At 37.2% G+C, this 127,445-nt stretch overlaps 7 protein-coding genes, 1 long non-coding RNA gene and 3 pseudogenes across 12 annotated transcripts; 8 read left to right on the forward strand and 3 right to left on the reverse strand.

Annotated features, from left to right (window-relative positions):
• Nucleotides 1–11,018: 11,018 nt before the first annotated feature.
• Nucleotides 11,019–14,992, forward strand: LOC143544479 (uncharacterized). Of its 2 annotated transcripts, XR_013137260.1 has the most exons (5): nt 11,019–11,578; nt 11,641–11,759; nt 14,521–14,583; nt 14,670–14,737; nt 14,900–14,992. It is a non-coding gene; the product is annotated as an uncharacterized LOC143544479 (long non-coding RNA). The 2 variants fall into 2 exon arrangements; XR_013137259.1 differs by having other exon boundaries at nt 11,019–11,759.
• Nucleotides 14,993–35,616: 20,624 nt separating this feature from the next.
• On the forward strand, nt 35,617–48,350 carry LOC143544480 (pectin acetylesterase 7-like). Its single transcript, XM_077036580.1, has 10 exons — nt 35,617–36,030; nt 36,123–36,205; nt 46,281–46,413; nt 46,505–46,584; nt 46,684–46,770; nt 46,846–46,970; nt 47,078–47,138; nt 47,218–47,271; nt 47,368–47,445; nt 47,544–48,350. Exons 1-10 carry the CDS (start codon nt 35,727–35,729, stop codon nt 47,685–47,687), a joined length of 1,149 nt encoding a protein of 382 aa, XP_076892695.1. The 5' UTR covers nt 35,617–35,726; the 3' UTR covers nt 47,688–48,350.
• Nucleotides 48,351–50,063: 1,713 nt separating this feature from the next.
• Nucleotides 50,064–52,057, forward strand: LOC143544481 (mitochondrial import inner membrane translocase subunit TIM17-2 pseudogene; annotated as a pseudogene). Its single transcript, XR_013137261.1, has 2 exons — nt 50,064–50,169; nt 51,218–52,057. The product of XR_013137261.1 is annotated as a mitochondrial import inner membrane translocase subunit TIM17-2 pseudogene (transcript).
• Nucleotides 52,058–55,817: 3,760 nt separating this feature from the next.
• LOC143544492 (uncharacterized) lies at nt 55,818–59,945 on the forward strand. 3 transcript variants are annotated; one of them, XM_077036589.1, is made up of 9 exons: nt 55,818–56,251; nt 56,426–56,594; nt 56,763–56,840; nt 57,503–57,863; nt 58,014–58,126; nt 58,332–58,496; nt 58,566–58,690; nt 59,483–59,575; nt 59,659–59,945. In XM_077036589.1, the coding sequence occupies exons 1-9, from the start codon at nt 56,217–56,219 to the stop codon at nt 59,816–59,818; spliced, it is 1,299 nt and encodes a 432-aa protein (XP_076892704.1). In that variant the 5' UTR covers nt 55,818–56,216; the 3' UTR covers nt 59,819–59,945. The 3 variants fall into 3 exon arrangements, 2 of the variants coding, with proteins under 2 accessions (XP_076892704.1, XP_076892705.1); XR_013137263.1 differs by having other exon boundaries at nt 55,819–56,251; nt 59,419–59,575; nt 59,659–59,760; XM_077036590.1 differs by lacking the exons at nt 59,483–59,575; nt 59,659–59,945 and adding an exon at nt 58,777–59,049 and having other exon boundaries at nt 55,819–56,251.
• Nucleotides 59,946–61,078: 1,133 nt separating this feature from the next.
• On the forward strand, nt 61,079–65,269 carry LOC143544493 (protein root UVB sensitive 1, chloroplastic-like). Its single transcript, XM_077036591.1, has 7 exons — nt 61,079–61,799; nt 62,843–63,118; nt 63,213–63,269; nt 63,404–63,602; nt 63,698–63,813; nt 64,650–64,826; nt 64,916–65,269. Exons 1-7 carry the CDS (start codon nt 61,116–61,118, stop codon nt 65,177–65,179), a joined length of 1,773 nt encoding a protein of 590 aa, XP_076892706.1. The 5' UTR covers nt 61,079–61,115; the 3' UTR covers nt 65,180–65,269.
• Nucleotides 65,270–66,458: 1,189 nt separating this feature from the next.
• Nucleotides 66,459–67,821, forward strand: LOC143544482 (pentatricopeptide repeat-containing protein At1g31790 pseudogene; annotated as a pseudogene).
• A 2,724-nt stretch (nt 67,822–70,545) lies between these two features.
• LOC143544494 (UDP-glycosyltransferase 85C1 pseudogene) lies at nt 70,546–73,053 on the forward strand (annotated as a pseudogene).
• An 11,223-nt stretch (nt 73,054–84,276) lies between these two features.
• On the forward strand, nt 84,277–88,880 carry LOC143544495 (uncharacterized). Its single transcript, XM_077036592.1, has 12 exons — nt 84,277–84,625; nt 85,589–85,772; nt 85,839–85,907; nt 86,004–86,102; nt 86,189–86,268; nt 86,345–87,068; nt 87,165–87,778; nt 87,858–87,942; nt 88,041–88,092; nt 88,197–88,246; nt 88,338–88,385; nt 88,596–88,880. Exons 1-12 carry the CDS (start codon nt 84,342–84,344, stop codon nt 88,770–88,772), a joined length of 2,466 nt encoding a protein of 821 aa, XP_076892707.1. The 5' UTR covers nt 84,277–84,341; the 3' UTR covers nt 88,773–88,880.
• A 537-nt stretch (nt 88,881–89,417) lies between these two features.
• Nucleotides 89,418–92,417, reverse strand: LOC143544487 (uncharacterized). Its single transcript, XM_077036585.1, has 2 exons — nt 92,386–92,417; nt 89,418–91,445 (listed from the first exon to the last, which is right to left on the reverse strand). The coding sequence occupies exon 2, from the start codon at nt 91,440–91,442 to the stop codon at nt 89,418–89,420; it is 2,025 nt and encodes a 674-aa protein (XP_076892700.1). The 5' UTR covers nt 91,443–91,445; nt 92,386–92,417.
• Nucleotides 92,418–113,285: 20,868 nt separating this feature from the next.
• On the reverse strand, nt 113,286–113,762 carry LOC143544488 (uncharacterized). Its single transcript, XM_077036586.1, has one exon. The coding sequence runs from the start codon at nt 113,760–113,762 to the stop codon at nt 113,286–113,288; it is 477 nt and encodes a 158-aa protein (XP_076892701.1).
• Nucleotides 113,763–113,871: 109 nt separating this feature from the next.
• LOC143544490 (uncharacterized) lies at nt 113,872–115,583 on the reverse strand. The gene is made up of 2 exons (XM_077036587.1): nt 114,988–115,583; nt 113,872–114,466 (listed from the first exon to the last, which is right to left on the reverse strand). The coding sequence occupies exons 1-2, from the start codon at nt 115,581–115,583 to the stop codon at nt 113,872–113,874; spliced, it is 1,191 nt and encodes a 396-aa protein (XP_076892702.1).
• Nucleotides 115,584–127,445: the final 11,862 nt, after the last annotated feature.

Here is a 127,445-nt window from a genome sequence, read left to right on the forward strand (position 1 = left end):
CGACAATGGCAAACAATTCACTGATAGGAAGATATCAAGCTGGCTCAAAGAATTGCACATCAACCAAATCTTCACGTCGGTCTACCACCCTCAAGGGAATGGCCAAGTGGAGCGCGCGAATCAAAGTTTGTTAAATGGGCTGAAGAAAAGATTGGAGGGAGAATCCCATTCTTGGGTCGAAGAGTTACCTAATGTCCTGTGGGCGCACAGGACATTAAGCAAAACTAGCAATGGCGAATCCCCGTTCAGCCTAACCTATGGGACTGAGGCTATGATCCCAGCAGAAATTGGATGCCCATCCCATAGGGTACTCATGATGAGCAAGACTGATAACGAGCGCGAAAGAAGAATGGACCTCAACTTGCTTGAAGGGCGCAGAGAAGCGGCTATCATCAATGAAGCCAAATACAAGAAAAAGCTGGAAAAATATTATAATCAGCGCGTTAAAGAATGCCACTTCAAGAAAAATGATTTTGTCCTTCGAAACAATGAAGCTAGCCGCGCGATACCCCCAGGAAAAATGTCCCCCAATTGGGAGGGACCTTATCAAATTTCAGAAGATTTGGGGAAAGGCGCGTACACTTTAAAAGATTTGAATGGAAAAAAGATACCGCGCGCGTGGAACGCGGCACAACTTAGAAAATGCTTCATGTAAAAAGTTCAAATATGTAATCAAGGCTTTTAAGCCATCATGAATGATGATTCGCGCTATCTTTCAATATTTGTCGCGCTATCTTTCAATATTTGTTCTATTACCTTTGCATACATGTTTCACACTTCCTTTATTAATTTGGAACAATATGACAACACTATATTGACTTCAAAGCAAAATAAGGCGAAGTAAAACATACATGCGCGAGCCTTAGCTCAAACGCGTTAACGAGTCTTAACTCTAAAACGCCAGGGCCTTAGCCCAAACTTACGAGCCTTAGCTCAAACACGTTAATGAGTCTTAACTCTAAAAACGTCAGGGCCTTAGCCCAAAACAAAGAGCCTTAGCTCAAAACACTCACAAACATCCATCTTACATCCCGCGCAGCCTGATCATAAAAATCCTTAAACACAACTAAGGCAAAGTACATGCCATATCATGTTAAGGTCTCAGGTCGAGGTCGCGCGCGGAATCATAGTGGATATCTGAGTAACACACGCTGACATGTAATGGCTAAACTCATACTTCCATATAAATACCGCGCGACAACGACGCGCAAAAAAGAAATAATGAAAAGTTAGCGCGCGTGTCAGCATAAACAAGATACTGCGAAACCACAAACAAAATAGAACAGAGGTTAAGTGAATAATTTCCTTACAACCTTGTTCTTATTTTAACGTGCAAGCATATCTTATATCTATACAAGCAAACATGAAGAGATGAATGGAAATGCGCAAGATGTGAAAAAGAGAACAAGTTTCATTCCATTGGATTGAAATTTACAAGTATGATGAGTTACAAATTACAAGTATAAAAAATTAAATATGTAAAATTTGATGAAGGGCTTCTCAAGTCTCCACGTCGACGTCAGCCACTTCATCACCTTCATCATCTCCCGCAGCATCTGACGCGGCCTGCTCCTCATCTCCGAACTGACCATAGTCAAGTTCTTCCTCCTCATTGGAGTCTTCTATCACGACGGTGTCAGGAGCAGATTTATTCGCAGCGCCAGAGCCGCTGGCAGGGGCAACATCCCCCGCGCCACCATCATCGCCACCAGCCCTCTCGCATTCATCGAGCAACTTCTTTAGCGCGCCGAGGTCGGGCTGGTCAGCAAGCGCAGCTATCTGCAAAATCATTAGAAAAAAATTGAGTACAAAACACTTGGAAAAATTAGTCAAGTAAAACTCATTAAGGTCAAGGTACCTGCATAAGGATGGGGATGGGAGTATTCATGTACTTTTCCCCCACCGCGGCCATGTCCGCGCAGGTCGCGTCGCTCTTGTAAGGGTACTCGGATGGGTTCTTCTTCAACATGCCATAGTCATACCCATCCGTAAACCCTTCAGCTCGGCCCACCAAGCGCGCGGCGGCATTGCAGTCCATCACAAGGGCCTGAAACTCGGCGGAATATTTCATCGCCAAAGCGCAGCGAGTTATGCCCTGTGACACCAGCCATTGGCGATCCTGCGCGAGGCCAGCAACAGACGTCTCGAGGACAGGAACCTGGGAGTTTAATAACTCAACAGTTTCCTTAGTCTTTTTTAGCTCCTCCTTATCAGACGCTGCTGCCGCCAAGATCTTTTCTTTCTCCGCCTGCGCAGCACCAAGTGCTTCCTGGCTGGACGCCGCCGTCGCCAAGGCCTCATCTCTATCGGCCTGCGCGGCCGCCAACTCCCTCTTCAGGCGCGCAACCTCGCTCTCCAGTGATGATTTTTCAGTGATACTCTGGACGATAGCTTGGTCACGCGCCTCAGCCTGCTGTTCCAAGACACGCACTCTACGCGCGTACTTGGCAACTTCGGCCTCCGCCAACTGCTGCTTCTCCCGCGCAGCTTGGAGCTCATGCCCGCGCTTAATATAGTCGGTGTTGGCACTTGCTCTATTTTCGCTGAGCTCCGCCTGGAGTTTCTCAGCTCGTGCGCGAGCATCAGAAAGGTTCCAGGCAGCCACCTTAGCCTCTTGCTGGGCTGCCACAAGAGCATCGCGTACTTTAATATAATCGCGATGAAGCTCTTGGGAGGCAGCAAAGAAAGCTGACCCAGCGAAAATGTGATCGTTGAGCAAGTCAGCGCGAGTGCGATCCTCCTGATACCTCCTTTCAGTAGGAGGCACGGCATGAGCCCAGAAGTCCTCGCATACGCCCATGGATTGGAAGGAACTTTCTTCATTAATATTCCATCTCGGGCGATAAACGTGGTCACCTTCCTACAAAACACAAGAAATGTTCTAAGTCATAAAACATACTTATATGGAGGTACGCGCAGCGGAGCAACAAATTAAAACATACCTGCGGGGATGAAGCAGAAAAGTCAGCGCCAGCCCCACCAGAAGTATGCGCTGCGAAGACTTGTGGCATCGCAGGGCTGGCGCGGTCTCCCAAGGAGTCCTCAGCTTGAGCCCCCTCATCCTCCTCATCTTCTTGAATAGGCCTTTTCTCCTGCGACCTGGGGGGCTCCAAACCAGCCTCCCGGAGAGGGCTGCGCGTAGGAGGAGGCGAGGGAGGTCTCGACGCCGCCAGTTCGGCGCGCAATACGGCTTCCTGCTCCTTTGTAACCCCAATAAGGGGAGAATCAGCACTAGCAGGAGCAGGACCAGAACCAGCGGCGCCGCCAACGGCGCCAGGAGTGTCGCCAGCAACTTGCACGCCAGCTACAACTCCTATGAACAAATCAACAAGGAAAAATGGTTTATGACTGAATCCAAAAGAAAAATAAAGAAGACAAGTGTGCAAAACATACCTTGGCGCAATTCTGTTCGCGCGGCGAACATCGCCATAAAATTCATTCTACCCTTTTCAGAGGGTAGAACAGGGGACTCCGAAGCAGCCCCCGGCGCAGCCTCAGCACCTTGTGGCGCCTGTGGCTCATCTGCTACCGTCGCCGGTTCTGCAAACATTCAAAGGAGGAAAGGTTTAATAACAATTCAGCCAGATGAAGATAAATAAAGTATACCTGTTGCAGGCGCGGCACTGCTTCTCTCTTCAGCCGCGCGAAAGGAGGAGGCGACGCCACCATACCTCAAGTGGACAGGAGGTCTGCCCACTCTCACAGGCAGAGAAGCTAAAGAAACCTTTGTGGTAAACACCTGGGTTTCCTTAGGTCCCTTCGTTTGAGCATGGGGATGAGCGACAGGGGTGTCATCTTTCTTCTGTTTCTTACTGGCCCCTGCGCCAGATTTCCCCTTAGCTTTGCGCTTTAGTAGGGGCGCCTCCTCTTCCTCCTCCTCCTCTTCCGCGAGCTCTAGCTCGTAGTTTTCAAGCGCATCTACAAAAACAACCAACAGAACTGTTAATAAACTTGGGTATTCTAAAGGAATGAGCATAAGTGCGAAGGCTTACCAGGCGCGTCACTGTCAAAGTCAAATTCCAGATCCACTGGGATGAACATGTCATCGAAGCGATCTGGGAAACCAACTTCCCCAGCGCCAAGCGCGACGGAGCCACCCTCCACTTGTTCATCATAAGCGGCAAGGACATAATCCTTGGTGACTGCGCAAAAACAAGTCAAGTGATATCAGCAAAATAATTATGTTCGCGCAGAAAAAATAAATAAAGCAATGAAATAAACTTACACAACCCGTCGACTTGGATAACGGGCTCAAGCGCGCTGTCGGCCCATAGCTTACTCATGCCGACCCCCACCAGCGCCTCCTCGCAAATTTTCTTCGCGGGGGATGGTTCGGCGGTCAGTTTCTTAACCCAGGCGCCAGTTGGGTTCTTGAGGACACCCTCATCCGCAGGCGCAGAAGAGATAGAGCGCATGGTCATACGGATGGGTATCACACCAGCCCTAATGTAAAAGAACCTCTCAGACCAGTCATGAAGGCTCTTGAATGAAACAGTGGAGCACTTCACCTTCTGACTGCGAGGAATGAAAGAGATCCAATTGTCCTGGATCTTGGGCTTGTAAAAATATTGAAAGCGCCGAGGAGTGGGTTCCTCGCGCTGGGATTTGCACATGAACTCAAAGTGAGTCACGCGCACGAGTCCAAACGGATGGACTTGGGATATATGAATCCCATAGAACTTCAGCAGTGCACCCACAAACCTTGTCATCGGGAGACGAAGGTTGCAGTGGGTGAAAAAGTGGCTATATAGGGATATATAGCCGGCAGGCGGGTCCGCCGCCGTTTGCCCGGACCTAGGCAACATGCAGCCAAACAGGGTGGGAAAGCCCTGAGAGGCGATGAGGTTGTCGAGATCGGCCTGCTTCAATTTGCAGAGGATTTCATTCCACCTTTTGGTGGCCTTGGTCCTCCCTACTTCCTCCGATGTGGTCTCAACAACCCTCTTCCCTTTCCCCTTTTGCTTCAATGTCGACATCACCACAGATTTCACACGGCGTCTTCGAGAGGCAACAGAGGTGATTGAGGGGCTAGACGAGTCTGAACTATCAGACATACAACTGCAGCAGCAGATAATCGAGAAATCGAAAAGATGAAAACACTCAATTCAGAATATGAAAGGCAGAAACTCGGAAATTATCAACAATGAAGATGAAGATAAAAAATTTCCTAAGGGCCTCCTTTTATAGACCCAGGAGAGAGAAATGTGGCAGCTGATCGGATTTCACGCGCCCCCACTCGCGGGTGCAAGCCAACGAGGGCGCGACACGTGTCCCTAACACTGTTGAGGGGACATAAAAATGTAACCGACCTGCCACGGAACAGAGACGCGCCCCCACTCGCAGGTGCTAACCAATGCGAGCGCGACACGTGTTCAGGACAGCTGTGTGAGGGGACATGAAAGGCAACTGTAGCACCTCGAGCACACGAAACGTCTGACACGTTTACGGCGCACGTCACCACCAACTAACCACGTGTTTGGACCCTTCGTTTTCAACCAAATGGATAGAACTTCGCGCAACGATGGAAGCAATCAGGAAAACGACAAAACCCCATTAAAAGACAAAAATCAGTAAGTCTAATATCCATCTCACCGCGCTCGCGCGAGATAAGACACACATTAGACTGGGGGGGCTTGAAGAGGTATGTACCCGCCTCAACACCGAGCAAGGCGGGTCAACCCGCAAGATAAAGACATTATGAAGGCACAAAGCCAAAACATATGCGCATGGCGCATACAAAACATGCTCAGGCATCATATGCCCAGGCACACATATGCTCGCGCATCACATACGCGCGCGGCGCATCAGCGCGCGGCGCATATCACATGCTCGTGCATAACACACATGCTCGCGCATCACATATGCGCGCAGCGCATCAGTGCGCGGCGCATATCACATGCTCGTGCATATCACATCTGCGCATGAAATATCTGCGCGTGAGAATAAAGAGAAGACCTCGCGCATCCTCAGGATGGGCGCATATCACACGTGCGCATAATTAACCTCGTCCTTATCCAAATCAGGATTAGGGCAACCTTGATTGTGCACGTCAGACAACCTTCCAGAAGGCATCTTTTTAAGGAGTAAGAATATGCTGATGTTGACAGCTGCCAAATGGAAGGTCGACAACTCAGCATGACACATGTGTTACCACGTGATTACAACCAACGAGAAAGCGCCAGGTGTCCCAGAGGACACGTGGCGCAGTGCGATTGGAGGAAGCCAACGAGGTTGAGCCCAACCGGTGGTAACCTTAGCACTATAAATACAGCATCAACTCCACTTTGATGACACATTCATACTCAATCATTGACAGTTACAAGCAGTGATAACACATTCAATCATATTGAATTACTTTCACTCACAATCAGTTACATACAAACAGACAGTCTCACAATCAGAGGGTATTAAGCTATTCAGCAATACTCTTGAGATTCTCGGACACACATTATTATCTTCTCCACAAATATACTGATTCTCACGCCGGAGGGTTACCCCAAAGAGGACCCCTCTGTCCCTTTCTGAGGGGTAAGTAACGGCGCTGTTCATTTTGTAGGTGGAAGAACACAGACCCAGAAGAACCATCGGTGAAATAATATAATCACACCCGAGGAAAGTAGATCTGCTACCAGTGAGTAGATCCACGTTTCTTCACATATGAATCAATAAAAGTTGTAAACTTAAATAGTATTCACATATTCATGCTCAAATTAGGAAACTACAAAAGATGTTAATTGAAATCGATTTATATAAGGTAATTAATAAAATGTGATTTACAATGGAATGTTGTGTGAAATTATAAAGAAATGAAATAACCGTATTCATATAATTAGACACATATTTTGTGCTAGAGAATATATATTGCATTACTAATTAGTTGAATATTTAATTTTGAATCACAACACATAGTGGACTAATGAATCTAGAAATTGCCTTTTAATAATTATTTGAATATTTATAGTTATGTGAATTTGCAAAAAAAAAAAAAAAAACGTAAACATTTGTTAATTTAATTCCATGTCATTTTGTGGCTTAATTTATGATAGAGAATGGTTGAATTGACTTTAAACTTCTAAATATGCATTTACTATTAATTTATGAATATCCAAGCCGGTTACATTATTATATGAATTAAACAAATATAGTTATTATTGTAGAACAATTTTTTTGGGTGAAAATATTTAATTTTCAAGAAATTCTAAGAATGCATAGTATATATGAAATTTATGGGAATTGACTAATAAAAAGAAGGCAAGTGTTCAAACACCTTATTCTTTAATAATATAGGTAGATGAAGAGGGTGATTTGACATTAATAAGAAAGGAAATATGTGACATGACATCTAGGTGGACACCCTAGAATGATGTCATGTGGAACTATTGTATTACTTTAATAGAGTAGTAAATAAGAAAAACAATAAATAGAAGAAAAAGAATGCACTTTGGTAATTAAGTTTTATTAATTGAATGAACGATAATCATGCACAATATATAGAATGCATCAAACTTAAGCATGCAGGTAAGAAGAGGCCATGCGTCAAATTGATATTTTATTTTCTTTTTGAATTATTTAATTATGAAGAAAATCAAATAAGTGATTGTTATATATGAAAGCAATATGGTTGGACTAATAAACAAAATTAAAGGAAACATAAAATTGATAACAAAAACTAAAATTAAGCAACACACTCAAACAAAACCACAACACCTAAATAAAGATAAAATACAGTAACAAAATAAACTTAAGACACTTATCGTCTTCACTGAATCCCTTTATTATTAGGCTTTAGGTAAGAGATAAACTCCATCACTTCTCAACATTTGGGTTTAGAAGAACCATCCCTTCAGCAACATTCATCTTGGTCTTTGCTTCTTCAGTATTGCTTTTTGTAGCCGATATACTTGTCTCATCACCAACGTCATAAGTATCAAGTAATTTCCCTTTCAATTTGGCATCTTTAACTGGCGTGGATTCAATTTTTTCATCACACGATGGAACATCTACAGCATCTTGAGAAATTGAAATAGGGGTCACCTGTCATTGGTCGGAGTAAAATGACCCTATAAAATGTGATAAATATGTAAGGAAATAATTAGTATTATTAATATTGAAAGTATGTGACTTAGTACAATTCAAATTCGAGTTCACAACAACGGTTAAGGAATCATTTTCATTAGGCTTAACATGATAGAAAATATAAAACATTAAAAAATGTTAGTGAGTCAGTGCTTTTCAGAATATGAAAATTAATAGGTAGTATTAGGGACGAGCGTTTTCGGTCGGTACCAAGTTTTGAGTTTTCGGTATCGGTACGGTTCGGTATGGTACAAGCAGTTCTCGAATTGTGCACGAAATACCAGTATCGTACCGGTACCGAACCAAATAATTCGGTACCGTTACCAAATATGTCAATTTTACGGGATTGGTACCGGTCGGTACCCGTACCATCCTGAGCTCATCCCTACGTACTATATACTATGCGGTGTATATATTATACCTGACCAACGGAAACTTTTTTCTCAAGCTCATACATAACGCCTCATCATCGTTTAGCTTAGTGACACCATAGACTTCATAGCAATTCTTTATATTACAGTCATTAACATCAATTATGATTGAAAATTTCTTCACCAATATGGCATTGAGTTGTTGAGGAGAACTTTGCATGGGATCAAACAAAATTCAAATAAGAAAGTATTGTTCTTAATTAATATACATAAACAATGATAGTTGACACATAAAATACATTCAAGTAACACACTATTTTAGTTTATTGTTTGTATGTTTAATTTATATCCAAGGGTAAAATAAATAATACCTCATGATCACCCAAAAGTAACTCATCAACACATTTCTTCAACATCTGTCTTGCATCACGATCAAATAGCGTGAGATACACAACACCAATTATGTCTTGAACACGAATTGGGATCTTGAATCAAAATAAAAAATGAGATTAAAAATAAATTAATATTAAGAATTGAAAAAAATTAGTACCTACAGTTTATTATAAAGTAAATTATTAGATTACCGGGACCAACAGATACTCCTTGTAGATTACAATTAAAGTTTTTGCATTGATATGTTTTGACATTGTCAACAAAGGTTGATGATACCTTACAACTACAAGGTTTGCCTACAAAATTGAATACTGAATGGTTTAAAGATTTTTTAGATTGTTAAACTATATATAGTAAACTTTATTTATAGAATTTCTGAGTTTATAAATTATTAATACTTATGACACAAAACTTACTTCTAGAATTGTGCAACGGTCGGAAATGCTATAAAACGGATTGTTTTACAAAAACTCATCCTTAACGGTAATCAACATGGACACATGGACGCACATACTGGTTTATGTAGTTCAACATTAACTTGAGAAGCACTTTCGATCAATCTAATAACACAAAATAAAAAAAATAAATCAATTTGCATACACAAGTTAATGAAATCACACAAACTTCATTTGTTGGTAATCAGTATCACTTTCATATACCATTTTTTTGTAGTCGACAATCTCGTATATATAATCATCATTTATTAGCGGCCTTGAAATAGAGTTACCAAAACGAATTATTCACATACGGTTTTCCTATGAATATGTATTTAATAATGTTAGTAAATAAACAGCATCAATCAGTTTGCTATATATGAAATGGAAATGGTTTGAAATTTTATGAATACCTCCATAGTACTTCATTATTGCAAATTGAAGAACAATAATGAGATATTCTTCGATGAGATTTCTTGATACATATATAATCAATTGAGTAAGATAGTCGTCTAACAAAGTAACGAAGACAACTTGTCCCCTATAAACAAATAAAATGTAACTAATACGTATCGAAAACATCAAAGGTTGATAGTACAAAAGTTGAAATTAAAATAAAATAATCATTTCCTACTTACTTAAGATCAACAAAATCCATTGTAATTCGCTATCGATTTTGATCGTCACATCAAATTGAGTTTTTGTTTTTGAAAAACTTGTGGCCAATAACATTTGAAAAAATATATAATACATGCCCAATGTAAGCAGAATATATCTAATGAAAGTAAATAACAAAGTATAATCAATGATTAAAAAAAGTTTTAAAATTATAGTTACCTAGCGTTCCATTTTAAGTTACATTATTTGATATGATATCAACAAATGGCAACACATATAAATGACCCTTAAAGTCATCACACATGGCTAGACGTGTATCAACATTAAAACAGAGTTGAATGTATTTGAACTTTGGCACACTTGCTTCCAGAGAGACGGCTTCCTAACAATTAATAAATTGTTCTCCCCAAGAAACACATCATGCCTTGGATTACAAGCCTTCATGACATATGACTGCATTCGGTTACCCTACGTATTTGACATTAGAAATATAAATGAATTCAAGAGAGTTACAAAGAAGTTTGCTATTATGTTGTGAAATTCTGGGAAAGATTGGTTGTGAAAGACCGATGTGTTAGTGGATCCAATATAGGAGGTAAAATAAGTATGATTTTCAAAAGTTTGATAAAGATGGAAGGTATTAAAAACAAATTTTAATTCTTGCATAAAAGATGTATCTATGTTATTAAAATAAGTATAACCGGTATTTTAGTACATTGCTATATTTAAAAAAAAACAGCCAATAAATAAAATGACAATTAATTATTTTCAAAAATAAGAAGTTGACTGATGGAAAATTGACAAAACATACGCTTAATTATCGTGTGTAATTGAAAGAGATAATTATGATTGTTTGATTTTAGATATTTAATAACTTTAAAATGTAAGAAATTCAAATAAATTTCGATTCATACCCTTCCATTCAATCTCTACTAAACCCTAAACTAGATCCAGCCCATCCCATTCAACCGTATACGAAAATCCGTTTCTTTTCTTCTGTTTTCTGCAGCTTTAATTTTCGTAGGTATGGGTTTTATTCTAATTTTATTGATTCTTGTTTCACAATCTGTTGCAGATATCTAGGTATTGTATTTCAATATATCTGGATATTGGTCACTGTAATTTCGGGTTGATTAGGCACAAATTGATGAAAGGTTTTTATGGAATTATGTTTTGGTTTTGGATTTTCTACAAAGATAAAAATAGAATTTATGTTCATTAAGGTGAACTGCTTTGAATTTAAGCTACTGCAAAGATAACCGGTAGGGAAGATTTTGTATTCTTGTAGATTGATCAAGTGTTTAGGTGATAATTTGGTCTTTGTTGGTTCTTTAATATTGATTATTACGGTTGTTATTTATAGGTGAATTGGTCATCTCTATTTTATCATTAAATTGAACAAGAAGGAAGAAGAGAAATTCAGAAAGGACATCATGATGATGGCTAATGGAAAACATACCAATGGTAAGTACCATTGGTTCTTAGCCAAATTTGACAATTTTACTGAGAATCCGTTTTGATAGAAAACAGTTAATATATACCTTTGGTCTTAGTTGCGTTTCTTGATGATCGGGGTATACACCATTCAAATGTGAAATTGAGTAGTAGAGCAAGTTGACTTTTTTCATGAGGGTTGTGAAACTTCTTATGTCAAAGCTTGTGCCTTTCATTCAAAGAATTTTGCAGGTATTGAATTTTTTTTCTTATTTTAATATGAACTATATGATAGTTTTCCTTTTTTGGTGCAGAGTCTGCACGATATTGTTTCTTAATAAACAAACATGGATTATGTTTCTAAAGACCTTCAAGGATCTGAAGATGGTACTCACAAACATGGATTATGCTTCACAAACATATTTGATTGCATGTATGTATAGCTTTTGTATGCCTATTGTCGTTTTCTTTGTCAAATTTCACTTTGATTATTGCTTAGTTTGTCAATCAGGTTTCATTTTTAGTCTTTTTTCAGTTCGTTTCAGTTTATTTGGTTGTTCAAATTCGGTTTGGTTAGACAAAAGATCGTATTAAAACCATGGTCGAGTTCGGGTCACTACACATTTCTGTCATAACCAGTTGACTCAAAAAACTGTTATTTTGGTTTGACTCGGTACGGGTTCGGGTAAACGAGCTCTGTTATTATAAACACATATAGGAAAATGTTTGTTTGGTTTAACTTTTTATGGTTTTGTTACAATAAAGATTATTTTCGTTGCAGTTTTTTTGGTTTTGCGTTTTTTAGTTTTGTTTCAGTTTGGCTTTTATTTGGTTTTTGCTTCTGATTCGAGTTTCATTTTTTAGTCTCATTTTAGTTCGTTTCAGTTTATTTGTTTGTTCAAATTCAGTTTTTGGTCTCATTTAGGTTTGGTTAGACAAAAGATCGTATTAAACCATGGTCGGGTTCGGGTCACTACACATTTCTGTCATGACCGGTCGACTCAAAAAACTGTTATTTTGGTTTGACTCGGTACGGGTTCGGGTAAACGAGCTCTGTTATTATAAACACATATAGGAAAATTTTTGTTTGGTTTAACTTTTTATGGTTTTGTTACAATAAAGATTATTTTCGTTGCAGTTTTTTTGGTTTTGCGTTTTTTAGTTTTGTTTCAGTTTGGCTTTTATTTGGTTTTTGCTTCTGATTCGAGTTTCATTTTTTAGTCTCATTTTAGTTCGTTTCAGTTTATTTGTTTGTTCAAATTCAGTTTTTGGTCTCATTTAGGTTTGGTTAGACAAAAGATCGTATTAAACCATGGTCGGGTTCGGGTCACTACACATTTCTGTCATGACCGGTCGACTCAAAAAACTGTTATTTTGGTTTGACTCGGTACGGGTTCGGGTAAACGAGCTCTGTTATTATAAACACATATAGGAAAATTTTTGTTTTGGTTTAACTTTTTATGGTTTTGTTACAATAAAGATTATTTTCGTTGCAGTTTTTTTGGTTTTGCGTTTTTTAGTTTTGTTTCAGTTTGGCTTTTACTTGATTTTTGCTTCTGGTTCGGGTTTCATTTTTTAGTCTCATTTCAATTCGTTTCAGTTTATTTGTTTGTTCAAATTCAGTTTTTGGTCTCATTTAGGTTTGGTTAGACAAAAGGTCGTATTAAACCATGGTCGGGTTCGGGTCACTACACATTTCTGTCATAACTGGTCGACTCAAAAAACTGTTATTTTGGTTTGACTCGGTACGGGTTCGGGTAAACGAGCTCTGTTATTATAAACACATATAGGAAATTTTTTGTTTTGGTTTTGTTACAATAAAGATTATTTCCGTTGCAGTTTTTTTGGTTTTGCGTTTTTAGTTTTGTTTCAGTTTGGCTTTTAGTTGGTTTTTTTCTTCTGGTTCGGGTTTCATTTTTTAGTCTCATTTCAGTTCGTTTCAGTTTATATGTTTGTTCAAATTCAGTTTTTGGTCTCATTTAGGTTTGGTTAGACAAAAGATCGTATTAAACCATGGTCGGGTTTGGGTCACTTCACATTTCTGTCATAACCGGTCGACTCAAAAAACTGTTATTTTGGTTTGACTCGGTACGGGTTCGGGTAAACGAGCTCTGTTTTTATATAATTTTTTTTTCAGTTCGGTTTCGTATCCGTTAGGTTTAGTTTTGGTTTTGTTTTAGTTTTCTTGATTTATGGTATCATTTTGAATTTGTTTTTTATAAAAGTAACTTATCCTTAATACAGGTCTGTTTAAACTTTAAATAAAATACCGACTGCCTTCAGTTCATTTTAGAAATGTATTTAGAACAATGCGAGTCATTTTAGAAATGTATCAACTTGCTTCGGGCTAAAACGACTTGCAGTTAATACATCTATAAAGCTAAATGCATTAGGATCGAAACGAGTCATTTTTGAAATGTATCTTTTTCAGACGGTTCAAAATGGTTTTTGAAAAAAATGAAAAACTAATGCGATGACACCATCTATGCTTAAAAATCAAAAGCTTCGAGTCCAAACGTGTTCAACCTCAAGAACTCAGAAGCATCAAGTTCAACCAGGCTCATAAATTCTTTTAGTACGGGTGATTTGAGGAAAGATCTTTCAAGTATCATTACAAAAGAAGATCAAGTTGAATCTGATGACGATTTTGTAGAATCAGCAGAAACGAATATGCACTCAAAATGAAATGATCCAAATGAAGCCCAAGGTGACAAGACAACAATTGAAGAACATTGCCATCAAGAAAGGATAGTTGATAAAGTTAGTGATTTTATCTCTGTTGTGTCAAAATGGTTGGGTTGGTTAACGGGTCAAAACAGGTCGGGTACAATCTTTTGAATAATATATTTTTTGCTAATCAATGTACACCTTCTTTCTGAAAAGATTTTCCACATTTATGTTTTAATTTGTCGTCAAATAATTGTCCATTGTTAAAAACGGGTAACTGTTATTTACTAATTTGACCATTTTTTCCCTTTGCAGTGCATGTTTTCCAAGTCAAATGACATCTCAAATGCATTGAATGAAAAATTGTTTCCAAATAAGACTGTTGCATATTTAGCAAAGTTTTTAATATTTACCCATTTGACCACTAGAATTCTATATAATTGAAATTGTAACCTATTACCATATATTTTGACATATAAAGTTTGTACCTTTTTGTTGATCTTTGTGTTTGTGAAAATGTATTTCAGGGTGAAGAAACCGAAATCTCAAAAAGCGCAGACACGGAGGCTTCTAATGGATCGTTCGGACAGGTCTAATATTTTTTATTTAGTATTTGTAAAATATTCAAAAAAAGTAACGTGTTTTGTTCCTAACTTAAATCTTGAATTTTGTTCAGTTAATGAAAATCTCACTTGTGGTAGGATTTAGAGTGGTTGTTCTCTTCTTTCGACAAACAGAAACCGGGTAAGTTTCATATTGCCATTTTATGTCCTAAGATGATTTGAAGATTTATGCTTTCATACAACTTCCCGTTAATATTCATATGTCATGAGTTCTATCTAAATCAAGTTACATTAAGTTTTCAGCCCTTCCATCTTTCTTACGTTATAAGACATTTTCGTGCAGCTGGTTGTTACTATGCTTGGATTCAGTAAAGACTTTGAGATGATAAACAAATTAAGTTGGAGTCAACTCAACTTAGATACTTGAGACAACGGTATGTGCCCACAAGCTCCAAAACTATGTAAAAGCCCTTTTGGTGACATCCAATTTTTTTTTGTAGTTTACTTAGTGTGCATTTCAAATTCTATAAACAAATATAATTGATATATAGGTTGGAATCAATCCCAATTTCTTATGTTGTTGGCTTGTTGCTACTGATATTAATACATGCAAGAAAAGGGTGTTATTCGTAATTGTGTTGAATTTATTATTTTTTTTGCTAATGTTATGTAACTTTCTTATTTTTTTCGTACAAAATCGGCAAATCGCTACCAACCAAATCCTCTTTGTGTACCCGCTGCAACGCGCGGACACTTCTACTAGTGTATATATATATTAATATATATAAATTTATCTATATATTATATATATATATATATATATATATATTATCCGTAATCTCTTCAATTGATGAAATAACAAATAATTAATTAAATTATTTATTATATATTATCTATAAAATTAACACAAGTGGTGAATGAAATCAACCAAAAAATTAAAAAGGTGGTGAATGAAATCAACCAAAAATAATAAAATTTTCAAAAAGAAATTTTGAATATTTCGTATTCAAACTATTAATTAGAATATTTTGTCTTGTTATTTAATTAATCTAAATTTACACTTTTAGCTAAATGTAATATTAAAATATTACATTATTACATTATTATTTAATTATTCAAAATTAAAGATTAAAGGAAAGAAGAAAGATAATAATTTAATAGCATTGATGAATCTTAATTTAATATATTATTGATTTATTTTATTAACTTGAAAATTAGAGATGTATACATGGAAAGTATGAAAATTAACCAATAGAAGGGGGTATATGGCTTAAAACTTATTGTTTTAATAGTATAGTTAGATTCCAATTCATCAGCATTTAAATAAAAGAAAAAGAAAAAATTTGTCATGTTGGCATGATAACCTGCTAAATAGGTGAAAATGATGTAATTAAAAGGTCATTTGAAAGTTAGTGACCTAATTAGGACATAATAAAAAATGAGTGACTTAATTGAAACGTTTGCGAAACTTGGTTACTATTTTATGGAGTTTTCCCAATAAGGTGTAAAGTATCAAATCGTTTAATAATGTACTTGGGTGAAATTGCAGAGAATGAGGTTGGGTTTGACGCCCAATTGGACTGGCAGAAGTTGAAGAGTTTCGTGGGTTATATGGTTTGCCAAACATGTGTGCCCAACTGCCTATGTGAAGGCGAAAATCGCCTAGTATGAGATTTGGTGGATAACAAGGTTTTTTTTTCGGTTAAGAGTTTGAAGAATACATTTGCGCCGAGTATGGCTTGCCAACATTCTCGGTTACTGAAACAATTGATTTAATTTTTCACATTGTATGCTTAGGCTATGTGTAGTGGAAAAGCTACAAATTGGTGCGTTTTGCGACACATGGCGCCCAGTCAGCAAGGGTGGGAATTTGTTTTGAGGTGTAATGGTGTAGGGGCTACAAACTGGGCCCGCGGTATATTTTTTTATTATTTTCTTTTTATAATTAAACTAAACAAATAAAAACCAAGAAAATTAAATAATAAAACAAAAATATATTAAAATCTAAAGAAATACAAAAAATACATAACTAATAAAAAATACTAATATCCATAATATTCGCGTATTTTTTCAATTCGTCGTCGTTGCAATAATGCGGCCTTTTCGTGTAACCCGACCGCTTTGAGGGATTCGTATTCTTTACTCATTTCCCGCAATTTCAACATAGCGGCAATCTTTTCGTGTTGTTTGTTGGTTTCTCTCATGGCATCGTTGAGTTACTTGGCAAACTTTTCGTGTTTTTTGATGATTTCTCTCATGGTAGCGGTGAGTTCCACGGGATTCGGTTGGTTCGGGTTGTTTCTAGGATTCATTTTGCTAGATTTTTTGAAGAATTTGGATATGAATTGTGTATGAAATGTATATGAAATGGAGAAGGTGTATGTTTATATAATATATATAGGGTTAGTTTCATTACAGAACTCCAAAAAACTTAAGAACTTTGAGAACTCATAACAACCAACTATTTTTTTGAAATTTTTTATATATTACTATTGTTAGAGAGTAGTTTTATCATATTTCTACAATAAATTTTTATTACATATGTAAATCGCAAATTTACATATGTGTAAAATTTATGTAATAACAAACTTACATATGTGTAAACAAAAATTTAAATATGTGTAAAAAACTAATATTCATAACTGTAATCGTAAAGATAGATATAAAAACTGATACATCTACACTCAAATAACATGAATATACAAAAAGTTTTATAAAAAACGTTAGTTATTAAGAGTTCATTCAAGTTCTTAAATTATTTAAGAGTTTTGTAATGATATTCATCATCATATATATATATATATATATATATATACTTTTTTAATTTAAAAAACTTTTTGACCGTTGTCAAACGGTATTATTAATAAAATAATAATATTTTTCACCCTTTCCGGCAACAAACGCCTCCCGCCCCCGCCCCAATATCGCCCGGGCACTCCCCCCCCCCCCCCCCCAAAAAAAAAAAAATTCACCCCATCACCCACTTTTTTGCCCCATTACATATGGCCTTAAAAACAATTTGTTGCTTTTAAAATGATTTTCAAAAGGAAGCCAGTGTGCTTGTGCTTAAGGAGTACAGTTGGGGAGACTAAAGCTTTGAGCTTTTTATGGTTAAATAATCGTTCAAGTTGGCTGATCTTAACATGGGAAAGGTAAAATGCTTTTAACGCTTATTTAACAAATCGTAAGGTTAAAAGGGCTTAGATCCAAATGTAAGCTATAAAAGGTGGACTTGGTGTAACTAGTATTGATAATGTTAATGAAATTTATTTTGTTGATTGTTAAAAAATTGTTAAGGGGGTGTTTGATTTGTTAAACAAGTAACAAATAAACACACAAGAAAAAAAGAAAATTTTTTACAACACCCTAGGCATGTTTCACGTATGGATGCACCCTAACCCGACTTAAACACACCGTCCCACCTAATGCTATAAACAAACCGAACGTACACGAATAAAGCTTTGTTCATGTTCGTTTGTTAAAAAATAATGTGTTCGTGAACAAAAATCCTTACAAATTCTTACATTTCCACATTATAACCACATTTTTCATTTACTTGCAATATTTAAGTCACTTTTATACCAAAAGAAGTTATTTATAAAAATCTAATTAACTTATTAAGAAAACAAATACAACGTTACATAAAATATTTAGTAAATTGTTGTTTAGGTCCTTGAAGTTTGATCGGAGTTGCTATTTTGATCAGTTTAGCTAAACATCAGAAACAAAATTCCAAAATCCTCAATGGCAAATAATGATCTAGTAAATCCAAAAGTAACTAGAAAACGAAATCAACTCCAAGACTAAATTGAAATTTTGACCAATCACGAATTCATGCTGTAAGAAACTTTTACTAGTTTGATCTATGGGCTACTTACTGTATTAACAAATTAAAAGGAGCAGCATTTTGTAATAACCTGACCAAAAGTGAACAATAAACCTAGTTCATTTGTAAACTTCATCAGTATCACCCAAATATAACAAATTAATAAATAACATATCGAATAACTAATTAAGAAATCAACGAGAATCATTTTTGCATTTTTCGTTTGCGATTTCGCATATTCCAAATCGAGCGACGTACATATATATTTTATCTCAAACTAATAAACGGGTTGAACTTGTCACCACTACTTGGGCTATGGTATTTCAGAAGATGATAAAGCTTTTAAAATAGATTTGCAAAAGAATATTAAGGAACTCCAAGATGAGCTTAAAGAGCTAGAAGAACAAGATTGTGAGGTGGATGAAGATTAACTGGAATCAACTTATACATGAATACTGAAGTCAAATAATTTGCCGATTAAGAACAACATGTTCAAACATATTATAACTAGGGGTAAGGGGTGTTTAAACAGGTTGTTTTCGCGGGCTGTTGTGTCCAACCCTAGAAGACCGAACCTGACACGAACACTCACGGGATGACACAAACACGGTATGTTTAACCATTTTTTTACATTTATTTATTATTGTTTTTGTTGGCATATTAATACTTTGAAGTTGCGGTCAAGGACAGACTCACATAGGTATGATCCGGGACCTCAGTGTTTTTTAAATATTACTTACAGGCGGTATATTAAATTTTGTAAGGACCTCATAAAAATTAATACTTGGAACCAATAATAATAATAAGACTGAACTGGTTTGGTGGAAACTCCCTTATTTCACTTTTGAGAGGTTGCAGGTTCAAACCTTACCAGACGTTTCCCGCATGTAAGACTATATATATATATAGCTTACATTTATGTTTTCCGGGTGTGAATAAAAATGAATTAAAAAGTCTATGTTCCATCTAGTTTCTAATCTGGATTCTTTCTACTTTCTCGTTTCGAATGACATTGCAGTTCTATGCTTTATTATGTTTCTCGCCTCGACCCGACCCAAACATTACTGATCCGAAAATTTTGAAAACCGAATAAATAGGCCCCATTGACAAAAAAATCTTGGGTCCGTCACTAGTTACAGTTTTATAAGAATATGTACAAATATGTGTAAAACACTTATATTTTAGTTATAAAAGTTAAATGTCAAACCTCTTTTGTTTTTAAAGTTTTGTATAACCCAACCAATTTTATTGATCATGACAGTTAACACAGTTAAAAATATATAGTTAAAATTAAATGGGCTAAAAAGGTCAACACATGAACCCATCAGGTTGACATGAACAGGTTTGCTAATTCATAACGAAACTAACCTGAACTCGTTTATACTAAACCCTAAACCCGATACGACCTGAGATAAGCTGTAGAGGTAGGGTACCAAAAAGACCCAAATACCCTTAAGTACCACCCACGGGTCACAGATAATGTTCTTATAAGCCACCCGCGGGACATATGGATCACCCGCATATCACGATAGAAGAGGAACGTCCTCATAACACGCGCGGAAACATCCGGGCATCCTCAAAAGTCATCCGCAGGACAAGACATCTGTCCGCATAAAACAACTGGAGGACAATGCCAGCGGGACAGTTGTCACCACTCAAGTACTCTCTAGAAGAAGGCTCATAATTCTTACTTGGGGAATACGTGACATATTAGCCAATGAACAAAGGACACATGGCCAGGTTGTTATAACCGTGCGCATGGCCAGGGCGCGATTCGTCCTATCATTTGGCGACACGCGTCCAGGTTTTTACGCTCATGCACATGAGACGTATAGCTCAACCTATCACAAGAGGACACGTGTCTAGGCGGTTATCAAAGGTCTTCTAGAAGAGGACAGCTGCCCCAATCATCTTCCATCATCATTCGGCTATAAATACATTGTCAAACGGTATGAGGTATTCATTCACTCCGACTGTACTCTCTCAATTTACTTAAGTGCTTATCTTCTACAGAACAGTACTTATTCTCACGCCGGAGGGTGGTTACAGGAAGACCCCCCTCTTGTCCTTCCTGTAACGAGACTCACGGTGTCTGTTTTGCAGGTTCCAGTCACTGGACTTTGGGAGGTTGTACTCATATCTTAGTTGTGATTACCGTATCCTACCTTGTGGACTCATTAGATCCAAGACCCATACCCGGGGATTGGATCTGTGTTTCTTCATTGGTGCCATCCGTGTTTTGTGTTAGAACAACAATAGTTTTCGTTGGTTTTTTGGTTCGTTTGATATGAGTAAACTTCTGGAAGGGCCGACGGGAACCCCTGCACCTGATTCACGTGTAACTAACACAGAAGCACCTCCGGGTCTTAGTGTTTTTGCACGTATTACGACTCCAAGTGGCCGTACTCTTGAGCGTGTCACAACTCCGGGGTCAAGAATCACCAATGTTACACCTGGGGGTTTTATCCTAGAGAATGTTACAACACCAACCGGTCCCAATCCCACAGATACGAGATGTGGCTCGGCACCAGAAGGTTCAAATCTAGGTAACCTCAGACGGATTACGGAAGAAACTCGCCGAAAGCGGTCAGTGTTGGATCTGGAAGATGATTCAGGTGACTCTGACGTGGCGAGATCTCATCAACGTAATTCCAGATCTCGAGGACATTTAACTCCTGAGGAGTGGCTTCATATGCAACAACAAAGTTTGGTGGCTGAATATGAGCGCAGAAAACGTGATGAACGATTTCATGCCCGCACTTTGAATTATAAGGAATCTCTCAGGAGATCCCCTTCTCCTCCACCAACAGTAAGAGGAAGGTAGCTTCGTTACAGCCAATCGACGGAACCAGAGTTTGGTGAATTACCGAGGTTACGCCCTTGTCCTCGTATAAGTATGCGGATGCCATCTTACTTGGAAGAGTTTGATAGTTATGATTCATCCTACCACCCGGGAGATTACAGTATGTATACCGGTGACAGTAGGATGAGTTCTCAGGCAAAAAGCAGCCGTCCGCATGACATAGTCTGCCACATCGAATACCATAGCAATGCAGAACGAGACTTCACTAAACCGTATCGCCCGGCGGCCTTTGGCGAAAAATCGAAATTCATAGCAGCAATTGCCACCGCACCCTTCCCTATCAATGCCAAAATACCTACATCAGTAGGCAAGTACAATGGTATGACTGATCCAAGTGATTATCTCCAGAACTTTGTGGCAGTAGGTGGTGTCAGTGGTTGGACGCTCCCTTATTGGTGTCATATGTTCGCGTTGACACTAACAGGGGCAGCAAGAGAATGGTTTGAAAAGTTACCAGACAGTGAAATTTCTAGTTGGGACGATCTGGTGAAAAAATTCTCTCAGCAGTTCAGCCAGCAGAAGAAACATACGCGAGACCAATCAGAAATTTTAGATGTTGTCCGCCGCGATAACGAGTCCATAGAAGATTTTATCACCAGGTTCAACGACGAAAGCTTGAACATCGGCGGAATCAGTAAAGACATGCTTCGCGGTGCCTTCCTCAAAAACGTCAAATGCGATGATTTAGTCCGCACACTTACGGGCAGAGATGAAATGCCAAAAGAGTGGGACGACCTTATGACTGCAGCAAAGGTGTATGCTAACACTGAGAAAACATTGAGGAATGGTAACCCGAAGAAAAAATTTAAAGTTGAATTTCAGAATCCGATACCTAATAGACAGGCGAAAGGCCCTATCTGGTCAAGGCTTCAGCCAAGTGCGGAAGTGTCAAAACCATTTGATGCAAGATCCCTCATAGGCAACAAGAACAAAGCGGGACCTTCAAACCGAGGTCCCAACAATTGGACTCCTCTTTCAAAGACTCCCGCCGAAATTTTCACAACAGAGAATATAAATTTCAGGAAACCACAGCCACTAACAAGAAGGTCATTCTTAGATGCTAAGAAGCATTGTTCGTATCACGATGACATCGTTCATAATACGACTAAATGTAGATCATTGAGAAATGAAATTGAGGCGGCTGTTAAATCTGGAAAACTCGGACACCTGGTGAGAAATGGGAAACCTGATAATGGTAAAGCGCCCGTTAGGGACATCCAAGGCCCGAGTAAGAAGCAAATTAAATATTTGAACGTTCATATGATACAAGGCGAGTCCAATACAAGGAATAAGAGGAAAGAATCTGATGACGAAGAGTGGAAGAATGAGCCAGTGATCTTCCCTTGAATTAAAGGGGGCCCGAACAATAAGAATCCCCTGATCATCACTGCTCTTTTCGGGCATTATCGTTCTCATTACGTCTTCTTTGACACCGGCAGCACATCGGACATCATGTATGAACAATGCTTTGAACAGCTTGACGAAGAAGATAAAGAAAGATTGAAACCCATCCACGCTCCAGTGTCGGGATTTGGAGGGGAAATAATGCATCCGCGAGGGGTAATTTCATTCCCAATTACCTTGAGCGACGGAATTCATTCGAGGACCGAGGAGGTCGAATTTCTGGTTTTGCCAGCAATATCGAAACATGACATTATTCTCGGACGAGAAGCAATTGGTGACTTCAATGCTCATCCGTCCACAGCACACGGTGCAGTAGGAGTTCCGACCTGCACTGGTGTAGCAATAATTCACGTCAATCGACATTGCTTTGCAACCGAGAGCTCAAAACCCAGCAAGATCCCAAAACAAACTTTGAGAACCAAACCAGAGAAATGGGTCTTGAACAAAAATTTCCCCGATCAAACTGTAACAATTGGACCTGCTATTTCCGAGATAGTACGGACTTTCTTGAAATAGTTATTATCAAAAAATGTTGATGTGTTCGCATGGCAGCCTGCGGACATGACTGGTGTCCCGCGGAACATTGCGGAACACAAATTAAGGTTAAACCCGTTGTTTACGCCAATTGTTCAGAAACAACGTAAGATGGGTCCGGAACAAACAAAAGCAATGAACGAGCAAGTCCAGGACCTCTTACAGGCCGGGATCATCCGTCCAATCCGCTATCAGACATGGGTTGCTAACCCAGTCATAGTCCCCAAGAGCAACAGGGCGTGGCGGATGTGCATTGATTTCAAAGATCTAAACAAAGCATGTCCTAAAGATTGTTATCCTTTACCAGAGATTGACCTCAATGTTGATGCTGTGGCACCATTCAAATTCAAGTGTTTCCTAGACGCCTACAAGGGTTATCACCAGATCCACATGGCAGCAGGTGATGAAGATAAGACAGCATTTCGCACAGACCGGAGCACTTTTTGTTATAAAATGATGCCTTTCGGACTAAAGAATGCGGGAGCCACATATCAACGATTAATGGACATAGCGTTCAAAGACCAAATTGGTCAAAACTTAGAAGTGTATATGGACGATCTCGTAATCAAAAGCGTTGAGGAGGACCAGATGTTGAGAGATATTGAAGAGACATTCGAAACATTGAAAGGTATTAACATGAAGTTGAACCAAGCCAAGTGTTCATTTGGAATGGAAGAGGGAAAGTTTCTGGGAGTAATTGTCACGGATGCGGGCTTAAAAGCTAATCCAGATAAAGTTCAAGCTATAGCCCGCATGCCTTCCCCGTCTTCCCTCAAGGAAGTTCAGACACTCAATGGCCGACTCGTTACTCTGAATCGTTTTTTGGCAAATCATGCAGCCAAGTCCTATCGTTTCATCTCAACTCTAAGGAATTGCCTCAAGAAAACACATTTTAAATGGACCATGAAGGCGGAACAAGCTTTCTTGGAGGTTAAAAAATGCTTGATGGACTTGCCCATGTTAACAGCACCTCACACGGGAGAACCTTTAACGTTGTATTTATCAGCTTCAGACATTACCATCGGGGCCGTCCTTCTAACAGACCGAAAGAACTTTCAAACGCGGATCTACTATGTCAGCAGAACATTATCAGACCTGGAAACAAGATACTCCATGCTTGAAAAACTTGTTTTGGCACTCGTCTATGCCGCCCGTCGCCTCCGCGGATACTTTCAAGGGCACCCCATCAATGTTTTAACCGGATACAAGCTCAAAAATGTCCTCAGTAAACCAGAATTGTCTGGACGCTTGGCCAAATGGGCCATCGAGCTAGGTGAACAGGCAATAGAATACAGACCTAGGCCAGCAATCAAAGGGCAGGTATTGCCGGACTTCATCACAGAAGTCCCGCATCACAAAGAAAAAGAATGTTTAATCGAGCAACAACCCCAAGTACCTCCGGAATCAGGACAGATTTGGTCTTTATTCACGGACGGAGCTTCAAGCAGTGAGGGATGTGGCGCAGGCCTTAGGATAGTCAATCCCGAAGGCCATGAGTTTACATATGCCATAAAGTTGGATTTCAAAAGTGCCAATAACGAGGCAGAATATGAAGTATTCTTGGCAGGCTTACAGATAGCCAAAAAGCTTGGGGTTAAACATTTGGAAGCTCGAGTAGATTCCATGTTGATTGCGGGACAGATCAATGGTACGTATGAAGCAAAAAATGATATTGGCTTCATATGTGTCACAGGCAAAAGATTTGATGCTCCAGTTCTCTTCCTGCAAAGTCATTCATATAAAGAGAAGTGAGAACAAATCCGCAGATGCTCTCAGCAAGTTGGCTTCAACAAACTTCGAACACTTTGCCAAGGACATCCGCATTGAGATATTAGATCGCCCGTCTGTTCCGCAACATCAAGTTTTAGTGATCCAAACGGGAGTGGAATCCTGGATGACACCCATTATGACATACTTGTCATCTGGAGCACTTCCGGAAGGAAAAGCAGCGGCCCGGAAGATAAAGCACAAAGCCTTGAACTACCAGATACTTGACGGTGTTTTATACCGACGTTCCTTCCTCGGCCCATTACTCCGATGTGTGGATGCCGAGGACGCGAATTACTTAATCAGAGAGGTTCATGAAGGCATTTGTGGTCTTCACGCGGGTCCGCGGATGGTCGTAGCAAAGGTAATGAACGCTGGATATTATTGGCCGGGGATGCATATGGATGCTGTACGTGAAATCAGGAAGTGCGATTCATGTCAACGCCATGCTCCTAACACGCTTCGACCAAAAAACGAGTTTGTCCCAGTCACTTCAGCTTGGCCGTTCCAGAAATGTGCAGTTGACATAATGGGACCTTTTCCTGAAGCCCCCGAACGTGTCAAATTCCTGATAGTAGCCATCGACCACTTTACAAAATGGGTGGAGGCCAAACCAGTTGCTTCTATAACAACAGCAAGTGTTAAAAAATTCTTGTGGGAATTCATCATATGTCGTTTTGGCCCCCCTCTAGAGCTCGTTAGTGACAATGGGACACAATTCGCGGACAGTGGGTTGCAAGAATGGTTAAAAGAGTTACACATTTCTCAAATCTTCACCTCTGTAGCCCACCCGCAAGCAAATGGTCAAGTCGAGAGAACCAATCGGGCGATCAAAGAAGGAATCAAAATGAGATTGGGAACGAAACGAACGGGATGGGTGGACGAATTTCCACATGTACTATGGGCCTTCCGCACTCAAAGGAATTCCAGTAATTCCAAAACCCCCTTCAGTTTAACATATGGCACAGAAGCCATGATTCCCGCCGAGATTGGTATCCCATCCGCCAGAGTTCTTATGATTGAGGATAATGATCATGAACTCCGGATGAACCTTGACCTCCTTGAGGAAAGGAGAGAAATGGCATTGATCCGCGAGCATAATTACAAACGACAGTTGCAAAAATATTATGACTCGCGGGTCCAAAGATGTGAATTCGACGCGGGAGACTTTGTCTTCCGTAATAATGAAGCCTCCGGGCAAGAGCCTCCGGGAAAGTTGGCGCCTACATGGGAAGGACCTTATAGAATCCAGAAAGTTCTATCTAAAGGTGCCTACAAACTAGAAAGGTTGGACGGGACAGAGGTCCCTAGAACTTGGATGGGGCCCAACTGAGGAAATGCAACATTTAGTAGGTTTGTCCTTTGGCCTGCGCGCCTAACTAGATGTTAAAAACCTTTGTAATTTCGTTTCTTGTAATTCGGCTTATGCCTCAGTTATGAAAATTTTCTTTTCAGCCATTTGAGACTTGTATTATTATATAATCCTTTATTTGTAAACAAAGAAGATCCTCTGAAAACACTTATATTATATAAAATATATATATATATATAAACAAAGTGTGCCGGATGCAATAAAAAACCTTCTTTATTCATACAAAAAGAGATTACAAAATATGAGGAGCCTAGTTAAAAAGAAAAAAGAAAAATCTATCTATGGCGCGGCATCTTCATGTTCCACATTATTGCCTCCTGCATCTTCTTCTTCCTCATCTTCTTCATCAAGTTCAAGAAGAGTCTTTAATTGCTGGATATTGTCTTCCTTATCAGCAAGCTCGGATATCTGATCCGTCAAAGAGAATTTCAACGAATCGAAATCCTTTGATTTCTGCTTAAGCATGGCAACAGTATCCTGGCCAGTTAAGACATACTCCTCCGGAAGCCTGGAAGTTGAGCAAAATTGGTAACCTTCCTGAAAACCCAGTTGGTGACCAGCTTGTTTGGAAGCTTTCAGAAGGATAGCAACACAATTCCCAAGCTCATCACTTGCTCGAACATCAGCAATGACCTGTTAAAGCAACCGTATATAAGTAACTCTAAAAACACTTAGATTATTTATGACAAGTAAAAGTTACATACCTTGGGAATAGCCTCTGCCAACAGCCATTTTTGGTCCACCCTGGCCCGGACAAGCTCCATTTTGTGTTTGGCGCATTCCAAGGCTTGGTCGCGGTTTCTGACGTTAAGATCAGTCAAGCGCTTATCCTTGGCTGCGGGTTCAGCTTGAAGGGCCTCCACTAATCTAGCTTGTTCGTCCAATTGTTTCTGGAGAACAGCCTTGGCTTCATCAGCAACGGACCGAGCAACCTTCTCCGCCTCCAAGGCCTGGCTAGCTTCCCTAGCTTCATTAATAGCCTTAAGGGCTTCATCTTTGGCGTTGGAAGGAGAGGCTGCCAGTTCATCCCATTGCTCATTCATCGCCAACCAGTCTCTGGTTATTTCATAGGTAGTGGACATAGTATTCGCCAAGTAATAAGAATGGGAGTTCAGCAATTCTTGGCGGATACTAAGACGACGTCTCTCCTTTTCACCATGAGGAAGACACTCCCCCAGGAAATCAAAACATGTGTTCACGTCACGGAATGTCGAGTCCCGACGTAAAGACCAATTAGGTTGATGCGGGGTAGGGTCTTCCTCCTCAGGAGTGGGAGAGGTCTGGGAAGCATAAGGGAACGTGATTATGCCCCTTTGATCCCTGAAGTGGTAAACATTATGAGCAGGCGACACCTTGGTATGAACAGTAGTTTCGCCCTCCTTCTTCTTTAATGGGGATTCGTCCGCCACAATAACCGGATCCGTAGCAGTGTTAGGTGGTGGTGGCGGACGAACAGGTGAATCTTTCAAACCGAAAATACCCTCAGAAGGGTTATCCAGGTTCACTGTAAAAACATTTATGAAGGGTTAGGAATATTCCAATACAAATAAGATAAAAAAGTACAGAGAGGTTTGCATACCCAACGAAGGGTCTTCAGCGTCAAGCTGTTCCAAACGCGCTTCCAAGGCGGCAGGATTTGTCTTTTTGGATTTCTTCCTCTTTAAGACAATCTTATCGGGTTAACCTTACGTCCCGCCACCTTAGAAGTGCCCGCACCAATGACCGGATGTGTACCCTCAGCGGTAACATCATCAGCTTCCGGACCCTTGACGCTCGCAGCAGTATCAGCATCATCTTGACCCGCCGCCTGGCTAACAGTGGCTCGTTGACGGGTGAGACCTGCAGTTGAGCCCACAACTTTGTTAACATCAATCGAACATATTTCTCCATAAAGTGATGACTCCTCGCTAGACGAGAAAAGCACAATCGCTCCGCTAGAAGTAATAGCAGTCACGGGTTTGGGTTTCAAAATGCCCTCACCTTTCTGGATGCAATCTGTAACATATGCCTCACCTTTGGCATACATCGCCTCGGAAACTTTCGGTTCCGGGCGGAAAGCTGTGGGAAACACAAAGTTAGAACGGGTGCGCTCAAGAAAGGACGCATCCCTTTTATCGATGGGGCGACGCACCATCATCCCTCCTTCATGATCCAACAAAGTGCTGAAGGCGGAACCCTCGCCTGTACAAACAATAAAACAAGTCAGGAAGGGAGCGTTTTTGCAATAAAACAATAATACAGATGTAAAACAAAGCTTACTCTTGTTGGTCATTTCGTAATATGGTTCTAACTTGGGGAATGGCCATAAACGGCTGATCTTGGCGCTCACCATCGTCCCTTCGTGAATTGGGCGCAGAGGAGTTGGCGTGGAGATAAGCGTTTTATACCACGCCTGACCCTCATGAGCGCTGGCAAGAACCACGGGCATGGGAGCGCCCGCCTTACGTTTCGTCATCTTGAAAGGAATGACGTCTTCTCGGATCCAGAAGAAATTTGGATTCAAGCCATGAAGGCTACGGAGCCACTCCGTGCTGATAGTCCTCTTTTCGATGGATGCAAAACTGTACCATCCATCACGAAAGGTCATCTTATAAAATACGGCGAACATACCAACAGTCGGATCAAGGTTGCTAGATTGGCAACAGAATTCGAAATGTTGAATCCTCAACATTCCAAAAGGGTGGATCTGGGAGAGATGAATCCCATAAGTGGTCAAGATCGATTTGACAAACTTGGTCACCGGAATCCGGAAGTTCCCTGTTGTAAAGTGGTCTATGTATACAACCATTTTCTTCGGAGGCGGACTAGTAGCAATAGAACCACTAGCAGGAATTTCCGGTTCCCACTCTGTCGTCAATCCATAAACATTAACAACATCGTTATAGTCTTCTTCTTTAAGGCATACGATAACTTCGTGGATAGTGGGGGTACTCTTCTTTTCTTTAGCCATCGGAATTTCAGAAAAGATTAAGAACTCTTAGAAGGGTGAAGAAATCTCAGAGAAGATTCAGAAGTTTCAAGTGTTTGAAGGAAATTTGAAAGCGATTAAAGTTGAATAAAATCCACAAGTGGTTATATTTATACTCATCGCAATTAATGCTATCCATAAAGGGCCAGAGGAGAGAGAAACCGCGGACCACCAGATGGCTGACACGTCAGGCGGGAAATTCAAGATAATGAAAACAGGCTGTCAAAAGTGTCACACACGTCTTATCAGTTGTCCTCAACGAACTTCTCTCTCCGCCACATCACCATAGTTATCCAGACTTTCAAACATTTCAAAAAGTCAAAGATTTCATAAAAATCTTCTCAGAAGATTTTAAAAAACAGTAAAAAGATCACTAAGAGTCAAAGAAAGATTCTTCATTAATTATCAAAAAAGTAATTACAAGAAGCTAAAGAAAATATTACAAGATAAAGAACATTAAAGTCTATCCTAAGGGTTTGAGGCTGCTGGGTCTTCCGGATCCTTCAACGACGTGTCTTCCATAGAGTCATACTCAGAGTCTTCCCCAAGATAAGTCTTCAAAAGTTGTACGCCGTCATAGGCGGAAGCAAATTCCGGAAGTATATCCTGTAGAGGGAAGACTAAAGCGTCATGCTCCTTAACCCGGTTAACACGATCTTGTTTAACATCTACGCCATAGAGCGGATGATCTTTGAATGTGAGGCTACTTCGAGCATAGTTCATCCCTTCATGAAAACCCATAACGCGCCCAAGTGATGAGGAAGTAGACATCACATTGGCAAAACTGTCAGTCAGCTCTTTACTTCTTTTGATATGGCGAATGACCTGTTAGGACAAGAACATAAGCTCCTAAGATCAAAAACGTGAGTAAAACAACAAAGGATAAAGTATTGCTTACAGCGTTAACTCCTCGAGTAAGGAACCATTGACGGTCTTGTTCCAAACGTTCTGCCCGCGCTCGGAATTCCTTGGATTCCGCAGTCGCTTCCTCATGAGCTTGAAGGAGAGAGTCATAAGCAGTCTGAATTTCAGCAGCCCTTTGGTCTTTAAGTTCGACTCGCTCCTTCTGCAACTTTAGCTCCGCCTCAAGATCATGGATCCGTGCACCTTGAAGGGCCACTTGATTTTCCAAAGTAGAATTGGCTTCTTGAGTGCGGGCCAAGTCATCTTTTTTCCTTTTGAGTCTTGGCTCGGGCAGCCTTAAGAATGGCATTTTGCCTTTCACAGGCTTCTTTCCACCGGCGTGCCCCATCAGCATTGCGATCTTGCTCGCTCTTGAGGGCATTTTCTGCATCAGCTTGTTTCCATTTGGCAGTTTGAGCAGCAATGCGGTATTCCTCAGTTTCTTTCTTCGCAGCCTCAGCGGCTCGACGAGCTTCACCGACCTTCCCACCTAACGTACGACATTCACTTAAAATCTCTTGGCTTCCGGCCAAGACGTTAGCTAGATGATAAGCTACATTCGTATGAAGATCATGGCGGGAAAGGTCACGCTGGTATGCCATCTCAGCGGGGGGCGTACAGTGCTCAACGAAATCCATACAAGTTCTAGCTTGAGAAAACCGAGACCCGTTAGTAATGCCCCATGGGGGGACAAACAGCTCATGTTTGTCACCCAGGCCCGTATCCCCATAATAACGGGATCCGGAGGGTTTAAGACAAGCTGGGGTGGAAAAAGGCTGTTGTGGAGGAGGAGACTCCACATCCCTAACATTTTCTTCATTAATAGCAGGATTGTCCTGCTGATCACCAGCACCACCTCCAGCCTGAGAAAGATAGTCAAAATAAGTATCAGTTTCAGCTTCCCCCGTTGAAGTATCGGCTGGCGGGGTTGGCACCCTATCTTCCATGATAGTTTCGGTCGAAGGAAAGGTCGACGGACCCCCTACGTTGATGTCACTTGGCGGAGTAGACAACTTAATCTCCGCTTCTCCCCTTGAAAAAGGAGATGATGGTTTTTCAGTATGAGGAGTTGGAGTAGGTAGCTTCTCCGATATATCCTCACTAAAGATCAACGGATCTACATAACAAAGTTATACTTAGACAAACACTCATAAAAAAGAATACAATATTTAAAGGTTGACACGTACCTTCAACAGTGTCAAGGCGGTCAGCAAGGCTATACTGTGGCTTTTTGGGACGGTGCACTTTTCGTTTTTTCTTCGATGGTCCCGCCTCAATATCCGCAGCCTTCACGTCGGGGTGACCCATCTGAGAAGCTAAGAATGCTCTCTTTTTCTCTAATTCTGCTAACAAAGACGAGACAGAGGAAAATTCAGAAGCACCCTCATCAGAGTCTTCCTCCTCTTCCGAAGCAGAAAACTGAGAAGCATCTCCATCATCATCACTTGATGATAGGATGACAAGCCTTCCGTCGAAAGTAATGGCAGTAAGGGGAGAAGGGTTTAGAACATACGCACCTGTTTCAAAGGTGGCATCCGAAATGATAGGTCCAGCTCTAACTTTCTTGGGAAAAAGAAACTGCGACTTAGTTTTTTCAAGATTAGGCTGGTCTCCCGCCCCGCGGATACCTTTTCGGACACACCCTTTGTCCTCAAAAAGAGCGTTAATCATAGAACTCCGACCTGAAAAAGATAGGAGCTTAATCATAAAAATATTCAAGCAAGCAAAGAGACCGTAAAAGGTAACTTACGCTCATTCAAGTCTACGAAAATGGGCTCCATAAATTCTGTTGGCCACAAACGGCTCATGCCCGCCCACACTAGAGCTTCTTCCGGCAAGGGCCGCATGGGTGTCGGTTCCATTGAAAGTACACGATACCATTCTTGACCCTCATGAGCAGCGGTAACAACGTTAGGAAGGGCAGAATTCACTGGGCGGCGAACCATGTTTAATGGTACCACGTCCTCAGAAACCCAAAAGAACTTACTCCGCCAGTTTTTGGATACCTTTTCAACTTCATATCCGATACTTCGATCAGAAAACCCTTGACACGTGTACCAACCATTGCGGATAGTAAGACGGTAAAAAACTAGAAACCGATCAATATGTGGCACCATGTCACGTGCTATGCATACAAATTCATAATGACGAATCCGCATCATAGCACGGGGATGTAGTTGAGATAAGTGGATCCCATAAGAAGTTAACACTTTCTGGAGAAATCTCGTAATGGGTAAACGGAAATTCCCATAAATAAAGTAATCAACATACACAGCCATTTTCCCAGGCGGTGGGAAACTGGCTATGGAACCAGGGGCTGGGAACTCTGGTTCCCACTCTGGTGGAATGCCGTAAGTCTCTAGCAGTTTCTCGTAATCAAAATAGTCCCATGAAACTTCTATCTCGTCAACCTCAGTTTGAACGTTCGACATTATAGAAAGATATATGGAAAATTCAGAGAGAATTAACAAGGTAATCAGAACAAAAGAGCAATAAAATTTCAAAAAGAATGAGTATCTCCCTATTTATACCCACCCCAATTAATGCGATGGGATATAAACAGTAGAGAGAGAAAAACACCACCCAACCAGTACTTGCCACGTCACGCGGGAAATTCGAAAAGGAGAAAAAGTTGTACAGTCGGGTACAGTGGCAGCCGTCAAAAACGTTCCATCATCTGTTCACGCGCCTGCGAGTGGTCAACTTGTCCTTTTTCATGATTATCCATACCAACAGAAGATATTTTCTACCTAACTTCCAAACAACAAAAATCCCCAACATACATTAAGTCCAGAATTTCACCCGCATAAAGACTTTACACTGAAGAAACACTGGACTGGGGGGACTTGTAGAGGTAGGGTACCAAAAAGACCCAAATACCCTTAAGTACCACCCGCGGGTCACAGATAATGTTCTTATAAGCCACCCGCGGAACATATGGATCACCCGCATATCATGATAGAAGAGGAACGTCCTCATAACACGCGTGGAAACATCCGGGCATCCTCAAAAGTCATCCGCATGACAAGACATCTGTCCGCATAAAACAACTGGAGGACAATGCCAACGAGACAACTGTCACCACTCAAGTACTCTCTAGAAGAAGGCTCATGATTCTTACTTGGGGAATACATGACATATTAGCCAATGAACAAAGGACACCTGGCCAGGTTGTTATAACCGTGCACATGGCAAGGGTGCGATTCGTCCTATCATTTGGCGACACGCGTCCAGGTTGTTACGCCCATGCACATTAGACGTATAGCTCAACCTATCATAAGAGGACACGTGTCTAGGCGGTTATCAAAGGTCTTCTAGAAGAGGACAGCTGCCCCAATCATCTTCCATCATCATTCGGCTATAAATACTTTGTCAAACGGTATGAGGTATTCATTCACTCCCACTGTACTCTCTCAATTTACTTAAGTGTTTATCTTCTACAGAACAGTACTTATTCTCACGCCGTAGGGTGGTTACAGGAAGACCCCCCTCTTGTCCTTCCTGTAACGAGACTCACGGTGTCTGTTTTGCAGGTTCCGGTCACTGGACTTCGGGAGGTTGTACTCATATCTTAGTTGTGATTACTTTATCCTACCATGTGGACTCATTAGATCCAGGACCCATACCCGGGGATTGGATATGTGTTTCTTCATAAGCTATGTGTTGTAATTGATTTAAATTAAAGCTTATGGCTGCAGAAATCTAGGAGCATAAAGGGCAAAATGGGAACTTGTGAAAATATGTCGTCAAGAAATTATCAAGAACTAAATGGACAGATCGTGCTAATACGAAAAAGATGTTACAAGCAAAAGTCAACGTTTTTCTTTGTTGATTCAATTAATAGTGATTTTCAGTTTATGGAGTATGAGATGTTTGAAAATGCGATAACCTTTTTATTAAGGTGCTTCATTCAAACTATTTAGTGGAATATTTATGCTTTTGATCTGCATTGTTGCGTGATACATGTTGTGAATGGTCGTCGCCACAATATCATATATTTATTATGAAAGCACTAAGATGTATGCTACATGTTATTCTTTTAATTTGTAATAGTTATATATTAAGAAAGTATAAAATAATTATAATGGTAAAAAATGTCTTTTAACAAACTAAATGGTATATTGGATGCTCGTGGATGATCGATACCTAACGAGCTAGTATTGGGTTAATATAAGACATGGTTTTATAACCGAGTATGGGATTGACATTACTAATACGACAATACCTGACCCATTTTCATTCCTAATAGGCTATGTGTGAGCATGTGAGAACACAATATTTAAAAAAAAAATATGAGTTATTGATTAAAAAAATAGACAAATAAGATTTGAATTTTTCTTGTTATCGCAACACATACATGTATGTGTGTTTGCAAGTTTGGTTCGGGTTTTTTGAATTTTGTTTCAGTTCGGTTATTTTTGTTTGATTTTTTTAATTTTTCTACTTTCAGTTCGATTTTTTCTTTATACTTTTATGCACACATTTACAAACAAACATATAAAATTCCTGACAAGCTTTAAAGTTATGATATGTATAAATTCATAATTAATATTTCTATTTACTTTTCAAAAATTATCAATTAATAAGATCATTAAGGGGCTGTTTGGCAACTTCTGAATGGGTAAGTGCTGAACCAGTAAAAGATCTGAATTGTTAAGTGCTGAACCAATAAGAGGTCTAAATTATTAAGAGTCAATATAATGTTTAAACATTCAAAGACAAATGTCTGACCAATTCAGATAAGAGGTCTTAACCATTCAGACTCAGTATAATGCTTACCCATTTAGAGGCAAATGTCTGAATGATTCAAAAATTTATTCGCGAAACAAACAGTCTGAACCATTAAGTGCCGAACCAGTAAAAGGTTTGAACCATTAATAGCCTTATTAAGAGCTAAACAAACAGCCCCTAAATATTTTAATTCAATAACTTAGAGAAAAACAGAATTTTAATTATTTATACTTTTTTATAACCCCGATTAATTATTGTTTCTTTACTTACTTTTAATTAATAAGCATTTACTCTTTTATTAGTTAATGAATTTATTTGCATGAAACCGCAGCATTCAGTTCCTCTCAAACTTTCATTTTCACCTCATACTATTGGAAACTTATGTATTACACCTTTGGGTTTAATTTTAATTAATCTTAAAGTTTACTATGTTGAATATGAAACTTTTGAGACGTATCGAGTCCGCACCATCCGTGTTTTCGTCCAAACTTTGTCCCCGGTGTTAAGTGGAACCCAAACACAACTCTTATAGTTACTTGTATCAAAGAGTACGTCAACTAAATCTGATCATAATTAAACCACGACATGTAATTCTTTTATCTAAACAAGTTGATATATATGCCAAATTCAACAAAGTTGTTGGCTTGTAATTTGTAAAAGACCTGTACTCAAGTTGTAAGTGGATCATTAAGTGATCACAAACGAGTTGAAGAGTGTTAACATGCTAATAATCAAGATGTAATTAAACGCATTAGCGGGTTGACATATAACATTTTCTAAAATCCAAACCTAAGGAGTCACCATGACAATATTAAAACTCGAAGGACATCATATTAGTTACATTAATACTAAAGGGATCTTAATCGAACCACCCTTTTCACACACACACACACACACACATATCATACTCATGATACATGCATATATATATCGAAGCTTACACCATTTTTCAAGTACAAATCTCTCTGGGCTTCTGTTAGAAACAAGAAAAAGAATGGTTACATTAAGATGGACATTTGTAGTCTGTGTGATGTTGTTTCTAAACATCCAAAGTTCTGTGGAGGTGAAGGTAACCATTATTGAAAGTGCTGTAGCCAAAGGAGCAGGTGCTCTTTTTTCCTATTTTATATTCATGATTATAGTAACATAAAGTTGTAAATTCATAAATTAAGAATGATGAGATTTGTTGATGGTGTAGTTTGTTTGGATGGAAGCCCACCTGCATACCAGTTTGATCAAGGATTTGGAGATGGCATCAACAATTGGTTGGTTCATATGCAGGTATGACATGAATCACACCAATTTTTTTACGTAAATAATAAGGTCGGCTCAACAATTTTGGAGGCCTAAATCAAAATAACATCTTCTGGCCTTTTTATGACAATTGTTAAAAAAACAAGGGAAGCTAATTATAGGATCTTTAAATATATCAAAGATATTTACAACCATTAAAACACATGGAAATAGTTACAACTTTATCCTTCAAATTTTGTACAGTTAAAGAATAGTTACAAATTTGGTTATATAATATTTACCTATATATTCCAGTAATGTCATTTTTAACCCAATTTCCCTCATGATTATTGTCATAAACTTTTCATATGTTAATATCTATTTTAAAAAAATTTGCACAAAAAATGAGCAATTTTATTCTCTTTAATTTGAGTATGATATTGATATAGTTTTTCGAAATAAAAGAAAAAAAATTTACGTATAGGGGTTTACGGTCCGATTTCGATGGTTTTAAATTAAATCATGAGCCAAATCGTTAGTAACGTTTTATTGTCGTCGAAAATCGAAATTGAGCCATTGAAAATTGGAACCCACCAAGCCGAATCATTACCAACAGTTTAGGTTTTGATTTGGTTTGTACTTTAATAATAAATTAAGTTTAAAATAAAAATTAATCTATCTATTCATTCACTTCAAACTAAGCATCAATTAATTATTACTTAAGATCATCATAATGGGAACAAAGATAATTTTGATGACAAAAATGATAAACGTTATTAGAATAAATAGAAAGCAAAATCATAATAAAAACAAAATGACAAAAATCAGACTGGAAATTAGATTAAACTAAAGTTATAATAGACAAACTTACTCGTATTAAATAAAATTTGCCTAATCATATTTTAGCTATATCTAATAGTAAATATCTAATACTAAATAAGTAAATAGTTATAATTTCAAAATGCATTCAACATTTACGGTTAGCTTCGGTTTCAACCGTGAAACCAAATCAATAAACGGTTTCACAGTTTTAAACGGAACAATGAACACACATAAATTTGTTACGTGCTACTAAATTTTGTGTCACCCGCCTCATCGCACGAGAACTTATCTAGTCTATATATAATTTTTTTTATTTTTTTTACTATTTAGAGGTCTTAACTAAATGGGCCTAAAACCAATGTTGTAAAAGTAGGTCTACAAGGCCGAGTATTCTCCGAGTACTCGCTACAAGGTATGGTGCCGAGGGGAGTTTCTTTAACTCCGCATAGTAACTAAGAATTGGTCAAAGGTGGTCAACATTAGCCTGAATCACATCTAGTCGGTTAACTTGGGCCTATTTTGACTTAAAAAAAATACAACATAATTATTTTTAATTAATGATTTACATTTTTTAGAATAATTTAGTGTTTAAAAATGTATTTCTCTTATTTATATTGATATTCATTTATTTTGTTATAAATATTAGTAAACTTATGATATTTCAAATATATATATTACCCAAAAATTAATATTCTATTGTAAAACAACCACCTATTAACTATATTGAATATGCATAGTATCATAGTGTATAGAGAAAATGAGAATTAGAGAAACTTGAAATTCTTATTCATTGAGCCCTATACAATACAAAATACAACCTCTATTTATAGGGCTAAAACATTAATACAAATATAATGAATTATGGAGGTTAAGTATGTTGAAAGTCACCACATAATGATTCATTCATAACACTTCCCCTTGACTATCCACATGATGAAGATAATAATATAATCCCATTTAAATACGCTTGGTTATGTTGCCTCGTTAAAAACCTTGCTAGGAAAACCCGTTGGGACAAAACCATAGCTAAGGGAAAAAGAGTGCAACGCGTATAATACTCCCCCTCATTTATACATCCTTCAAGTGTGTGATTTCAATCTTTCTTGGAAAGTTTGTTTGAGACTTTATTAGTTAAGAATCCACCGCTTGATCTTGTAGCATACACTTCATTATTTGGAGAAATCTTAGTGTATGACTAATAGTACATCATCTTGTATATAAGTGACTTGTAGTGCCTCATCTTGTAAATAAGTACCACAACATCTATGACTTTGCTATATTACATTCCCTGCATTAACATAACTAACCAAACCTTTTTTTTACGGGTTAGTAAAATATAAACTCATATCTTGAATGTATCAAAATATTTATCTTTAGCTCATTTCAAAAGCTTCTTCGCTGAAACAAGTTATATCTTATCAATAAATATAAATAAATAATATATCTAGTTTAGTATAACTAGCAAGAAATATTGCATCAGTTGCAATAAACTATAGTACTTCTTGACCAAGATGTTGAATTTAGAATTAGAGTATTTGTTTTATATGAGATGAACTTCATTCATGCTCCAACATTTTATATATGAAGTTTGATTGATAAAAATGTCATTATAGAAATGCTCTATACACATACCATATATTTATAAGATACAATGCAATCATCAACATGATATTATTGATTTAATATTAAAATATTCCATACATGGATCAAATATATCATAGTCACATCTCTTTTCTAAGAGATAATCACCGAGTTGATTATGTCATATCTGACTCAGCTTTTAGAGTTCACGTATAGAACTTGTTAATTTCATATAATAAATTTCTTGAGTTTTTAGTTTAAATGCTTCATGCACGCATAAATTGTCATGAACTTCCTTCTATGTTAACCAATCATGTATACAATATACGACTCAAAAGGTTTTACAATCCATCATGGACTTTCTTCTATGTTAACCAATCATGTATACAAATTTACTCTTCAAAAGTTTGGCACATAAACTTTATCTGGTTAGCACATTCTTTTCTATGTCATATTTAAAGATGTCATCAAGAATTATTTTAATTTCATTCCATATTGTACCATTCTTGTACATAGTTTATTCAATATCACCATATGCTTATTAATGCATAGGAATTACATCCTTAAGATGATTACTTTTAACCAATAAATCATGTTAGGTAACTCACCAGGAGTTCAATATATATTCCATTCATCAATGTATATAAGAATAACATGTACTCGGATCCAAATTTATATATACCATCATATCGTTCTCGAGAACTTATTATATATGATTTTGGCAATTTAAATCCTTCAAGGATAAATTTCATCATCATAATATTTATCAGATGCATATCATTTCTCTCTTGTATTACCAGATTAAATTCTGTTGTATCCACCACTAGAGAATACATCTCCTCATCGTTGTGCCATTAATTATGCCTTACCTTGCATAATTTTATTTTTCTTATCATGTTGTCGTAGTAAAGACTCTTTTATATCTAATATATATTACAACAATTAGTTGTATGGACCACTTGTTCAAAAACTAGCATATTCATGAGAGAATTCAGTTCTGCATCATTTACATCTGTTCATTTTGGCCAATCATTCAAAATATCATTTATCGAAAGAACTTAGTTCTTGATCCTCAACGTTTTCATTATTTCAAGCGCTATACAAAAATTATCAACGACGTCGATTTTTTTCAATTCCACATATATTTAGACATGATATAGTTTATTGAGATCTCTTTTATTTTCAGGTACCTGAGGTTCTTCTGGAACCATCATGTCTATCGTCTCTTAAAGAGAATATTTCATTATACCTCGACTTGACCATTTTCATTACTTGCTTCATTTTCGAGGATTTTTATTCTTTGAACCGAATAATCTATCACGCTTCAGGCTTGCCATAGACTCATCACCAATGTATGGTTGTCCTTTCAATAATATTAATTGGAGCACTAGTAGTTGTTATATGTGACTTAGCTAGTCACTCTATTTAGGTCAATGAATGCAGTGAATACATCTGGTAGTTAATTCGTTAATTCTTGTAAATGAATCATCTTTTTAACTTCTTGCTTGCACTTTGTAACTTGAGGATCAACATAATGATAATTCATTACAACCTTTTAATTTTCCAACTGCTTCTTATTTTCCTCTCATGTTGGAAATATTATTTTGTTTAAGTAAAAATCAATATTGAGTCATAAACGAATCCCGCGTTGTTGATTCTAAATACATAATTATCAATACTTTTCCATATCCAACATATATTCCCAACCTTCCTTGATGTCTCATATTTGTGCACTATGGTGGAGTAATTGCAATGTGTTATGCACTTTTAAAAACTATAAATGGGAAATATTTGATTCCTGACCGAAAACCAATTGTAATGGGGATGAATTATTACAACTTATTGGCCATATGTGAATTAATAATACGTCACGTAAAAAAATCTGCTGCAACATACAAATATGAACTCTTACTCTCATGATTATTGGTTTTGCAATCAATCATAGATGTAAAATCATCGTCATCGACAAAAGCAAAAATTCGTCACATGTTGTTTAACACGTATTCCAGTAATCATTACTAAAATGTGGGTCAAGATCACCATATTTATCAAAATAGTATAGAATAATGTGCTCGCTATCAGCTAAGTCACAAGTCACGCAAACTTCAGGTTGCGAATTTGATAACCATTTAGAAGATGCATCGATTTAAAAACACTAAATGGTATCATTTCAGGATATACATATCCTCTTATCATATTCATAGTATATTAGATATTTAAACCCAACTTAGTTGGTTAACAATTACCTTCCATTGAGAGCAAGAATTAAAAATGCATGTTTAATTACCAGGAAGAAACTTCTGGTTCTTCTATCTATTCCGCATCATCAATGACTCGGGATGGTCTTAACCAGTCATGCCAAATTAATATATACTCATGATCCATAACTTATCTGGTTTATGATCATATAGACTTTAGTTTCACTCGTGTTTATCTAATACACGACTTGAAATGCGAGCGGATAACATATTACAAATTCATGTTATAACACATTTCTCATATCCATGTTATAACTTGTATAATCATTTCCTTAATGTGCCACTTCTTGTGGTTAATTTAAATATTAACATGGTTGATGTCCTCATTATTAATATGAGCATTATCATATCATAATTTCCTTAATTCCTTACATGATCATGATCTTTAAAATGAACATTATATCATCACATTCACTTCAAAGAATGGATTAAAACCATATAATTTTCACGCTAGCATCATAACAATTTTCTCAATTATGTACATGATCATGGCCCTTGCACTGATCATTATATCATCATATTCACTTCAAGGAATAGATTTGTACCACATAACCTTCATGTTATGGCTATTTCAAACCTCTTTTACTCTTTATAATAATGTTGCTACTTAATGAGCATATATGAGGTGTGACAAATAAAATTGTTTTACTCAACCTTTTTTTTTTAATAATTTCTCATTGCATAATATCAGTTGAGAAATAATTGTGATGGGGTAATGCTCATATATATTTCCAACCTTCTCATCACATAATCTTTACCATAATTCATTCGTGTTCATAACTTGTTATTATATACCATAACATTTTTCATTTTGTTATTTACTTCAAAAGTAATGACATATGGGAGACAATGTACCTAAACTTATAAAAAAATATGTAATTTAGGTATTAATTTATCACGATATAATCAATCGTGTATATCTCAAATGCATGTCATATTAGCTTACATATAGAAAGAATGTAAATCTCAAACGAAGCTGACCCGATTACATAAAGCTACAATTTAATAATAAAACAATATTCTTGAACTCATAGCATACTAATTAATTCATGATTTGCATTCATTATACTATATATTGGTTTTTAAAATATTCACAAATAACCAAAGAGTTCAACATACTAAATCAAATAAATTGTATCAAACTATGTACTTTAAATTACATGCACTCATTTTATGAAACATCTATTGGACATATATCATGATGACTTGTTCATTTATATATAGACAAATCAAGTTTAACATTCTCTTATATTTAGCAATTAAACAAACGTCATATTGGTATCATACTATAATATCTTCATGCAAATCAATTCCAAATAAATATTAATAACACTTGTCTCATATATGTGATCAAAATTAATTACATAATTAATATCTTAATTATCATATTTGAAACTACATTCAACATGTAGTATTAAACTTTTATGAACATGAAACATCAAAATCATCTAATAACTATGAATGATTATGAATGTGAAATGTTAAAAACATTATGTAGATGTTATTAAGATGCTTTTTAATCACTAATAAAGTACTATGAATTTGGAACATCTAATAGTTATGAATATAAAGCATCAATGATACTTAAATGATAAAACACCAAACATTAAATCATTTCTTTGTAATCTTTTCCATTAGTTTGATACTAAATTATCAAGCATGTAAATTTAGTATTTCAACAAATAAATATGGTAATACTAATGTAGCTAATGTCTTAAATTCAACATGGTGTAATGTAATTAATGCTTGACGAAGAAGTCGGACGGACGATCAAAGTTTCCGAACGATATATTAAAACCAAGGGACTTAAAATCTCTTCAAAAAAATAAAAGTGAGTTCAAACAATAGAACTGTTGCCTTCAACATCATACACATATTCAAAATATTTGATAAAGGTGTACATATATTTGAACTTTGAGATGTTTGAAAATTTGTAATGACACTAAAAATAATTATCAAACACCTATTCAAACTTTTAACAAATAATGACGATTAAATATGCGAATAAAAACTCCAAAAGTTTAAACTTCATATCTATCAAGTCATCACGTCTTCATATTCTATTAATTCACAAAATTTCTACAAATAAGTGGTAAGCAGGAGGTTGTTCCATTTGATTATTATATAAAACTTAACAAATAATTATAACTTTATATAAATGTCTCGTTGTCAACTAAGAATGCAGATCATTCAGTTTGAAAAGCTTTCTAATCGTCTAACCCTTTTTATTTTGTAGGAAACCAAAAACATTGCAAATACACAGTGTTCGACCTTTAAAAAAAATATTTAAACGGAACCCTAATTCTGACCAATTAATATCCGAGTTTCCAATCATCCAACAAATCTTACAAATTGAAAACAAAATATTTGATTTGTTGAAGAGTACATAATTTATAGTCGTATTATAATAATATATACAAATCTCAACTAACCCGAAAATTATATGAACTACAATAGAGTTTATGTTTGAGAGAATAACAAGCAATGATTAATAAACTAGATAACATGACTTACAATACGATGTGTGATCCAGCTCAAAAAGCAATTCGTGCTGATAACGTATTGTAAAACAACCACCTATTAACTATATTGAATATGCAAAGTATCATAGTGTATAAAGAAAATGAGAATTGGAGAAAGTTGAAGTTCTTATTCATTGAGCTCTCTACAATACAAAATACAACCTCTATTTATAGGGCTAAAACATTAATTCAAACATAATGAATTATGGAGGTTAAGTATGTGGAAAGTCACCACATAATGATTCATTCATAACATATTCTTTATATTTATCATGTCCGAGTACTCCGAGTACTCCCTCCAAGGGGGTCGGCCGCCTAGGGACCACCTAGCAACTTTTGCAACATTGCCTAAAGCTATTGCTTGGTTCCGATTGTCCACGGGTTGACCCTAGTAAATAGCAATTTGAGTACATATTTAGACCATCCGCTATGGGGCTTGGTGGGGGCGGTTTTTTGGGTGCCGAGGGCGGCAAACACCGCAGTGGGACGCGGTTGGAGGGTGGGCGCCAACAATCTGATCGTTGTGTTGGCCGGCGCGGTTGATGAATGTGGGTGGGCCCCCTCTCAGCAGCTCTTTCAATCTCTCTCTCACACACATACATACATATGCATATATATATAGGGGAGCCCTTGGGGCATTAAACCATAGCGGGACATCTTTGGGGTGGGGCTTCGATGCCCTCGGTGCTTACGTGGCACGATGAAGGGGCTTCGAAGTCTCCCACCATAGAGGATGGTCTTATAGAGAGAATTAAGAAGCTATTCATTTTTAATGGAGTGTTAAACGCTTGTGATTTTATGGCTGGATAAATTTCACAAATGTAGTTATGACTTAGGCGACAATAATTAAGTTGTGTATTAACTTTTACTCGCGTGTTATTTAATATTTGAGACCGAAATGTACTTTGATCAGGGAGGAGGGGGTAGTGCAAAGCTCCTCACACACCACCTCCAATGATGGTGTGCCACATCACCAACCTCAAATCCATCATATGTGATGGATTTTTACTAGGGGTGGTGGTGTGGTGGCTATCACCTATCACTTGCTTCCTCCCAACGGCTCCCTCCCATTCCTAACGGATACCTCTCCTCGATAAACACCCATCACTTGTGTGATGGCTATCACGCAAACATACCCCATCATGCGTGACAAACGACTGGCGACGGTGTTCACTTAGCCATCACGCGTGATGGGAGCCTCCTCACGCAGTGCTCCGCCCCCTCTCAGAGGTCAATGCTAAAAGACGATATGAGATTTTGATTAGGGATGAGCATTTTGTCCCAAATACTCGTACTTGTACCCGTACTGTACTCGTACACGTACCTGTACCCGTACCGATTTAGCCTATTCGGTACGGGTATTGGTACTCATTTTTGTTGAATTTTGGTACGGGTACAATCGGGTACAGGTACGGGTACGGTACGAGTACATTTGGTAATTTGTACCTGTTTGGATTATATAAGGGTTTAATTGGGATTCTTCATATTTAATATATAAAATACATTTTCCAACCATGTTATTATTGAATAAGTACCAAACGTTTCTTCAAAATTAAATTATATGGCATCCAAGACTCGAACCAACAAACAAATCACTTAAAGTCGGTGACCGAATTAGGGTTCTTTAATACTATCTTATAATTAAATCGACAGCCAATTTGATACATGTACTAATTTGGTACCCGTCACGTACATGTGCAAGTATCGATACCCCGACTAATTCAAGTTGTTTGTTACTCGTACTGGTACCGGTTTCAAGATCGTCGAAAATTTGGAAATAAAAAAGACAAGTGGTACAAAAACGGGTATTGTACCGAAATACCCGTACCCGTACCCGTACCATACCGAAAAATTTGGTACAAGTATTGGTACGTGTTTTTATTGAATTTTGGTATGAGTACCACCAGGTACAAGTACGGGTATAAATACAGGTACTGTCTCACGTTCATCCCTAATTTTTTGATTCTCGCATGATTTTTAGATTCAAGGATGTCTTTCGGTTTGAAAATCTCTTTTTTTTGTCCATTTCTCTCTACGCACGTGAATATAATATTGGGTCAACTTTGAAAAGTATAGTAAATGTCTTTTATCTTCTACCCGAGTCAAATTACTAATTTTTGGCATCAATTTGACTTATAGCGTTTATAGTCGAGCGTTTTGAAAAGCCTTAAAACGCCCGGGCACACTACCTTCGGGGTGTTTTTGGGTGAATCTGGGTTTGAAAGTTTTGTAGGAAACGTCTGGTGAGGGTTGACTTTCTTCCAGACTAATGGGGAGGAAGGTGATGGTGTTTTGGGACAAAACCACTATGCATGGTCTTAAACTTGTATACCCTAACAAATATTTTAGTCTTACATTATATACGAGGATACATGTTGATACGTGAACTTATTGTCATGTAGATCATAACCATATATGTGAAATTTTTCAGAACCATCGAAGTATATATTTCATAAAAAAATTGACTATTTTCATGATTTTTTATTATTATTAATATCTATTTGATTGTTTGGAATTTGTCAAGTGAAAGAACATATAATGACACATACACAAAAAGCTTCATTAGTGTTTTCCGAAGCTAAAAACACGACATGGCAATGTCACACTCACATGGCAACTTCTTGTTACAGAAAAAAATATGACACTTTTTAGGTATACATGTAATGTTTTCATATTATGATTAAGGCTTTTAAATTTACATGTAATGATTCAGTATTAGATAACTGATTATAGTTTTTAAAAGGCTAGTAAATTGAAATTCAATAATAATTGTGTCAAAATGCGTAGACTCTTTATTTTGCCTAAAGTTAGTTGTGAGATTTGTTAGATGTAAAGCCGGAATGCTTGGCAAGCGATCTATACTTTCAATCTTTATGCGGATTATCATGATTACTTGACGTAATTTTTTTACATTAACACTCACATGTAATGTCGCTTTAGGCAGGAGGATGGTGTCATACGGTAGAAGATTGCGTTGAAAGAAAGACGTCGCCCTACGGATTGGGATCATCAAAGTTGATGTATGAATTGAACTTCACAGGGCTTTTGAGCAACCAACAAGATCAAAATCCTAGTACTGATTTGACCTGACCATAAATACTAAACTTAGTATTCAACTTTTTAGATTTCTTGAAAGTTTAATGTCGAAACATTTTATTTTTCAGACCTCTATAACTGGAACCGGGTGTACATGAGATATTGTGACGGGTCATCATTTACCGGAGACGTGGAAGAAGTTGATCATGTAAATCAATAAATCTTAAACTTTAAACTGGAAAATCCAACTTAGATAATCTTAATTATAACAAAGTACATTTTTTAATATGTTACCCTTTCAATATAGGCCAATGAGCTATACTTTAGAGGTGCAAGGGTGTTTAATGCCATTGTAGAGAAGCTAATGAGCCTTGGAATGAAGGATGCACAAAATGTAACTTGCTCTTCTTCGGTTAATAGAAAAATACGTTTTATACCTTTATATATAACCTGCATTCATATATGATAGGTTCTTTTCTCCGGGTGTTCAGCTGGTGGTTTGGCTTCAATATTGCTTTGTGACAAGTTTCACGGATTCTTCCCATCAAGTACTAAAATAAAATGTATTGCGGATGCCGGTTATTTTCCTCATGTGTAAGTCCGTTATATTTTCTTTTTCAAACGCGCACAAGCATATATACATAGAGTATTTATCATTCGTAGCAAATATGATTGGTTTACTAATGCAAATGTTTCAACAGGAAAGACCTATCTGGAGAGTACCGTTTTGAGCAATACTTTGACAAAATCGTCACCTTACATGTACTCCCTCTCGTTCTCTAGGTTCAAAGATTTTACGTATATCTTTTGTAAACAATGAATCAATTGTTTATCATTGTAGGGATCGGCTTATAGTTTACCATCCGGATGCACTTCAAATATGAAACCTGGTTTAGTAAGACAGCTTATCGATCTAATTTGGCCATTAATCTTTGTTTCCATGTTTAAATCAAAATTGTACTAATTTTTCAAAATTCAATTTCCATTGCAGTGTTTCTTCCCTGAATACGCTATGCCTTACATCAACACACCTATTTTCGTAGTAAACTCAGCTTTCGATACATGGCAGGTTAGTTCTATATATACATATATTTCGTGACATTCGATCCATAACATGCGCATTGTCGATTTGTCTCTCATTAGTTGTTTTTCCTTAAACTTTTCAAGGTAGCCAACTTGTTTGCAACAAATGAATCCGATCCTGATGGTGAGTTCACTAAGTGCAAAAATGATCTGAAAGAATGTTCGACATCGCAGCTTCAACGACTCCAAGGTGATCAATGCAATTACCTTGTTTCATTCTTGATATAACATTGTCATGACATTGTTTTCCCATTTGCGCTCCAGAGTTCCGTTCAGGATTTTTAGGGTCGATTGATTCGGTTACTAAGAGTCCAACCGAAGGTCGGTTTATAAACACTTGCTACACTCACTGCCAAGCTGACGAATCGACATGGTTCGCAAATGCTACTTCGAAACTAGGCGATAAGGTAAAATGCTTTGGCTATAATATATATCTTATGTATAGTTATTGTTTCACATTTTTGTTCTAAAACGAGAGGTATATATTGCAGACCATTGCAGAGGGAGTTGATGATTGGTATAATGAGAGAAGCGAGTTCCAAAAGATTGATACCGAGAATGTGGATCCACACTATTGTTAGGCTCGCTATGTATGAATGTTCATGATGACATTACTTGATGAAATGAGTTATTATAATTAAAATCACCCGTTAAAATATAAGATGATATTATATATGGTGAATTTTACAAATATCGATTAGCTCTACAGATTTGTGAAATATCAAATATCTCTTTGTCCATTTGTTCATTGTTTGCATTCAATTGGTATGAGACCAAGCCAAAGTTTTTTTCTTCATCTTATTGCATCATTCTTTTATAATACGTGGGTCGATAATTGTTTTGAATGAAATTTATTTTGTTTCTCTTATGTTGTTTTGGTTATTTAGTTAGTCATGTTGCAAGTCCTTAAATGGACATAACATGTAGAGAGAAGTGTCATTTTAGTATCTGTGATTTGGCCAACTAAGCAACTTTATTACCTATTCTTTATTTTGTGTAAATTGATACATCAGTTTCAAAAAACTTGTATTTTTAGTACCTTTTTTCTAACCCCATCTATTTTTTCCGTTAAGTCAGGGATAATTTGATAATTTCCTTATTTTCTTAGTTTTTTTCTTTTCTTTTAAACACTTATATGTTGTAAACACTAAATCCTCAAATCATAACATCAAAATCTAAATCCTAGATCCCCAAACCCTTTCTACGTATCATCATAGGGTTTGAATTTTTACGACATTTGGGGATTTAGGATTTGGATTTTGATTTATGATTTGGGGATTTAGGGTTTACAAGATATAAGCGTTTAAAAGGAAAGAAAAAAAACAAAGAAAATAACGAAGTTACCAAATTATCCCTGGCTTAACGGAAAAAACAGACATGGTTAAAAAAAGTACTAAAAATGCAAGTTTTTTGAAACTGAGGTAGCCATTTGCACAAAATAAAGAATATATACTAAAGTTGCATAGTTGGCCAAACCACATGTACTAAAATATTGACACTTAACTCTAACATGTATTCGAGTATTTCAATATCATTGTGCTTATAACTTATAAGTTAACTAAAACAAATTGGATATAATGTAATATTATGGGTATGGGTATGGGTATTTAAATACTTCATAGGCATGTAGGATGAGACTATGAGAGTGTCTTGGTTATACATTTGCAAACAATAAGTTGGATTCATTATTGTTGTTAATACAACTTCCTAATAACATTCAAGGTTGCTAATGTTGAGATTAGAAGTATTACATGTTGCACCAATTGAGACAACTAGTTATAGTTGAACGATAATGAGGGAGCGTTGCCTACACCCCTCCCAACATACGCTATATTAGATTGGAGATCCTATGCCGAATCTTCCCTATGCTACGCCGTCTCTAAGCATGTGTTTGAAGTAGAGATGAGCTTGGTACTTGTATTGAAAATTCCAATGCAGAAAATCAAAATACTAAAAAAATGGATAATGGTACGATATCGAATGCAACGATTTAGTAAAATACTGGTACCCTATCGAATCGTGCTGGTAGGGGTCATCGAATCAGATATCGGTTATTCGAGTTGTTTGGATCGGATTTGATTTTTTTTCCTAGATCCAAAAACCGAACCGATCCGAATTCAAATTTCCTTAACCTAACGAAATTCATCCAAGTTCAATTAGGATCGGTTCAGTTAAACTCTGAAAAACCCGAATTCAGTCTAAAAAACAGAATATGTACTATACAACTCATAATATGAGATTGAGTTATTGAGGAACATACCCGATGAAAGTGGAATCTAGCTGCGAATAGTGGATGCGCCTAAAGGCCTGAAGTTGAATCGTGGAGATGAATTTAGAATTTTGGACATGTCATTTGATTTCTCCACACATCAAGGTTTTGAAAAGAAAAGCTCGGTAGGCCGGGCTTAGTGAAGTGGATTACTGGACTCATATCATAAAACTTATTAAAATAAAAAAAAAAACCTGCCTAACTCAGTTTGGTTTATTCGATTATCCAGATTTCAAAATTTCAAGATCCGGAAACCGAATTAAAAATTCAAATAGGCTTTTTTGGTTACAAATATGGTTCGGTTTACGGGGGTTTTTTCGGTTTTCGGTTATTTTGCACACCTCTAGATGCCGGTACAATATGTGACCCTATATATGCATTAGGAATTTGTCCTCCGTACTAATTCACCACACACTTCGCAATCTCTCCGGCGACGAGGAGGTAATCCCTTATTTTAATACTCCCTTAATTAATTTTCGATTTTAAGCTAGCAGTTGATTGTTGACTGAGCTAATTACACTACCGTCGTATTGTTGTTATATCTTTGATTACACGATTGGGGATCTTGCGTACTGTAGAGGGTTTTAGGTCACGATTTGAAAGTAGTAAAATTAAGTCTAGTCTCTGAAATTAAGGTTGTTGATGAAAGCTTATTCCCAATTAATATAGTTTCCAATCGTTGTATCGGGACTGGAGTAAAAGATTTTGAAACACCCAAATTATTTTCTTTCCATGAATTCTGGTCTCAGGTTTTTCATGAACATGTGCACAAATGATCTTGAATTGCACGGTTTGGTTTGGGTCGGGTTGGACTAAAATCAAACCAAAAACCGAATCTTGGGTTTCACCGTTCGGTTTTGCCGTTTGAGCTTGAAATTTTTGGGTTAAATAAAATTTTCGTCCCACCGTGTGTTACGCTAGAGAGCTATGCTCATGTGGCAGCACAACGGCCGTCAAGCGGTAGCCGATGGTATGGTTTCCCGGGGGAACGACCAAGTCAAACTCTGAGGCCAGCGTGGGCCCGGTTAAGACAACATAGTCTGGCCAGAGTGGGGCAACGAGGCTCTCCAAACTTGGGGAGTGTGGTAGCCTATATACATTAAAGTCGCCGTTATAAAAAAAAAATAATTTTGGACCTAAATCATTATTTTCATTAATAACTATTTGATTATTATTCATTTGGGCTAAAATATTTGTAAAAATATAAATTTGAGTTAAATATTTATTTATTTTTTTATATCACTAAATACAATAAATTGAATTTGAAAATCTGTAAATTCAGTTCGGTTCTGTTTTTACTAGGTATTTACAAAATCATAAGACAAAATTGTTGGTTTTTGTTTCGGATTCAGATCGGATTTTTTTGTTTTCACACACGCCCCTAATTTTGATTGTAAGGTTAGTAATGCGTAAGTCGAGTAAATTTAAGGTGTATATCGTTTTTAAGATCAAACTTTTGCTTAGAATAATAACATTTGTTAAATGAAAGGTAAAATGGGAACCCCGGAGACCTCTCGTGAACCATGTCCGGACCGTATACTAGACGACATCGGTGGAGCCTTTAGCATGGGTGCGGTTGGTGGTTCAGCCTTCCACTTCTTGAAAGGCACTTACAACTCACCAAAAGGTGACCGCTTGTTAGGCGGGATTCAAGCAGTGCAGATGAATGCTCCACGCGTTGGCGGTAGTTTTGCTGTCTGGGGCGGCCTGTTCTCCACTTTTGATTGCACAATGGTGTATCTCCGCCAGAAAGAGGATCCTTGGAACTCGATAATAGCCGGTGCTGCCACCGGTGGGTTCCTCCAGATGCGTCAGGGACTCGTTGCTGCCTCCAAGTCCGCAGCGTTTGGTGGTATTTTACTTGCTATGATCGAAGGAGCGGGAATCATGTTGAATAAGGTCATGAGTGCACCTCAGAATCTTCCTCCTATGGTAGAGGCCGTGCCACCTAATATAAGCGGAGTACCGCCAGTTCCGATGGGTCATCTTTCTAATCAACCTCAAGTAAACATTGATAGCGTGCCATCTTCATCATCATCATGGTTTAGAGGGCTGTTTGGTGGTGGAAAAGAGAAGGAACCCGCCCCAAGTAATGTCGGTAAGACAGAGGTTTTGGAGAGCTTTGATGCTCCGAATCCGCCTTCATTCGAATACAAATGAATAGCTTCCATGAAAATCAGGAAAGATATATGAAGTTGTATTGCTTTTTTTTGTGATTGAACAGGTTCAATTAGTAGGCTCTGTTCATATGTGTTAAAAGCAAATGTTCAAGTGTAGGTTGCTTAACATATTATGCTTTGACATAATGAAAGTTATCATGGTTTATCTAGATTATAATTTGCTCATTATATCAAAGTTTTATATTATGCAAGAATCTAACAACTTGACAAATCTTTCGGTTTAAAAGCTTATATCCTTTGCAAACTTGGTTGGTTGGTTTGTGAGCTTATGAAATCACATCATGAACAACTTTGTTTCTAGATATTAATTTATGATTTTTCAGGTAGTGCTACATAAAAGATAAAACCTTACTAACAATATGAAATTATATATACGTGGTTTAGTTTTTTCAATAGTAATTTATATTCTCAAATATCTCGAATAATGGTAATATTTCAATAGTAAGTATAGTTCATATTACATTGTCTTGTCTTGTCTAGTCCTAGAAATAACTTACTTTCAACTTTTTCACTTTTAGCTTTCTTAAAATCTTAAGACCATACATAGTGGAGGCGGTTCTGACCTCAAAATTCTCTCAAAACTCTATGAACACCGTCCCCTTTAAGTTATGGGGTAAGTTTTGGCATGGAGAGTTATCCACAAAACATCTCTCCTCATCTCTTCTAGCCAATCAAATTTTTTGTCCCACATTTATTTCTTTTATTTATATAAAAAAAATTGAAAAGACTTAAAAAGATAATAATTGTCTAATGATTGCTGAAGAGTTTTTGAGAGAATGGTCTAACAAAATGCTCATATATGAAGAGTTTTGACTGGGATAACATGTGTCGCATAATGCTCATATATGAAGAGTTTTGACTACGCATGGTCTAACAAAATGAAACCAATATAAGATCGTTCTTTTCTATTTAAACATACCAATATTGCTTTTAAATTTATGTACTCTTTCACTATAAGACTAGAACCCTACGTACTTAGAACATGTTAGGAACGCTCAACTCTTTATAGCTTTTCTAAATATAATAAGTAATTTCTAACAAGTGGCCTTACATTATCATTGATTGAATTATAACATTCATTATTATGTATTTAAAGTATTAATAATAATAATAATATTAATTAAAAGCTGCTTTATCAATTTTCTTATATCCACCAAAAGATGTCATGAATATGTCATGATGCAACTTCTATATTCTATTGGATGGATCACGCCTTCCATCTTCAATTTTAGATTGTTAAAAACAACTAATATAATTAAAATTTTAATATAATATCAAACATCTTATTATAGCTATATACTTAGATAAAAAGACTTAAAAGAGGATGAGAACATGTACACTGTTTTGATATGTATTTTTATTGAGTTGTTATTGATGGTTGAGTTAGTAGGTTTAATTAAGTGATGAACTTGACTAATCAATGTGATTATTTTAAAATGGGCATATAACCCACACAAACATGCATCGTAGAGAAATGACGAGACATATTATCTCCCATGCTTTGTTCTCAAGGTCAGAAAATGACACCCGGATCAGAAATTAGATAAAACTATTCTTAACTTTTAAAAAATATAATAACTTTATCCCTGTTTAAAACAAATACATGCAATATGCAAAGTTGCAATTAGGCATAAAGCAAATTTGTAAACTTGTATACAATAATCAAAATGAGATAAATTATTCTTATTAATGATTATAAATGGATTGGGTTGGGTTGGGTTGGGTTGGGTGACCAAACCAATGGTTTTTCAAAGGTTAGATGATTACAAGATGAGTGGGACCAAAACTACGAAATGGAAATGCATCCAAATTTCATATGTTTGTATCTCTAGGGACAAGAAGAATAAAAGTATAATACCTTAGCTCTGTGTTTCTATTATAAAAAACAAAAAAACAATATAACAAAATTTAAAAGAAAATGGAGTTTAGAGCTTTAGATAAAAAAAAATTATTTTATTGTGTTAGCTATGGTGAATTAAGATCATGTATATGTTAACTGGCCAACTAAGTTTACAAGGATCTGATTGTGCCAAACAAATATGATTTGGGTAAAACTCTTCATATAGAGAAACTGAAGTACGCATCACAAAAAATTGACAGGACTCAGAGGATTACCAACCTAAAAATCTCGCCATACTTGATGCCTTGATGGAAGTACTCATTATGTAAAAGTAACCATCTTAACAACTAAACTATCATTGTTATCGGGTACGTTAAAATTGAAAAGAGATATAATGAAACGGAAAATGGAATTTGAGTTTGAGAGGATCAGAAAATCACATACCAATATTTTTTACCATCAAGTTTATTAGACCATTAGTTACTACAATAGTGATATAATAGGGGCTAGACATGTAATATTAGACCGTTAGTTACAACAGTGATAGTATAGAGACTAAACATGTAATATGATGTTTTATATTAACACCTATGATATTAACCTTTATTTATAAGAAGTTATTGAGTTTTCTATGCACACTAAAAGTATATGGTCTAAGTAAGAAACAACAATAGCCATGCTTTGAGAACTAGAATGTGACAAGTTAGTACTATAGCTTTTGTTTAAGAGTATCAAGTGTTGTTAATACTTTGTTACGAAAATTTAAACCAATATACAAAGATCGAGGTTAAAAATGTCTTAATGCTTTCAAAGATAATATGGTGTGTGAATTTTGTCGTCTTATGTCGTGTAAATATGTATATAGACTTTAACATACCTAAAGTAAAGCTTTCAATGAAGAATGCCAAACGAAGAGTTCATGCATAAGGCGCGTTGGTTCCATTCGACAAGGAGGCTGAGTATTCATCGATAGATGAAGTGGAGGAACCAATTAAGGATCCATCTTTGGAAGGGTTTAGAACTTGCTCAAGTCCTAGAAAGAGACGAACAAGGGTCGACGAACTCCGTTCCAACCAATGCTCAAGTTGAGAAGGAAGTTAAAAGGAATAATTGTATCAAGAAGCTGAAAGAAGACCTTCAAAGTAAAAGCATGGGCTAGGTGGCAAATTGGTTAGCTACAAGGGAATGCAATCCGACATAATGCTAAAACAGAATAAGTTTACGCAACATAAAACAAGGTTTCTCTGGTACACCAGACGTCAAGATACACAAAATGAGGGTTTGAGGTAACACGAAAGCAATCAGGAAATAATTAATAAGTGATTACTTATCGGTATACAAAGTTAATTTCGAAAACTTAATCTTGTTTCCTTTGATAAAATTGTTTTCTTTTAGGTAGACATATCATTCTCTCTTCTCACTCACAACCACACTCTAAAAAGTAAAGAAACCCCTCACATAATTTAAAGAAGGTGTTCGGGAATGTTCTTGATCATAAATAGTAGCATTTTCTTTCTTCTTTCACTCATAATCACTTACAATCACACTCTAAAAAATAGAGTTAATACTTATAAAATTTAGAGGAGTGGCTGAGGATAGATGTGGGCAAATAAACCGGTTAACAGACCCGGCCTGAAAATCAAACCGAAACCGACTAGTTTGAAAACAATTATGTATAAACCAGTTTGAAACTGATTGAAACGCATTTTCGGAACTGGTTTGTATTTTTCTCCATCAAAATCGGTTCCAACTGGTTAACCGAACCAATACCGGTTAAAATCCGAATCAAAACCGATCAAAGCCCAAACCTAAACCGGTCGTAACCTGTCAAGAAACCGGTTTCAACTTATACCGAAATCGATCATATTGTTGATCAAACCAAAGCAGTTTCAACCTAAACCGGTTTTTTCACCTCTGGTTGGGAATGCTCTATTGTTTGGTTATAATAATTTTCAATTCCAGCTATCTTTCTATTTCTATCCTTTTAGGCTGTTATCAATTATCAAGACTAACTTTGGGCAATTTTTTGGCTTTTTGCTCAATCCTAACCACCACCCCATAAATTGCAATGAATTAAGTCATTAAATCACATCAAACTACAGAGCAAAAATATAAAAAAAACCCACCTTTTTAATCCTTTCTCTCTCTATATGTAACACATAGAGAGATAGAAAGATAACAGCAAAGTACCATCAATGGATCTTGGAAGATCTTCTAAAACTTCAAGAAACAGTCTCATCATCTTTGATTACAGTTTCAAAAACAACACTTCTTTAATGTCTTCTTGTAGTTTCTCTGATTTGATGTCTCCATCATCTTCTTCTTCATCTAACCCTTCTTGTAACCCCATTAGTACCTATTTAAGTGTTGAAGAATACAACTGAAATTGATAAAGTTAACATCTTTATTGTGTCTTTCCACTTTTTTCTTGTAAAGTTTGAGTCTTTTCTACTGTTCTTGAAGAAATAATGTTGCTTGCATCACCATCCCGGATCTTTTTCAGGTACTTTCTTGTTTTTTTTTTATGTTTTTTATATTTGGGTGTTAGTATGTCAAGATTTTAGCAAATGGGTTGCTTTCTTTTTTATTTTGTTTGCAAGATTTATGGGGTTTTGGAGTGATTCTTGAATAATTTGTGGATTTTTAACATGGGTTTGTTTTTAATTGTCATAATTAGGTCTGGAAATGATCTAAATGTTGATAATAAGTTCAAGAATTTGAATAATTTTACTACTCCTGCCACCGTGATCAAGCAAAATAAGAGAAGATTGAGCTCATCACCACCCATGGCAGCAGCTGCTCCAGTGAAAACTGGTGGTTTTTCTCCTTCCAAACTCTACCAGGAGGTTTGAGTCACTGAATTCATATATTATTATTATTATTATTACTATTATTATTATTATTATTATTATCATTATTATTATTTTTGCAATTAGATTCAAACAAATCTTTGAGTTTCTTCTTAGTTGCATAAATTCTTTGCTTGAACTTGAGATTATCATGAAAAACTTCAGGTTATGACTACTGCAAGAACAAATTTTACACAAGAAATATCTTTCCAGTGTAAAGACAAAGACATATCCCTTGCGAAGGTAGTAACTTTATTTAAATAACTTTACTTTATATCTTAAAATGATTGGCTAGGAGAAAAAACCATTTTGTCATGAAAAAGGTTCTCTTTTTTTTGTGGCCAAAATATTTCTTGACCATTTGAAAAATTTTGTAGATGTATAAAGTTTTTGGGCAGATTCTTGAGCTTTTAGTGGTTGTAAATGAAAGTGAAAATCTTGATTTAGATGTGGCTATTTTCAACTTGAAGAATACTTAAATAGCTTTAATTTTGATAATTGTTATTATTCATATTTTCTTATCTTTTCTGGTAACTGAATGCTCCCTTTAACTAATTTTACACTTTTTAACTAAAATGATGGTTAGTTTGCAATGAAAAGTCAAGTAGGATGGCTTAAAAAGTCAGATCACTTAATTTTCAAGATCAAACTTAATATTTCATGATGGAAGTGTCGCTCCTTGATTGTTTTATTCCATAAATCAGATTAAAATTGTAATTATATAGTTTTTAGTAACATATATAACATACTAATCATTTTTTTAATCAAATTTGGACTCCTAAATTTTTATTTATTTATTTATTTTATCAAATTTGGAGTGCCGGGTACTCGGGTCAACCCTTCCGAATCTCTACAAAAAGATCAGCCATTTTCACTAACCAGGTCCATCTCCATATATTCTACAGACTCTGTTGCATATTTCTACCGAACATGAGGCGTTTATTGCTTTTAACCGTGAGATGGATGCCAATTCATTCCTAAATGAACGCCAAGGCAGCAAAGTGTCGTCTGATGGTCAAGATTTAAGTCAAACAGGTTCTATGATTTTGGCGGGAAAGAAGATGAAAGATTGGTTGTTAGAATTGGATGTCATTGCAAAAGAAGTTGAGGTTGATTTAATTTCAAGAGACATAGGTTGTCATTTGACTGAAGTTTTGGTGGCAGTCAACAGTGTTCTATTCAAGTCAATAGGTTTCAAAAGGTCAACTGTAGTGGATTCCAGTTGTTCCTATTTGCACTCTGTGTTAAGTTCTAAATGTGGTAGTGGTAAATATTCTTTTCCTTTTTCTGGCATTTTGTTACAAAAAGTTTCAAACTTTTATAAATCTATGTTCAAAAGTTGCGATTTTTATATGACTCTAGGAGTTTTACTTGCTTTCAAGATTTTTACATGATGTTAAAGTGATGTTTTTGCAGCAATTTTGCTTAGCATAATTTACATTGAGGTTTGTCGAAGGCTAAATTTGACTATTGTTGGATCTTGTGTGGGTGAAGACTTTTTGATCTGGCCCGAAACAGAAACTCCTGAGGTAAGATGATTTGAGAGTGTTTGGATAAACATATTTGTTTTTTTAGTTTACAATAAAATTACCTCTTCACCCTTTTTTCAATATAATTTAGACCACTTTTTATTCTCATTTTACAATTGATTATCTTGTTCTGATTATTTACCACATATTATTTGGTATCACATAATCATTTTTATAACATAAAATTAAATATCATCTTCAACAGGAGCTTTTTAAAGTAAGATCAGGACACAGCTTATTCGGGATAGTCAATGGACGGTGTGTTGAGGATCCAAAGTCAAAGGCATCAGATTTAAACAGCAAGTCACTTACGGGACTTGACATTGCTACAAACCGGGATATTATCGGGATTTATCTTGCTAATTTGATTGTAAGAAAAATTTTACATTTTCTTAGTAGCTAAAGGTTCCGTCTTTTTAACTTTCTTGGTCTTCTATAGAGGCTTTATTGGAAACGGGCTTCAAGAATGACTCGCGGGTTAATGTTGACTTCTCCACTTAGGCCCGTTGATGATGATAAGACCGATGGTTCAAGCATACCGTTGTTGCGTCCTCGAGATCTAAGGTACACATGTCAAATTACTAAATTGCCCTTTGTTGACATGACCAGTTTTCTAATTGTTTAGACACTTGTTTCTGTTTTCCCTACAGGTTTCAAGCATGACATGAGAATTGAGAGGGGAATTTATTAAATTCTGACCAATGCCCAATAATCCCTGCTCTCTGATATTAAAATGAAAAGATAAAAAAAAATAACCTTTTAACACACAAACCTTTCAAAAAGTGGAAAATGTCCAAACCGAACCGAATGTACACATAAATAATTCTAAACTAACCCATGATTGGACGGAAGTCATGTTTTTAAAACTGCCGTGTTACTGATATGATATTTATAAGTCGTATGAGTAATCTTTATTGTTACGTAGAAGGAATTATATCCAGTTTATATTTGCTGGATACTTATCTATCATAAATAGGGTCTATTATCCCAGGTTCAAACCCGGGCATGAGATGCATTAATTTGTAGTAGTGTAGAAATAGTAGTAGGAATATGATAGTTTTGCCGTTCAAAATAATAATAAATAGGGCATAAGGTGTATTAATTTGGAGTAATGTAGAAGTAGGAGTAGGAATATGATAGATTTGCTGTTCAAAAAATACTAATAATAATTATAATAATAAATAGGGTTTATTGTTATTTTAAGACCATGAAATTGCTTATCATTGTTTGAAACTTATTTATCAGAAGTCAAAAGTTGACCTTTTTTTACTGTACATCAAATGCGTAACAAGAACTTGAGTTGTATACGGGTCAATTCTTGTTTTTGGCATGTCATTTTATTTTCTTATGCACTAGGCTGGCGATCATGGCATCCGAGAAACTATTGATATTACAGCCTCATAATTGGGCTTTAAGAAGAGATCATGGCATGATGTTGTATTTCAGCAGGTATAAGAGTCGGTATTATATATTTTCAAATACATAATAAAAACCCGGTTTTTATTGAGTTTTTTGGTTTTTGTAAATGGCAGGGAATATGGAGAGGCAGTTCAAGAACTAAGCATATGCATGGCTTTTGCGCCCGAAGAAGAGGCTGAAATCTTGGAACCATTTGTGGAGAAGTTGCTCTTGTTGAGAATTGAGTCATCTTGGAAATCATTAGGACATAAGGGTCATTTGACGGTTACTTGAAAACATGTTTGATTGTATCTTCCGATTTTTAACTTTTGTTGTTTTACAAGTTGATCTTGTAGCTCTGGGGTTGTTAAACCTTGTAATATGTAGGGTTATTACCTGGCTTGAACCATGATTATTGCCCCTGACTAGTATACCAGCGATATGCGCTTTATCGGATAATATATGTGAGATATGACTTTACGAGTATATGATAATGGCGATGAAAGTGAGTAAGTTGCATTGACGTCATGAGTGCATTCTATTACAGATTTACATGTATATGCGTATACGTTGTTTTTTTAGTTATATGTAAAGTTGCATCTACAATGATGTCATGCCACCCTTTATGACCACTTGTTATCTATGTCGATGCTACTTGTTTTGAGGGTGTTACCTATGTCGATGCCACTTGACGTCAGGCCATCATTTTGTTTCTCAATCAAACTTGTTATTGTTGGAATTAAGATTCCATTCCGCAGGAAATGAATGTCGATTATCTTATCTGGATAGTTTCGAAAGACATCTTTAGCATTCTGTATTCTCACAAGTTTGAATTGCCAATTGTAATAGTCAACTTAATGCTTTATATATGTTCGTTTGAGTTAATTTAAGTTTGTTTGTTTTCGTTTGTGTCCGTTTATCTTTGTTCAATCACTTTCATTTATTTCGTTTATGTTTGTGAACGGCCTGTTTAAATTATAAATGAACAAACACAAACACGTTTATTTTTTAAACAAACATAAACACCATTCTGAATTTACACGCTACTAGCAACTACAGGTGCACAAAAAACCCGAACCTGGAACCGAACCCGATTTGTACCCGGTAATACCCGAAAACCGAAACCGGGTTTTTCCAATTCCCGAAACAAGGTTTTTCAAATACCCAAAATGTATTTGCAAAATACCCAAAAAATACCCTAAAAAGTGCAACACATTAAAAAACCTCAATCTATACATGGTTTTCTCAAAACATGGAAATAGGGTATTTAAATGCTCGGTTTTATAAACAAACGTTCATGAATATAACTGAACGAACGGAACATGTGTTCATGTTCATTCGTTTAATTAAAAAAATACAAATTATTAAATAAACAAACATAAACAAACTTTCTATCGAACAGTTCAACATTCGATTCATTTACATGAATAGAAAAACTCGACTTGTGCACCTCTACCGGCATCCAAGCCAAAACCGACTTGGTTAAGCATCCTCTCAGGAATGCCATTTTGACCCCCCTGCAACGAACGCACACACGTCACTCTCGCAGCCACCGCCACCGCCACCGCCACCGTTAACCACCACACCACCGATGCTCCTCTTGTCACTCCGTCCTACCACCACCACCACCACACCCACCAGGCTCTCACCCTACCATCATAACCTATGGAAACCATTACCTTCCACTTCCCATTTCCAAACTTCACTAAAACCCCAACACAATTCACTCCATCTCGTAGTCAAAACTTCCGGCGTTAACACCGGCGGCGGCAACGGTGGAGGCGGCGGAAATGGTGGTTCAGATAATTGGTGGGACCGATGGTTTGGCAACAACGACGATAATAACAATAATAATAATTCAAACCCTAAACGTGTTTTATATTTTTTAATTCTCGCATTAATCATTCAATTAGCTTCACAAGCTCACGCAATATATACCGAAACCGAAACTGATACCGATACCAATGAAGAAGTGGTTGTGTGGGAAGTGAAAGGGGGTAAACGAACGAAACTTATATCGGACAACTTGGCTGATATGTTTGTGGTTCCACATGTAAATTGGCCGTGGTGGCCGTTGTCGAAAAAGACTTTGACTTCCACGGTGTCGTTTGGGAATGTGGTTCCGACTATGTGGGTGCAATGCAGGGAGCTGTTTATGCGGTTGATGCTACCGGAAGGGTATCCGGAGAGTGTTACGAGTGATTATATGGAGTATTCGCTTTGGAGAGGGGTTCAGGGTATTGCTGCACAAGTCAGCAGTGTTCTTGCCACTCAAGTAAGTGTTTTTTTTATAAATATCTATGTCAAGCTTGTTAATTTGGCCGTAATAATTAGAATGATAATTAGATAGGAGTAGTGTTTGAATAGGGAAGAGCTAAACAAAAACACTTACACTATCCAGACACCACTAATACGTTATAGTTGCCGTATGGACCGACCTTATGTCATGGAGAAAATGGTAATGCAGGTCATATGGGTCGTATTGGGGGAAAATCTTATGGCCCGCATGATGTTTTTGACTGACAAATAAATGACTGTTTGACCACTGACATTATCCAGACATCATTGGTATGTCATATGCTATGGCTTGTATGGGCCTTATGACATGGAGAATGTGGTCATACAGGCCTGTGATAGGGAGAAAATGTGCATATGGGTGGTATGGGGTGCAAATTGTATGGCTTGTCTGATGTTTTTGACTGACAAAACTGATGTGACCACTGACACTATCGAGACACCACTGCTATGTAATGGCCTTACGAGTCGTGTCACATGGAGAAAATGGCCATATGGGTCATATGAGGAGCAATCACATATGGATCATATGATGTTTTTGACTGACAAAGAAATGACAGATTTTTGCCTCTATCATACGGCCCGTATGATGTGATAGGTGATGAAGTATGATTTGACAAGCATGCTGGTATATACTATTGGGGTGGTGTTTTAATAGCAAGCCCCTTTTAATATTGAGGGATCAATTTTTATAGGATCCTAGTGGCACACTTATCATCATCCTATCAGTCATAGTTTGTTGGGTTTGAATTCTTGAAAGCATTTAAGATTAAATAGTTTAAGCGTTGAACGTCATGTAGTTTCATTTGTAGGATTATGACGTGATGCTTGTCTGATTTTGTTAGCAAGTTTTGTTAGACACTTAGTGATTCTGTATCGGGTGTATATTGGTGTATATTATTGTCAAGTTTCTAAACTCCAATGTTTGATTCCAAGCGATTTTTCTTTGTGTTACAAAATCAAGTTTTGTGTGATTGCTCATAATATAACTGGATTTTGAAGTTTTTGTGTTTTTTCATATAGTCTTTGCTATATGCGGTCGGGTTGGGAAAAGGGGCAATTCCAACTGCTGCAGCTGTAAATTGGGTACTCAAGGATGGAATCGGATATTTAAGCAAAATCTTTTTGTCAAAATTTGGTCGGCATTTTGATGTGAATCCAAAAGGATGGAGATTATTTGCTGATTTTCTGGAAAATGCTGCTTTTGGTATGGAAATCTTGACTCCTGCTTTTCCCCATCTTTTCGTCCCAATCGGTGCTGCTGCTGGTGCAGGCCAATCTGCAGCTTCACTTATCCAGGTGTCTTATTAATTCATATCAAGTTTCAGTCGAAAAGAGGTCGATTTCATAACAAAAACTTATATAATGATGCTGATAACTCATCAATTTACAGGCTGCAACCAGAAGCTGTTTTTTTGCTGGTTTTGCTGCTCAAAGGAACTTTGCTGAGGTAATTACTACTGCTTACATTTGTTTCTAGATATTATTAACGAATAAAAATGAAGAAAAGAAAATAATTTATTGTATTTCCATATGGGTATGACTGTTTTGTGTGATTCTTGATAAAAAGACTGAAATTGGCAGGTGATAGCAAAAGGTGAAGCTCAGGGAATGGTGAGCAAATCAATTGGGATAATGGTTGGGATCGTGTTAGCTAATTACATACAAGCTTCTACACCTTTGGCTCTTGCTTCATTTGGTGTAATCACTTGGATCCACATGTTCTGCAATGTTAAGTCTTATCAGTCCATTCAATTAAGGACTTTGAATCCTTATCGTGCAAGTAATTATATTTTATATATTTGTTATTTCAAGAAAATCGTACCTTTTTGTTATTCTGTTAACTGAAATTGTGTTTCATGGCGCGTAAACAAACAGGTTTGGTTTTTGGCGAATATCTGTTAAGCGGTCTTGTTCCTTCTGTCAAAGAGGTCAATGATGAAGAACCCTTTTTCCCTGCTCTACCACTTCTCAGTCTTAAACCAGCAAGCAAAGTAAGTAATTTTTATATGTAGGATAAATAGCTTCAAACATCAAAACATAAAACTGTGCTATGCTAGATTTATAGGATGTATTACTTTAAAAAGTAATGCTTGCTTCCAAGACACTGTAATTAGGGGTGTAAACAAGGCGAGCCAAGCCAATCCCGAGCTCGGCTGTTTAATTTACGAGTACTCGAGCTCGGTTTGTTTTGAGCTCTATTCTAAAGTACGATCTGATCTCGGCTCATGAGTAGTTTTTCAAGCTCGAGCTCAGCTTGTTTTTTATTTATTAATGCTCTTATGTTTATTTATATGCATTTATATATGTATAACTATAATCTTTATACATAACATGTATTATTAAGTTATTTTTATCATATATGTATATATAATAATCATTATCATGTAAATATGTATCTCTTTTTATTAAGTCTAGAGTTTTGAGCCTACTCAAGCTCGATAAGTGAAGCTCGGGATTGGGCTCCTTCATTAAACGAGCTTATTTTAGGCTCGAGCTCGTTTAAGCTTGGCTCGATTCAAGATTTTAGTAAGCCGATATGTAGTAGCTCACAAGTGGCTTGGCTCGTTTACACCCCTAATTGTAATTTGTCAGCATATGCTTTATGACTAGTGTGTCGACTTGAATTTTATTAATGCATACAAGATTAGAAGTAGCAACTTTCTTAGTTGCCTTGTTTAAAGATTTATATTATCATTGTGATTATACTGTTTTTTTATGATTAATAAAAAGCTAAAGAAAATGGACAATTGAGTGCTTACGGGTTAACTAACCCAAGCCAGCCTGTTTCCGACAACTTAGATTGTTTTGCATTTTGTTTTCTCTCCAGGTAGAGAATAAATTACTCTCACCTGAAGCTAAAGAAGCTGCTGCTAACGTCGGTCAACGTCTTGAGCTTGGGTCAAAGCTCTCAGAAATTGTCAAAACCAAAACAGATGCACATGCATTACTTGAATTGTACAAAAACGAAGGCTACATCTTAACAGAGCAAAATAGCAAATTTTGTGCAAGTAAATTCAAATTCCTACTCATTTTCTTTTCCTTTTGTTTCATTTATTAACAATAAATTTATAAAATTATAAAAACAAAACACAGGTGATATTGAAAGATACATGCTCACCACAAGACATGCTCAGATCGATGTTCCATGTGAGTTACCTGTACTGGTTGGAGAAAAACGTCGGGTTAAAGTCTGTAAGCATACGTGACGATTGCGGGCTCGGTGGAATGTTGCAAATATCTTTAGAATATGTAGAAAGAGAATTTAATCATGCTAAGCATGATGGTGAACTTGCTGGATGGGTTACTGATAGTCTTGTAGCTAGGCCTTTACCTCATAGAATTCGACCCGATTATTGATCAAATGCCTAAATTCTAAAATGCCTTGTAGAAAAGATAGTTTTTGGTTTACAGGAATAGTGAAAATAGGAAAGGTTTTGTTAGTGTTAATGTGGCAACTTTAAAATATGCACCTTTCGCTTGAGGGTGTATTTTGATTTGCGTTTTGAAACTGATTATCTTGTTATTTTTGTCTAATCCTAACAGCACCGGTTTTTATGTGTCTAAACGAACATATTTTTTTTTTGTATTATTAGTTTTTAGTTCACACATTCTTTTTAATAATTTTAGACAATGACAGGGACCAAGACTTTTTTATTTAGGGGTCGTCACAAGCCCCTTAATATGGGAAGTAGAGGGTTCTAATAGTACATTTTATAGAAAAAATCTCATAATTATATATAAAAATTCAATAAATTCTCGGTTAAAAGCAGGTGCTCTTGACTCCATATTCCTCTGATTATAGATTCTTTTTATAAAATTTAGAATTTAGTGAAAAAGTTGTACTGACCTAAAATCTTATTGTTTTAAAGGGTTACTATCTTTAAAAAAACCAAGTATTTTCTCAATGTTTTTGAGAAATGTTACCTTAACACATTTTGAAACATTAGGCTATCCACTATGGTGAGGGGCTTCGAAGCCCCTCCCCAGTGCCACGTCAACGCTACGTAACCACCGGGGGCTTCGTAGCCCCAACCAATAATGCCCTGCTGTGGTTTAATGCCCCCATTGGCGCCCATATATATATATATGTGTGTGTGTGTTTGTGTGAGAGAGAGGTTGAGAGCGGAAAGTGGGGCCTCACCAAATTTCCTTAACCGCTACAGCCATTGCAACGGCCAAATCTTCCGCGCTCCTGGTCCAACGGAGCCCCCCTATGGTGTTCCGTGCCCAACGGTGCCCGCCACATCACCCAACGGAGCCCCATAGCGACCAGCCTTAATGTTACAAACATGTTTAAAAACACGTACTTACAAAAGTATCTAAGACCATCGATTGTTAACACAACCATTAATAGGTGTCAATCTTGTTTTGTTGGTGGGTTAAGTTGTTGAACACTAACACAAGTCATTTTATTTTCCTGTTTAAAAACATCAACCTAACAACACAGAGTTAAAATCATGTTACCCAAACACGACTCATAAACCTATTTCTCTAAACTCGTCGACAAGTCAACGGGTAAGCAAGTTACAAATATGTAAATCTGGTTGTGAAAAATGATTATATGTGGAACATAGCGTGCCACCCTTTTAATTAAACATGTCAACTGAAAACGCCCTGTTTTGTTAAACGAGTCACATATGATTATTTTCATGTCGTGTTTCGAGTCATTTAATTACCTATAACACAATCTCTTGTTACCAGCCAGTGAAGTGAACAACAATGAACCTTCAAACTAATCTTGTAGAAATTAAACCCACCGTTCAGTTATTACCTCTTCACAAACCTCACCGGAAACCACCCACCGTCCAATTTCCCCACCGGAAAACCCTCCGACCACTCAAAACCACCGTTCCAAAACCCATCACCACCACCACGTCCTCCGACATCCTCCGGTTACTAGACTGCCTAGGCTTCCCAGTCCCAGACGCATTATACATATCTCTTATTAAAGAATGCACCCACTTTCTCAACGCCGATGAAGCTATATTACTACACACCCATCTCAACAACAATCGTCGTAACAAGCCTCGGTTGGAGTTACTCAATCGTGTGTTGATTATGTTTATTTCGTGTGGGTGTATTCCGAATGCACGCCAGGTGTTCGACGAAATGACTAAGAGAGATTTCAACTCGTGGGCGATTATGATTGCTGGGTATGCTGATACTGGTGACTATGAGGAGGTTGTTAACTTGTTTATTAATCCTAAGTTACAGTATATTATTTATAGTTGTAATACTTTCCCGGTTTCGTGGGTTTTCGTTTGCGTTCTCAAGGCGTGTGCCAACACGTTGAATTTCGCACTTGGGAAGCAAATTCACGGGTGGTTGATTAAATCCGGGTATTCGAATGACGTGTTTGTGAGTAGCTCGTTGATTAGTTTTTACGGGAAGGTGGGGTCGTTTAAAGATGGGGATTTGGTGTTTAATGGGATTACTTCACGGCGTAATGTTGTGGTGTGGACTGCGAGAATTAATAATAACTGTAAAGAAGAGAATTTTCGTCAAGTTATTGATGTTTTTAAGCAAATGGGGAAAGAGGGTGTTATGAAAAATAGTTTTACGTTCTCTAGTGTTCTTCGTGCGTGTGCGAAGATAAGTGATGACGGAAACTGCGGTGAACAGGTTCATGCGAATGCTATTAAGTTAGGGTTAGAGTCCAAGAGTTATGTGCAGTGTGGGTTGGTTAACATGTATGGGAAGTTTGGGTTGATTAATGATGCTAAACGGGTTTTTAATGTTAACGAGAGTAGGAGAAATGTTGCTTGTTGGAATGCTATGTTGACTAGTTATGTACAGAACGGGTGTGTTATTGAAGCCATTAAGTTTCTTTATCAGATGAAAGCAGCTGGGGTGCAACCACAAGAATTGTGGCTGAACAAGTTGAGGTCTTTGTGTGGGAGTGAGTTTTTTGAAATTTGAAATCAAATCGCCTCGGTTAATGGTTTAAGGTTAGCTATCACAACTCATGTTTACCTACCTTATCTCTGCTTGCTTATATGCAGGGTTGTATATAAACTTGTCTATATAATATAGTTGGCTTAATGCACCATGAAACTTTTATATATTTAATATGTATATAATGAAATTGTATGTAAAATTACCCGCTGCTCGCTTTTATGAACTTTTAGATCTAAATGTTTCTATAAATGGTTCCTCTTGCTCATTATTTAGTACAATGATCTACATACCAAGATAGATGTAGGGGCGGAAGAAGGGGGTCCACTGACCCACGGATTTGTCGGATTTATTTGAATATAAAATCTAAGTTTTTTTTACTAAGAGACTTAGTTGTAGTCGGTAGAGATGAGGACTTTATGATAACCACCAACCAATAACTTATGGCTTCGCTGCTAAAGAAGATGCATGCTTGAATTGAATTATTGTTATTTTTAAGCTTTTATTTGAATGTATTTAGTGTTATTAAGTGTTACTATAGATTAGTACGTATTGCTTCAAGGCGAATCCCTACCTCTAAAACAAATTCGCCCCCCACCTTTAAATTGAACGTCAGGGTTTGTGACGAATAATCAGCAACATATGTAGAATCTGTTTATGGCACTGCAGCTGGTGGTGATAAACCGTATCATACTACTGAGTGTGCATGGATTTCAAGTAACTAAAGAAATAAAATCGTGTTTACATCCTAACACGGTCACTCGTGACATCACAATTCACAGCTGCTAAATATATTACCCAAACATTGATTTCGTTGGCATAATCAATGAATGACCAATTAAAGTGTTGCTGACTTTGATTCAGTCATTAATTCTGTCAATAAAGACTAGTTTGTTTTATCAAATAATATGACTTTGGTAGTACAACAAAGCTCGTATGTAATACGTGTTTAGTGTTTGTGGGTATGCCCGTAAATGAACCGAACGAACATGAACGGTTCGTTTGTTAACTTTAATCGAACAAATGAACGAACACCAAAACTAAAATGAATGGATCTTCTTGTTCATGTTCATTTGTTATTAAGAAAATAAGTATGATCACGCTCTTTTGTGAATATACTAAGCGAATAGCTCACGGACACAAGCAAACATAAATGAACGAATGTAAATGAACAATTAAAGGTAAAGGTGAATATCCAAGTCTAAAAATACTATTAGTTTACAATTATTTCCAACAATTTAAAACTAAACAAATATATGTAGATTTTAAATCAGAGTTACGGGTTTTAGAATATGAAAATCAAATTACTTTTAAATAATATTAGTAATAAAATTTACATAGCGGCTTGTACAGTTGGGTGGGCACGAGGACGCTCCTGGTTTTTAGTTCAAAACGGCTCCTGACGTCTCTGTTTTGATGTGGACAGCGGAGCCAAAGATACTCAAACCTCAGTTGAAGTGTGGACCACTTCCATTCATATTTTGTTGATCTTGTATTGGGGCTTGCAAATCCGGTTATTTGTAATTTGTATAGTTAGTGATGGTTTCATGACTTGCAAGAACATGATCGATGCTTCTGAGAAGCTTAACATTCCGATCATGGTTTTCTGGACCATGTTGCTTGTGGATTCATGAGGTTTTAACAAGCCAAAGTTCTGGTGGAGTAACAAATAATCCCGCTTAAAGGTTAGGTGTCCAACAATTATCTCAGGCTTGTGAATCAACCAAATTTTCATTGAATTGTTCGTGAACTTTTTGGTGGAAAGTTCGTTTAGCTCATTTTTAATAAACGAACGAACATGAACAAAACCTTTTGCTCATTTTGTTAAATGTATGATCACAAACACAAATTTTGTTTCCTGAACGCTCATTTACATGCGTTTATTTATACTCGTTTGTGTTTGTTCATTTATGTTTAAATTCGTCCATATACCCCCACCAATATATTCATATTTACATTTTTTAGGAATGTTTCAATTTAATGTAGTTGAGTTAATTGCAATTATGGTCCATGTGGTGGAACCCAAAATGCAGGTTTCAACCTCGTTGTGACATTTTCGCAAACATGGGCCCTGTTGTGGTCTTTTTTTTTTGCAATTGGGACCCCGCCGTGAACCCAAAGTTGGTGTTTGTGAGGCTATGTAGTTCATCTATGCATGTTTAGTTACATTCGTTCGTGAACCGTTCATTTATACTCAAAACAAAGGAACATGGATGAATATGAACACACTCATTTTTTTAACGAACGAACATGAGCAAGAACACCCCTTCCGTTAATTGTTCGTGTTCGAACGTTTGTTCAGTTAGTGTACTTAAACGAACACGCCTCATTCATGTTCGTTTAATCAACCACGTGAATATTGTAAGAATCATCAATATTCTTCGTTCGTTATCTCCAATAATAATACATGTATAAATAATACAAGAATGAGGGTGATTACAGGAAGTAACTAAGACAATACAATCATTCATAATAAATACAAAGGTACACCAATAATATTGACAGCTAATTATTGGTTAACATGAAGGTATAAATATGGATAATACAAGAATGAGAGTGATTATAGAAAGCAACTAAGGCAATATAATCATTCATAATAAATATAAACATCGCATTAAATACAAAGATACACCAACATTATTGACAGCAAATTATTGGTTAACAATTCCATGCACTGTTAAAAGAGCTTTGATTATTTTCTATTACCTACATACCATATGCTATCAAACACGTGCTTTTAGAGTTAAGCAAGTATCAACAAGGGTCAATTTTCTTAAATATTTGTCAAACTAAAACATCAAACATTATCACATCATTCACCCTTAAACACACAAACCACTTAATTAATGGATCCAGTGCCTCATGTGGTGATCATACCTTATCCCGCACAAAGCCATATCAAGTGTATGCTCAAACTAGCCAGGCTCCTGCACCAAAAGGGCCTCTATATAACCTTCATCAACACCCACACAAACCATAAGCTGCTCGTAGAGTCCGGTGGGACTCTCTGGCTCGAAAATGCTGTTGGTTTTTGGTTCAAAACGGTTCCTGATGGGGAATCCTTCAAAACATACTCAAACCTATGAAGTATGGAATTTCCTTCGAACCCATTTCTATGATTCTTTTCTTATATTGCACTCGGGATTGAATATCCGGTTACTTGTATCATTTGTGATGGTTTCATGACTTGCATGAATACGATTAATGCTGCTGAGAAACTTAAGATTCCGATCATGCTTTGCTGGACCATGGCTGCATGTGGATTCATGGGGTTTTATCAAGCCAAAGTTCTAATGGAGAAACAAATCATCCCACTTAAAGGTCAGGACTCACTTAATTTCATTTAAGGCAAAACTAGCCAACCGCTAGCGCCGACAAACAAACAAAATTAAAAGGAGAAATTACACCACTCTTTCCAAATTAATTTTTAAACAACGACCTATTTTTATCCAAAGGGACGCCAAAGAATTTATATCCTCCATTTTTGGGACAGTGACCGCTACTATACTCTTACATGATTTTAACATTTTAGCGTTTTACTGCATATATGTTAATTCTATACATTTTAGAGATGAATACGAAACATAATGAATCAAGTTTGAATAACTTGGAAAGTGTTAATTCTCTTTTTGGTTCGGTTAAGTCAATCCGGCTTGGTTTTGCCAGTTAATTCAGTTACAGTTTAGTTAATCAGTTAACTTCACACTACTAGAAAAAGGAGTGTCACTAATGGTAAATAATCGGATTTGGCCATGCTGACACTTCTAATCATGCTTTATATGCTATTCTAAAGGTAATACCGTTGTATATTTGTTAGGCTTTCTTATTAGACTAAATTATGATATAACTAACTCAAAATCCCCTAGGTTTTGTAATTTAACATCTAACCCGCCTAATTACTTAAGATTAGTCTAACATTGTTATCCTATATGGCTATATGACTAAATGGCTCTATTTTGTCCATTGTAATAAGTGAAGCACTTGATTGGTGAAATTGTTATATTTACTAATTTTTCAAGTCCAAGAATCGGTGCTTTAAGAACACGTTAATTTGATAACTCCAAAACTTTATTAACCAAGAAAACTAAGTCAAAAAGTTGATTACAACCCTTACAAAAGCTTAGTATATAAAGATTAACCCAAAGTCATTATTTCTACTACAACTAGGATTGCTAAACTACGTGGACTTCAACTCATTTTCGGATAACTAGATTTTGATAATTAACCAACCTGTTATTATTCAAACTCAACCATCTATTCTAGTTCCTCAAGTTTCGGTATCATTACTTATGGCCTTCTAGTCAACAAATTTCTCTTTAACTAATCAAACTTGCATTTATTTTTGCAGATGAAATTTACTTGACTAATGGATATCTTGACAAGGAAATAGATTGGATTCCCAGAATGGAAGAAATTCGTTTGAGGATCTACCTAATGAGTTGATGCTAGATGCAAAACACGATTATCTTTTAAACTGCTTCCTGGAAATAGCTCAAGCCGCTGATATGGTCTCACATACGATCTTCCATACTTTCGAAGCACTAGAGGCCAGTCTCCTAAGCGAGATTAGAACTAAATTTTCTAATGTCTACACCATTGGGCCTCTTCAGTTGCTTTTGAACCAAATTTCAGAAAAAGAAACAAAAATTTGCTATAGCTTATGGAAGAAAGAACCCGAGTGTGTCCGGTGGCTAAACTCCAAGGAACCGAGTAGTGTCATGTATGTAAACTTTGGAAGTTTGGCAGTGATGTCTGTACAAGATACGGTAGAATTAGGGTGGGGACTGGTTAACAGTAGCATTTATTTTCTTCGGATTATACGTGCCGATTTACTTGATGGGAAGGTTGAGGTTTTGCCTCAAGAACTCAAGGAGGCAATGAAGGAGAAAGGGTTTGTACAAAGCTGGTGTTCACAGGAAGAGGTGTTGAATCACCAGGCGGTTGGTGGGTTCTTGACTCACGGTGGTTGGGGTTCGATCATTGAGAGCTTGTCGGCGGGGGTGCCAATGATATGTTGGCCATTTAAAAGCGACCAATTGACGAATCGTAGACAGATGTGCAAGGAATGGGAGGTTGGCATGAAGATCGGGAAGAACACGAAAAGGGATGAAGTCGAGAAGCTTGTGAGGACGTTGATGGAGGGATTAGAGGGCGGAAGAATGAGGAAAAAAGCTTTGGAGTGGAAGAAAATGGCGGAAATAGCGACCGGTTCTCATGGATCATCTTATTTGGATATTGAGAAACTTGCAAATGATATCATCAAGTTGGCGAAAAACTAGATTTGTTTAGGTGCATGTTTGATGAACTCTTGAACATTGGTTATTTGTTTGTTATGATTATTTTGGTTGCAATTTGATTATTTGTATCATGCTTCTTATTATTGAAACTTTAATAATTCGACCGGCCGAAATCACATACGGGTAGATTGGACCGGGTAATACACAGGGGCGGACCTACCCCTATGCTACGGGGGTGGGCCGACCCTGTGAAAAAAAATATTTAGTGCTGTTATAATGTTGAAATCCTGACCGAGTCCTGTAAAATTTTGACACCGACCCATGTGGATTTCAAAATCTGATGGGTGAAGGAAAAAAATTAGAAGAAAGAAGTAGAAATTCTCCCACAGGTGTGCTGCGTTTTCACCATTCTTTGATGATGGAGAAGAAAGAGACATCGATGCCCTTTTTCTTTTTAAGTTGGGCTTTTTGAATAGATTCAGTGGGTTGTAGCCCGGTTTAAAAAACCTACATTTTGTCAACTTAAAAGAAACTCTAAGAAAAGAAAACATATATGAATATATATAGTTTATTTATTTATGTATATATTGATTTGTTCAATTACAATAAAACATATAAATTCATATGGGTTTTCACTTTTACATTTTATTCAATTTCACTTATCAAATTTTCTATTTATTTTTTTAACTTAATTCGTTAAAATAACCTTAAACCAAATATTGATCGGAATAAATGTATAGCATAGAGTTATCAACTTAAAAATCGGTCAAGTAATTATATATCAATCAGAAAAATATATATTTTATATGTATTTATGTGAGTAGGAATCTACCTATACTAATAAACGAAAATAATTCTGACACCTGGCATTCTGAGATTAATTCTCACTATCAACTTCCCGCCAAAATCACTTCTCTTTTATTGATGGAAAAGAAAAAAAAAATTGGTTCTAAATATAGTATTGATTATAAATTCTACATACTTATATATATACGACCTGGCCCGACTCGAATGGTTGAACCGAGTGAGAAAAAATACCGATTTAATCTGACCTGAACAGCCAAACCGGAACGATTTTTATATATATATAACTGAGTATTGGTCCAAAAAAATTCCGACCCCTATGAGAATATTTTCTGCGTCCGCCACTGGTAATATAGGATCCGATGTGGCTTCCGTTCATCCAATATTAATGAGTTTCACAAGATTTTGATGAACCAAACATGATTAATCCAACTGTTATTCAGGTCGGTTATCGAATTTCTAACACAGAATCCTATTAGCCTAATTCTAATGCGAAGCACGAACAAAAAACGAAACAAATAACACACCCCTTGTTTTAATTAGTAAATAGATTAAACTCCAATTATGCAACTACATTTAAAGCATGAATGGCTTCCAAGAATTGAATTTTGGCTGTGGCTAATATGTACAAATGATGCAGCACGAAATAACCAATAGAATTGGAGTTATGCAGGTGCATGTTTGCATGGTGCACAAAACGAGTTTTAATACTCAATTATATTTATTTAATCCTGCAGTGATTTTCTTTAATCTATTTTTTAACAGCAAAAATACATCTTTGTTCACTAGACTTAAACCTTCAACGGTTTTGTTCACGGTTGAAGATAAGTCTTTGTTTTGGACCTGACTCATTTATTATTTATTAATTATATAAATGTTTTATAATACATTTTAAAAACATTTTTGTATATTAATAATTATAAATTTTATATATAGTAAAAATATATAAAGTATTTCTTATCATAATTTTATATGTAATTATTAGCAAATAAATATATATCTAATATAAGAAAGAAATGTAATATAAAATAAAATACTTGTTTACTAGACTCCCGAGCACTTGAGCTTGATATCTAAAAGCTCGAATTTGAGCTCGTATATTAGATGAGTCTTAATAAAAGCTCGAACTCAAGCTCGTTTAAGCTTGACATGTTTCAGGTTTTAACTATTCGGTCTTGAGTAATTAACGAGCGTCTTAGATTCGATTACTTACCCACTCACAACTGATTTTCATGCACTTTTATCTAATGCATGTATCATAATAAAGCAGTTATCAATAAAATACACATGGCAGATATATGTCTGTCAAATTTCTTATGACATGCAAACATAAATTTGGCATACACATGACAAATATTTGTCTCGCTAAAAGATTAATATATTAATATGTTTCATTCAAACCATCAAAGTATTCACCCAAACAAAACACACAGATCAATGGATCCGGGTACCGCGAACTGATCACGAGAAGAAGCCTCATGTTATGTTCATTCAATTTCCCGTACAAAGCCATATCAAGTGCATGCTCAAACTTGCCAGGCTCCTGCATCAAAAGGGCCTCTATATAACCTTCATCAACACCCAAACCAACCATGAGCGACTAGTGAAGTCCAGTGGGGCTCTCTGGCTCGAGCACACTCCAGGTTTTTGGTTCAAAACGGTTCCTGATGGTCTCCCTTCCGTTACACACGACATAGTTGATGAAGTCTGGACTTGCGTCCGAACCAAGTTCTATGATTCTTTTCTTGATATTGTACTTGGGGCTGAAAATCCGGTTACTTGTATAATTTGTGATGGTTTCATGACTTGCACGAACGCAATTTATGCTGCGGAGAAGCTTAAGATTCCGATCATGCTTTTCTGGACAGTGGCTGCATGTGGATTCATGGGGTTTTATCAAGCCAAAGTTCTAATAGAGAAACAAATTATCCCACTTAAAGGTCAGGACTCACTTAATTTCAATTTAGATTTAAGGAAATTTGGTCTGATTTCCATATACCTTAGACCAGGCCCGGCTCCGAGAAAGAAAGAAAAATTGGGGGCGAGCGAATTTTTTTTTGGACCTTAATTATTAATTAAAAAGGAGTATTTTGTTGGTTTAAACAATTAAATTTTTATATAGGTTTACTTGGTTATAATTTGGGTTGTCTAAAATTTTTTTATATAAAAATAGGATTAAACATGTCTAAAATGAGACTTGAACCCATAACATTTTGGTTGAGAGTAATCTCATTTGCCACTAGACCAAGCTAGTGGTAATGTAATTAATTTTAAACATTAAATATACATATTGTTTTTAATAAAAATAAATATAATTTTTAAAAAAAAAAATCGGGCCTAACGGGGTGGCAAGGTAACGGAGTGTCGGGCATGTGGCCGTCGACCACCTTGCCACCCATATGGGCCGCCCCTGCCTTAGACCAAAGGTAAGGTTGCTCCCTATGACCAGGAGGTCGATTGGGTTTGAGTCGTGGAAACAATCTAGCTATTGTAAAAATGCAGGGTAAGAATGCTTTCATCAGACCCAAGCCGACAAGAATTTTCCTTAACCATGCGCTTACTCCATATAATTTGTTGTGTAATTGGTTAGGTTTCTTTATGGGAAATTTCCCAAAATAATCATTTTTGACAATGGTTTTTCACAAATAGCCCCAAACTAGCCAAAAAAATTTTGTCGGATCCGACTAAAACTATTTCTGATCCGACTGAATTTTTTGACCTTTAAAATCGCGTTATGTGTCAAAGTTTTAATGAATCCGACCGAATTTAAAATTCTGTCGGATCCGACTGAATTTTAGTAGGTCCGACTGAATTCTTCATCTTCTACCTATCAAACCCAAAATCTCCATAACCAACCTCCATCTCTATCTTTCTTATATCTTCACAAAATCAAGCAAATAAAGAATGCAAATCGCGTAGTTTTTCGAGGGTAGAAGTTCTAATGTTTGTCCCAAATGTGGAAAGGCTCATGGTTGAGAATGCAGAATGGGGTCGAATGCCTGTTATAAGTGCGGGAAGGTAGGGCATTATGCCAATGAGTGCGGTACGAAGCCAGCATGTTACAAATGTGGCAAGACAGGCCATATGGCAAGAGAGTGCACTGAAGGTGAGGCTGGAGGTAGTGGGAAGAAAGATTCTGATCAAGCAAGGCCGAGGACTAGAGCCTATATGCTGACCCAGGAACAAGCTAGACAGATTCCTAATGTTGTGATCGGTACGTTCTTAGTAAACGGCATTTCTGCTTCCGTATTATTTGATTCTGGTGCGAATAGAAGTTTTGTAGCTATGACATTTAGTAAACTAGCTAAAATGAAAGGTTGCCGAGTGTCTGAAACTTTTATAGTAGAAACCGCCAGTGTCACTTCGGTTAAAATAACAAAAATGGTTAAGAATTGTAAGATAGAGTTAGAGGGACATGAGTTCCCTGTTACTTTGTATGCTATGACCTTAGGAGGGTTCGATGTAGTCTTGGGAATGGATTGGTTGTCTGAGTTTGAAGCTCAGATAGTAGGTAAGAGTAGAATAATAAAGCTAAGGTCTTTAGATGGTAGTGCGATGACGGTTTGCGGTGATAAAGAAAGTTCAAGGTTTAACGTCATTTCGATGATAAAAGCCGAAGGGTTATTACGACGAGGATGTGGTGCCTACCTGGCGTATGTTGTCAACACTACGGCCGAGACGAAAGAAATGAAAGATGTTCCCATCGTGTGTGACTACCCTGAAGTATTCCCTGAGGATCTTTCGGGGTTACCACCAGAGCGAGAGATAGAATTTCAGATAGATTTAGTACCAGGAGCCCAACCCGTCGCGAAAGCACCTTACCGTCTAGCTCCGTCCGAAATGAAAGAATTGATGTCCCAACTGCAAGAACTCCTCGACAAAGGTTTCATAAGACCAAGTGTTTCCCCGTGGGGCGCACCAGTGTTGTTCGTGAAGAAGAAGGATGGAAGTATGAGAATGTGCATAGACTATCGTGAGTTGAATAAGCTTACGGTAAAGAATAGATATCCTTTGCCAAGGATTGATGATCTGTTTGACCAACTGCAAGGTTCAAGTTGGTTCTCACGAATAGATCTCAGATCAGGCTATCATCAGCTGAAGGTGAAAGAGGCAGACATCCCTAAGACAGCGTTCCGAACGCGGTATGGACACTACGAGTTCCTCGTAATGTCATTCGGTCTAACAAATGCTCATGCAGCATTTATGGACATGATGAATAGGGTGTGTCGGCCGATGTTGGATAAGTCGGTTATCGTCTTCATTGATGATATATTGATTTATTCAAAGAGCGAGTCTGACCATGCTAAGCATCTGAGAGAGGTATTGGAGACTCTGAAGAAAGAGAAGTTGTATGCTAAGTTTTCGAAGTGCGCATTCTGGTTAAGAGAAGTGCAATTTTTAGGTCACGTGATTAATCCGGAAGGGATTACCGTGGACCCAGCTAAGATTGAAGCGATAACGAATTGGAAGACTCCGCAGAATCCGACTGATATACGAAGCTTCCTAGGGTTAGCTGGCTACTATAGGAGATTCATCGAAGGTTTCTCCAAGATAGCCGCACCATTGACCGGTATGACCCGAAAGTCGGTAGTATTCAGTTGGGGTAGGTTTCAGGAAGAAGCTTTTGAGGAGTCGAAGAAAAGACTCACACAAGCCCCAATCCTTACTCTACCCGATGGTGATGAGGATTTGGTTGTTTGTGCAGATGCCTCGCATCAAGGGTTAGGTTGCGTGTTGATGCAACGAGGAAAGGTGATAGCTTACGCGTCTAGACAGTTGAAAGTCCATGAGAGTACTTATCCGACGCATGATTTAGAGTTAGCAGCTGTAGTGCATGCTCTTAAGATATGGAGGCATTATTTGTACGGTACTAAGTGTACCATCTACACAGATCATAAGAGTTTAAAGTACTTCTTCGAGCAAAAAGAATTGAACATGAGACAGAGAAGATGGTTGGAGTTGATAAAGGATTACGACTGCGATATTAAGTACTACCCTGGCAAAGCTAACGTGGTCGCCGATGCACTAAGCCGTAAGAATGAGGAAGTCCTTGCAACTGTGAAGTCATACAAATTGATTATGAATTCAAACCTTTTCGAAGAAATCATCAAGGTGCAGTCAGAGGTGCCAGCAGACGAGAAGTTGGTAAAGAAAGAAAGAGTTTACGGCCAACAAGACGAGCTAATGGAAAACACTCATGGTGTTAAGACTAGGTTTGACCGCATGTGGATTGCACGCCATGGAGATCTCAGAGGTCGAATCTTAGATGAAGCTCATAAGTCAAGATATTCTATTCATCCAGGAGCTACGAAGATGTACCAAGATTTGAAAAGAGACTACTGGTGGCCAGGAATGAAGAATGATGTGGTAGATTACGTCAATAGGTGCTTAACTTGTTTACAAGTTAAGGCAGAGCATTAGAAGCCTTATGGGAAAATGCAGCCTTTAGAGATACCAAAATGGAAATGGGAACGCATCACCATGGATTTCATAACTAAGCTGCCTCGTACATCTAAGCACCATGATACCATCTGGGTGATTGTGGACCGCTTGACCAGGAGTGCTCACTTTCTGCCTATACGAGAGGCTATCTCGTCAGAAACGTTAGCAAGCTTGTTCATTAAAGAAGTTGTAACCAAGCATGGAGTACCGTTATCGATCGTGTCTGATAGAGATACACGGTTTACTTCGAGGTTCTGGAAGAAATTCCATGAAGCTATGGGGACGAGGTTAAACATTAGTACGGCATATCATCCCCAAACAGATGGACAGTCTGAAAGGACGATCCAAACCCTTGAGGATATGCTACGTGCTTGTGTTCTAGACTTTGGTGGAAGTTGGGATGATCATTTGCATCTGGCAGAGTTCTCTTATAACAACAGTTACCATTCAAGTATTGGTATGCCACCATTCGAGATGTTGTATGGGAGACGTTGTAGAACTCCTGTATGTTGGGGAGAGATTGGTCAGAAGGAGATGGGAAGCCTAGAAGTTGTGCAAGAAACCTCTTCATAGTTCGATCAGATCAATGCAAGAATGAAAGCTGCTCAAGACAGACAGAAGTCGTATGCTGATAAGCGGCGACGACCGATTGAGTTTAACGTTGGAGACAATGTGATGCTCAAGGTCTCGCCTTGGAAAGGAATCATTCGTTTCAGGAAGAGGGGAAAGTTGAGTCCAAGGTACATTGGACCGTTCAAGATTTTAGATCGAGTAGGTGAAGTGGCTTACAAGTTAGATTTGCCAGAAGAGTTGGAAGGAATTCATTAAACCTTCCATGTTTCTCATCTGAGAAAATGTCTAGCTAATGACACGTCTCACGTGCCATTGATGGACATCGAGGTTGATGAGCAGTTGAACTACATTGAGCATCCGATAAAGATAGTTGACCGCAAGTAGAAGCAACTTCGTCGCAAAGTTATACCTCTAGTGAAAGTGATATGGAAGCATCGCAAGGGATCGGACGCTACATGGGAAGCTGAGGATGAGATGCGCAAGTTTTATCCGAATCTGTTTATGTAATAGTAGGTTTCGGGAACGAAACCTCTTTAAGGAGGGAAGACTTGTAACATCCTACTTTCGGTTATATTAATAAAATAAAGTTCGTTTATTTTATAACGGGTCGTTATCGGTTTAGTTGAATAGAATACGAGATGGACTTGTGTTGGATAAATGGATATGGGTTATGGAGGAATGAAGGAAAGACCATGGGCTTAAGCCCATGATCAAAAATATATATACCCTTAATCCTCCATTTAATTCACTTACACATATCCCTTACACCATCCAAAACACACACTTAAGATTCTCTCTCTAGTTCTCTCTCTAAACCGATATCAAGAAGGAAACCGAGAACCGACCCGAGGTAATGATAGTATTTTATTGTTTGAGCTTAAATCCGTTAGATATAATCATGAAACGACGAGCCGACACCGTTAAATCGTTTAAGTCACGAGATCCAGGTGGATTCGGGTATAAACCGAACCTATGATGAGCTTAGGAGTCACCCTAGCTCATATCTGGATTGAACGGGACGAAAAACGGTGAAAAACGAGCTAAAACCCGTTTTTCCGGCGAAATCGCGTTTTTCTGGCGGCTTTCCGGCAATGACGGCGCCGGAAAAGGTTGGTACGAGGTTAGCGATGTCAGGGAATGTTCTGACATTCCCTGACCTAACCCTAATTCGCTAAGGGTAACTAGCGAAGTAGGTGTGATTCGCCAGCCGATTCGCTAAGGAAAGATTAGCGAACTAGCATGTCCTTCGTTAGGGAAATAAGGGCGAACTAGGCCATTTGCTAAGAGAGGGACGAATGAACCCCCTTCGTTATAGGGTTCATTCGTTGACCAGATCAGTTCGTTAAGGTCCAATTCGCTATAAGGACCAGTTCGTTAAGATGCCTGATTCGTTACAAAGGCAGATTCGCTATAATGGCTAATTCGTTATGAATTCCCATTCGTTAAGAACTGAGTGACGAATTAAAACTTTGAAAGAATGACAGAACAGTCCCTGGACTTAGAAAAGAATGATTTAATTACAAATAAACCCTTGAACTTTTAAGTAGCATATTATTCAATGATTCAAAATGCTAATGGAAAATGTGATAAATGAATATAAAATTTTTCCAAGCTGACCTGGCAGCTTAACCCCAGCCAGGGGCTCTGCCCCTTGGACCCCGCTAGGGGCTGCCACCCCTAGAACCCCGCTGCTAGGGGCGCTGCCCTCGGACCCCGTTCGTTGAGGGTAATGATTAAACTAGAAAGGCGATATGTGTAGTGATAGTTTACTGAAACGTATAATTATTATACAGTTAGTCGTGCACAGCTCAAGAAGGGAATAACCGTAAACGGTAAACGCAACCGCATTGAGGTGAGTTTCTAGCCCCACTTCCTTGTTATGTTTTCGGGGCTGTGTGCATACTCGATGTGATATTTAATACACTTATCTTAAGTGGTAAGTGTATGCCTTGTATGATTTATGTATGATGATTGTTTGACGGTGCGTGAACAATCTTCGGATATTGCATGTACCGTCAGGTGGTAGTTAAGATATGATTGATAAGTATGATGAAAGATAGGATATATATATATGAATATAAGATGTATGCATAATGTATGTATGTTATGATGATGGTACGTGAACGCTCTTCGGAGATTGCACGTATTGTCAAGGAAAGTATGTATGAACAGGTACGGTACAGTTACACGAAACAAAGGGACCAGACCCTAATAATATCTGTGATGTTAGGGACCAGACCCTAATAATATATGTGTTGTTAGGGACCAGACCCTAATAATATCTGTGATGTTAGGGACCAGACCCTTATAATATCTGTGATGTTCGGGACCAGACCCTTATAATATCTGTGATGTTAGAGACCAGACCCTTATAATATCTGTGAGGTTATAGGGCGAATGGCTCTTTAAAACGTATGATTATGTATGTAAAGAAAGTATGAAGGTAAGAATGAAAGTATATGCACTTATGTGTGTACGAAAGAAAGTTAAGAGGTTAAGTATGAAATGTAAGAAGGTATTGTATGATTATGTGATTAACTAGAACTCACTCAGCGTAGCTGACTTTTAGTATGCACGCAGGTGAGTAGAATGAGGCAGGTAGCTTGAGGAGGACACATGGCAGAGTTGGACGAAGCTGGCATCTGAAGATTTTGCTATGATGTTTTATTTTAAAAGACTATGTTTTGTTTTTAAATGACTATGAATGCTCGATAAGACAAGAATTATGGTTATGGAATGTAACGGTTTGAATGTTTTTAATGTTCCGCAAATGTTTTAATTAACTCTGATATTTAGAACTGCGTTTATGAGTAAATCCAACATGAAAGTAGGGCTACCGGTAACGGGGCCTTACACGCGCGAAATGGGGATGAAAGGGGGGTGTTCAATGATACCAATTTCAATCATTTTGCCCACGTATGACATCATTCTCCTTATTCTTTTAACCACACTCCGTAACCTTCTAACGTAAAACAAATATTTTGTTAACCAACAAGTTAAATTAGCAAATGAGTTAAACACCAACTATTACTACAAATGGAAAATAACCAAATTAGACATTTGACCAAATCAAATTATTAAAATGTACGTCGACATTTTTTTATGATTTTGAGCATTTCCTTGGTAATTTTAAACTCTAAGTCACAAGTCAGTAAACTTGAGAGACCAATATTAATAACTAGTTCATAGTTTGTTATGTTTCCTAATTGCATTATAATTAAAATTATTATTGTGGAGTGTGGTTTTGTTTTGGTTCAAAATAAAGTCATTCGAGTTATTGTTGAATTGGGATTTTTCATTGGTAAGGAAAAAAAACAAATAATACTTTATTCAATCAAGTCAGGGTTTAATTTATTGGATCGAACCGGTTTCTCACTAATACGATCAAGGAAGAATGATGTTCGCTCGATTAGATGACCAGAATCGTAGTCAACGAAGCGGTTAAGCGATTTCATACAGCCAAGGAAATGGTCGAGAGCAGGGTCATGGAGATAGTCTAGTTCGGGAGAGCCGAAAAATACCCCTATGGATCAAGAGGTGTTCCTGGAGGTCAAGACCAATATGATGAAGATCAAGATGATAAGGACCAAGATGGTTGTGAAAGCCGAGAATATCAAGATACTAGTCATAGAAGACAAGTCTGAAGACAAAATCCACCTATTTCAAGTAGGAAATTAAGGGATGATTGTTGTTAATTTCATATTTCAAGTCATAATCGGTGAACTTGAGGGACCAATATTGACAACTAGTTCATAGTTGATTATGTTTCCTATATCTCTAATAACATTGTAATTAAAAAAATGTAATGCCTTAACTATCATACATTAATCTTATTGTTCATATTGGTTACAATGTCATCACTCTTTCTGTTCAAGCGATGGGCAACCATATAAATTTGGCATTAACACACCCCAAATGTGTAACATCTTTTTGGGTTTAATATGTAAAATGTTAATATTCGTGTTAAAGATGTTATTAACATTCAAGGTTTTATTACATCAATAATAAACTTCTATGACTTTGAGTTTTGAATAATTGGGGTGTTATGAAATGAGGGCAATTTTAGTCTTTTTCTTCCTCTTACTAAAATCACCTCATACAAAGAATTTAGTAATTTAAATTGCTACATCATAACTATAACTACATATAAATATGATTGATATCGCAAGAAGGTTATTTGTTCATTTGACGGTACACGACTAAACCATGTTGTTTTATTTTAAATCATTTCTTTTTTGTTTTTTCTATTTTAAATTATTTTATGTTATATTTTAGAACCAATCGAATTGCGTTAACATAACCGAAACCGCTGTAAACTTCGGGTTTTACCAATCGAATAAACATCTTTTTAAATATGTTATTATTTTGTATCATAAGCTACACAAGTATTCTGAACGTTTACTAGTTTCATTTTTTGGGTTTACGGTCATAACACTAACGAAACTAACCGATACCACCCGATTTGATTATAAAGTGTATTTCTTTGTCCCCTTCCGTTAATAATACCACTTTCCTTATTAATCCATCCTTGAAAATCTTCAATCAACGATGAATTGAAGCCTGTATTAATGGAAACACAATCAAACCCAAACCCTAACACCAATATTAATATTAATATAAATCATCACCGGCGACGATCCTACGGCACGGCCACATCAACGGCGGAAATGGAGCCACAACATCACCGGACCACCGGCGAACTGCCCGCACTCGATTGCAACCTGACATCTCTATGCGATCATATTCAATTGGAAGGATTTAATAATGGATCGTTTTCCGATGTAATTGTTCAGGCCATGGGCGCCACGTATCATCTTCACCGTCTAATTCTCTCTCGAAGCTCTTACTTTAGGTTAATTTCAATTGTTATTATTATTATTATTATGCTTAGTTCTAGGTTTCAATTAGCTTATTTAGTAGTTTTGTATGCTGAATAGGTCTAGTTTCAGAAATTAGGGGAAAATGCAAGTTTTGATTAAAATAAAATAATAATAATAATAATAATAACAATAATAAAAAATAAAGTAATAAGAAAGAAAAAGACTAATTAACACCAGATAAAGTAATAAGTAATGTACATGAAAATGAATTTTGTTTGATTAAGTGAGTGAGCGAACATGAACAGAGGTTGTGTTTGTTCAATTGTGTTCGTGAACGTTTGATAATGTGTTTTTTATGTTTGTTCTTTAAAGGTTTTGACTTTTGACCTTTGTTTCACATGAAGTATTCATATAATTAAGGCTGTAAACAAACCGAACGTTCGGCAAACTGTTTGGCGGGAAGTTCGTTTTTTGATAAATGAATGAACATGAACAAGGAATGTCGTTTGATTAACTAAATGAACGAATAGGAACAGAGGCTATGTTTGTTCAATTGTGTTCGTGAACGTTTGATAATGTGTTCGTGTATGTCCGTTAATGTTTGTTCAATAAAGGTTTTATAATATTTTTTTAATGATATTTCTAATCTTATTATATAGTTTTAAGCAAATTTATTAACTATGAAACAAAAAATATTTGAGTATTATGTAATTAATTAATACGTAAAGTTAACATATGAATGTTAAAGAAAAACACCAAACTTGGTAGCCGGAGCGAACCATTGACACTGACCGTTCTCTGTTAGCCAGACATTGTGTGTGTTCATTTGTGTTTGTTTGTGTTCATGAAGTGCCCACAGACAAGTTCATTACCTTAAATTTCGTCTGGTTAGGTATTTGTGAAAGCTTAAAGAACGAACATGAACAAGACATTGTTCAGTTCGATTCGTTTACAGCCCTACATATAATGAAGGTGGCTTTCATTGTGCTCTGTAGGAACATGCTTCATGGACCATGGAAAGATGCAAATGCACCGGTTTTGACCTTGCATGTGGATGACAACAATGTTAACAGAGAGGCCATTGCAATAGCCTTGGCATACCTTTATGGATATTACCCTAAACTTGATGACAATAATGCGTTCCGTGTTCTTGCTGCTGCATCTTTCCTTGATCTTCAGGTATCCCTATTTGTAAACTGTTCATTGTTCCTGTGTATGATTTAATCTTGTACAACTTTCTTGCAGGATTTATGTGAAATTTGCACCGACTTCATTATATCTGAACTCTGGACTACAAACTTCCTAGAATATCAGGTTTGAGGGCAATGCTTGTTAGAATGCATTTTATGCTATCATAAGAGTCACATCTTTTATTGTATATATTAGAATGCATTTTTATGTTTATTATAGGTATTTGCTGAGGGCCAAGATTATGGCGAACATGGAGAGCGTGTTAGAAAAGCTTGTTGGGGATATCTTTGTCAAAGCGGGGCCATGGAGTTGAAAGAAGTAAGAAACATGTCTCTTCACCTTAAAGTTTACGGTCTGATTTGTGTATTATATACGTTAATATTTTTTATAATACTTACTAATAGGTGCTTCCAAAACTTTCCTCACAAACATTGCACACTTTACTGACCTCTGATGAACTATGGGTCCCTAGTGAAGAAAACAGGTAAGGAACATTTTTTTCAGAAAGTAGATTGTTATCGAAACAATATTTGAGTATTTGAAATTACCATTTTATAAAGGTTTGAATTGGCATTTTACATCTTCCTCACGAAAGGTGCATTTAGCAAGACACAACCTTTAGAACAAGTTGGTTTTGCTAAAGCAAAAGGAAAGAGTTTGATCAGTGGAGTCAATAATCAAACAACATCATCTGAATTAGCCCGTCTGAGTTTGAAAGACGATAAAGAAGGTCGTGACACTGCTCAAACAATCTTAGTTGAGCTTGCAGACCAGGTAGTTCATTCCCAAACACAAGTACAAGAATCCGGAACCACCAATAAGTCAAACATCAACTCAAAAAGCCAATGCAGCAGTGAACAGACTACAACCACTAGTGCAAGTGAGAATAATAACTACTCTTCTTCATATCAAGACACGCCAACTGGCAGTGACATGGCGGCAATGGAAGGGCCATCTGAAGAGGATCCATGTTATCAGTTGAATAATAATAACTGGCTCGTTGGGGGCCAAAGATTTGGTAATGATGACATGTCAAATGAATGGGGAAGATGTGGCATGCCTATGTCATGGGGTGGAAGAATTGTTGGCAGAAGGGAATATAAAACCTATGCTAAAGGGATTTGTGAGTTGAATAGTGATGATTATGACACAGTTGTTAATATTTTTGAAGGCGGTTCTCTTTTATATTGTAATATGAGTTTTGAGGCCCTTTTAAATGTGAGGAAGCAATTAGAAGAATTGGGCTTCCCTTGCAAATCTGTTAATGATGCTCTTTGGCTTCAGGTTTCAAAATAACTTATTAATTCTTTGTGATTAAATTTATTGTAATTATAAAATTTTATATGTTTTTATGACTTTATGTTATCTTGTGGCTTGTAGACACTTTTGAGTCAACGGGTGCAGGAGATTGCAGCTGACACGTGCAAATGTTGTTGTCTTGTAAGTATGGCTTGTCAATGTAGGCCACAATACAGATTTGCACGCACAGGTTATTACATGCAAGATCACGATCAAAATACTGGAGCTACAGATGTGTATGTTACTGATGCATCTCAAGGTGAAGTAAATGGACTATTTCGCCCTGTACGCGTGCATGTGCAGGGACCTATCGATGGGCTAGCGGGTATTGGACGTGGGTCTACTTATGTACCTGCAACCGCGTGGCCTCCAACGCGTCTTGTGTTTTCTCGGATCCCGCTTAATATGGGGAACAGAAATTGTCAGCAGTCTCCTGGTAATGATGATTCTGAAAATAGAGTTGATCATAACGGGGAGCATGGTGGTGATGGGTTGACTGCTTTGGTTGGACTTAGTCAAGGCAGTAACACGGATGAAGTTGGGTGTTCGGTTGCGGGCCCGAGTAGTAGTGGTGTACCCTTGCAGATGATGGATCCGTCTGATAATGATACCGCGGTTGATTGGGAGAACGAAAGTAATTCTATTATGTTGGATATGAAGACCCCTTTAAGTCATTTTCCTCCCTTCCGCTTTTCGTAAGTAAATAATTGTTTTTCATCTAAATATATTATATATATTTGTTTTAACTATCTTTGTGTTTTGTTTGTTGCATAGGGTTGAATTTCAAGAAGTTCACCAACTTAATGATGGTCAAGTTAAACACTCTCCAGAGTATTTCTATGCTGGTTCCTTGTGGAAGGTATGTTTGTTATATATATATATATATATATATTGTGTAAAATTTTGAGGAAGTCTTTAGACATTTTTTCTTTTTTGGTTACCAAATTGGTTGTATAGGTAAGTGTTCGGGCTTTTAATGATGAAGATCCTCAAGGACGAAGAACTCTTGGTAATTTTCTATCTATTTCTATAATTTTACTTAATTAACTGCAGTGTTTAGTGCCCATATATACTAAACTAGTTCTATAATTTTATTTCAATTTTTATTTTCAGGACTGTTTCTTCATAGAAGGAAGGCAGAGATACCTGAATACCTTAGAAAGGTTGGTTATAATATAATAATGTGTTAATCTTGAGTTATCGGTAATCAACTTATGACTAAGCTAACATAAGTCTTATTATGTATCTTTTCAGGTTCACATGTATGTGGATGCTCGTGAGAAAGTTACTGCTCGTTATCAGGTAAAGTTCAAATAAAACAATACCAAAAGGGTTCCCTTTTTTAATGAGAATTAGAGGTAGCAAATTGGGCGGGGCAAGTGGGTTGGCTAATGGGTCAAAGTGTGATGGCTCATGTTGACGCCTAAACAATGTCAAAATAGAAAGAACGTTCGGCAACATAACCTTTTAAGTTGTAATGACTAATGAAATTTTTTTAATAAATATTTGCAGTTAATCTGTCCGTCAAAAAGAGAGGTAATGGTGTTTGGGAACTTCAAACAACCAGGAACCTTGCTGCCAAAAGCTCCAAAAGGATGGGGTTGGCGTACCGCTTTATATTTTGATGAGCTTGGAACCCATTTACAAAATGGAGCCTTGAGAATTGCTGCTGTAGTGCAACTTATATAGATTTATAGTCTTGTTAGTATTATAATATGTAATCATTGATTGTTAAGAAACTGTTACAAGTAACTTAATAATTTTACACCTTATAGGTTGGCTTAAAGAGTAAATTGATTGTCGTCTGTTCGCGTTGGCCTTTTAAATCTTGTTGATATCTAGGTTATTTAAACAATACTACGGACAAACCAATCTTAAACATAGAAGTTAAGAATAGGGATGCAAACGTGCTCGAGCCTCAAATGAAGCTTCTTCGGTTATCAAGCTCAAGCTCGAGCTTTGATATAGAGAGATCGACTAGGCTCATCGAGCTTAACGAGCTTTGTGTATTGATAAGTTTTGTTGAACTTCTATGTATTAATTTCAACCTGCATGGTCAAGCTTTGAGATAAATATGGTATTGATTTCAACTCCAGCTCTCAGCCAAGCTCAAGCCTAGTCAAGCTCGGGTTTGGCTCGTTTACATCCCTAGCATAGAACAAGTAAACATATTTTCACCTAGGCTCAAGTTTATTATCATTGAGCAGAACGTAACACAACAAAAACACTTTGCAATGCCATAAAAGGAACAATAGATAACCATGCAACTCAAAATAACAAAAGGTTTTCCAAAATAACATAACATCTGGTTGAAAATTCAAATTAAACTAACAATCACTCTTGAGGGGTCTTCATGCTTTCAAAGCTATTTATAATGTCATCATTGTGAATCTTGCATAGAACTTCACTCTCTATAAAAGTGACCGAACGATCGTTTAACAATTCGTCACTAAACTTATTCTTCAGTTCTTTCTTCACAAAACCCAAACCCGAAAAGGCTCTTTCAACACTAGCAGCCGCAACCGGAAGGATCAACACCAATTTAATAAGCAGATAGACAAGATTATACGCTTCATGTTTTTTCACCTCCACAAGCTTCTTAGAGAGCTCTTTGACATCTTTTAATCCATTAAATCTTTCATCTTTCCGCACATCATTAATATAGTTGTTGAGTTGATCATTGAGATGACACAAATCAGCACTTGAAAACTCATTAGGATATAACTCTGCAAGTCTAACCAGTTTCTGCTTATCAAAGGAACAGAAAGAATCAACGGGGCTTAAGCTGCCCATACAAACAAGCAACTCCATAACCACATCATCAAACCGACTGTTGAGTTCTTGAAGGTGTAGATCAATTACTGCATAAAACACGTCAACTTGATAATGATGAAGGTTCGTTTTGGTTGGTTCTTTGCGCCTACCTTTAAACCGAGGGGCACGCATGTCTTCCATATTTAAAACTTTGATGTCGTTTTTGTTGCAAAACAAAACAACCGAGCTTAAGAGAGTTTCCCATCCTTCATCTCTTATTATTTGCAATCGTTCCTTAACCAACTTCACAAGTGACATCGCAGCAACAATATTCTCGTCTTTTTTCTGCAAAACAATGCTTAATTCATTTGTAACCTCAAATAGCGTCTTCATCAAATGTGCCGAGAACACAAAGTCAAAATTCTCGATAGTGTCATATGTATCTCTCCTTAGATGACTATATCCGATTCTATCATAATGTAGAGGTGAAAACGGAGTCTCGTTCACAACCTCGTCTATTATGTCAAGTATCACAGGATAAAACTCAATGAAATACAAAACCAACTTATAAGGCTCCCAACATTTAACCTTGTGAAGTAAAGAATAGTTGTTTTCGATTTTCAATTCTTCAAAAGCTTGTGTAACTTTTTCGAACTGACTTTCTTTCAGCATGCCATTTTCCTTAAAAGAAACTAGAACCATATTTAACAAATCTTCAAGATAGATAAACAACCAAATAACATGCTTATTTTTTTGTTGGGTAACCTCAGCAAGTGTTAGTTCAAGATTATTAACGAAACAATGAACGTGATACGCTGATTGCGTTTCTTTCTTGATTAACGTTCGAAGACCACTAAAGTCACCAAACAGATTACTAACTCCATTATACCCTTGCCCACGAATATTAAACGGACTTAACGAATGCTTCTCTAGCAATGCATAAACTGCGTTTTTCAATGATGAATCCGTTCTATCTTCCATGACATTCATAATACCAAGAAACCTCTCTATAACATCTCCGGTTTTATCAACATACCTCACACACATAACAATCGGATAGTTATCTTCGTAACCAGAATAAGTATCCACCAATATGGCAAAGTAGTCGCCACCAATGTCTTTGACAATGGGTTTGGTTGTTTCGTTTGAACATGTACGAATCATATCTCTTTCGATTAATGGAATTTTCTTGATTATATCATCGTTAATATTCTCATCATATGAGGATAACAATTCTAGAAGCGCAACAACATCACCTCGAATTTCCACCCCTTGGTTTAACAGAAGCCTGATACAAAGAAGAGGGGCGGCTAGTGGATGACGTTCTTGTTTTATACTTAAGTAAGAGGTTAATGCCATTAAACAATCAAACTGTCCTAAAAATATGCGAGCAAACGGGCCTTCGTTTCCCAAAGATTGCAGATCAGTACTGTCATCTGAATCACTCATTGTGTCCATTTCAGTTTCTTGAGTTTGGTTGTTGAGATCATTGTTAGAGTGAGTTGAGGATGAAGCATCTTCCCTCTTTGTTTTCGTAACGAACTCGTCTAGTGTCCCCTGCTTCTGTTTCTTCTTTTTCAATGAATCATCGTCATTCGCGCTCATTGTCTGGTAAATATAAAGACAAAAGTACAGGTTTAGAAATACATGAAGACTACAATGGTTTTCTTTCTATTTGCATAAATGATGATAATTGATTCAACTTTATATGCATTTGCATTTGTTTATGCCACAGATACTGCATAAATGTGTTACATGTCATTTGCTTTAGTAGCTAAGACACAAGTATTAGGAGTTATGGGTTTGTTTTAAAAAAAAAATTAAAAAAAAACGCTTTCTCTAAAAAAAGATAATCAAAAATAACATTTTTCTTATTGGCATTTTCATTTTTATAAAACATACTAAGAATATATCATATAACGTTTTTATAAAAATGATTAAAAAAAACTTGTAATTATTCTTGTCATACTCCCTCTACCTCATCAAAAAACAAATTTCAAAACAATTTGATTTTTTTTTGTTTGATTCGAAATTAATTGTCATATGAGGAAAGAATCAAACTTGTTGATCAAACCAAATATTATTTAGTAACAAATGACATGAGAAAAGTTTAAAAATGTGTAAACAATCTCAAAAAGATTAAAAAAATAACACTCTAAAATAACTAAAACAATTATAAGGGGAAAAAATAACTTTTTCAAAAGTAAAAAAAAAGGGTTATTTTAAAATATTTGAAAAAAATGCTTTTTAAACTTTTTAATAGCTTTAAAAGAACTCTTTAAAAAACACATAAATAAAAGTCTTTTTTGAAAATGATAACACTAAAATATAACAAAATGACAAAAAAAAGGTTTGAAATGTTAAGAAACAGTTGACAGCAGACATTATCGATGGCGAACAGGTGTTGGGGATTCTAACTTAACTGTCGAATTTTAGTTTGAGTTTGTGAGTGACTTGGTAAACCACATGTAACAAAATAGACGCTGATGTCATCATTGAGTCAAAATCTAATCAACATATAAAATATTAAGAAATGAAGAATGTTTACCTTTTGATTTACAGAGAGAATCGGAGAAGACTGCAAGAAATAGAAATGTAATGGTGAAAAGTGAAAAGTGAAAAGTGAAAACCAACCTAGGTCAAATAGTAAGACTCTTTTTCTTTACATTTTGTTTGGGATTTCAAAGGTTTTTTTTGGGCCTTTTGTCAATTTAGGCCTTTAGGGGAACGGGCTAACTTTTTCTTTTTTAAACAGCCGATTTTATTGCAAAACACAAATGGCGTTGTTAAACGTAACTCCTTTTCTTATTGCTTACATGTGTAAAAATCGGGTTTTTCAAATACCCGGTTTCGGGTATGAAATCGGGTTTGAGTCAATGTTGCAAAAGTCGCTAGGCGGTCCTTAGACGGCCGACCCCCTTGGAGGGAGTACTCGAAGTACTCGATGAGTACTCAGACATGATAAATATAAAGAAAATTAATTTTTTGGGTAATATATATATTTCAAATATCAAAAATTTACTAATATTTATAACAAAATAAGTGAATATCAATATAAATAAGAGAAATACATTTTTAAATACAAAATTATTCAAAAAAGTGTTAATCATTAATTAAAAAAAATGATATTCGTTCTTTAATATTATAGAAATACGAATTATGTTTGTATTTTTAAGTTAAAATAGGCCCAAGTTAACCAACTAGATGTATTTCTGACTGATGTTGACCACATTTGAACAATTTTTAGTAACTAGGCGGAGTTAAAGAAACTCCCCTCGGCACCATACCTTGGAGCGAGTACTCGAAGAGTACTCGACCTTGTAGACCTACTTTTACAACATTGATTTGAGTATGATAGGGTATTAGAAAATCGAGTATTGGTAATACCCGGGTCGGGTTTGGGTCCGGGCATTGTCTCTAACTCTCTATAAACCATACCATATGCATCAGGTTCGGATCGGGTATAGAACCAGGCATTATAAAACCAGGTATTTTGAATACCTTATTTTCGGGTATTGAAATAACCCTTTTCTCGGGTATTTTTCGGGTATAAATTGGATTTTTTAAAAGGTTACACTTTTTAGGGGTATTTTTGGGTATTTATAAGGTATTTTTCAGGTATCGATCGGGTATTTGAAATACCCGGTTTCAGGTATTGGAGAAACCCGGTTCTGGATATGGAACTGGTTCGGGTTTTCGGGTATTACCGAGTACAAATCGTGTCCAGTTCGGGTTTTAGTACCGAAATGCATACCCTATCCGTACCCTATGGGTGGGGTCGGTTACGGGTTTGGATATTAAAAACCCGAGTATAAAAAACTGGTTCCGGGTTTTTATTTCGGGTCCGGTTCTTGTTTCGGGTTTTTTGTGCACCTCTATCTCTTCCCCTTATTTTTACTAAACAAATCCCCTTTTTAAACTACACATTTAATACAGTTCAAATCTTTTTGAGTTCTTTTTTGTTATTTTGTTGTCTTTTATTATTATCGTTTTCAAAAACACATTTTTTTAATAATCTTTTTTATTATTTTTTAAACAGATTCTTTGTTTTTTAAATAACCAAAAGCATTTTTTTCTTATTTAAAATACATTTTTATATAATTGTTTTAATTATATAGTGATTTTAATAGTTTTTAGAGATAGTTGCATTTTTTAAAACAACTTTTATAATGTTTGTTAATAAATAAAAAGAGAAATAATGTATTTGCGTAATAAACTGCACAAATTTTGTGCTTTAAAATGAAAAAAAATGTAAAACGGAGTAATATGTATGTTTATAAAAAGGAGTAATATATCAATTAAAATTGTTAAGGAAATTGAATGTTTAAGAGAGGAGGCATGACAAGCAGATGAGGGGTACGTTTAACTTAACCCGACAAAAATTAGACTAGCAAGATGTCAGGCTAAAATATGTAAGCCGAGTTACCGGTGTCTCACATCTGGACCTTGGATTTACTAATCAACATAGTTTTAATCATCAGAGTTAATAAAAACATACGCGGAATATTAAAACTTTCATAAATCATTACATCAATCCATAACTTGTTTTAAAACAAACATCTTGTCTTTCAAAATAAATAAGACATTTTAACATAAACTTCTTGAGTCTTCCGATGCCAGCCTCTTATTCATTGCCACGTGTTCCCCTCAAGCGAGCTGCTTCATCCTACTCACCTGCGTGCATACTAAAAGTCAGCTACGCTGAGTGAGTTCTAGTTAATCATACAACATACCATACATTCATACTTACATACTTTCATTCATACTTTCATACTATTATCTTATACATACTTACCTTCATATCTTACGTTATAAAGAGCATTACGCCCTACTTTCCTCGAGTATTATTAGGGCCCGGTTCCCTCTTGCCTCGAATATTATTAGGGTCCGGTTCCCTCTTACCTCGAGTATTATTAGGGCCCAGTTCCCTCTTGCCTCGAGTATTATTAGGGTCTGGTTCCCTCTTGGCTCGAATATTATTAGGGCTCGGTTCCCTCTTCGTTACCATACAACCATACATCATTTCACATTATACGTATATACATACATTATACGTAGCATTATAACTTGACAGAACGTGCAATATCCGAATATCGTTCACGTACCGACAAGCAATCATTCGTACATTTCCTATAATCACATAAGGCATACACTTATCACTTAGGATAAATGTATTAACAAACACATCGAGTATGCACACAGCCCCGAAAACATAACAAGAAATGGGGCTAGAAACTCACCTGGATCCTGTTCCTTTCTCCGTTTATTGTTATCCCCTTCTTTAATTGAGCTCGGCTGACTGTATATTAATTATACCTATTAATATATGTCCTATTTGCATTTTAGCCAGAAAAATAGCTAAGTCGGGTCTAATCAAATGGTTTGTTTTTTAATACATTAAACTTAGTGAATTTTGGTCCTAACCTTAATGTCTAAGGTTTTTGATTAATTATTATTATTCTATCTTTCTTAGGATATTTTATTGTTAACCCTTGATTATTTACATATTTCTTTTCCATTGGAAAAACCCTAGCCGTGATTAGCCTTTCCTTCCCTCCTTGCACTCGGTCCTCATTGTAAACGAGCTAGGATGGTCTCCGGGTTTGATCAAGGGGTTTGAGCTAGGCTTAAGTGATCGAGTTCTAGTGGAAACGTATGCATTGTTTTTGAGTTTCATTTGTAAACGAATCTACGGGTTGTGTAAGCGAGTTCCATGTCAATGTGAATGGCTAACATTGTACTCGGAAAATCTTTTTGATTGTATGCGACCATACACGTAATCAATATGACTTGTGTGTGATGTGGATTAGTATATATATATATGTGTGTGTGTGTGTGTATTGTGAGCGAGTCTGGCTTGTATGCGAACCATGATGTAAGCGAGTCTATAGGTTTATATTGTAAGCGAATATGGGCCTTTGTATGCGAATTATGTGTGACTAAGTATTGTAATCGGTTAACTTGTATTCGAGTCCAGCTGTGATCGGGTTTGCTTAATTGTATGCGAGTATACATATTTGTAATTGATAAGGCATTGTAATCGAGTCCCATGTGAGGTCGATTACAATGTATGCGATAAGGATGATGTTGTGGCCATCTCAAATGTAATCGAGTCACATCAGCGAACCCTTGCAAGTGAAGCTTATTGTAATCGAAGCTCGGTGTGATTGAACTACACTCATGTAAGCGAACCAGGTATAACCATCATTGTAATCGACCTAACTCGTGTATGCGACTCCAATGATTGTAATCGACTTCTAAAGTAATAGACCTTATAGTTGAGCTGCTCATTGTGATCGAGTGTCATGTATGCGACTTAGGAGAAATGAAATTGATGGGCCGCAGGTTATGGACGTGAACAGTGACCACAAGGTGGTCACAAGTCCATTATCATTTATGCTCCACACGTAAACCTTTACTATGATAATATCCAACCCCGTACATGATCCCACGACCACTTTCACAATGTTTTCAGACCCGGCCCGGGAGTCGACCCGGACGCCTTACCGATGTGACATCTGCCCTGATCCGACCCGACCCAGGTACCCGTTTCTCTGACCCGATCTCTTTCTTTTATGATTTAATATTTATTTATACTTATATTTTACTTTTAATAATAAAAATATATATTTCCTTCCCGCCTTTTTCTCTCTCTTTCTTTCCGCCGTCCCCTCCCTCTTCCTTCTCTCATTCCGCCTTCTTTTCCCTCTTGTCGCCGTCCCGCCCTTAAGCCTTGTTTCCCTCAACTCTTTGCTTGTCCTTTGGTTCTTCCCGCCTAAGGATGTCTGCAGCTCCACGCGCCAGACTCCTTACATGGAAGCCTGCGTGAAGACATCTTGTTCCTGCGATGCGTGAAGAGAACTCTTCTCGCAGCGCGCTAAGAATGCATGTTCTTCCCGCAATGCGCTAAGAATGTATGTTCTTCCCGCGATGCGCTTAGAATTCTAGTTCACGCAGCACGCTAAGGATGCGATTCTTCCCGCAGTGCGCTAAGGGTTGTTGTGCCAGCCTTCGCGCTCGCGCACTCAGCCTTCCCGCGCTTAACCTTTGTATCTTCTGTTTAAATCTAGCCGTTTGCTTTTGTGTTGTCTTATCTTTTGAGCCGTTGACCTAACCTATCTAATGTCTGAATAGTTACTTTCGGCGCAGCATGCGCACCAACCCCATTGGTTGACAGAAAAAGTGACTGACATAATCTTTTGAGATCTGCTTTTGCCATGCTTGACCAGTACCTTTATCTGATCCGCCCATGCTTTTTACTGTTCCCTGTCAGCTTTATCTTGCCCCCTGCAGCTGCCATATCTTTTGATATCTTTACTTTTCAGAACTTTTTACCATTGATATCTTTTCTTTTACTTTTTGAGATCTTTTTCCCCTTTTTCTAGGGTTTGTGTCTCCTAGGGTTTTCCTATATATAATAATAATATTTTCATAACACATCACACACAAACACTTAATCTCTCCTGTTCTCTTGCTCCTTGCTCTCTCTGCCGTCTTCCTCTCCTGCCTCCGTCTTCCTCCCTGTTCTTCCCTGCTTTTCCGGTAATATATATATATTATATATAATAATTTACTTATTAATTATGCTAACTTATTATCAAGACTTAAAACAGATCGTTAAAACAATAATCTTAATTATAGGTTAACTTTGCTTGTTTAAGAGTTGATTCTTGCATATCTTTCACCGCATCGTTTATCAAGTGAGTTATCTCGTATCTAATCCCTTTTTATTTTAAATGCTTTGGGATGTTCATGTGTTCATACAAAACTTGAGTCTTAAACTGTTTATGAACTTTAGTCGCGCAGTATCCCATGTGTTGAGGACGTAGACTCGGCTGTTTATTTGTATGTGTGGATCATTAACCGTATGGACGGTCTATTCCGCAGTTTTCATGGTACCATTAGATGAACACGGGAGAACATTCGTTTATGATTTTCTCTTTTGTTACACTTGCACAGTTAGTCTTGTTTGTGAGCTCAATTGTGAGCACTGGCAGTCTTGTCTCTTAGAGTTGGTCCCGATCAGATTACACCCTTGTTGAAAACCAGACATACACATGTTGCGCGCAGATTTATTGTTATCTATGTATTGTATTAAACTTGATTTCTCACCAACACGCAAGTGTTTGACGTTTATTTTAACACATGTTCAGGTTTGCAGTAGCTGTTTTGGAGCTTGTGGACACGTAGGACGTTTTTACTTTTGGACCTAGAATTAAAATGTATCAGGACAAGTTAATGATGTTTGAATGTTATAATTTATAATATATTGATTTATGTTTGATTTATGTTCTTTATTTTCCCCGCTGCGCGTGCGCGATAAAATGTGTATTAATAAATATTGACACCAATAGTGTCACGAGTAATGAAACAATATGTGGCGCCCCGATGTATAATCCGCCTTTGGTCGGGGTGTTACAGATTGGTATCAGAGCTCGTTGACTTTAGGATAGGTGGTTAGACGTAACGGCCTAGAATACCTAAGAGTCCCTTCTCGCGCATGAGAGAAATCTCATGTTTGCGCGCTTATTGTTAATTACTCGTTATTTATGAATATGCTCGCACTTGCGCAGTATATGATTTTATGTTTTATTTCGCGATATTTCGATTTTTGCTGAATTTCGATTTTTATTGATTTTACTTACATATTCGTTTGTTGGGATTGAAAATCCGAAAGGTCATGGTGATACATGAATAGTTGATTTTCAATTTCCATTTACGATTATGTTCTGAGGTTGGAGACTTGAAAATTCATGGTGATACATGAATTGTCAACCTCCAATACTCATTTTCTTGTACATTTTATATTGAAGATTGGAAAGTCATGGTGATACATGAATCGTCAATCTCCAATACTCGTTTACTCGTATATTTTAAATTGGGAATTCGGAAAGTCATGGTGATACATGAATTGTCGATTTCTGATTCGAATTTGTTACCTTTATTAAGTCTGCATTTAGGATCATTTATTTTACTTTAACTTTTGATAGCATCTAACTCCGTGAAACCAAGCTTTATAAGATTAAAACTTTGCGATAAAACCAAGATATTAACTAAAATTAAAACTTTTATAGAATGCCTCCGCTATCTCGCCGATTTCAGAGAAGAGAAGCCTCGCGCATGCGTAGACAGCAACGTTCCCAGGAAATGGCCGCCGCAATAGCCCAAGCTTTGAGCCAAAACAATACCAACACCTCGAGTTATAACATTAAGTCCTTTAATGCGGGTAACCCTCCGAAGTTCACAGGTCTTGAAGGAGCCACCGTGATGCTCCAATGGCTTGAGAAGATTGAAAACACTTTCCTCCATACCCAATGCCCCTCAGAAAGACGAACCCTATATGCTTCCAGTGTCCTGGAATCCAGAGCGCTTACATGGTGGAATGGAGTAGCTCATGCGCGTGGCGCAGAGGCTGCTTCTAGCATGACATGGGAGGAATTCAAGGAAATCCTTACGCGAGAATTCTGCCCTCCCAACGAAGTTAAGCGCCTGGAGGAAGAATTTTGGAACTTGAAGCAGTACAGCGGTGAAGCGCGCGAGTACGCGACGCGCTTCCATGAACTAAGCCTGCTTGTCCCTCACCTTGTTACCCCTTCCCGCCGAGCCATCGAGAAATTCCTTGGGGGTCTCCCCATGGAAATTCAAGATTCTGTATGGGCCAGAAACCCAGTTACCCTCTCTGACGCCATTGAGTTGGCCGCTGTGCTCAGCGACAACCATGTCAGAGCAGGAACTCTGTTCCTGCGGGGAACTGAGAAGACCAAACTCACCAAGACTGCCCCTGAACCCGCAGAAACCAAACCTGAACCCTCAAACCATAACCAGAAACGTAGGCGCAGACAAGCTTACGCACTTACCAACCCGCCCATTACCCAACAACCCATTTATCAACCTCCAGTTTACACGCCTAACCCTCTGTCAGCCTACCCAACTCCTATAGTCCACAACTATGCCCTAACCAATCCCGCACTCCCTGCCCCGCCTCCTAAGAAACCTTACACAGGAAATCAACCCTTTTGCCCAACCTGTAGATTTCACCACCCAACCCAGACCCCGTGTCGACTTTGTACCCGATGTGGCCGCACTGGTCACCTTGTAGAAAACTGTAGAGTCCCTCTCGCCAATCCAATTGCGCCAACACCACCAGTCTACCCGCAGAACCCACAATCAATCTACCAAAACCCACGACCCAGGTCGTGCTATAACTGCGGTGATCCCAGTCATTTCCGGAACGCGTGCCCGAGACTGCAAGTGCAAATCACACAAGCGAATCCGGTGAACCAGATTTCGAACCAAGTGACGCGTGGACGAGCTTTTAACATAACCGCGCACCAAGCGCAAGCGAATAATGATGTAGTTAATGGTACATTTTTGCTTAACGGATTTTATGCTTCTATACTTTTTGATACTGGCGCCGATCGAAGTTTTATCTCTCGCGCCTTCGAGCAGAAGCTTGCGCGACCGCGCAACGATTTAAAAGAAGATTTTTCAGTTGAATTGGCTAACGGTGAAACTGTTTTAATTAACTCGGTGATTAAAGATTGTACGCTTAACCTTAACGAAAACGATTTTCTGATCGACCTCATCCCCATGCCTCTTGGAAGCTTTGATGTTATCATTGGTATGGACTGGCTCTCGAAGAATCGCGCCGAAGTTATTTGCGCCAAGAAGTTGATTCGCATACCTCGAGAAAATGGTGATCTTCATATTTACGGCGAAAAACCCTCCCGCGGTCTTAAACTTATGTCTTGCGCCGAAGCCCAAAGACTCATGCGGAAGAAGTGTGTTGCATTTCTAGCCCATGTGGTTAAACCTGCTGAAGAAAAGAAGCTTCGCGATATCCCTGTTGTGCGTGATTTCCCTGAAGTTTTTCCTGATGATCTTCCTGGTATCCCTCCCGCTCGTGAAGTCGAGTTCCGTATTGATCTTGTCCCTGGTGCTTCCCCCGTGGCTAAATCTCCTTATCGTCTTGCACCCGCTGAGATGCAAGAATTGGCAAGCCAACTTCAAGAGTTGACTGCTAAAGGATTCATTCGCCCTAGCTCTTCGCCCTGGGGTGCTCCGGTGTTGTTCGTTAAAAAGAAAGATGGATCGTTTCGCATGTGTATTGATTACCGCGAGTTGAACAAACTCACCATTAAAAACCGGTATCCCTTACCGCGTATTGACGACCTCTTTGATCAACTCCAAGGTGCCTCTTGTTTCTCGAAGATTGATCTCCGCTCTGGCTATCACCAGTTGCGCATCCGCGATGAAGATGTTCCGAAAACTGCTTTTCGAACTCGTTATGGCCATTTTGAATTCTTGGTCATGTCCTTCGGTCTAACCAACGCACCCGCCGTTTTCATGGATCTTATGAATCGGGTGTGTAGGCCTTTCTTGGATAAATTCGTGATCGTGTTTATCGATGATGTTCTGGTGTATTCTAAGACCAAGGCCGAGCATGAGCAACATCTTCGGTTAGTGTTGCAGAAGCTTCGAACCGAGCAGCTCTATGCTAAGCTTTCCAAGTGTGAATTCTGGTCTGATGAAGTACAGTTTCTTGGTCATGTTGTAAACAAGATGGGTATTCATGTCGACCCATCCAAGATTGAAGCAATCAAGAACTGGATTACGCCATCCTCTCCTTCTGAGATCCGTTCCTTTCTAGGCTTAGCTGGTTATTACCGGCGCTTTATTTCGAACTTCTCGAAGATCGCTTTGCCTTTAACAGCTCTGACGCACAAAGGTAAACCGTATATTTGGGGCTCGAAGCAAGAAGAAGCCTTTCTAACGCTCAAGCGTTTGTTGTGTGAAGCTCCTGTTCTTGCGCTACCTGAGGGTAATGATGATTTTGTCGTGTATTGCGACGCATCCAACCAAGGTCTCGGTTGTGTTCTTATGCAACGAGGCAAGGTTATCGCTTATGCATCGAGGCAACTTAAGATTCACGAAAAGAATTATACAACTCACGACCTCGAACTTGGTGCAGTTGTTTTTGCCTTGAAGATCTGGAGACACTACCTTTATGGTACTAAGTGTATCCTCTACACTGACCATAAAAGCCTTCAGCACATCTTTGATCAGAAGGAACTTAACATGAGGCAACGCCGATGGAACGAACTCATCAGCGATTACGATTGTGAGATCCGGTATCATCCTGGTAAGGCTAATGTGGTAGCCGATGCGCTCAGCCGAAAACCCTGCCAGCTTAACTGTATCTTGCCGCGCACCCAGCTTCACTTTGCGCCGATTCAAAGCAACCTTGAATCGCGTATTCGTGACGCGCAGCGCGCATCCATCAGTAATGGTAACCTTCGCGCCGAGTTAGCGTGTGGCGCGGAAGCACATTTTGTCCCTAATCTGAGTGGAATTCTCTGCTATCTTAATCGCATCTGGATTCCCTTTGATGAGAATCTTCGCGCTGATATCCTGAGTGAAGCGCACAAATCTCGGTATTCTATTCATCCTGGCGCTGATAAGATGTACAAGGATTTGCGCATAACTTATTGGTGGCCCGGTATGAAAAAGGATATTGCTGTGTTCGTAGCTAAATGCCTGACTTGTTCTAAAGTAAAAGCTGAACACCAACGCCCATCTGGTTTGCTCGAACAGCCAGAAATTCCTACGTGGAAATGGGAAGGTATAGCGATGGACTTTATTACCAAGTTACCTTTGACAGCAAGCAAACATGATAGCATCTGGGTAATAGTGGATCGTTTGACTAAATCTGCTCACTTTCTGCCCATTCGTGAAAACTACCGTGTTGAGCAACTCGCGCAGCTTTATGTCAAGGAAATTGTCTGCCGCCATGGTACTCCTTTGAGCATCATATCCGATCGCGATGGCCGTTTTATATCTCGCTTTTGGAAATCTCTCCAATCTGCGCTAGGAACTCGTTTGGACATGAGTACAGCATATCATCCTCAGACTGACGGACAGTCTGAGCGCACCATTCAAACCCTTGAAGATATGCTTCGATCTTGTGTTCTTGATTTTGGAGGTAATTGGGATTCACACCTACCTTTGATCGAGTTTTCTTATAATAACAGCTATCATTCCAGTATCGGTATGGCCCCATTTGAAGCACTTTACGGTCGTAAATGCCGCTCCCCGATCTGTTGGAGCGAAGTGGGTGAAACTCAAATCACAGGACCCGAACTTGTTCAAGAGACAACCGATAAAATCGCCAAGATCCGTGATCATCTGCTGACTGCCAGAAGCCGACAGAAGAGTTACGCAGATCGTAGGCGAAAGCCTCTCGAATTTCAAGTTGGTGATCTTGTTCTCCTCAAAGTGTCGCCTTGGAAAGGTGTTGTCCGCTTTGGGAAGAAGGGTAAGCTTGCTCCTCGTTATGTTGGTCCATTCAAGATTCTCGCGCGTGTGGGAAAAGTTGCCTACAGACTTGACCTGCCGCCCGCGCTCAGTAATGTGCATCCAACGTTCCATGTATCCAATCTCAAGAAGTGTTTAGCTGACGAGAACCTTCACATTCCACTTGATGAAGTTCAAGTTGATGAATCCATGCATTTCATTGAGAAGCCTGTTGAGATTATGGATCGCGAGGTTAAGCAAACCAAGCGCAGTCGTATCCCTATCGTGAAAGTTCGTTGGGAGTCCAAGCGCGGAGCCGAGTTTACATGGGAAAGGGAAGATCAAATGAAGATCAAGTACCCGCACCTGTTCTCTGCGCAACCTACTTCGAGATAAATTTCGGGACGAAATTTCTTAAAGTAGGGGAGACTGTGACATCTGCCCTGATCCGACCCGACCCAGGTACCCGTTTCTCTGACCCGATCTCTTTCTTTTATGATTTAATATTTATTTATACTTATATTTTACTTTTAATAATAAAAATATATATTTCCTTCCCGCCTTTTTCTCTCTCTTTCTTTCCGCCGTCCCCTCCCTCTTCCTTCTCTCATTCCGCCTTCTTTTCCCTCTTGTCGCCGTCCCGCCCTTAAGCCTTGTTTCCCTCAACTCTTTGCTTGTCCTTTGGTTCTTCCCGCCTAAGGATGTCTGCAGCTCCACGCGCCAGACTCCTTACATGGAAGCCTGCGTGAAGACATCTTGTTCCTGCGATGCGTGAAGAGAACTCTTCTCGCAGCGCGCTAAGAATGCATGTTCTTCCCGCAATGCGCTAAGAATGTATGTTCTTCCCGCGATGCGCTTAGAATTCTAGTTCACGCAGCACGCTAAGGATGCGATTCTTCCCGCAGTGCGCTAAGGGTTGTTGTGCCAGCCTTCGCGCTCGCGCACTCAGCCTTCCCGCGCTTAACCTTTGTATCTTCTGTTTAAATCTAGCCGTTTGCTTTTGTGTTGTCTTATCTTTTGAGCCGTTGACCTAACCTATCTAATGTCTGAATAGTTACTTTCGGCACAGCATGCGCACCAACCCCATTGGTTGACAGAAAAAGTGACTGACATAATCTTTTGAGATCTGCTTTTGCCATGCTTGACCAGTACCTTTATCTGATCCGCCCATGCTTTTTACTGTTCCCTGTCAGCTTTATCTTGCCCCCTGCAGCTGCCATATCTTTTGATATCTTTACTTTTCAGAACTTTTTACCATTGATATCTTTTCTTTTACTTTTTGAGATCTTTTTCCCCTTTTTCTAGGGTTTGTGTCTCCTAGGGTTTTCCTATATATAATAATAATATTTTCATAACACATCACACACAAACACTTAATCTCTCCTGTTCTCTTGCTCCTTGCTCTCTCTGCCGTCTTCCTCTCCTGCCTCCGTCTTCCTCCCTGTTCTTCCCTGCTTTTCCGGTAATATATATATATTATATATAATAATTTACTTATTAATTATGCTAACTTATTATCAAGACTTAAAACAGATCGTTAAAACAATAATCTTAATTATAGGTTAACTTTGCTTGTTTAAGAGTTGATTCTTGCATATCTTTCACCGCATCGTTTATCAAGTGAGTTATCTCGTATCTAATCCCTTTTTATTTTAAATGCTTTGGGATGTTCATGTGTTCATACAAAACTTGAGTCTTAAACTGTTTATGAACTTTAGTCGCGCAGTATCCCATGTGTTGAGGACGTAGACTCGGCTGTTTATTTGTATGTGTGGATCATTAACCGTATGGACGGTCTATTCCGCAGTTTTCATGGTACCATTAGATGAACACGGGAGAACATTCGTTTATGATTTTCTCTTTTGTTACACTTGCACAGTTAGTCTTGTTTGTGAGCTCAATTGTGAGCACTGGCAGTCTTGTCTCTTAGAGTTGGTCCCGATCAGATTACACCCTTGTTGAAAACCAGACATACACATGTTGCGCGCAGATTTATTGTTATCTATGTATTGTATTAAACTTGATTTCTCACCAACACGCAAGTGTTTGACGTTTATTTTAACACATGTTCAGGTTTGCAGTAGCTGTTTTGGAGCTTGTGGACACGTAGGACGTTTTTACTTTTGGACCTAGAATTAAAATGTATCAGGACAAGTTAATGATGTTTGAATGTTATAATTTATAATATATTGATTTATGTTTGATTTATGTTCTTTATTTTCCCCGCTGCGCGTGCGCGATAAAATGTGTATTAATAAATATTGACACCAATAGTGTCACGAGTAATGAAACAATATGTGGCGCCCCGATGTATAATCCGCCTTTGGTCGGGGTGTTACAACCGAGTCAAAGGTCAGACCAACCCGGGAGGGCGGACCGGTGTTTGACCCGGATGACGTCATAAATAATTTATATATATATATATATATATATATATATATATATATATATATATATAATTCATGAGACCATGTGCAGTCATAAAGCTCCACTACCAGGCATTATGCGTCACGTGGCGACCAGTCAGAGTTATGGTTTTTTATAAAAACAGGCTGTAGTCATAACTCTCCACATCCAGGCATTATGCGCCACGTGGCGCCCAGTCACTTTTACACTTTTTGTTTTTTTTTTTAATTTTTAATAAGAATAATCAAATAATAATAATATTTTATTAAATAAATATTACAAGAAAATTAAAAAAAAAAAATATTCGTCGTTGTTGTCGTCGTCGTCTTCGCCCTCTTCGTCGTCGTCCTCGTCGTTTTCATCGTCTTTGCCATCGTCGTCGTTGTCTTCATCATCGTCTTCATTGTTGCCCTCGTTTTGATCATCGTTTTCACCAGGCAGAGGCCGATACATCCAAAGATGTTGGACCAAATCCTCCTTTAGTGCGTTATGTATCTCTCTTGACCGCACGGAATCCGAGTTTTGCTTAATTGTATGCGAGTATACATATTTGTAATTGATAAGGCATTGTAATCGAGTCCCATGTGAGGTCGATTACAATGTATGCGATAAGGATGATGTTGTGGCCATCTCAAATGTAATCGAGTCACATCAGCGAACCCTTGCAAGTGAAGCTTATTGTAATCGAAGCTCGGTGTGATTGAACTACACTCATGTAAGCGAACCAGGTATAACCATCATTGTAATCGACCTAACTCGTGTATGCGACTCCAATGATTGTAATCGACTTCTAAAGTAATAGACCTTATAGTTGAGCTGCTCATTGTGATCGAGTGTCATGTATGCGACTTAGGAGAAATGAAATTGATGGGCCGCAGGTTATGGACGTGAACAGTGACCACAAGGTGGTCACAAGTCCATTATCATTTATGCTCCACACGTAAACCTTTACTATGATAATATCCAACCCCGTACATGATCCCACGACCACTTTCACAATGTTTTCAGACCCGGCCCGGGCGTCGACCCGGACGCCTTACCGAGTCAAAGGTCAGACCAACCCGGGAGGGCGGACCGGTGTTTGACCCGGATGACGTCATAAATAATTTATATATATATATATATATAAAATTCATGAGACCATGTGCAGTCATAAAGCTCCACTACCAGGCATTATACGTCACGTGGCGACCAGTCAGAGTTATGGTTTTTTATAAAAACAGGCTGTAGTCATAACTCTCCACATCCAGGCATTATGCGCCACGTGGCGCCCAGTCACTTTTACACTTTTTGTTTTTTTTTTTAATTTTTAATAAGAATAATCAAATAATAATAATATTTTATTAAATAAATATTACAAGAAAATTAAAAAAAAAAAATATTCGTCGTTGTTGTCGTCGTCGTCTTCGCCCTCTTCGTCGTCGTCCTCGTCGTTTTCATCGTCTTTGCCATCGTCGTCGTTGTCTTCATCATCGTCTTCATTGTTGCCCTCGTTTTGATCATCGTTTTCACCAGGCAGAGGCCGATACATCCAAAGATGTTGGACCAAATCCTCCTTTAGTGCGTTATGTATCTCTCTTGACCGCACGGAATCCGAGTTTTCGAGTCGTTGCTCCATACTTGCCGGAGTCCGTGGTGGATCCGGGTCCGGTATGAAAGTTGGATATATTGCTCTTCCCTCGTCCTCGATGATCATGTTATGCATTATGATACACGGATACATAGCACATCTCATTCTTTCTAAAGACCACAGACGACAAGGATTTTTAACATAATGTCATCGTTGTTTAAGAACACCAAAACACCTCTCGATATCCTTTCTCGCAGACTCTTGCACTTTCTTAAAATACTGTCTTTTTTCATCCATCGGGTCTCTGAATGTTTTAACGATTATCGCGAACTCTGTATATATTCCATCACCCAGATAGTACCCATGATGGTAGAAGTTATCGTTAGCCCAAAACGAAGCGACGGGAACGGTCCCAGATATGTAACTCTCTATCACAGGAGACTGCTCTAAGACGGTTATGTCATTGTTAGAACCGGGAACACCAAAGAATGCCGACCAAATCCAAAGGTCGTATGAAGCGATCGCTTGAAGGCTGACCATTGGTCCCTTTTGGTCACCTCGTGTGAATTGACCTCGCCATGCAGTTAGACAATTAGCCAATTCCCAATGCATGCAATCTACACTCCCTATCATGCCGGGGAAACCATGCACCTTTGTATGTGCCTCGTAAAGACGTTGTAGATCGTTAACGTTGGGCTCTCTCAGATAATGTGGTCCATATAGTTTAAATATTCCTATATTTTACAAAACTTTTATAAAATAAATGATCACAATAAACAAGTGATAAACTATTTAAAAAAAACGTACCGTAACAAAAATACTCCTGTCCCGAGTTGTTTTTTCGGCCATCTTTAAATACTCGTCGTTGATGTCGGTCGTGTTTCCGTAGGCGAGCACGCGTACGGCTGACGTAACCTTCTGAATAGCCGTGAATCCTAGCGTCCCTCGAGCGTCAGGCTTTTGCTGAAAGTAATCAAACTCACGCTCCAAATCATTGGTGATGCGCATAAATAAATTTTTAGACATCCGAAAACGACGCCTAAAGGTCTCGGGTTTTTGTATCTCGGCGAGTCGCAGAAGTAATCCGCCATCAACCGGTTGTTGGCTTCGACACGACCTCGTTCGATATATGCTCTTTTTGAAACGGGGGGTGGAGAGCTAATCGCACCCGTAACGGAACTCATATACTTTGTCGCGAGCATAATCGCACTTGTAACCGCCTGTTCCTCCTCCACGTCCTCGGCTTCTTGGTCGGGCCCGAAAAACTGTTTATATATAGATGGAGGATCCATATATAGTGAATTTTGTGTAAAGGAATTATAGAGTTATAGAGTTGAAAGAGAAGTTTTATAAATTTTATGAGTTTTGATTGGGAATTAGTTGGTTTAATACATATAGAAATAATTTTTTTTTTATTTTCCAACGGTAACATGCAACGGTCATTTTCTGATTTGTGTGCCATTCCTGCGCGTTTTGTATACAACGCACCAAAAAAAATTAACATAACGCAGGGGGGGCGGTGTACCCCCCGCGTTTTCCTCAATAACGCCGGTGGGAACGTTCCCACTACGAACGGTCTAAGAAAAGTTATAATTAAAAGTAAAGTATTCCTAAAAAGCCTAGAAAGCCACCAAATTATGACATGTGGCATGGAACAACTAAAACACACAAGGATAATTTAGTCTTTTAATTTTTTATTAACTACGGTAATTTGTAGTGGTTACTAATTCCTAATTTTTTGGATCCGTGTTTAATCAAAGTTACATTCTTTTTTAAATAGATCATAAGATTCATCTTTTTTTTATATAATTTGGAGCAACGACCAGAACGCCCCATCAATTGGCCACCGTTTTAGAGTAAGGTATACATGATCTCACTATTTTCATGCTTTCTTGCTCAAACCCCTTTTTCTTTATATTCTTTTTTTACGTAGCTTTTTGAATGTGAAAACAGAATCTAGAGCTTTTTTGTATATTTTATTTCAGTTGATAAATCAATGATGCAATTTAGTCCTTTGCTCGTATGGTTATAATAATAATTATTATTAACTTTTATTTTATGAATCGTTTTGTAACCATGGTTTTAAGTGATTAAATACGTAATGTAAGTTTCATATGAATATGATGGAATTAATTTCCAAAACCCTAAATAATTTACCAACCCTTAAGTGCTTTTTTTGTTACAGAAATTACAAATTAATATTGATTGATTTAAGTTTTTTTTTAATTCGTTAAATTATTAATTTCAGGATATAGTTTGACGGTCACACAACGGTGGAGAAGAGTTTATAGTTACAAGACATCATAAAGAATTGTTTTCATTAAGTTATTCAAAAGTTTTTTTTTTCAGTGTAAAGATAGTGTGTTTTAGTTCTTAGTGTAGTGTTTTAAATTTTTATTAAAATTTGGTGTTACTTTTAAACTTTGATTAAAATTTGATCGAAAACACACTGTAATATAGATTATGATGAGTTTGATGTTGTATTTTAAATTTGGATTAAGACATGATGATTATAGATTGATAATGTTTCCAAATTTAAAATAACACAATAGACGATAATGCCCCTGGAGTGTTATAACACAAGTACAAAAATAGAACACACCTAAGAAAAACACAACAGTGAACCACAACCATTGGATCATCAGATCCAACGCTCCAGATCCCTTCCTACACTTTTTAGACACACTTTACTTTTTAGTATAACCTCACCCTATAATTCATATACATATTAAATTAATAATAACAAACTTTAATGTTTATTTATGTTTCATACATTGTTTTTTGAATATATATGATATATATTTGACTAATAAAGACATCAATAAAGCTTGGTTGGTTGGCTCAATGGTAATTATTAAAGCTTCTACCTAGGAAATGACCCAAGTTCGAATCCCACAATGCACATTTCATTTTAGATTTAATAAAAAATGGGTTTTACCTGTCGACCCGCCGGGTCACCAGGTCCGGGCCGACCGCCACCCGCCAAACCCGGCCGGGTTTGGCAAAAACGGGTTAAATACCTCACCCGGCGCGGTTTTGAAACTCGGCCGGTCGGACAATTATTAAAGCTTCTACCTAGGAAATGACCCAAGTTCGAATCCCACAATGCACATTTCATTTTAGATTTAATAAAAAATGGGTTTTACCTGTCGACCCGCCGGGTCACCAGGTCCGGGCCGACCACCACCCGCCAAACCCGGCCGGGTTTGGCAAAAACGGGTTAAATACCTCACCCGGCGCGGTTTTGAGACCCGGTCCCGGTCGGACCGGTCCGACCGGCCGAGTTTCAAAACAGTGCACTTTCGTCTAAGACTTGACCCGGGAATGCATAAAGTTAGAATCTTTAGGCCTTAAACGCTCAAACTAGATCTAGGGTTTCTTCTAACGAGCCGTTCATTTTTCGGGTTCATTAGGTTCATTTTAACATCAAGTTCGTTACTTTGCGTTTCGTTTAGAGCCGATCTACTCTAGATTTAAGTTTCAAGGCCAACCATTCATTAAAACATAATCTTTAAGATCAAGAACATACCTTTACGTGTTCGTTTGGTCTTCGTTAGCTTGTTTATGAACTCTAAATCTTGTATATAGCTTGTATAATAACGATCTAACACAAACTAACGTTCGTTTGGTCTCGAATCTTCTTCTTTCTCTTGGCCGTTTATATAGTAAGGAAGGTGTGTGTGTGTGTGTGTTCTTGAGTGTGTAGAGATTATGGAAATATGGAATGAGAGTTAGGGTTTTAGGATGGCTTAAGAAGATATTTATACTCTTTAAAGCCCATGGACCTAAGGCCCATCCCACCATCTTAATCCGTTTTAATTATCCTAAGTCCATACTTCTTTTTATATTTAATATTAATTAAATATTAGCACACGATCTGAATTATAAACTTTCTTTTATTTATTTTTAAATTTAGGATGTTACAGAATACAACATTCACATCCACAAACGTCCACACCAAATTGCACCAAAAACTCAAAATGGATCATACCATATTTCCAATCCACCCAAACTAGTTTCCCCTATATTTCACTCATAGAAACCTAAGGGGCCGTTTGATTCACAGACTGTTTTGTGATGGAATTGGAATTGGAAATGTAATTGAATCTCTTAAAAATTAATGTGGTGTTTGGTTTGCAAATTTGGTAACGGAATTGGAATTTTTTTAAATGTAAATGACTAAATTACCCATCGTTCTTGATTATATTGATCGAGGGTCTTGTATTACTAAAAGTTGACTCATTTCTTCCATAAGCATCAACATAGAGTGAGAATTACCAAATGAATTGATTTTTTTTTTGGGCTCCAATAGTGAGGTGGATCCTATGCAGTTATCGGTTATTGCGGTGGGATAGCGGTATGTATATATATATATATATATAACACCAAAAGTTATCTAATAATAATTAAGTCTTAATACCAAAATCATAAAAGTCAATAGTTCAAAACACAAGGTAACAATATTTTTAATTTAAGACATGATTAATCACTTAATCGAAAGCCATAAATATATAAGCATCAACAGCGGCTGAAGAAACGGGTATCGGAGATGAGCATTAGCAGCGATTGAGGTATTTTTAGGGCAATAAGCTGATCGTTCAATAATAATCATAATGAAATTGGGTTATGAGCTTATAGTTTGGGCAAAAGAAAGTAACAATTTGGTCAAAAATATTAAACTGAGAATTTCACCGCTATTTCCGATATATCGGTGGCCAAATATCGGCGAAATAGCGGTAAATAGCGCCGCAAATATCGGAACCGCTATTTGGACCGATATTTCGACCGCTATTTTACCGCCGGACCGATAACCGCTATAGCACCGCTATTGATAGCATAGGGTGGATCCTATGATAGCATAGGGTGTGAGTCCCCGTCCGGGGGACGGTCTGAGGACGGAAACGCCTGCGAAATGTTTCCCAGACGATTCCGGTAATTGGGTATGGATTAATCGAAGTTTCTGGGACGTTTCCAATTAAAATTAGTGTTTTATGTGTAACTTACATTTAATGCTCATTTACATTTTCTTCCGGTCGCTGGCAAGGGTAAAGGAATGCTTTTAGGGGAAGAGTATAGGAAGAAGATGATAAGTAGTGGAAGTGTTAAAACCAATATATTATTGTTTTGTCTTTTCTTTTTCCGATTGTTTATTACTTTTAACCAACCACTTTTGTTACAGCATATAAAAAGCAAATTTAATTGTTTACTTTATTTGTAAATTAAAAAAAACGTTTTAGGGTACTCTAAATAATTTTAAATGTTGTTTTTTAACATTTAATCCATTTATCTTTCATTCACTTGTTTACATCTAGTTCCTAAAACTTTTAACTTTTACATAAAAATGTTTTTTCTTCAATCTATTATATCTAGGTTTGTGTATTCTACTTGTAACCATAAGTTTTAAAGTAGCGTATTCAATTCTTAAACTCTATTTTGGAATGTCTAATATATTTGTATTTTTATATATTTTTTTATCATACCCTTTCCGTACTTGTATCTTGAATTTTTTATTTTTGTCGTTTTCCGTTCCCGTATCATGATCCCGTACCCATTCCCGTGCTACTTAGGGTGGATCTTGAGGAGGTCTCGGACTTCAATAAAATAAATGCATAACTATCATTATGAAGATCATGTAGATCTTTATTATATTTGGAGTAAACTACTAAAATCGTTCATATGACGTTTGGTCACTTTTGTTACTTATATACATTTTTTAGGAATTGGAGCCTTCGGGTTTCGCAAGTCTTGCCAATTTCGTGTAACTCGCTAACCCAATCAATTATTTAACATTAAATCAGGGGCATTTTTTTACCAAAATGTTTGTATAGGTTAAGTGCTCAGGCTTTTAGTGATGAAGATCCTAACTCATGGTAATGTTTCATCTTGTTAAATAATTTTACTTGTACTTGTTGAACTCTTGGTAATTTTTCTATCTATATCATGAATTAATACTTTGTTAACTTTACACCCTGTATGCTGGCTTATGTTGTTTGTCATTAAAGTGAGCATAATGCATGAAAGCTGCTAACAAGAGGACATAATAAATTAAGATTATAAAGAACAAAAACCCTTTGCATTGCCTTAAAGAACAAAGTACTGTCATTCAACTTAACATAACAATGTGTTGCACAAAATAACATAACATAACATCTAGTTGAAAATTCAAAATAAACTTACAATTACTCTTGAGGGGTCTTCATACTTTCAAAGTTATTTATGATGTCATCATTGTGAATCTTGCAATGAACTTCGCTCTCTATATAAGTGACCAAACGATCGTTCAACAACTCGTCACTAACCTTATCCTTCAGTTCTTTCTTCACGAAACTCATAGCCTTAAAAGCTCTTTCAACACTAGCAGTCGCAACCGGAAGGATCAACACCAACTTAATAAGCAAATAGACAAGATTATACACTTCATGTTTTTTCACCTCCACAAGCTTCTTAGAAAGCTCTTTAACATCTTTTAATCCATTAAATCTTTCATCTTTCCGCACATCATTAATATAGCTGTCGAGTTGATCATTGAGACGACACAAATCAGCACTTGAAAACTCATTAGGATACAACTCTGCAAGTCTAACCAGCTTCTGCTTATCAAAGGAACAGAAAGAATCAACGGGGCTTAAGCTGCCCATACAAACAAGCAACTCCATAACTTCCTCATCAAACCGGCTGTTGAGTTCTTGAAGTTGTATATCAATGGTTGCAAAAAACGCCTCAACTTGATAACGATGAAGGTTGGTAGTGTTTAGCGGGTCGCGTTTATTTCTTAATCGAGGGATATATATGTTCCATTATTGGAACTTTAATGTCATTTTTGTTGCAAAACAAAACAACCGAACTCAAGAGAGTTTCCCATCCTTCATCTCTTATTATTTGCAATCGTTCCTTAACCAACTTCACAAGTGACATTGCAGCAACAATATTCTCATCTTTCTTCTGCAAAACAATGCTCAATTCATTTGTTACCTCAAATACTGTCTTCATCAGATGTGCCGAGAACACAGAGTCAAAATTCTCAATCGTGTCACGCGTATCACCCCATAAAAGAAAACTCGTCCCAATTCTATCACGATGTCGAACTGAAAACGGAGACTCGTTCGCAACCTCATCAATTATGTTGAGAATCACAGGATAATACTCAATGAAAATCATAACCAACTTATAAGGCTCCCAACAGGTAGTCTCTTGATGAAAACATTTTCCGTGTTCAATTTTCAAATCGTCAAAAGCTTGTGTAACTTTTTGAAACTTACTTTCTTTCAGCATGTCATTTTCCTTCCAAGAAACTAAAACCACATTTACTAAATCTTCAAGATAAAAAAACAACTGACCTCTTATTGTTTTCTTTGCTGATCTGAGCAAGTGTCGGTTCAAGATTATTAGCAAAACAATGAACGCAATAAGCCAATGGCGTTTCTTTCTTGATTAACGTTCTCATCATCATCATCATCATCGTACTCAGTATATCCCACCAATAGCAAAGCTATGGTAGGGTCTGAGGAGGGTAAGATGTAGGCAGCCTTACTTCTACCCCATAGGGATAGAGAGGCTGCTTCCGGTGAGACCCCCGGCTCGATAGTAGTTTTGCATCAAGCCTTGGACATAAGGCACATAGCACTCAATCATCGGGACACCGGCTGATCGGTGCATGTACCCTTATCTTTCAGCTATCAACGCCACTACATGATGCCTGATTAACCGTCCGTCACTTTTAACGTTATTTTCACGAGATTAGTAAAATAACGTCAAAATTAGTGCAATTTCACTTTTGCCCACCCGAGGGTTCACACATATATACATCATATGTGCGCATCATCTTGATTAACGTTCTAAGACCACTAAAGTCACCAATCATATTTTTAACTCCATTATAACCTTGCGCTAATATTAAACGAGCTTAACGAATGCTTCTCCAGCAACGCATCAACTGTTTTTTTAATAGATACATCCGTGTCATCATCCATGACGTTCATAATACCAAGAAACCGCTCAACAACATCTCCTGTTTTATCAACATACCTCACACACAACGCGATCGGATGGTTATGTCTGAAATCACAATATTTATCCACCAATATAGCATAATAGTCGCCACCAATGTCCTTCACAATGGATTTGGTTGTTACTTCTGAACACAACCGGATCAGATCTCTTTCGATTAACGGGACTTTCTTGATTACATCATCATTAATATTATCATCGTATGCAGCCAACATTTCTAGAAGCCCAACAACATCACCTTTGTCGGTTGGTCCGGGAAACCCTTCACCTTGTGGTTCCACTCCTTCGTCTAAGAAAAACCTTATACAAAGAAGAGGGGCGGCTAGTGGATGTCGAGACTGTTTGATACTTAAGTAAGAGATCAATGCCATTAAACTAGTAAACTGTCTATTGAAAATGCGAGCAAACGGGCCTGCATTTTCCAAATACTGTGAATCAGTACTGTCATCTGAATCACTCACTGTGTCCATTTCAGTTTCTTGTGTTTAGTTGTTGAGATCATTGTTAGAGTGAGTTGAGGATGAAGCGTCTTCCCTCTTTGTTTTCGTAATGAACCCGTCGAGTGTCCCCTGCTTCTGTTTCTTCTGTTTTGATGAATCGTTGTCGTTCGCGTTCATTGTCTGGTAGATATAAAGCAAAAGTACAGGTTTAGAAATACATAAAGTCATATAGGCTACAATGGTTTTCTTACTATTTGCGTAAGTGATGATTATTCATCAAACCTGTACTTTAATCTTACTATTTGGTTCGAGATTAATGTCATACAAAAAAATAACCAAACTTGTTGATTAAACCAAATACTATTTAATCTTTTTTATTTAATAACATACAAATCCGAAAAATGTGTTAAAAATATGTGAACAATCTAAAAACACTACTGAAACAATTATTGGGAAAAAAAAAAGCTTTTTTCAAAATAAGAAAAGAAAAGATAATTATAAAACAATTTTAAAATATTTTAAAAAGATGCTGTAAAGATTTAAACAAAATAACTATTTTTAAAAAAATAAAAAACGTTTTTTTTTTAAATTAGAACAATAAACGTAACAAAATGACAATGAAAAAAAAAACACAAAAGGTTTGAAATGTAAAGGCACAAGTGATTTTGAAGCAACAAAGGCACAGTTGGTACTGGTAGGGGGTTTGTGTTTGTGAATGTTTAACTAACTTAACTGTCCATTTGATTAGTTTAGTTGGTTAGTAGTTACTTCCTACTACTGATTTTCACATAAAAATCAATATGAAATATTCGATGATTTATTTATCCAATTTAATAATAATAATAATAATAATAATAAAAGAAATGGAGAGTGTTTGTTTGTTTGTTTACCTTTTGGTTTTACAGAGAGAATCGGAGAAGACGGCAAGAGATGAAGTAAAATGGTGAAAAGTGAAAATCAACCCAGGTCAAATAGTAACACTGTTTTTCTTTTCACTTTGGGATTTGAAAAGTTTTGGGCTATTTATTAACTGAAATGGGCCTTTTCTCTATTTTGGGGATCAACGGACGAACGAATACGAACTTGGTGAATTACTTTATTATACACTTTACAATCTATAATAAATGCATATAGATATCATTAGAGGTGCACAAACCGGGTTTTTCAAATACTCGGGTTTGGGTGTGGACCTAGTATTAGTAAAAACCGGGTCGGGTTCGGTCCGGGTATTGCCTCTAAAAACCATACCCTATGTGTCGGGTATAGAACCGGGTATTTTAAAACCGGGTTTTTGAATACCCTATTTTCGGGTATTGAAAAAACCCTATTTAAAAGGTTGGATTTTTTTGTGGGTTTTTTCAAGCTTTTTTTCGGGTATAGATTGGATTTTTAAAATGTTGCACTTTTTAGGGGTATTTTTCGGGTATTTTAAGGTATTTTTCGGGTATACATCGGGTATTTGAGATACATAGTTTCGGGTTTTGGAAATACCATGTTCCGGGTATGGAACGGGTTCGGGTTTTTGGGTATTACTGGGTATAAATCGGGTCCGGTTTGGGTTCGGGTTTTAGTACCGAAATGCATACCCTATCCGTACCCTACGGGTAGGGTCGGGCACGGGTTCGGGTATTAAAAACCCGGGTATTAAAGAAACTGGTTCCAGGTTTTTATTTCGGGTCCGGTTCCGGGTTCGGGTTTTTGTGCACCTCTAGATATTAGTGTGTATTTTCGTTCCACCGTGTGTTACGCTAGAGACTTATGCTTTTGTGATGGCACAATGACTGTGAAGTGGCAGTCTGCAGTACGGTTTCTCAGGAGAACACCCAAGCCAGACTCTGAAAGTCAGTGTGAGCCCGGTTAAGACAACATAGTCATGTCAGAGTGGGGCAACAGGCTTCTTCACATTTGGGGAGTGCGGTGGCCTGACACACAAGAAAATTGTCGTTCCAAAGAAAAAAACAAACTTGGTCAAAATACTAGGAATCGTGTTTTTTAGAACTGATGTTTAATACTCAAACCCATAACCAGACTCGATCTGTATCCAATAACCTGAAAGAGGGTTTTCAAATACAGGAGCTATAACCAAAAATTACTTTAAATACTCGAAAAATACCCAAAAAAGTGCCAGTGACACTGGTTATGGTTTTTCAAGCCAGTAACCGGTTTCATACCCGACCAGGTTATGGCTAATATCCGATCGCACTAGGACAGTATTTCGTAAGCCCACACGGGGCAGGACAATGTTTTGTATACCCACACAATCCCAACAGGTCAGGACAGTGTTTTGTATATCCACACGATGCTTCGTCTCAAGTTATGTAAATGCATGTTATATGACCATCAATTAGATAATTAACCATTAGTCATTATGGTTATGACCATATATGACCCCACCACACCTGATAATAACATGTAAAAGTACTCTTTATATATACTTATATCATGTGAATTAAAAATCAACTTCTCTCTATATGTGTGTGTGCGCACACTATCATTCTCTCGCTTACATACTTGTTATATTCGTGTAATATATTCACTTTATGTTTCTTTTACTCCCATAGGCTTCTTAGAGAGCTCTTTTACATCTTTTAATCCCCTAAATCTTGCATCTTTTTGCACATCACGAATATAGTTATCGAGTTGATCTTTTAGATGACGCAAATCAACACTTAGGATAAAATGTTGCATGTCTAAGAAACTTATGCTTATCAAATGAACAGAAGGAATCAATAGGACTTAAAGCTAGCCAACCAGTATACTCAAGCCTCTAACGCACATTGTACCATTATATTTTGAAACTAAAATATTCTAAATATATGCATAACAAATTTTGGGATGCTACAATTTAAGTTGAATTAAAGTAATTTTAAGAGTGTAGGATAGTGTTCCACATAAATGAATTGACGAACAACAACAATCAAGTAAGTATTACTATATATATTAGCTATCAAAGTTACGTTTTGTGTATTTATGATTTTCTATACGGTTTTTACGCAACTTTATCATTATTAAAGCCAGGTTATTGTGATTTTTTCATGTATTTGCATTGTTTTATTGTGGTTAGTTGTTTAAAGTTGTTTATGTTGAGTGTTTGTGATAATATTGTTTGTTTGAGTAAAGTAAAAAATATTTAGTGATCAATAACATTTTCAATTATCATGGTTTAATGATACTACATTTGCAATGATATGTCGCTTAGTCGCGGATAAAAAAATCCAAGACAAAACTAAAAAGGTTAGGAGGAAAACTGAAAATAACAGTGATTACTTTATACCCACAACACTCAGATCCATCGGGTCGACACCGTAATTTGTATACTCACACTGCTTCATCTACATGACAAGTTATGTGAGTGCATGTTAAATAACCATCTATTAGATCTTTGGCCATCACATTCATTACAACTATGACCATATATAGCTCTCAGTTCTAATAATGGCACGTTTGATTGAAAAATGAAAAGAGTTGACATGAATTCCACCAAATTTCTTCAGAATTTCAACCGAATGACAGAATTTGGATCCTTGACTTCCAAGTTGTTGTCGTTGCCACGACACCCCTAACGTTGCGACCATTGTCTTAGGACCTCCACACTTTCCATTCCTGGTAGCCACCACCCACTACTGTCACACCACCTTATTATAGATCGTCGCTGCAAACATTGTCGCCTCACGTCACCACTATATATCAGTCCAGTGGCATAGTCAGAATTTTTTTCCTACAGGTTTGGAAAATTTCGAGGGACAGACGCTTGTTGATCACTTAGATTTGGGTTTTTTACGGTTCGCTGTTGAAATTTCTACGGGTTCGATGTCAAAATATGATGATCGTCGTTTGAGTCATGCAAAAACCTAATTAACCTAAGTAGCTAGGATAAGCAAGGTATCGTATCCACCAGGAGTATGTTGTCAATGCAAATAGTGTAAACAATTTCAATATTATGAAGTAACAAGTTTTAGTGCTAATCACACAAGCAGGTACTTTAGTTTATAATTAAGCAAACGAACAAGTAAGCAAGTTTCAATCAAATAGTAAAAGCAAATCGCACCCGGGACTTTAAGTAAGCAACTTACAGTAATTTCATGCAACTTAACAGATTAATCATTAACGGTTAACTATAGACTGATCAACTAGACAAAACCTTAGGCATCAATAATCATTTTACACACGACACTAGTTATCAAACAGTCTCTGCCAGTGTGACTCGATCAGTTAAGGGCAATTATATTCTTTATCGTATTCAACCTAATCAAACAACCCTATGATCAATTATTATAGCAACTGGTAACTAATTGTTCAAATCAACGTAAACCTAAACCGATTGAACACACAGAAATACTAAACATCAATAATCATATATTAACCATAAACAGTTTTACATAAACGTTCTTAGTTACATGAGAAAACCGAATCGTTACAAACTTTACATTCCCGGGTGAGATTCTAAGAGTTTAGTCGCGTGTCGGTATCCTAGGATCTTCAATCTGGATGATATGGAGCATACGTGAGTTCTCCGGTTGACTTGGAATGCACCTCAGCTAATCTCTGGAAATCGTCTTTCTCGATAAGGGTCTGGTCCCTGACATCACAGATATTATAAGGGTCTGGTCCCTAACATCAAAGATATTATAAGGGTCTGGTCCCTAACATCACAGATATTGTAAGGGTCTGGTCCCTAACATCACATATATTATTAGGGTCTGGTCCCTAACATCACAGATATTATTAGGGTCTGGTCCCTTTGTTTCGTGTAACTGTACCGTACCTGTTCATACATACTTTCCTTGACAATATGTGCAATCTCCGAAGAGCGTTCACGTACCATCATCATAACCTACATACATTATGCATACATCATATATTCATACATACATCATATCTTTCATCATACTTATCAATCATATCTTAACTACCACCTGACGGTACATGCAATATCCGAATATCGTTCACGCACCATCAAACAATCATCATACATAAATCATACAAGGCATACACTTACCACTTAAGATAAGTGTATTAACTATCACATCGAGTATGCACACAGCCCCGAAAACATAACAAGGAAGTGGGGCTAGAAACTCACCTGAATCCTGTTACGCTCTCCGTTAATCGTTATTCCCTTCTTGAGCTGTGCACGGCTAACTGTATAATATTTACATGTATCAATTAACTACTACTACTCATGTTGTATTTCTATCTTTATATAACCCACAACGAACGGGGGTCCGGGGGCAGCGCCCCTGGCAGCGGGGTCTAGGGGCGGCAGCCCCTAGCAGGGTCCAAGGGGCAGAGCCCCTGGCTGGGGTCGAGCTGCCAGGTCAGCTTGGAAAAATTTTATTTCCTAACTGCCTTAACACATTTTTCATTAGGTTTTTAATTTATTTTCTAATTCGCTAACTCCGGCGAACTTATCATTAAGCGAACTTAACAATAAGCGAACTTAACATTAAGCGAACTTACTGTAAGCGAACTTAGTGTTAAGCGAACATAACATAAAGCGAACTTAACATTAGGCGAAGTTAAGCATTCAGCGAACTTAACATCAGGCGAAGTTAAGCATTCAGCGAACTTAACATCAGGCGAAGTTAAGCATTCAGCGAACTTAACATCAGGCGAAGTTAAGCATTCAGCGAACTTAACATCAGGCGAAGTTATGGCGTGGCGAACTTATCACCAGGCGAAGTTATGTACTCGGCGAAGTTGATTAGTTAGGCGAACTTGCTTGCAAGCGAACTTGCTTGCAGGCGAAGTTCGCTTGTAGGCAAAGTTGTGCAGCAGCCGCCGCTGTTCATCCTTAATCCCCAAAATCATCATCGTTTTACCGAGAAATCCATGGGTATGGTATTTGACTAACCCGCGATTATTCCTATGGTCGTTTTTGGTTAAGATTTGACCCGAAAACACGTAAAGTTTGGACCTTTAAGTTCAAAAACGTTCAATACAAGATCTACGGTTTATCTTAAACGAACCGTACATGTTTAAGGGTTTATTAGGTTCATCCTAGCATCAAGTTCGCTACTTTACGCTTCGTTTAGATCCGATCTATTGTAGTTTCAAGTTTCATGGCTAACCGTCTATTAAAATATGAACTTTAAGATCGAAATCATACCTTTAACGCGTTTGAAGGTTACGGTATAGCTTGGTTACGAAAGTTAGGCCTCGAATCTATCTTGTATCACGAGAATATATCCAGAATCGATGCTTGTGTGGCTCGGATCTCACCTTCACTCTCGGCCGAAGGTTTATGGTGTAGGGGTGTGTGTGTTTTTGAATGTGTAGGGATTTGGATGGAAGAATGAAGATTTAGGGTTTAAGGATGGTTTAAGGGAGTATTTATACTCCTTAAAGCCCATGGACCTAAGGCCCATTACCCTTAATCCATCTCAATTTAAATCCAAGTCCATGATCATTTCTTGTTTAATATTAGCTAATATTATTAAATGCCCGACCATTCAACGAAATCTTTCTTTATTTAATATTATAAAATTTAGGATGTTACAAAATTGATATAAACCCTAACTTTCCTGTTTGCACCCCCCATCGCGATACGCGATGGGGTTTTCACTATCGCGATGGACCCAAGTCAAACTTCATTAAACAGCCCATCGCAATACGCGATTGGTCTTCAAGCATGCCCATCGCGATACACGATGGGTCTTCAAGCATGCACATCGCGTATCGCGATGGGTCTTGTCACCAGCATACTTCATTAATCTTTCTTGTTTTGCGTGCTGGACGTCCCGGTTCTTCATATCGTGCCACAACAGGTCCAAATTGAGTACTTTAACGCATGTGACCTGAAATACAATAAACACGTATGAAGTATCGAAGTTTCTACAGTAAACGATTAAAACTAATAAATAAACAAACTAAACTATATACACATTAATCAACCATCAAAATACACTAAAACAAAATTTTGTATGGGGCCGAACCTGTTCCCCTAAAGCTACCTACGCCGCTGTATCAGTCTTTCCTACCATCAACACCTAGGTATGTACTGTTATAATGGTCTCAATATACTTAATTTGTATATTGAACTTGATTTCTGAATAATAATACGAGGCAAAGGCCTTTTCAATACTAAATTGGTCGATAAGAAAATAAAGAAATACCATATAACTAGTTTTTATCCCTCGTATTACGGGGGTCGTGTTTCTTTTTCTTGTCTAATATATATATATATATATATATATATATATAATTTTTTGTCGTAAGAAAGTTAATAATTTACTTAGGGTTTAATGATGAAAGAGTTTCACAAATAAATGAGATGTTATAACTCGTTTAAAATCTATGGATTTGGTGAGACCCATGACCCACTTACTTTTTTTTACTACAAAATTGTTTCTTAATATAAATAATATCTTTTTCTTAAAAAATTGGATATTAATTTTTAGTTTATCCCTATTTATAGGATTTTCATATCAAATACCTGTTGAAATTAATTTTTTAATATAATGAGATGTTATAACTCGTTTAACGTTATATGGGTTTGGTGAGACCTATACCCGTGAATTCGAGTCAAATACATGAGAAGTTTTCATTTACAAATAAAACAATATGGTGGCTTGAGATAATGTAAGAAGCAACCAAAGAGCTTTTAAAAGTTCGTTTATATATATTTAAGATTAAGATTCTTAGTTCTATAGTTTTTCTTTTCTTTTTTTTCTTTCATTTTTCCTTTTTTTTTGCGCAACATGTATTGTAATCTATTTATATCCTCATATGTTGTTTTACATTATTCGTTTATAATATTTATATATTTTTAAAAATAAGTTCGCTACTTTACGCTTCGTTTAGATCCGATCTATTGTAGTTTCAAGTTTCATGGCTAACCGTCTATTAAAATATGAACTTTAAGATCGAAATCATACCTTTAACGCGTTTGAAGGTTACGGTATAGCTTGGTTACGAAAGTTAGGCCTCGAATCTATCTTGTATCACGAGAATATATCCAGAATCGATGCTTGTGTGGCTCGGATCTCACCTTCACTCTCGGCCGAAGGTTTATGGTGTAGGGGTGTGTGTGTTTTTGAATGTGTAGGGATTTGGATGGAAGAATGAAGATTTAGGGTTTAAGGATGGTTTAAGGGAGTATTTATACTCCTTAAAGCCCATGGACCTAAGGCCCATTACCCTTAATCCATCTCAATTTAAATCCAAGTCCATGATCATTTTTGTTTAATATTAGCTAATATTATTAAATGCCCGACCATTCAACGAAATCTTTCTTTATTTAATATTATAAAATTTAGGATGTTACAAAATTGATATAAACCCTAACTTTCCTGTTTGCACCCCCCATCGCGATACGCGATGGGGTTTTCACTATAGCGATGGACCCAAGTCAAACTTCATTAAACAGCCCATCGCAATACGCGATTGGTCTTCAAGCATGCCCATCGCGATACACGATGGGTCTTCAAGCATGCACATCGCGTATCGCGATGGGTCTTGTCACCAGCATACTTCATTAATCTTTCTTGTTTTGCGTGTTGGACGTCCCGGTTCTTCATATCGTGCCACAACAAGTCCAAATTGAATACTTTAACGCATGTGACCTGAAATACAATAAACACGTATGAAGTATCGAAGTTTCTACAGTAAACGATTAAAACTAATAAATAAACAAACTAAACTATATACACATTAATCAACCATCAAAATACACTAAAACAAAATTTTGTATGGGGCCGAACCCGTTCCCCTAAAGCTACCTACGCCGCTGTATCAGTCTTTCCTACCATCAACACCTAGGTATGTACTGTTATAATGGTCTCAATATACTTAATTTGTATATTGAACTTGATTTCTGAATAATAATACGAGGCAAAGGCCTTTTCAATACTAAATTGGTCGATAAGAAAATAAAGAAATATCATATAACTAGTTTTTATCCCTCGTATTACGGGGGTCGTGTTTCTTTTTCTTGTCTAATATATATATATATATATATATATATATATATATATATATATATATATATATATATATATATATATAATTTTTTGTTGTAAGAAAGTTAATAATTTACTTAAGGTTTAATGATGAAAGAGTTTCACAAATAAATGAGATGTTATAACCCGTTTAAAATCTATGGATTTGGTGAGACCCATGACCCACTTACTTTTTTTTACTACAAAATTGTTTCTTAATATAAATAATATCTTTTTCTTAAAAAATTGGATATTAATTTTTAGTTTATCCCTATTTATAGGATTTTCATATCAAATACCTGTTGAAATTAATTTTTTAATATAATGAGATGTTATAACTCGTTTAACGTTATATGGGTTTGGTGAGACCTATACCCGTGAATTCGAGTCAAATACATAAGAAGTTTTCATTTACAAATTAAACAATATGGTGGCTTGAGAGAATGTAAGAAGCAACCAAAGAGCTTTTAAAAGTTCGTTTATATATATTTAAGATTAAGATTCTTAGTTCTATAGTTTTTCTTTTCTTTTTTTTCTTTCATTTTCCTTTTTTTTTGCGCAACATGTATTGTAATCTATTTATATCCTCATATGTTGTTTATATATACTTTTAAAAATTTTAATTTAATTTATTGTAAGGAAGTTAATAACATACTTAGGATTTAATGATATTTGGGTTTAGTGAGACCCATGACCCGCTTATTTATTTATTTTACTATAAAATTGTTTCTTAATTATAACTAATATCTTTTTTAAAAAAATGGATATTAATTTTTAGTAAATCCATATTTTATAGGATTTTCATATCAGATATTTGATAAAATTAATTTTTAATATAATGAGATGTTATAACTCGTTTAAGGGCTATCTGGGTTTGGTGAGACCCATACCCATGAAATCGGTTCAAATGCATGAGAAGCCTTCATTTAAAAATAAAGCAATCTGGTGACTTGAAATAATTTAGGGAGCTTTCGTTTATATATATTTAAGACATAACAGACATATTACTCCTAATTTAAAAGATAAGATTGTTGATAATTTGACCCAATCGTCTCTTTATAAAATGATGCAACGACCCTATTGATTACCTTGGTTCAAGACAACTCAGAACCCTACTGATTACAAGGTTAAACTGCCTCACTGTGGAGGATCCCTCCGAAAATCCCCGACACATAAGAAGGGCAGGCCTAGTCCAGCTACAAAACAACCATGGCAGACCCAAGTGAGAAAGAAGCCCATTAGGTCTCTACTCACCTCCACCTATAAAGAAGATGCTCTCCAGTTCCACTAGTTTGCTCCTCCATCTCTCTACCCATACTCTCTCTTATGCTTACACATTTGTATTCACAGAGAGACCACTATGATGGCGGCGATGACGGCGGTTCTGAGCCGAACTCCTCTCTCCCCGCTAACCCACATCACACTATATATATTTCCACTATATTTTTTATACGATCTGAAATGATCTGGATAGGATGATATGTAGCTTTGTTTATTTTGAAGGCTAGAGAACATCGAACAAGATATTTCTCGTATTTTTCCAGGCTTCTTCACCCACAACTACAAGATCAAATTGTTAATGTCAAACAACAAACCAAATTCATATTCTAAATTCATGCACTAACAACCATCATCTTAATAGTACATACCAAAACACAAAACCAATTTTAAGTTCTCAAGACAAACAATAAAACCCTTTATATCATCCTACAGTATCATCGTGTAGTATCATCATGCAATATCATCCAACAAGCTGCCTGTTACTGTTGCAGAACCACGGAAGCACAAAACCAATTTTAAGTTCTCAAGACAAACAATAAAACCCTCAATATCATCGTGCAGTATAATCCTGCAATATCATCCAACAAGCTGCTTGTTGCTGCTGCAGAACCACGGAAGCAAATTCAATTGAGCGTAAAACCATTTTTAGCTCCAAGTTCACACTTCATAACCAAAATGGAAGGATTAATTATAACTAGTGATTAAAAAGTATAATAATAACTACATATAATATAATAATGACTAGTTAAATTTATTATATATTGAAGATTAACGCTATTTATATAGTTATATACTTTTTCCACCCACCTCATTTTGGTAAAAAAAAACACTCTCAAAATGTAAACAAGATATGCCTGCACGTTGATTCAATTTAACCTGGAAGACTAACGGTTGGCCAATCAGTGGACATTCCTCCATCATTACGTGGACGGGTCGCACAATTATCATTCTTTTATCACAAATGGCCTCCCAGTTAAAATAAAAGAGCATGACAATGGATCCAATCTTCATCTTTAAATTTTCAATCAAGAATTTGATATTTGAACCATCGGTTATGACGTGGGTTAACTCAACCCCGTCAGAGATTTGGAGCAGAAAACGGTCACTTAGTAACTCTGCGTTTAAGGTTTGGGTGGCGACATATTGTATGTCTCTAATTTGGACCACCGGTTGCATGTCGGTGGTGCCGGAGAGCAACTGGGTAATGCACGGGATCAATCTCAGTGACGACATTCAGAAGAAATGAATTGATTTCAATTTGGAGGGAAAATTAGCGGTGGATTACGGTGGTGGAGGGGATGGAAGAGAAGGGGTGTACAGTGGCGTGGGTTGGTGAGTAGGTGGGTGGCGTACGGTAGTATGTGGTGGTGATTCAGTGCGATTTTCTTGGTTTGGTTTGGTTTGGTTTGGTTTGGTTTGGTAGAATATACGAAGAGTTAGTTAGTGTGGGTTAGTTGATCTTAATATATACGCTTTCTCCTCACTTCGTGGTTAAAAAATGAATTAAACTAGGTAACAATAATAAGCCCAATAAGTAAACACACATTATTATTATTATTATTATTATTATTATTATTATTATCTAATTAGTATAAAAGAGAAGTTTGGTGCCACCAATGTTTTTGTTGAGTTTTGTATATTTTATATATGTTTCATGATTGAACAATAACAA

The sequence above is a fragment of the Bidens hawaiensis genome, unplaced genomic scaffold, assembly GCF_021521415.1.
Source record: "Bidens hawaiensis isolate Kalapana, Puna unplaced genomic scaffold, B.hawaiensis_p1.1 tig00013584_1, whole genome shotgun sequence".
NCBI lineage: Eukaryota > Viridiplantae > Streptophyta > Magnoliopsida > Asterales > Asteraceae > Bidens > Bidens hawaiensis.

Excerpts from the sequence above, each read along its gene's own strand:
- LOC143544480 (XM_077036580.1), top strand. The coding sequence starts at position 35,727 with ATGACAATATTAAAACTCGAAGGACATCATATTAGTTACATTAATACT. Across the intron at positions 46,414-46,504 it reads CCAACAAGATCAAAATCCTA|ACCTCTATAACTGGAACCGG; the intron begins GTACTGATTTGA and ends TTTATTTTTCAG. Across the intron at positions 46,585-46,683 it reads ACGTGGAAGAAGTTGATCAT|GCCAATGAGCTATACTTTAG; the intron begins GTAAATCAATAA and ends CTTTCAATATAG.
- LOC143544492 (XM_077036589.1), top strand. The coding sequence starts at position 56,217 with ATGTTGCTTGCATCACCATCCCGGATCTTTTTCAG. Across the intron at positions 56,595-56,762 it reads CTTCCAAACTCTACCAGGAG|GTTATGACTACTGCAAGAAC; the intron begins GTTTGAGTCACT and ends GAAAAACTTCAG. Across the intron at positions 58,127-58,331 it reads CCGAAACAGAAACTCCTGAG|GAGCTTTTTAAAGTAAGATC; the intron begins GTAAGATGATTT and ends CATCTTCAACAG.
- LOC143544493 (XM_077036591.1), top strand. The coding sequence starts at position 61,116 with ATGCTCCTCTTGTCACTCCGTCCTACCACCACCACCACCACACCCACC. Across the intron at positions 63,119-63,212 it reads CTGCAGCTTCACTTATCCAG|GCTGCAACCAGAAGCTGTTT; the intron begins GTGTCTTATTAA and ends ATCAATTTACAG. Across the intron at positions 64,827-64,915 it reads AGCAAAATAGCAAATTTTGT|GTGATATTGAAAGATACATG; the intron begins GCAAGTAAATTC and ends AACAAAACACAG.
- LOC143544495 (XM_077036592.1), top strand. The coding sequence starts at position 84,342 with ATGGAAACACAATCAAACCCAAACCCTAACACCAATATTAATATTAAT. Across the intron at positions 86,269-86,344 it reads GTCCCTAGTGAAGAAAACAG|GTTTGAATTGGCATTTTACA; the intron begins GTAAGGAACATT and ends CATTTTATAAAG. Across the intron at positions 88,247-88,337 it reads TACCTGAATACCTTAGAAAG|GTTCACATGTATGTGGATGC; the intron begins GTTGGTTATAAT and ends GTATCTTTTCAG.
- LOC143544487 (XM_077036585.1), bottom strand. The coding sequence starts at position 91,442 with ATGAGCGCGAATGACGATGATTCATTGAAAAAGAAGAAACAGAAGCAG.
- LOC143544488 (XM_077036586.1), bottom strand. The coding sequence starts at position 113,762 with ATGGAGTTGCTTGTTTGTATGGGCAGCTTAAGCCCCGTTGATTCTTTC.
- LOC143544490 (XM_077036587.1), bottom strand. The coding sequence starts at position 115,583 with ATGGACACAGTGAGTGATTCAGATGACAGTACTGATTCACAGTATTTG. Across the intron at positions 114,467-114,987 it reads TCGTTTAATATTAGCGCAAG|ATCAGCAAAGAAAACAATAA; the intron begins GTTATAATGGAG and ends ACACTTGCTCAG.